At 32.2% G+C, this 108,699-nt stretch overlaps 5 protein-coding genes across 5 annotated transcripts; 3 read left to right on the top strand and 2 right to left on the bottom strand.

The window, feature by feature from the left end:
- Positions 1-1,798: 1,798 nt before the first annotated feature.
- Positions 1,799-5,275, bottom strand: LOC130451651 (GILT-like protein 1). The gene is made up of 3 exons (XM_056790806.1): positions 4,611-5,275; positions 3,574-3,747; positions 1,799-2,309 (listed from the first exon to the last, which is right to left on the bottom strand). Exons 1-3 carry the CDS (start codon positions 4,866-4,868, stop codon positions 2,070-2,072), a joined length of 672 nt encoding a protein of 223 aa, XP_056646784.1. The 5' UTR covers positions 4,869-5,275; the 3' UTR covers positions 1,799-2,069.
- A 35-nt stretch (positions 5,276-5,310) lies between these two features.
- LOC130451650 (tyrosine-protein kinase CSK) lies at positions 5,311-12,812 on the top strand. Its single transcript, XM_056790805.1, has 10 exons — positions 5,311-5,463; positions 5,856-5,907; positions 6,024-6,173; positions 6,721-6,917; positions 7,040-7,403; positions 7,492-7,610; positions 7,980-8,340; positions 8,469-8,555; positions 8,611-8,703; positions 9,379-12,812. The coding sequence occupies exons 2-10, from the start codon at positions 5,884-5,886 to the stop codon at positions 9,463-9,465; spliced, it is 1,482 nt and encodes a 493-aa protein (XP_056646783.1). The 5' UTR covers positions 5,311-5,463; positions 5,856-5,883; the 3' UTR covers positions 9,466-12,812.
- A 200-nt stretch (positions 12,813-13,012) lies between these two features.
- Positions 13,013-15,620, bottom strand: LOC130451654 (zinc finger protein 706-like). The gene is made up of 3 exons (XM_056790808.1): positions 15,452-15,620; positions 15,159-15,333; positions 13,013-13,314 (listed from the first exon to the last, which is right to left on the bottom strand). The coding sequence occupies exons 2-3, from the start codon at positions 15,300-15,302 to the stop codon at positions 13,225-13,227; spliced, it is 234 nt and encodes a 77-aa protein (XP_056646786.1). The 5' UTR covers positions 15,303-15,333; positions 15,452-15,620; the 3' UTR covers positions 13,013-13,224.
- Positions 15,621-17,007: 1,387 nt separating this feature from the next.
- On the top strand, positions 17,008-19,610 carry LOC130451005 (uncharacterized). The gene is made up of 2 exons (XM_056789787.1): positions 17,008-17,047; positions 18,197-19,610. Exon 2 carries the CDS (start codon positions 18,201-18,203, stop codon positions 19,512-19,514), a length of 1,314 nt encoding a protein of 437 aa, XP_056645765.1. The 5' UTR covers positions 17,008-17,047; positions 18,197-18,200; the 3' UTR covers positions 19,515-19,610.
- Positions 19,611-31,068: 11,458 nt separating this feature from the next.
- LOC130451075 (uncharacterized) lies at positions 31,069-108,467 on the top strand. The gene is made up of 6 exons (XM_056789873.1): positions 31,069-31,196; positions 36,261-36,597; positions 104,944-105,057; positions 105,182-105,322; positions 108,053-108,206; positions 108,289-108,467. The coding sequence occupies exons 1-6, from the start codon at positions 31,069-31,071 to the stop codon at positions 108,465-108,467; spliced, it is 1,053 nt and encodes a 350-aa protein (XP_056645851.1).
- Positions 108,468-108,699: the final 232 nt, after the last annotated feature.

Genomic DNA, 108,699 nt, shown 5'->3' on the forward strand with positions numbered 1-108,699 from the left:
GGTTTGTGACATGTGCTACAATTCTTTATTTTTATAACTTTTATAGGGAGATATTGAAATGGCCAAATCAAAGTTTAAGCTCGTTATTGATCCCACACCAAATGTATTCCATCCCGACAAAGTTTGTACCTCAAAAAAAAAAAAAAAAATAAAATAACAAAAAAATGACTTAATGGAGACTCTTTTATTATTATAAGTTAAAATTTCTGGAACCATTGGTGATATCCATACTACCACTACATAACACACAATTACACTGTTTGCGCTTTCGAGATTAATATACGGCTCGAAGCACCAAACAGTGTAATTGTGAAATTGTTAGATAAATACCACACAAGCTATAATAACGACCGAAACGGTATACTATAGACTTGTGCTGGAGTGCAACAAGAGATAGAGAATAATAGCTGCATGGTCCAGCTCGTTTAGGTGTCCGGTCCCTTGGGCAATTCACTCACCTACCAATGGACGTAGAACCCATTCTCAAGATGCATTCCACTAAGCGTTCACAGCGCCTGAAATACTCTTTTGTGCGTTCCACATAGCGACTACGATCGTTGTGGTTGACAAATTCCTGTCTACCTCTAATTCAGTCATACTGCCAGCTAAGTTGGAATTTCTGGAACGGTTGGTGATGTTTGTAATGAACACCTCACTACATCAAAACTAACAACTACACTGTCTGTTCCTTTGAGCCTTCCATTGGTTCAGATTCGGCTCGAAGGACCAAACAATGTAATTATGAGTGTTAATATAGCCTAATAGTTGATATTGTATTCATTTTTTCGTTATTTTCTACTTCTTTTTCTTTATTCCAATTCACTTCCTCATAAATCATTGTGTTAGATAGTACAAATATGTATTATAATCAACCCAAATCTAAGCTATATTTCTGCATCTTTTTAATAAATTCTTGTCAACCTCTAAAGGAGCAATTTTACAAGTGAAGTTTAAACCTCACATATCGACTTTTTCACGTTTTATAGATGGCGTTCACCGGCAAACTTTAAACCTTACCGACGATCCGGGAGTAGTTTACACTTTAATATGTAACTGAGGACTCTAAACTAGATTTTTTAAAACGTTTACGATTTTACGTTATTATCTGGATTTGCGGAGATTAGAGACAAGGAGAACGATTTGTGTGTATGAAAAGTGTCCATCGAAATACGTCAAATAAGTGTGGCGCTACATTAGCATACAGGGTAAATTTTAAAAAATCTGCTTCACGCCGCGAATTTTAAGTCATAAAATCGTTGTTTGTGACAAAATAATTAACTATTGTAAGGAAATCTATTTGGGGCAAGTTGTCTGAGGAACCAAGCAGAAACCACTGTTCCATTTTTATCAACAAATCAACTATTTGTCAAATTGGACGGCCGTTCTTCTACACAATCGGCGCTGATGACGTAGAACTTATTTAGAACGGATACCGACTTGAATAAACACCATTATTCTTGTAAAATAAAATATTTCTTTTTGTTATTAAAGAATACACTTTTTTTTTAAATTTTCCAAGCCCATTGAACGAATTTTAAATCCGTTAAACTGACTAGAATGAAATCCAAAATAAGAACACCTCAACAAAGACAAGTATCAGAAGTAGATTAATCATTATTATTAAATAAAATTAGACAGGAAAGAAATTTGGATATATATATATATATATATATATATATATATATATATATATATATATGTATATATATATGTATATATATATTTATATATATATATATATATATATATATATAAACTATTTGTAAATTTAGAGGGCTATTTATGGTAAAAAATCAAATTTCAACTTTTTAAATTGTTTATAAATCTAATTTGTCATCAATACTTCTTAATATTTATGCTGAGAGAGCATTGAACAAAAGATATACAAATAGGAGATTTTCAAAAATTAATTTAATTCTACAAAAAGTCTGTTGTCACGATTCTCTACTAGAATACAAGAATGTTGCTTAATATGATTTTATAAATCGAATAATTATACCAGTCCAAATATTTTTATTAAAAAAAAACTTTTTGTAGAATAAATTTTATAAAATACTTGGCACTTGAATTTACGAACATTTTGAAGGTTTGTAATTCAAAACTGTACAGAGAGCAGTTTTCAAATCTTTCAATATTTGTGGCTGGCTAACCAAATCTTGACTACCATTCAATTCTATAGTAGGGATAAATTTCACCGGAGGATTCAAAGAGTTAGTCCTTTCACCATGTTTTTTAAGCAATTTAGATCCTTCAGCATTACTAGCACATTCTGAAATTGGGCTGTAATCTAGGTTTAAACTCCTGCCACACTAGAAAAAAAATTGTATTAACAAATTGATCAATTATTAGAAGTTTTATAATATAACGTTTAATTTGAAAAATAAGATCAGAAAACTGAAGTTGTTAACTATATGTTCTGTGGATTGATTTACAAACAGTAGTCATTTATTAATTTATAGAGCAATGTATAAAATTCTTGAACATCATAAAAAAAAAATTCGTATTTTTTAATAAAAAATGAATGAACTAGAAATCTTCTAAAGGATTTCCTATTTATGTTTCCTTAGAATGATTTTTGCTTCAATTCTAATTGGCAGATATCGAAGCCTATATTCTTTTTTTTGCAGATAACAATCCATGGGTTCTGGTTTTGTGCTTGGGAGCAATATGTCCTGGCACTTTACAAAACCTTGGAGCCCCAAAGCTAACACATCACTCAATAAATCGTGTGACTAACTAAGAAAAATACTTTTTTTCGCCCAAAATTCGATTTTATTCATCAATGTAATGTCCTTCAAGAGCAATACAATCATTTCAACACTTCTCTAACTTCTTGATGCCGTGCTTGTAGAAGGATTTGTCTTTTGCCTCAAAATAGGCTTCAGTCTCAGCAATTGCTACTTCATTTGAGCTGAATTTCTTGCCAACGAGCATTTTTTTGAAATCATTGAATAGCCAGTAATCGCTGAAGGCCATATCTGGACTCTATGGTGGATGAGGAAGCAGTTTGAAGTGTAACTCATTTAATTTAACCATCATTGCCAGCGAATTGTGAATCGGTGCATTGTCTTTGTAAAACACACGATATTGTTTTGAAAATGACAGAAGTAGCTTTACTTAAATGACTGTCACTTTTTTCTATCTAATCGAATTATCATGAAATTTTACACACAATCTTTTGAAAGTTGGTACTTCATAAACGTCGTGTGGAATTGACAGAGGCAAGAGTGACGTAATATATGCTCTGCAACTGCTTCAGATCCTCTACAAGGCCCAGATTCGACCATCTTTGGAGTATTGTTCCCACATTTGGAGCTTAAGCAATCCAGAGCTGACCAGAAACTTCGACAGCTTAGAGCATAGAAGAAAGGTCGCTGACAAGCATCTCCACACGAAATATTCGAATGTAATAGGGTCTACTCTCTTTCTTTATATATATATATATATATATATATATATATATATATATATATATTCTAAGAGAAATAATGAGGACAAATTCATATGAACGTTATATTATTCATTGAGAATTAATTATGTTACACAGAAAAATATAGATTAAAGATCTTTTACCTTTTCTCCAGCTTCATCAGGTATATGGTTATCTTTGATCATACACGTTATATACTCTAATTGCACTAAAGGTTCGTTTATCTTCTCTATTACACAAGCGTGTATTTTATTGGCAAAGCATTCTATGGCATCATGCTGACAATGGAATTCTATTTCATTGTCATTTTCTATTGTCTATGAAAATATTCAATTCAAAAAACTCAGTTAACTATTAAGAATAACAAATCTCTTTTAAAAAAGGTAATATACTGGGTGACAAATAGATAAAAAGAATAGAAATATTTATCTGTACTTCAGGGCGAAACAAAGAAACTAAAAATATTTCTAACAACCTTAGAAAATTTACAATCCATTTCATTAGATGAGCAATAACTTATTACTTAATTTTAATCTGTTCTGTACATTTAGAGTTTTTCACAAGTCTGTTTGAACTGATTCTGATAACATTAATAATATGTTTATATCTGAAATATTACTCAAGTTTGAGGGCCTAGTACCGGTAGTCATTTAAAAAAAATCGATTTTTTACATTTTTCAAATACTTTTACGTTCAAAAAACATCTACTAAAATTTCATAGTGAAATTCGAAATAAAAAAGTTATAATAGTTTGAGGGCGCACGCTTTTTGAGTGCTAACAAGCAGTTTGGAGCGATCGACAGTTGCTCTTTAAACTGTAAACACATTTTGCTCAAAATGGCAAATTATAAAGAAATTGAAAAAAAAATTGCCATGGGAAAAAAGTGAAAAAACGTTAATTTTTCATATTTTTTGAAAAGCAAACATTTTGATTTTTTTTCATTTTTTTATTGAAAGGTGGTAAATAAACCACCTTCCTATTTAAAAAATCTTTTTGAATCTTTTGGTTCATATTTACAAAATTCGAGATTATTTCAGCGCAGTAGGAGGCTATTATTTTCGCAGTCTCAGCTTTGGCAGTTTATTATCAAAAAATAATAAACAAAAAGTTTTATATGGAATTATAATAAAGAAAATGAGAAACAAATTAATTATGTATCATTTTTTACCATGGCTTTACCTGTGCTTTTCCATATGGAATTAAGTCCAAACTAATAAATTTTGTAAGGTCTCTGTATGTTGGAAGCAACTGATGTGATACAAAGAACTTAGAATCTGGACACAAGGCTTCATAGTGTACAGAAACTGTAACTTTACCTATATCCTCAACTTCTTCCTCAATATTTCCATCCTCAGTTAATTGGAAATAATGAAATGTCTTATATAATATAATAATTGTTATTATTAACACTAGTAATTTTGTGTATCTTGCATTCATTTTTATCTAGAAATAAATTAGATAAGTATTGTGTATAGTTATTGTTTTTTCATTGGGCAGCATTCTCATTCTCTGCTAATGTTTTTTGATATATCACTTCACGATTTGCATCTTATTCCATTTCCTACTGTTTCCTAATTTTCAAATAAATAATGTCCTTCACCACTATTAATATTCAACGTTCTTGCGTAAAATTAAATTTAATACCTTCATAGGTATGCTCTAGCTATATTATTGTTTAAGTATGATTGATAAGAATAAATGAATATGGGGATTCGATATTTGTAAAATATTGTTCTCATGAGCGCTAGCTCAGAAATAACCTAAAAAATATGATTTTCAATAATATCAGAGCCACCGCAACTAACAAAGAAAATACTAATCTATTTGTAAATTTACTATTGGTCATCCTGATTTTGATATGACATTTACGTCAATTTCCATAAATGTCAATGTCAAACCAAGTAAAATATAAAATGGTGGTTGTTATGCAGAGAAAATTTCCAAAATATGTTTTTTAAACTTTGGATTAGCTTTAATTTATAGGAGTTTATTTTTAAGGGGAATATGTGCATTTATCAAACCTAGACAAGTGGTAAGTGGTTTGTGTGTTGCACAACATCCCAGTTCATATTTGTTTATTAGGACATCAATTGTGTATAGTTAATCATCATCATAATTGCAAACATTATTTAGATATTCATTGGTCGAGAACAACTATGAATATTTACCTCATTGAAAAATACCGGAAATAGACGTATTATCTAATTATATTTTTATTACTTGCTAAATGTGTAAATGAAATCTTTCCCCCCTCGATATTTATTGAGTAATACTATTAAATTGGTAAATTAAATAATTTCGATGTTTGCCAATATCTGTATAACGAAGTATATTTATTTAGTATAGCAAAGAATTTTACCACAAAGCTAAATTTTTGTGTAGTATAGTGTAGGCATATTCACAATGTTGAATTTTGCATTACAGGGAATATTATGGTGAACACTCTAAAGTGATGACAAGCCAAAACTCTACACAGGTAATTGTCAAATTTATACAAAATTTAATAATTTAGTTAGTTTAATTCATAATAAGTAGATTATCAAGCAATTTAAAAGAATATTTTTTAATATAATGAAAATTTTATGATTCTAGAGGTATCAACCCTATATTTTTGATCAATTCCGTCAATCTGATGGCCAATGGGAATCTTCATCAGCCACCAATCCTCCCACTGTTCCTGCTAGGGGTGTCAAACGAATCACCCCGAGTGAATTATCACACGTTTATGAAGAAACTTCATGGGTAAGTAGGTTTACAATTTCTAAACTATTTATGTATACTGAAAGCTAATTCAATTTGGTTTTAACAATATTTTTATTCAATTGCCAAAACTGTGCTCTACTTAAGTGGAGTTTCAGTATCATCTGTTGTTTAATTTGTGTATAGAGATTGATTTTATCAGTTGTCTTAAATATTAGTAAACATATTCATTTTGTGTTAGTATTTAATAAGTTGTTTCATTTCTTTATATAAATTAAAACGTCAAACGTCATTTTTTTCTCATTAACTTGAAAAAAAATTAAAATCTATAATGAATTATTTCACATCATTGTAAATAAAATGTGTAGGTTATTTTATAGCAGAGTGTCAGATTAAAACTTTTATCAGCCTTATCTTTATACTGACTGTAAAATATTTTAATTATTATGTGCAGTTGTCCATTATTTTACATTTTATATTTGTTTCCTCATAGATATAAAAGGTTTGTAAAGAAAGTTGTGTTAGATAAAAAGATACAAAATGCCAGGAAATATCTCCTCATTTGTGGTTTAATAGATTATATTTGTAGATGGCACCACAAACGTTATCACAGATGGATAATAATGTAGTACACCAATGCAACTTACTCATGCGTCAAAATAATATGAATGCAAGTCCGGCAGATGAGGTGAACTTCAGAAATCAAATTAGCATTAATGAACATGATGTTAATGTTAATAATGTACAAAGTCCGCTAAGATCCAGCTCAAAATATTCATTTTCTTCGTAAGTATAAATTGTTTGTAATTTTTATGTAAATATTTACATTTTCTTGATGTTTCTTTGAAGTTGAATGAAAAATGGGATGTGATATACAGCTAATTGGTATAAAATGACATTATTTTTAGTTGGTACCATGGCAAAATTTCACGAGATGAAGCAGAAAACTTATTGCGTCCTAGGTCAGATGGCCTGTTCCTAATTAGAGAATCAACTAACTTTCCAGGCGACTATACCCTTTGTGTTTGCTTTCAATCAAAAGTCGAGCATTACAGAGTTAAATCAAATAGTGGTAGGTTGACAATTGATGATGAGGAATTTTTTGACAATTTAGAAGAACTGATTGAACATTACAAGAAAGATGCTGATGGATTGTGTACGAAATTAGTCAAAACTTTGCCCAAAGAAAGTGAAGTCTTGTATTCCAACACTAAGATGTCAATTGTTAAGGAAGGAGATGATCTGTTTGTTATTCCAGAGCCAGAGCTAACAGTGAGTATATTTTTACATACATTATTATACATTTTTTTGATGAAAAGTTGAAATATTTTTCTTTTATATACATTAATCAACTTTTTAGATATGTGAGTCCATAGGCAAAGGAGAATTTTGTGAGGTTATGCTTGGAAAATGGAAAAACAATAAAGTGGCTGTTAAAGTATTGAAGGATTCAAGCGAAGCTGAAGCAATTTTAATGAAGTAAGTAAGTTGTAGTATAGTTTTCAGCTATGGAGATTTTATTCGTGCTTTGCATTTAAATATATCCTCACCAGTATAACTGTCAAAATTTATTGCAATTGAATAAAATATTGATTCAAATTCAGCATAATTTGAAAGTTCCATTTTTTTTTTGACAAATGGACAACACATGTTTTGGGAAAACAAAATATTAAAGCTGTGGTTAATGGAGTAGAGTCTCAGGGAAAACTACAACATATTCACATCTTCACAAAAATCATTTTAACTTCTTTAAAAAACACTATCATGACATTTGAACACTCCAGTAGCCAATTCCAAAACAGTAGCCCATTAAAACTTGACTATATTTTGTATTTTTATATTTTGCAGATCACTACACCATGAAAACTTAGTTAATTTGCTTGGAATTGTAAGGAAGAAGGATCAGATCTACTTGGTGACAGAATACATGAGTAAAGGGAGTTTAGTGGACTATCTGAGATCCAGAGGGAGACAGCATGTCACAAAAAAAGATCAAATTAATTTTGCTTTTGATACTAGCTCTGGAATGGAGTATTTGGAAATGATGCATGTTGTACATCGAGATTTAGCTGCCAGGAATGTACTGATTGCTGAAAATGGCAGAGCAAAAGTATCTGATTTTGGCTTGGCTAGAAATGAAAAGAATGCTACTTCTGAGTCAGCTAAATTGCCAATTAAATGGACTGCTCCTGAAGCTCTCAAACAAAACGTAAATATATTAATAATTTTAAAAATAATTTATTCACTCAGATTCTGATGTACATATTAAACGCAGATGATTAATTATTGTAGATGATATGTTTTTGCTTGAATATAAATTTATTATTTATTTTTTAGAAATTTTCAAATAAATCTGACATGTGGAGTTTCGGAATCCTATTATGGGAAATATATTCTTTTGGTAGAGTACCTTATCCTAGGATAGTAAGTACTATTAAAATTTTGTTAATGAAAAATATCTTGACAAAAAACCTTTCAGCCATTGGCAGATGTGGTGAAACATGTGGAAAAAGGTTATAAAATGGAAGCTCCTGAAGGATGTCCTCCAGAAGTATATGAAATTATGCGACAGGTAATGTATTTCTCACCTGATAGATCTTCAAGTTTCTACTCACTTTTTGTAACACCCTAATTTATTACCTGTAAGTTTGTTATTGGTACTTCAATTTTCAAGTGAGTTCTACCAGTTTTAATGATCTTTGTAGTTGAAGTTTAATTATCACGTCCAGTGTCTTAGCCTTGACTTAGTTTAGTTTTTTTTGTTCCACTAGTTTTACTAATCTATCAACCATTTAAATTTTAATATATGTTTGCATATAGATCTGAACTTCTATTTCCTTACTATTGATTTTACTCATTTACTATTCCTCAGCTCCCTATTGTCTCCACAAGCAATCAATGTGGGAGAACCAATAATATTGGTAGTTTTTTTGGACCAATTTCACATTTAGTTCAAAAACATTTCTCGAAAATTGTGCATAATAGTACAATAAAATTCAATTTTAATTTATTGCATTTTTGATCAATATCACTTCCAAGTACAACGCTTCTGATGGCAATAAAATCGTGGGTTTATATAAAATCATTACTGGCTTTTACAACTTATCAAGTTTGTTATTTTTTTTTGAAATAAACTTAATAGGATCATATTCAAAGGGCGTTAGCTCCTTTAGTACGAAATTTAGGTATATGTGATTGAAATTGACAAATAATGTTGTAGACACCATATATATTCAAAATGTTCTAGGCATGGGATTTGAATCCAGACAAGAGACCGTATTTCCACGAAGTTAAGGCGAAACTTGGACACTTGAAAATGCAAACAACATTGTGAAAAAATTATCTAATATAATATATACTGAGTAGTGTTTGTTAGAGTGGATGTGGTATGCATAGGTATAATATGCAAAAATATTTTAAAATAATTCTATTATTTCACCGTTTTCATTAACAAAGTCATTAATTTTCAATGTTTTGACATGCGGGGTTTTAGTTTAAGTTTGAGTCTAAAGTAGTATTCACCATGCATTCCAATTATCAACATCAAAATCGATTAATTTATTTATTTTTTCTGAAGCAACACAATTCTATTAGGAAATAAATATCGATATGGATTATTTTCAGTATTTCTAAACAGAAAATTGTTTACCTTCAAAAATAATCTATTTCCTTTTCACAAGTTGAAAATTTACTTTTTTGAATCATAAATAAATTCATCGGTTTAATATATATTGTTACTAAATATTTCATGTTTATTTGGGTGGGTGTTAGTATTTTTGTTTCTAATTATTATTTATGTTTTATTATTTAAGAGAATGTGAATAACGAACCTTACAAGAAGATAAGAATAACACAAAAGAATATTGCAAGCATACTATTAAGTTTTGAACTGAAGTGACCCCTCTATTTGAAGTATTCACCTATACCATGGATTAAAGACTTCCTAGATATATAATATTATTGGAAATTTTATCTATAATGAAAAAAATCCGTAAATGTCTCTAGCACCCAGTGATTGAAATATTTTATGCAAGTTTAAAACCAGTTTATGTGTATCGATTTGTGGTTTTACTATACAACATTGCATATTTATCTTTTCTGTAAAAACTCTTTGTATGTTTAAACTGAACATTGTGAGGTTAAAACTACATTTTCCAAATTTGATGTTAAAAATAATAAAATAAAAAGTTTCTATTTGATTTTAGAATTGTTGGAAAAAATAGTGCAAATGTTAATCTTTATAATTGAAATTTTGAGACAGAAATAAGCGAAGTTAACAAAAGTCACATTTAATAATAGGTAAACCAAAGGAAAAACAAAAACATTCATAAAACAGTAATGTACGTAACTAAAAAACATTTCTTTAATATAAAGAATTTATTTATAGAACAAAATTAGGAACATTTTAATCCTTATATTCTAATTATTGCTTATATTAATACTTATATTGAAATTTGAACAATTGGTTCCAATTTATTTGAATTGTTAGGTATATTTAATTGCTCTAGACGTTGATAAATATCAACTAATGAGAAAGTGTGATAATGCACACAATGATCGCCCTCTTGACGTCGAAGTTAACCTACTTTCTCCGCACTGAACTTCAAAACATAACCTCACTTTTCTACTGTAGTTAGTAGCTGAAATTGACTTCTCTTAGCTAAAGGCTGATAGAATTTGTACCTTCTCATGAGTGTTCATATAACAAACAGTCAGCTGGTTACAAGAAAACTAATATATGGTAGAATATAGGGAATCGTCAAGAAAGAAAGGTTACAGTTTTCGATATCTGTTAATTTTCTTTTGAAATATTCAAGAAATTTATCTTTGTGTGTCTGATGTTTTGTTTCAATATGTCTACGAAGAAGTAATGGTTTTAAACTGCTCTTGGAAGGACTTTGTTACATATAACACAAAGCTGTTTAGATTCCGACTCATCCCCAGGAAAATTTCCTTTGTTTTTTGTCAAGTGAAACGGTACTTCACTACAGCTTCGAGTACTATCATCTCGATTATCATATCTCGTTTTTAAACGACCCATTTTTAACCATAGATCCATAAAAAAAGCTATAATAATACTGTAGAACTTCACTAATCCGACCTCGGATGTTCTGAGCATACGGTCGCTGTTACAGTCCTGCTTAGACCATTTTTTACCGTGTGACTTCTCAAGTTTTAATTAAGTGCAAATCAGTTGTGTGTAAATGCAATACTGCAATAAGGTATGTACAGTTGTTTATTACACTTTCGTGGAAGATTTTTTAGTGTGCCGACGTTTTCTTTCCGTTTTATTATTGCTTTGACGTGGAAAAATATTTCAGACAGTACTTTCAGTTAAAATTTCAATTATAATCTACTGTATTGTGATGTTTACAGGTCAATAAATACTTTCCTCTGATAATCCGACTTCTTTTGCGATCCGACCATGCTTCCGGTCCTGAAGGGGACGGATTAACGAGGTTCTACTGTAATTAAATTAATAATTATTAAATCATTTACACGAAAACTCGACATTCACAGTATCGCTCAAGTTTTACAAGTGCTGAGCCTTTGTATGGCGTTTTATTAGATCCGCCATTACAATATTATTTTCGCGAACCTTCAGGGGTATGAAACCACCGGTTGGGAATCACTATTATTGTGGACATATATTTCTTGAAATGATATCCATTGAAGTAGATCTATATAGACCATAGGGCATATTATAATTTTCACTATTTTGAAGTTCTGTTACAAAATTTAATCGTGTATTGTTTTGGCATTTGTACTTACTTTTATCTTTACAAATATAAACTATTTTGAATAGCTAAGATCAATTTGCCAAAAAATTTTATCGGAATAGTTGAATGTTTCAAGTCACTCACTTTTAACTTTTTAATAATTCATGTATTACTAATTATAAGGTAAATGTGTAAAAGTATTTTGTGTGATATTTACTACTTACAGACTCATTTTTTCTCTCACAATTTTGAACATTGGTGGAATTGTGTTTTATGCAGGTCGGTTCATTATTACTAAAGCTGTTTTCCTATCAGTATGTATCAATTTTTCCGGGTTACTAGAAGAATTTCCTATATTTCCAAAAATTAGCACTAGAACTTGTGTCAGTCTGTATTTTTGGCATTAGAATTGTTCTCCTTCTATTGTACTGTTGTAATTATTGAAAAAAATTATCTGGATTAATTTGAAAATGTACTAGCTTCAATATAAACTGCTGATTATAGAAAAACAGTTTTGACATATTTTATTGAATAAGCCTAAATATTTCTTGTGATATATATAATTGACAATCATAGTAAATATTCATCGAATTTTTATTTTAACCTGGATTTATTATTGTACTTTATCTTTCATTGTTTACGAAATTAATGAACTATCCTGCATATATAGATTGTCTTATCTTTGTACCGCAAAAATTATAAATTCTGTATAATAGTATATTATTCAAGAGTGCATAATGGAGGTTGGTGATTTACTACTACTGCTGTATTTTGTTAATAACACCCTTATTGTTATTAAAATTTTTGTGAAATTGTGCAGAACATGACAAATCAGATTTTGGAAGTTCGGCTGAAAGCGCTTGTTTTGATTGTTTCGAATGGATTTGTGTTGATAATGTATATTTTTTATTTGTATTTTAAAATTCTGCTGGAATTTGAGAAATAAACTTTTTTATGTGTTTATTTATTTTTTCTTGATGGAAATTAGTTTTCCCTAACATTTATCCCACATTCCCAAATAATTACTTGCTTTTAATATTTAATTTCAAATCAATAATAGAAAATCTGTCAAATCTTAGGGTCTTAACTGGATTTATTACAAGCCAATATTGATACTTTATGCATCTTATAATAAATGGTTTAAAATAAATAAAACTACAATTGGCTATAAATACCTAGTTTTTTTAATAATTACAAATATTGAAAAATGGAAAATACATATACAATAAACCAAAAAAGCCATTGAAAAGATTTACATATAATAAACATAAAACCTATAATATAATTAACATGAGAAATAAAGTTGAAAACATTCTGATTACCTGTGTGTCCAAAAAAATTGAACACATATCGGTTTCAAGGTTTTCAATATGTTATACATCTTTAAGTTCCACAGGCACCTCATTCTTTGGATGTTTATTTTCAAAATGTTGTTTGTAGGTTTTCGGATCGGGCATCTGCGCCTGGAAATAGAAAAAACTGGATTTTCCAAAGTCAATTGATCAATCTTTGCCAAAAACCATACATCAAAATTAAAAGATCCACTACATCATTCCTTTGAAATCCCAACTGCACTATGCTCATTCACACACTGATAAAACAGACACATTTGAATGTAGCAATACATCTTTTTAATGTTAGTTGTTTTATGTGTAATATAATGCATCATTTACTGATCATCTGTGACACTTAAATGATTTTGTTTCAATGAATTAATTCTTCTCAATTAACTTTGAGACCTTTGTCATTTGAACAGTTTTTTTTAAATATGTAAAATATAAGCCATTGTATAACCAACTGAGAAATTTTGAAAGAAATACTAAAAGGAAAATGGAAATAATAAAATCATGGGAAGAAGAATGAATCCTTGGTGAGAAAGACAGATTCTGTAGAGTAGTTACAATAATTAGCTTTATTCGCGGTAGATATCCTGAACATGTCCTCTTACCAGGTTCATGTTGAAATTGTGCATTCATAGTGGTAATAAAACATGTTCTGGATTTAAAATCTTATGTTCGTGGAACAAATATTTCTAATTCCGAATGTGTTCTGAATAAGTCCAATGTATCCTCAGACATGGATAAGGATTTTTAATTTGGGGTATGTGCATTCATCCTTTTCACAAAATAACCTCTAACCTATGAGGTTTTCTACATACTTGTATTCAAAAAACGTCGTAGTTGAGTTTATACTCGCAAATAACAAGAATAAACGTACGGCCCATTTAATACATCTTATTATCCTGGCTAGTATTGAATTCAAATTATTATTTTAGAAGTTCATAAATTGTTCATGGTGGAATGTAGGCGCAGAACATATTCCGAACAAATCATGCGAACTTGACACTTCTAGAAGATATTCAGAATAAATTCAGAATGTGTCCAAATTATTTATGGAGCTATTATCAAGCTTTTTTTTTAAATGAATCGTTTTAGTACTGCAGTTTTTGGTTAAACTGAGATCTGTTTAACATTCTTACATGAACAGTAGTTTACAGTAGGCTATAACTAACACTACTGTGGTCATCTGCTAGAATAACAGAAAGAACATATAGTAGAAATTTTAGAAATGTATATAATAATACTGGACTTTAGAAGTGTCATTAAGTAATAAAAACCCGATCTTACATACTTATAACTTCATAAGCTCACTGTAGTAAACCATTAAGATAAGATAATGAAGTAATTATGAACAGAGGTGTGGGGCTAATGTATTTACAATTAAAATACTATTTTCTCATTTGGTTTTTGAGTTCAAGAAACTTATATGACATTTGCAGATATAAAAATTTCCGCATTTTGAGTAAACTACATCTACTTAGCACATGACGCACATTTCATTTTCATGCTAATGCTTCCATTCTATAGCTAATCATGAGTTTTCCTCCATGCTGCTGTTAGAAAGTTGTCCACTAATCCAGTGTGATAAGAAGAATTATTCACAACAACTACAGAGCCTTGCTCCATTTTTGATATTACTTTTGAAAACTATTCTTCATCAGCCAAAACTCCTTCCCCCATAGAGTTATTATCAATCAGGTAGTTCAAATTAATATCATCATTGAAACACTAATAAAAAAATTCATCCTTTTCTGCCATAATCAATATTTTAACTTATACAGATGTGAATAAATTTTGTAGTATTAAACAGAAATATTAATTACATGATATTAATTTTATATTCCTATTAATTTTTGAATTTCACATTCAATTCAATTGATTTAAATTTTCTTCTTTTCACCACACAGAGAATAACAGTTGTTAATTATTGAAGACAATATTTTAAAATAAAAAAAAATTACTCTTACTTTACAAACTGCACACACGTGAACTAGAGCTTTTTGGGCAGCTTTTTTCTGGTCCGTAGCACTATGCCCTTGTTGTTTCTTAGCTTTGGCAGCCCTTTCTGCAGCTTTCGCTTGTGATTGGAGTTTTTGTTGTCCTCTAGCCATATTTAGTTCCTGAAGTTACCCGGATATTCACCTGACGCAAAATAAGTAATTAATAAAATTGTACAGTTATATGAACTAATAAACTAACCTGGCCATGTGGTCATTGGTGAATGCTCTTTAAGAAAACAAATTAAAAAAATAGTACATACCTGTAAAAACTTGTTATGTAGAAATTAGTTACTGGAATATTTTTATACAAAAATTTTAATTTAAAATTTAAATTTTGTTATTAATTAAACTATGACAGCTGCAGCGCAGCGTCAGCTTGAACCATACACCATACCACTAAAAAATTGTCAATTTACCGTTCAGGAGGACCTCTTACGGTATTTTGCAAAACTTTGCGAAAAGCAATACAGCCAACATTGGACAGGTAAGGATATACAACACAAAATATGTGATCTGTGATATACAATAAAGGAGTTTTTGAAAACGAATTGATTGTTGCATTGAAATTTTTTAAATTAGCTCTTTCTAATAAAATCAATTTTTTAAATCTTATTTTCATTTCAAATGTAACCTCTCATTGATTTCGACAGAATTTACTTTTAATTCTATGATTCTGTTAATATTGATCTTCACTATACTAGAATTCTAAGTCAGTGGCCTTGAAGATTACTTAGACACAAAATATAATTTCAGATATCCATTTATTGCCAGATTAATATTAAATATGTATATATTAGAATTAAATTCTTGAACGTTTCTTTTATTTTGGCAAGAACTAAATATTTCCGTTATAAGCAACTTTGTATATTTCAGTATTTACTGTTTCCATTTCAAATTATCGTGATTAATTTGAATTTGCTTTGCATCAAAGTTCAAAGATGCATCTATCTCTTCGTACACTATATGCCGTTAAATTCAAGATTAAATTTCACAGCCATAGATCTAGCGGAAAATTTTGTAACCGTTGGCAGTACTGAACACCGATTACACTATTTGTTGAAAGCAAATATCCGAGAAGTAATAAAACGATTTACTATACATTTATTATAAATTTTTACCTAATTTTATAGGCGAATAATTTTTTTCGGAAATAAATATGTGTATAAGATATAATTTATGTTTGAAATGCATTTCTGTTAATATATAATTTGTTTTATATGTTTTATCATATGAATATAAATTTTATCATCAATGTTATCGGTGTTGTTAATATTTATTTAACAAAAGCAATATTACTTATACTACCATGGTGGGCTACCGTATTTACTTAAATTTTTAACTATTAGATGAACAGGGGTGTATCAATATATAGTTTTCCATTATGGTAATTTATAGGTGACCAAAAAAATTATACAACAAAATCTATTGAAACAAAATTAAATGGGTGGATTTTAAATAATTTTAAGCTGCTTTTGAGAAAGAAATTGAATAATTATAAAAAACGAAATATTGAAGTCGTTAAATAATTATAGATGTTTCTGTATTAGACCCTTATTTCCAGATTCTAATTTTGACTTAAAAATTATTGTGAATGAGAAATAATTTTCCCTGAGGTGTACCGACTATGTACTCAATATTTATCTAGATTATTATTAAATATTATTGTCCATAAAATAGGTACAATAAAGAATGTATGGGTAAAATATATGATTAATTATTTTTCCGCCATATGGTTCCCTAAATTAATTAATCAACCAAATAATGAAACGCCAACTGATAATTAAAATACCTATATAAACTAGGAATACCAAATGATAAACGATTTAAGTAGTGTCATATTAGCATCACCACAATAGGTATGTATGTTCTTTCTAGAATGCGGACAATAAGTGCCTTCATATACTTTGTATAATTTCCCATTCTACTCTTATGAAGTCATCAAATTTGGGTAAAAAACTAACCGTTTTAACTCTGCTGAAAGGTCTCAAAATTAAAGTATTTTGGCTCTAGCTGCTAATTATGTTTTTTGAGAACTATTTGCTTTACTTCGGCGCATGTTAAGGTTAGTTCCAGACATTAATGGTTGACGTACCTTCATCGTTTTTGTATTCACTATTATTATTATTTTTTTAAGTATATAATTCACAGAAGCGTCTTGGAAACTGAATCTCATAATTGACAGGTTAAAACTGGTTCAAAAATATATACAAGCACACAAGATGATCATTCTCTCACGCTGATAATGCTGTAAACCAAGAACTTGACTATCGTAGAGGTCAGGAATCTTACAGAAGTTCGAGATGTACATGTAAACAAGAAGGTTCTTGAAAACAACTAGAAAAATGGAAGAGAAGCAGCATAGATTCGAATGAATGGCATTCATTTTTACCCATGTTCATTATACGGAACAGTGAAGATTTTGTTTGTGTCTCCATAGTTTAATGAGTGATATTTTGACTGCCAATTCGTTCCTAATGGTGGTGCCATTAAGGTATAAGAAGGTATCTCTTAGAAGATGTTTTGACTGACTGATAATATGTGTTAACGTGATTAAATATATTGAAGGAGCTCTTCAAGATCATATAGTATCTTTGCACAATTCATTGGCAATAGTTCTGAACTAGAGCTAACCATGATATCTTGATGGTGTCCAGTCCTGACTTGAATTCTATCGAACAAGTTTGGAAATGTAATAGGGAGATCGTAGGCTTGTAACAGACACAAATAGAAGCAAAACGAACTACTACGAATAATATAATTTTGAGTTTAATTGTGTTTTTGGAAGTCCATTTTGTTGTTCTTGAGTAAATTATTCCAAATTTACAGTGAATCACGTTGCTTTGATAATTAACTGAACGCAATAGAGTTTTTGCTTTTTAATCTGATTAATTTTTCCGAAAGAAACTTTGAACTAAAAAGAAAAGACTGGTACAAATCCATAGGAATCATATATATTCAAGTAATGGTACAAATAAGTTTACCAATATTTTATTTGTTTGTTCCAGAGAAATGAATTGGAAGCTGGGAGTTCTGCTCTTTGTTGCTTTTTTGGTTCAAGAGGCCACTCTCCGACAAATACCCCAAAATAAATATGAAGTAGAAAAGAAAGGACTGAAGGAGTTTATCGATTTTTTGACTACGAAAACAACAAATTCTAAAAGAGAATCGAACTTTTTTGACGATAGGACTAATAAAGATATTAGCTTTTTAACATCTGATACTGAATGGCTAAAGAAGACAAAATACACACCAGGAAAAAAGAGTTTGAGATTGAATCTCATGGATGATCACAACATTCCTTTAGATCATGGTTTTATTAACGGGATGCTGACTCCTGGGAAGCGCTGTGTTAATCTTCTAGATGAAAGTTGTAGTAACACTCCTGGCAAACTAAGTTGGAATTCTATGGATGACAATAATCTTTCTAAAAACGGGGTAGACAGTTTCACATCTTTCAAACGTTGCGCCAATTTGTTGGACGAGAGCTGCAGCAATGGTTATGTTCCTGGAGCTGGTGACGATAGTGATTGGATAAACGGTGGAAATAGCCCAGGAAAACGAAGTTGGAATTCTGTTGATGACCATAGCGTTCCTATTATTGGCGGTGGAAGTAGAAACTCTCATAGTACACGATGCGCCAATTTGTTGGACGAGAGCTGCAGCAATGGTTATGTTCCTGGAGCTGGTGACGATAGTGATTGGATAAACGGTGGAAATAGCCCAGGAAAGCGGAGTTGGAATTCTGTGGATGACCATAACGGTCCTATTATTGGCGGTGGAAGTAGAATCTCTCATAGTAGACGATGCGCCAATTTGTTGGACGAGAGCTGCAGTAATGGTTATGTTCCTGGAACTGGTGACGATAGTGATTGGATAAACGGTGGAAATAGCCCAGGAAAGCGGAGTTGGAATTCTGTGGATGACCATAACGGTCCTATTATTGGCGGTGGAAGTAGAATCTCTCATAGTAGACGATGCGCCAATTTGTTGGACGAGAGCTGCAGTAATGGTTATGTTCCTGGAACTGGTGACGATAGTGATTGGATAAACGGTGGAAATAGCCCAGGAAAGCGAAGTTGGAATTCTGTGGATGACCATAATCGTTCGGATAATGATGATGAAGAAGTTACTTCGAACAAACGCTGTGCCAATTTATTAGATGAAAGCTGTAATAATGGTTATGTTCCAGGAGTTAGTGATGGCAGCGATTGGATAAATGATGGAAATAGTCCAGGAAAACGAGTATCTAGTGGAAAACATAGTAAAAATAATAAAGGTACACATGGTGAATCCTACCAAGAGGGAAATTATTCGTTCCAATAGAACAATATCGATGTTAAAAGACTCAGAATATGTTAAAATTTGAATAAATATGCTGATTGTAAACTGTTTGAATAAAACTAGTCTATTTTAGTTAAATATTTATCGTTCTTAATGTCTAACTAATTATGTATCTTCTGTATGGTATACTTGGAAGCCTTTTTGGATACTTGGAACTATTTTTGATATTCTTTATCTTTCATCATGTCTTAACAAAAGGGTGGATCGTATTAATCATAGATTATGGTGGTTGTAAAACGTTCAAATGTGGTTAAATAATGTTGTTTTGAATGGTATGAAATAATTAATTCAAGACAGAAATTTCTTTGTTTCTATCTCTCAACTGACTTTTTCTCTACTTTTGGCTATGTAAAGTTTAGTTGAAGGCAATGATGGTCCATTAGAACTAGAGAAATATTTCATGACATCTTTTCTCTGTGCACTGTAAACAATCTTAATGATAGATGACGTCAATCTTCACGTGAGTATGGTGATAATTTATAAGCAGCTTTTTCGAATCACTAGTTTCTCGCTGCATAACAATGATAATGTTGCACGTTAACGACGAGAAATACACTACCGGTGAAAAGTTTTTGCCAACTCCATAATCCATTCATTGAATTTCAAAATAATACACTTTAACAAATTTCTCTTTCATATTGTCAAGCGAAATTCGATCCTCCGGAGTCCGTTGTTTGTTTATACGTGCGAATGTTTATATTTTGTCGGTGAGTGCAACAAGTATCAACTGATTTGTTTATTATTTTTCAGCTCTAAATCATTTCTTCGGTATTTATGATTCTAGTTTAGTTCCAGTTAGCCCTGTGAGGCACAAGAACGTGTTGTGATTTATACTTTTTGGACATCTTTCAGTGTGATTCGTATACGAATTGTTTTCGTTCTCGCAAATTCAGACTTGTAAGTTTTAAAATGGTTACAACGAAGGAACTAGAAACTTTGGTGATAGAAAACGTTCAGGGCAGCCTCGAAAAACCACTATCACCGAAGATTAACGTAGTATATTGATCAGGAAAAGAAATCGACGACTCACGGGCCCAGATATAGCTGTTCAGATCAGTGAGTCTAGGGAACTGCCTTTGAGTACTTCTACAGTGAAATGAAGGAACTTCTTTTGAGACGTCAAAATAAAAGTAAGAGGTTGCTGTGGGCTAAAGAACCCAAAAATTGGAGGCATGAAGAGTGGGATGGGGTTTTATGGAGCGATGGGTCAAAGTTTGGGTCTAAGAGAAAGTAAAAATTGAAGGGATTTTGAAGAAAGAAGGATATAAAAAATATTAAATTAAAATGTACAATGTTCAGGCCAGAGACTGATCGGCAGAAAATTTCTTTCAAAGAATAAGAATTGGTAAAGAAGAATGTACTGAAAGTAATGATTTGGGCGTCACAGTTGCCCGACATCAACCCGTGGGATAAATTGACTAGGGAAGTCCGAAAGCAGTGTCCTACTTCCACTACATTTTTGGAATTTCCTGAAAAACTAATGGAACCAAAAAGACGATTATTTGTCGAAATTGTTATATACAAATCCAGAATTGTGTATCGAAATAAAAGCAGAAGATAGATAGAAGATTAGATCGATAAATTAAAATCATCTATATATGTTCTCACTATCTTTCTTTCGGTTCTTTTAAGTTCTTCTTCCTCCTTTTGTTGATTACTGTTGTTTCCATATATATTTTGTTTTTTCTGCCTTTATTTCCGGTCCGTAACTTCTTGCTTCGTCTTCTAATTTGTTGATCGCCTTTATTGATTCCCTCTGTCCATTTGCTATGATAGTTACATCATCTGCGTTTGCTACTATCTGTATTGCGTCTGTTATAATGTTCTTATTCTGTAATCCTGCGTTTTTCACAATTCCTTCCAATATTATATTGAATAGCGTTGGTGACATTGGGTCTCCACGTTTGACGCCTTTATTTTTATGTGTCTTTTCTGATGTTGTTATTTTCTCTCTTTTTATTGAAACGAAGGCACCTCTGAAGTCGATAAAAATTGTATTTCTCTTTTATATTCCACTGTTTTTTCTATTATTTGGTCTAGCAAACCATAGGGTGGGCAAAAACGTTTGACTGATAGTGTATATCTTAAAACGATCGATTAGTCTAATTTTTTTTTTTGAATAAATCAAAGTACTTAATAGTAGTTGTATACCACTTTTCCAAATACCACGTTCATTACTCCACAGCTTTAAAATTGAATTTTTTAACAGTTTTCAAATTAATAGGGGGTCATAGTTCATACCCAGAATGTATAGCTCCATTCGGGATCATTGAACTATATTATTATATTACAAAGATTTTAATAATTCAAATTTTTCTATATCCGTTTGTATTATTTAATTTCTTTCGCATTAACAACTGAACGAAATCGAATCAAAAAATATCTCTTGGGAAATAATTAATAAATATTTTACTGTGAAATTGGAATATTTCTGTTATAATAACCCGAATTAGATTTACCGTTACCATTATGAATTCTTTTCATTCATTGCCACTGTTTTTTCAGTTAACTAGATGTACTTTTATACTTGTTGTTGCGGATTTCTTCATGGTCGCTAATTATGAAACGGCGCGGTTCAGAATAATAAAAACATGATTATCCGGTATCGATTTGTCTATTTTATACCCCTTGTACGTAAGATACTAACAAAATATCTAACGTCAGTACCCTCGTTCAACATGGTTAATGGTTGTGTGAGAAACTTACGGGATAACAAAGATATGTCAATTAGCCTAAGGCAGGGGTAGGCAACCTTTTAAGTCGGGAGAGCGAAAGATTACAATTTACAAAATTTAAATGTTTTTTATTTCAATAACAAACAATTGGGCGAACAAATTCAATGGGAGCGATGGCTTTGCATGGTTTTAGAAAGTTTGGATAAATTTGGCACAAAGCATTTCTTGGTGTATTATGCAATGATATTTCAGATTTTCGTGGTTGGCTCTGAAGAATCGTTGTTGTCCCTTCATTTTTTCCTGTTAAGAACTTCTGGTTTCATAAGTTGCTATTGGAACGATTTTATATTGTCTTCAAGGCATTTTTGCACGACAAATATATGGGGAAAAAAATAATTATGTCGCATGATTCATCGGTAGCAAGCCATAAGGCATAAGAAAGTTGAATATCTTTCACCAGCAAATATGTTACATCAGAAGACATTTTAGTTATTCTTGTACTCTTTCAGCGGATAATGGTTGACTTTTCTAAACATATATGGTTTGTTTTTGGAATCACGTATGAAGCAATCCTTGACGTGTGTCACGGAGGAGGAGGGAAACAAACGCAAAAGTACAAGTCGCTAAGAGATACAATCGATGCCTAATCCTCGTTAATAGATTCAGAACGATTTTTTTTTGATAAAATCAATTAAAATTAAAGAGCCGTAGCTTCACACCTAAAGAACCACATGTGGTTCGCGAATCAAAGGTTGCTGGCCTGAGTGAAATGAGTAACAAACTTCACCTACACTAGAGAATTATTTCATCAGTATCAAATACAAACTGCAAAAAAATCTAACCTAACCTAACAATATCCTGCAGTACCAGTTCGAACGCGTTAAAATTATTGGGTTATCTGCAGCGATTTTTTGCAATAAGATTATTTCTAGTTGTCCTAACATGTTTCGCTGCAGATTCAGGAACTTTCGTAAAACTTCAGGAGACATACAGAAATAGTTGTTTTCAAAAAGAAGAAAATCGACACTTTCAACACAGAACTTTTTAATAAACGAGTATGTGTCTTTTTGTTTTGAAAAATCACCTTAAGATTCATTCATTTTGGAACACTTTGATAATATTCGAGTGTCTATAACCGATGGATACAGATTTTGTTAGTATTATATTCTCTATTTAAATAAACGTTTGGAAAATAATTCTCGTGACTTAACTTTCCCACTTAATGTATTTCATTTCAAAGTACTCAATTGAACACAATAGTGTAGAGTAGAAGACTCAGTTCTATGGTGTAATGACCACAATGTTAGTCTAGTACTTTGGTGGTCTCTAAGGGCTAGTTACCTTCAGTTTCGAGTATCGTCAACACTGTTGACTCTTGTTGGTCAATGATTCAACATTTCTCAGTCTCTCAATTGACGATAGTCCCCCAGCTTGTAATATGCTAGTAGGCTAAGTTGGAATTTCTGGAACCGTTGGTGATATTCATATTGAATACACTGTTTAGACTACCAATACCAAAAGCGCGTCAGAAGGTGTAATTTTGAGTGTTGGTGTAGTGGTAGTGTGAACAGTGTGTTCACTATCTTAATATGCTGTTAGAGTGCTGTTAAACATAAATCAAAACAATGAAAAATATCCTTTTTCAAACTATAGATAACAATCGATATTTAGGTTGCCTGGTTTTACAAACTTTAATCGTTAATAATTGATAAATATAGGTTAATATATTTTTTTATTATTCGGTGTATTTTCGTTCCACATTTAATAGTATGTATGTTAAAGTTTATTTAAATATTACTATGTTATGTGAAAATTATTGATAAACTAGGATATAATAAAAAGCTGCTATTCAATCCGTGAAGACTTGTAGATTTCCACGGAAAAGGTTGCAAACTAATTTACTAAACAATACTGATTAAAATGTTTCTTCGATAAAATAATGTTCACGGTTATATCGTGGGAATCTTACTACCATTGCGATTAGATGCAAACTATTCTTTATATTATCGTTTCGTTCTGCAAAGAAGTGGCGATAACATTTTCAATATTGTTCAAAAGTTGTTCATGGTTCAAGACGATTTTTTTATAGATATCTATCGCACAACGGGGCTGTGAAAACAATCGTATCGAATAAAATAAAACTGAAAATAATTCAATGAAAACCGAAACAGAAATAAAGCAGTCAGACAGACGTTAAAATATAAAGTGTGTTACACAAAAAGAAAGCTTTGATATTCGAATTATTTAATGGTTTTATTTCAAAGTTCAGCAAGCTCCTTGAGACCTTGCTAAAACAATTCTTTGGGTTTTTATAAAAAAATTGTCGTACTGCATTTTCAATATCTCTTTTTTATTATCTCTCCTTAGATTCGAATAAACAGTAATCTGTCGGTGCAAGGTCCGGACTAAATGCTGGATGTGGTAGGAGTTCAATACCACCAAGTTTCTCGAACTTATTCCGTGTAACTTTCAAAGTATGTAGTTCAGGATTGTGTTTATATAAAGGAACCTGCTAAACCTCATAAATCTCAAAATTGAAATGCGGTACACTAAACCTTTTCTTGCTTGAAAAGAGTGAAGAACTATTTATGAGTAAAAAAAGCTGTTTCTAGGTCTATATTTCGTAGTCGGACCCAATGAACAAGATTTTCATGCGACGAATGTATTTTATTTTTTTTATAATTTAACCTAATCCATTAAAGCCTAAAGGGGCCGTAAATGACCCCCAGAGTAAAAATCATTTCATTACGCAGTGTGATTTGTAGATGACACTTCATTGTCAGTATTTTTTTCTTAAACATATTACTATTCATATCTTAATTAGATGTTATTGTGAATATACGAGGATGGTCCCAGAAGTACCTGGCTAGACCTAGAGATGGCGGTAGTTGCTTGAAAAATACTACTAGATTGAAAAGTACACAATCTTTATAGCATATGTTTCAAGTTTGAAGACCCCACGTTGTTTAATATTTGTTTGGTAGCCATCAATAATGAACGTTTTCAGTGAATCTGTAAACAAGGAAAATATTCAAATATTTGAAAAGCATTAGCCCAACCAACCAACCAACATAAAAGTTGAATTAGATTCTACTCTTAGTGAGACTGCTCCTTAGTTGTCAAAAGTAAAATGTTGTGTACGAGTCCGTACGATACGCGAAGACCAGCATCGCAGTGGTCGACCAAATGAGGTGACGACCCCAGAAACGTTGAAGAAAATTCACAAAGCGAGTTACTAGACATAGTAGGCATTTCAAAAAGTGCGGTACATCGCATATTAACTGAAAATTTGGACATTGGAAAGCTGTGCGTAAGATGGGTGCTGCGTTTGTTAACAATGGAATAAAAACAGCGTCGTGAAGATGTTTCCATCGATTGCGCACTGTTTCATTATCGTGGATGAAACGTGGGTCCATCACTTTACATCTAAAACAAAAGAACAATCAAAACAATGGACTGAAAAGGGAGAACCGGCTCCAAAGAAGGTGAAGACCGTACCATCTGCAGGCAAGGTCATGGCGTCGGTTTTTTGAGTGGGCCGTGGGATAATTTTCTTTAACTATTTTGAAAAAGAAAAAACTATCAACTGCGAGTATTATGCGAAATTATTACAACGTTTGAGCTAAGAAATCAAGCTTAAACGGCTGCCTTTGACATTGTTTCATCTAAATAATGCACCAGCTCACACAACCGTTGGCCTTGGCCAAAATTAAGTTTGAATTGCTACCTCATACACCCTATTTGTCAAATTTGGCCCCCTCAGACTCTTATCTATTCTCAGACTTGAAAAAATGGCTCAGTGGTCAGATTTTTCAACAATGAAGAGGTGATTTCGGCAGTTAATGGCTATTTTAAGAGATTGACGATTCTTATTATAAAAAGGATATCGAACTTACTAAACATCCTGGGAGAAGTTTAAGGATATAAAAGGAGATTACGTTGAAAAATAAATATATTTTTGTGTTCTCTTTGTTGGGCCAGGTACTTCTATGAAACATATGCTGTATGGATTGTGCTATTTTTCAAGCAACTACCGCCACCTCTAGATCAGGCCAGGTACTTGTAGGGATTCCAAAATTTGTCTAATGTTGATTTAATTAGGTACTAGGTAAAAATGTGTGCAATAAATAGGTTCATACACTTTGAACATCAATTGGCAAACACTTTTTATAAAATGAGATGAATACACGCCTTCAGATCCGGGTAAAACACTTGAAATATCCGCCAATATCATAAAAAGTCTCTTAATAAGCGAAATAAATGATTCAAATCACACATTTTGAACTTGATCTGATAACCGAAGTAATCTTTTCCAATGCCAACAAATAATTAAAACCTGTGCATTGAATTGGAAATAATTAGAGAAGTTAGATGAAAAAAATAGATGCAAAAAACTCGAACAAATCATAGTATCCATGTTGCAATTGGTATACTCCTCCTGTATATACCTTCTTTTTTGATGATACCATAAATTACAATGTAAGAAATACCCGAGATCAACTGAAAACATAATTAACTTCTATTTTCTTTATTTTTAAAAGTGTACTGATCGGTACAAATCTTCTCAACAAATAAACAAATAAGAGTTAAACTGCTAAGAGTCATTTGGAGTTATTATTGTTAATAGCAGAGGATACAGAGGCGCCGAGTTTTTACTATTTCAAGTCTTTAAAATGAAAAAGAGATTGAAATAAGACAATAATGCGTATTCGTTGATTAACAAATTTGTCGAAGGGGAAAATTGTTTAACTCTATAACTGGGAAAGCAATGGTACAACGTTGGAAGGTATTTGGCGGAAAATTGAGGAAACTTCATGAAAATTGGATTTTCCGGAAAACAATACATTTTATTTAGAAACGATACATCATAAACACATATGAGACGTTATGGTTTTTTGCATACTTTCACTATAAAGATATATTTTCAACTATTATGTCAAAAAATTTACATGCTTGTCTAAAAAATTCTATATTTCGGTAACCACTTGAGAATCGATTTATTTTTGAAATAAATCGATTGAGAAAACTTGTGTCTAAGTGATTTTTCACATTAGATTATTGTGAGAAATATACAGGGCTGAAGTTGAAGTAATTTTTTTGTGAAAAATATAAATTTGTAGTATCTACAGTTGCGGAAAGGCAACGTTGTACCTAATACAAGAAAGAAGAGGAACGTTACTACTTCGACTACGATTATACAAAGAGAGTTTATTAAATCTTAATTATTTAACAAAAGAACTAATTTTAAACAGGACCCCTTTCATTTAAAAATAAATAAATATCAAGGATATTGTTCGAAAAAATTTATTAGAAATTGAAAATTGAGGGGAATTTATGAAAAATGGATTTTCCGTTATTATTCTTTTAAAAAATTATTGAAAAAAAACTAATTTCATAACAGAAAAGACCTAAAATCAAGACGATTTAAAACCATAAAAATACATTTAATATTATAATCTAAATAAAATCAACAAAAGTTCATAGCTAATCAGCAAACTAAAATAACAATCACTTCCGTTATAAATTAATGGATAAACAAAAACATAAATATATCCCCACTGTAGCCTATAGTGGAGCATAAAATAGCAGTGATAATAGGGCCGGAAATTTCGAAGAAAATTAAGTTCTTTGAAAATTTTTAACCCTACTTTGATGCCCTATAACTCGGGAATGCAACTTGGTATAGAGGTTAATTGCCCCGTTGATCATATTGTCCCCTATACGCCTCTTATATTTGTCGATTCTTATGCCTGGGGACATCCTGTATATCAGTATATTTCAAGAAAAGCCGCGATGTCGCGACCGCTTTTAACCAAAAAAATATATGAAATATTTAAGGTGTGTACGAAATTTCCAGTTTCTAGTCATCTAGGACTCGGAGGAGCTAATAGAACAAAAAAAATAATAAATAGAATAATGAAATTTATTAACACGTACTGTTTTTTAATCCAATTTTTTGATTGAAAAATGTTTTTACTAGTCTCACCACCACATTTTCGTTTGTTTCTAAATGTCTATTATTATGTTTAATTACCGGAAATACAATCTTTTTATTAGCATAGCGCAATTTGAATATAAATTATATCAATCCATTATTGGTACCTATACCAATTTTATTATAAATAATTGTAAAATTTTGTCTTAAATTATTTATCCTAATTCGTTAAAATTATTTTATCGGATGAGTTGTTTCACTAAGATAGTACGCTCAGTTGCTCTTCTTTACAATAATTACCTCATCTATTATCACGAATTTTAATGGGTTTAGTTCCACCTTTTTCACGAATGGATGCTTGTGGATAATGGAACTTCTGTTTTATATAGTTTTACAAATATTCATAAGACAGTACCGCCATAAAAATTGTAATTTTATCTAAATAAAGTAGGTACAATTCTTTAAGTAATTTATTACGACTTTAGAATGCTACTGTTAATTAAACGTCTACTTTTTTATCTATGAGAGAGTAATAAAACCCAATTTCTAATTTCATAATTCGGTCATTTTAAATATTATTACAGAATAATCTAAATATTTCGTAAAATTTTGACATGAGACAGTGGTAGTTAGTAGTAAACTTGGTGTTGCTAAATCTACAACTTACGTGAGTTATTAAACAACACCTAAAGCTCAAGAAAAACCATTATCTCAGATAGAAAATCACTTGAAAAAAAAACTTTGAAGAAAACTGCATGCGTTATTTAGAAAAAAGTTTCCGACAGAAGACGAAGCTCTTGTCACAGTTCGAGATGCCTGAGTCGAAGCTATGGTAACATCTTAATAAAATGGAATGTATGGGAAAGAAGTTACCCAAGGACTATAAAAGAAATGAGAAACCAAGGAAGAATATATTTTATGAAGATGAAACATGGATCAATGAGGGAAATATTGTTGAAGACAAATCATTTATCTACTGATTTAAATCCACCAACAGGCAGTCTGAAATAATGTTCTTCATACCTTTGGAAAAAATAAAACATTTTAGAAAAAACTGCACTGCTTTACCTTGAGCTGTTTAGAAGTAATAAGATAAGATATATTCATTATACGAGGTCTGGCTATTAAATAACGAGACTGGTTTTATCGCCTTTCCATACGTTTTTTCCATTGATCGAAGCAGTGCTGGAAGTCTTATTTGGTGAGGGCCTTTAGGAGCTTTGTCGTTTTTTGCTTTACCGCTTGCATTGACTCAAATCGGATCCCTTTCAAAGCAGATCTTTTTCTAACCTTTCAAGGAAATCTGAGCAGACCCATTGACGCGAGAACTTTTGGTCAGAAGTCAGATTTTTTGGCACCAACTTCGCACAGACTTTTGTCATGTGTAATTGCTTTATTTTATAACAGAATTATTGGTTTTTTGAGGGGGATTTCTAAAAACGAAATAAAATTTAATAGTTTTCATAATATTCACAAGGCTGTTACAAAAAGCTTTGGAATTAAGAAAAAACATGTTACATTTAATACATAAATTTTATAAAATTATTGAGTAATCATCTATTGTTATGTTAATATGATCGAATAAGAACAGTTAGAAGAAAAACGAGTTACAAAAACCGATTCAATTTCAATGAATGTATAATAAAGTGTTAAACGAAGGATGATGATTGAAATAACTTCCGTTGTATAATAAATGGACATACTGTTGCGAATCGATCACGTTTCTATTAAAAAAAACTACAAGAAAATGAAGAGCGGTACATTTCATGTCTAATGTATCGATATTATTAAAGTTTAAATAGCCCAGGATGCTGTAGGGTGCAAAGAAATGCGAAAATTTCACCCGAAATTATAGAAAGATCAAAATATAACAAATAGGTAGTTCATAGCTTGATTAATTATAAAACTAATGAAAGCTTTGAAGGAAGATACTAAACTAATATCAATTTTGACACTCCTCCAATAAAATCAATAAACTTTTGATGGGCTTAAACCATTGCCAAAGCATTTTCACATGTGATTGAAGCACATCATTATCTTCCATGGTTTGATCTGAATTGAAGTAGAAAAGCACGTGAAAAGAATTTACAACACAGTTACTTGATGGGGCAACCTTCGTGTCAACGCAACCAAGACGCAAGCATGGTCTTGGACTAACTGTTTTCCAATAATGTCTTTGAAATAAACGAACTTCATATTAATCGCACTCTATACTATTTATTATAAAACTGCGTTGTCAGTAAAAAAAGTGAGAATGGTTCAAATGATTCAAAATGAATTCAATGCATTTGTGGTAATGTTTCTCAACGGAGAGACAGGTCCGGTGGAGCAGTTCGGAAGTTGGGAAGGGTGCGCGGTCATCTTGCAAAAACGCGGTCCCTGAGAAGGCCCCACAGGAAGGAATCATAGTGTGTCAGGTCACATGGCCTTGCGGGCCACTAAACAAATCCTCGTCTGCAGATTAATTCTCCAAAATGAACATTAAGGTACTCCCGAACTCATAACGTGTAGTGCGGCGAAGCTCCATCCTGCATGAATGACGGATGCTCGCGAGTGTTGGATATTTCTCCATTTGTCCACGTAAATCTTCGAGCATTTCCAGATAACTTCGGTCCATCACGTGACACTAAAAAAGTAGGGACCGACGAGACCTCCCGCATGGATACCTGCCCACACACATCCCCTAAGTAGGTTTAATTATTTTTCAATGAAGATATGAGGATTGTGGTCGCTCCAGTATACGCAGTTATGCCGATTAATCGCACCGTTCGGCTTGAAGGCTGCTTCATCCGACCACAAAATGGAATTCTGGAACTGTGGTTAATCCTGATTTCATTCGAGGTACCACTCGCAAAATTCCAGTCTGCGAAATTATACTCGTGAAGTGCGTGGAGAGGACGCTGACGGTAAACTTGATAGTGCAAGCATGTCAGATTGGTTCGGCTGCTCAACTAACGCCAGCGCCGCTGTTTTCATATTTTCTTTAGTTGTTACAGATACCGGTCGCTTAGAACACGGTGCGTCGACAACAGAGCCTGTTTTTTTTAATTTCTGGTATGTCTTACAAATTGTTGAACGATTTGGTAGCGGTTAGTTCCGAAATTCGGTAAAAATAAATTCGTAATCCGCGTTCGTACGTAGGTACGACGTAATAAGCGTAAACTTGTATCGGTTATTCATACTGAAAATGCGTCTACTTGACGAGCACGTGTTACCATGACATGAACGTGATTCGTTTTTATCTTTTTCGACAGTGTTGTCAGACTTATGAGCGTTACCGAACTTATGCTGATTTTTCGAGAGCGTTGCCTGACTGATGCCGACCTATGTAGAATTAAAGACTAGTATTAACAAGTACAACATGTTTAAATTGAGGCGTAGGAATTTTCACGACTTATGAGACACCCACTGTAAAATGTTATAATGCGAAATTTAATTTTTCCAATAAAATTTATTGTACGCTTCTCGTATATTCTCACGACAAGTCATTATCAAGCAGACTAGAGAGATTCTCTCGTTTTACTGGGTAAGAATGAAAATAGTGATAAAGATTCAATCAACGCTTCTTCTTTTATCACATCGTTTTCCCATTGACATTGATGGGTATTCAGACACCTACATAAAACAACGCCGTTTTCTCATGTAAATGAAGCTGAGCACGTTGCTTTTGTAAACATTGTTAATGATAAAATAATATTCTCACTAGATTGTATCAATTAGATCAATGTCACGTTGTTCAGAAAATAATAGTGTTGAGGAATGTGATGCATACACGCAAAATTTTATCTATTTTTTCATGTTTCATTATATGGAATATAGTTTCACTTTTTGTAGGTCAGTCTGTTCTATATTTTATTTATATCAGAATTATACGGATATTATATTCTTATTGCCTTCAAGGCAACGTACTTTCAATCAGAAGCTAGAATTTTATTTTGTTTTTCAATAATAGCGGAGAAAAGAGTTTGTTAATAATTATCTAACTTGTCATTTGTTGGATGCTAGAGATTTTAAGCAAGAGACTTCTAACCAATTAAATAACTTTCTGTGACTAAAAATACTCAAGTATGTAATTATTTTTTGATAAAAACTTTCAAATCACAAAAGTTAACGATAGAAAATTTAGTATTTTGTATGAACTTTGTGTCTTTCTCTCGATCTGACTCAAGCTGGTTCATTATTATTAAATTTTAGTATCACATTTCCGCATTTTTTGATTTTCAATTTCCTTTGTTTTGAAAAAATATTCCTAGCCGCACAAATAGACAAGTGGTAGTTTTGAAAAAGCTCTTTTACTGTTGCACTGTAACCAAAACTTCTGAGATTGAACTGCTTAAACTCGTGTTCTGTGCTGATGGTGTTCAACTTCTGGTCACACTGGTCTCCTCTCTGTACAGATTCATCATTAAGGATTTTGTAAATAATTCAATTACAAACTTTTAGTAAAATTCTTGTGTAATACGTCAAATAAGTGACATATGATAAAATTCCTGGTAATGTCGACAAATACGGAAACTATGAACATTATTTTCTACTTAATTTTTCTATGATGAATTAATCTGTCAAACAAATCAAAATCAAATTATTTCTATCTGTCTATTTAAAATTTTTAAGTTTTCTTTCAAATTCTAAAGCAGATTCAAAAATAACTGAGCGAGAGCCTCTTGGTAGACAGCTCCATGTGCATAAGTTTTATTTTGGAACAACCCCTTTTTATCTACCTGTGAAAATTACAATGAGCAAATGGTTAATAGCAATTTATAAATTATTAAATTATAAATAGAGATTGCTCACTAACAATTTCCCCTCACTTTGATCTATTGATCTATTGTGTACTCCGGACTGTTTACCAATCAAGCAGCAACGACTTTGCAAAGAGTAAGTATCGTAGTCTTTGTCTATGGATTGCCGCGTACTCACAAAGGAGGTGTTCGGTGATTTCCGTTGGTTCTTTACTAAGTGACAGGAGCTGTCGGGAGTTTTCCGATATTCTTCAGATGGTAGTTCACCAGACAGTGTCCATTAAGCATACCAATAATTTTTCTTTGCTTGTCTTCGTTAAATTAAAGGGCCTGATGGTGGAATACGAAAGAAATATTTTCGGTTGTTTCAGACCTAGGGTCTTATTCCATATTTCTGATTGCTTCTAGTTTTTCCACTTCTTTATGACCACGACTTTATGGCTGTTTGGGAAATATATGAAAGTTTGTGGTCCTATTAAAGTACACACCGTATAATCCGGTGTGGCTAGGAACCCACATATGAGTAACTTTATGGTTTGCTCCCATTGAGTCAAGTGATTGCAGGGCTGTTCTGCTATCTGACAGAATGAATATCTTTGCATTGCGGTAGTTACGTTTCCGCCTGGAAAATGATGGGCTCTGATCCCGTTAGAATAGCGAGCTTGGTTCCTGGCCCATTTATTCCTGCTCCTACATATCCATTTTCCGTTTTAGAGCCATCAGTGTAAAATACTAATGAGCCTCGAGGAAACGCAATCTCTGCATTTGTCTATTGCTGCCGACTTGTTAATATAATTATTTTTTTTTCAAAGCATTGTTTGGAAGACCATTTGGGCATCTCACATTCCCTTGGAATGCTTAGTTACCCAGTCAGGTCGCCGCTCTGTTCCTTGCATGCTTTTATTGCCCGCTCTATTGCTTCACTTTTTTTGAAGGGGTGGGCATAAAATTACTTATACCGCTGCCGTGGGACTTGATCGTGTTGCGATTGTTGTCGCAAGGCAGGCCACACGGTGTCCGTGACCATTTCTATGGACACCTCACATTCCTTTAGAATTTACCCTGTCAGTTTACCGGTTTTCATGCTCTGTTCCTGTTCCTTGCCAGCTCTATTGCTTCACTTTCTTTGAAGGTCTTCTAAGGGGGCAGGGGGGGACTTGATCGTGTAGCGCCTGTTACCGCCCTTTACAACTTATCTAGGGTTGTTTTCGCAATTTTGTTCTTGGTCGCCATTTGAAAGCTGCATAGCTTATGATGCACAATGAATTTGTAAATCCAGTTTAACATTTTGGGTTGCAAACCTCATGTTCTTCCAACCATTCTGTAGCAGTTGTCACTGTTTGAAGATGTTGTCTACATGTTAGTCTCTGATCGAAGGTTACCCCGAGATTTTAATATCTGACTTAAGGGCTAATTCGACCCCGTTCATTATGAGGGTTTTTGGGACGCATTTGTTCCTTCTAGTTTGATCTGTGGAGAGTTTATACTCAGATGTTCATTGACACACCATCTCTGAACAATTGTTAGGGCAGAATGCATTTGTTTCTATACGATATCATTTTTTTTACCCCGCACAATTATCGCCAGATGATCGCCGTATCCGCAGACTCCATATCCCGGTTTTTCAGCAATTGCTTTATACCCTATTTTGATATTGATAATGCGACTATCCAAGGCTGCCGTAATGCAAACCACCATCCTTGGTTCGACTCTTATCACTGCCTGATGCATGGAGTATCTTGGCGTATTGGAGAAGGCACCATCAATATCTATAAAGGCACATCTCTTTATTCTCTTCAGCCTTGTCTAGTTTGTTGGTTAGTTCAAAGACAATCGACTTACCAGTTTGGGATGCAAATTGATTTCTATGTAGAGATTCATAAGCAGTTTCGTTCTGATGTATGAATCAATAAATTTTTCTGTATTTTTAAGAAGGAATACCATAACTCCAGATAAGTTTTAGTGTGACTTTGTATATTATCAGCTTATTGTTGATTGTTAGTTGGGATCATCGACCTTTTACCAGCACAGTTTACTGAGTTATAAGTCCAATCGTTTTCTTTTGGTTAGTATTTACGTTAGGGGTCAGTTCAAATGAATTCCAAGGTTGTTTTTGCACTTTTCACTGCAGAACATATCCAGTTAACATCGCAGTTGGACAGGTTTCTACCATTGAGTGCAGGTAACATTTACTTTTGTATAGGAGTCCGTTTTGCCAGACCTTGTCGAATGGCTGGATGATATCTAAAAATATAGCTGTACAGTATTGTTTTCTTCAAATGATTGGTACACTTTTTTTGGAATTGCATGGGGTGTATTGCGCTCTAAATCCAAATTGATTGTTAGGTGTTAGTCAGTTTGCTTTTAGAATCAGTTTTCTTCTATTTTCTTTCTCATTAATACACATAGCAAGTAATAGGCAAATTGGTGTGTAAGATAGAGTGTTTTCAGAAGGTTTCCTGGCTTAAGGTTCAGTATAATTTGAGCTACATTTTTTAGAGTTTAACTATATTTCACTTCTTCTGGTATACGGTAATTTTTTTGGGGGAAGTAAAGCTGACCTCGTTTTATTAAAAATTTTCCTGTTCTTGGAAACATAAAAATTAATTACTGAAACTATAATAATTTACATAAAAAGCGGGATTATTTTAATATTAAAAAAATTTATAAACCAATACTAAAAGCTACGTCATACATATTCTTTGATAAACACCAATTAAATTGCGTTGAAATTATTATTTTGTTTATTATATAACATCAATTTTGTCAATTTTCATGAATCTCAACCTTTTTCAATCACTTTTTTTATATAGAGTTACCCTTTTAATAAATTGAGCATGATTCAATCTTGAGAACGACTTTAGATAAATTCATTTTTAAATACAGTTATGAAACTTACATTATTAAAATTTTGGATTCACCCTGAAATTAAAAATTCATATTTTTAGGGGGAGATATTTGCATCTCACTAATCTAGTTAGTACCTCATGCAGCTTTATTTGGCAAGTAAAGAAAGATTACTATTGGTTAATCTGAATACGGTATCTCTAGCTAGGAAGTGGGTTAGTTTCAGCAACACTGCATCGGTACATATTGCATAGAACTTATTCTTCGCGACAGACCTTCCTAGGCCTTCGACTAAAGTACTATCGGCTTCAGTACTCTCGCTAGGCAAGGACGTACGCGAATCGACTAACGTAACTTCTGAAAGTTGACGGTACCGCGGAAATAAATTATCCTAATCCGTGGTTCTTTTGAATTCGCGGTACTATCACAACTCGAAAATGCGAGCGCTATTGATTGTCTACCTTTTGTGTATTGTAAGGGCAGAGCCGCAACTATGGGACTCTCCTAATTTATTACATTCATGGTTCAGGCAGGCTAGAAGCGATTTGAAACGAGATTTAACAACAAAACCGCCAAGTTCAATAACTACTACAAAAAAAATTCAAGAAACTACTATTCCACCATTAAAATCGGAAACAGTAACTAAATTACCGAGTACTTTACCCTTTTACACTGAAACAACCCCCAAGAAAATCAATTTGATCACCTCAACTATATCTTCCACTGATGGAAGTACTATATACGATACGACGGTTAACGATTTTACGGAAACCACTGAAGAACCAAGGGATAACAGCAGGAACCACGATTTTTATCTGAGTAAGAGGGAAAGGCCGCAAATAAAAATATCAACTAATATAAGTCAGGTAAGTCGTTTTAGTATAATATAGTTTTCAATTGAAAAGTTATAGGGTGAAAATATTAGAATTTGATAAAAAATTGCGAAAATACACAAAGTTTTATATACAATGGTATTCAATAATAATATAGCTTATGATGATTTAAAAATAGCCGGATAATCTTCGGTAGGAATGGTGTTAAATGTGATTAATAAATAATCAAGAAGCTTTATAAATATATTTCATGATACAATTAGAATTGTAGAGTTAAAATACGATGAGTATGAAAAAAACGTGCAAGTTGCTATTAAAACAAACAGAACATTTTGATTTTGAAGTATTTTCACATAAAAATAAAAATATGTTTTGATATTTTAGAAGACCAAGTATAGAATAGAAGTACAAAGCACTTGGTTTAGAAAATTAATTTTTTGAAAAAACAGCAAATTACAAATACGTATTTATCGCAATTTTTTTCTTTTAATATTTCTCATTTAAATGAGAAATATTAAATTGATAGTTTATGAAAATTTTTTCGAACTTTTTTGATAAAAGCAATGACAGATTTTAGAAAGATGAGACATACAATTTTTAATGACCAAAACCAAAATATTCTAATTAATTGTTTACTGAAAAAATTGATTACGATATAAAATTCGGCTTTTTCATATATAATAACTAAATTAAGTACAAATATTTTGTTATTTTATGGTAATTATTTTTCAACCTTTCTCAAAATTTAACTAATAAAATAATTTTTAACAGTATCAAAGATTTCATATCCTTCATTGTGAAAATTCAACTTTAATATTGGAAATAAAAACAATTATTAATTCAAAATAGAATTAGAAATTTAATTCAAATTGTTCAGGTCTCTTTTATCTTTGATAAGTTGCTCATTATTGATAAACGTTTCCTTTTTTTGTATGTGACTCTGTTTCAGAGATTTTTTGAATTTTTATTGTTAAATTTGTGTTTTTTCCTCACTTACAACTGAACTTTCCCCACAGTCCAGAGTGGTCCTATACCGCATATAAATGTGTTTTACAGTTTGGTTGGACCGTCTTGGGCCCTTGAAACATTACTCCACACTTGGTCCATTTGATTTTTTTTCATGATCTCTAACTCCATTGTAAAACTAAAAACCTTATTTTTCATATTTTTTTTGTTCTCTTCAACATAATTCAAATAATATTTATTAAAATTGTTAATTTGTGCTATCTTTACATTACCGTTACATATTTTTGGTATATTTTGTTTTTACGGGAAAAAAAATGACAAATTAAAAAAAAAACGGAACTTTTATTATAAAATAAATACAATAACAATAAATTGTTGTTACAATATAAATTATTCATGTTTTTCCGCAAAACACTGAATGCAATAATGTGGTTTTCCAAAACAATCACTTTTTTTTATTTTGGATTTTACAATAATTTTTCACACCACTCTACACACATTGTGACTTGGACTTCTTTCTTCACTGGGCAAAGGGCTTTTTTATGTTTTGGTTTCTCTTGGTCAGCAACATCCGTTGTTTTTTCTTCAGTAACTTCTTTGCTACACGAATTTGAAAGTCAGTAATCGATATATTATTTTTTTTGTTATTCCTTTATAAATTGCTGTACCAAATAGCAGCTCAATAGCAATTTTCCTATACCACTTCAATTTCCTTTTCAAAGAACAAAAATTTATTTGAAATAAAAAAATGCGGGCCTGCACAAGCCCGTTCTGGGGCCAAGGGGAAGTTAAAACTTTCCCCAGGGCTCAGAGTGCAAGCGGTCCTATAAAAAACATAAGTTTTTCGCACTTTTTTATTTCAAATGATTTTTTTTTATTTTTTCTTGGATCCACACCCCATATGGATGTAAATACAAAAAAAATTCTGGGCCTAGGGGAAAGTTTATCAATTTCGGTTGGACCTCAACTTCGATATTAAGGATAAGATAATTGATTATAATATTTGTTTATCCTTCATTTGTATATGTAGTTTATCAAATTTTTAGGTTAATTAGTCTCAATATTAACACATTATTTGCTTTTTCTATAGCTTTTTATTAGCCCAATTAATTATATTTATCTTTTGTGGATAAATAGGATGAAATTAATTGAAGCGTAAGAAATTAACGAAGACTTGATAAATATTGCCGTTGTCTGTTCTCTAACAAGTTAAAAATAAATATTGATAAATCTAAGTATATAGTTTTTAAACAAAAAATAATAATTAGCAGTTTTGATTAAAAAATTAATAAGATTCATTTGGATAAAGTGGCACCAAAAAATATTCTGATTATATTATATTCCATGCAATTTCATTAAACTCAATAAAAAATAAACTTCTTTGTGATATCCACCGAATATTTTGGATAAAAACTTTCTATAACAATTTTCGTTAACTGAGTGCACAATACCATGAAAAAACTTCACCTTCACTTTTGATGGGCTTGCTTGTTGACTGGTTTGCATGACAAACTCATGTTTTAATACCATTTACAATGCATTTTATGAATGTGGAATTGTAAGCGATTCGACTGAGTTTTTACAATAGACAAGCAATGCGTTTCAGAGCAAAACATTTGTTTCAAACGCGTTAAATAAATTCGAGACAAACAGAAGTTATACGGTTAATAGCAAATTTTTAAAAATAGCTGGATCGTTTTTGTGTATGTTTATAAAAAAGTTCATTCACTTTAATATTATCAGCACTATACACATAAATGGATTATCTAGTAAAAACAGAAAAAAAAGGATTCAAAATTTACTTCAATAGGCTTAGTCTTAGGAATATGTAGTCGAGTGTGTCGAAATTTTTTACACAAACAACTACTCTGAATCCCAAAATTCTCCCCATATTTATAAAATTACGTCATAATACTATAGATTGCCATCTAGAACCATACAATACTGAATCAAAAAAATTAACTAAATCATATTTAACTTTGAAATAACATAATTTTTATTATATCGAATTTTTTAAATTATTATTTGCAGCAATATCATTTGTTTTCAGTCGTGATTCTTACAACTTAACCTCTAAGGAAATTCTTGGATAGTGTCTTCTTCAAAAATTACGTGAAACTATACAGAAAAATTTATCATAAGACAATAAAAGCTGTCAAAGATATTTATTATAATAGGAGACTTTGGCGAGTCTCTCGTAATGTTTGTAAAGAAAAATAATCCATTGTGAATGATCTAAGAAATAAGGTTTCTTCATCGAGCATAACCTCAATAATTACTTTGTGAATGCAGCCAAAAATTTAACAAAATCTATAATTTCGTAATATGCGTTCATATCTCCCCGATGCTAATGCTAACTTAAACAGTTTTTTCTTTATACCCGTAGTTTTAGCAGAGGTTCGCAGTACAATTAATGACATCAAAAATTAAAAAATTAAATTCATTTCAAAATGTCACTTTTCCCAATTGTCTTGAGACGGCTATAATTATACCTTTGCAAAAATCAAGCATCGAATTATGGCTCATTTGCACGGCTTTCCCACGTTATCTAAGATCATAGAAAGATTTATCAAGAAGAGGCTTTTCTCATTTCTGTTTAAATATAAAATACTTACTACCCATCATTTTGGGTTTTTAAGTAACAAATGCACAAATGCAACAACTTTTTTTGATTTTTTTAAGGCTTTCGATTGTGTTAATCATAGAATTTAATTAACAAATTGCAGTACTACGGTTTCAGTTACCAATAGAAGTTAGTTTGTAAGGGTTGATACATCGATGTCATCTTGCAAGCCAATAGAATGTGAAGTGCTCCAAGGCTCAGTACTAGGCCCTATTTTGTTTCTTCTGTTTATAAACGACATCGCATTTCTCACGGCACTTCATAGGACCATATCTAGTGACCTGATCACCCTTAAATCATGGTGCGATTCTAATCTTCTCTGTCTCAACGTTTCTAAAACTAAAGTTTTATCATGTAAAAATACATTGTTGCCTTTTTTTATTGAACAACACCACCATTGACGTCGTTGAATCTGTAAAATTCTAGGGCTTGTTGGGAACAATTCCTTGAAATGGGAGTTAGATTTCTAACAAATTAAGTTCCTCCCGTTTTGCGCTGAAATCAGTTTCCACAGAACTGAACTTATCCAACTAACAGTTTATTATGCCCTTATTGAGTCGCATCTCGGATATGCCCTTCCCTTATGGGGTACGTGTAGTGCGACTCAATTTGAGCGAATCCTCAAACTACAAAAGAGAGCTGTTAGATATTTCCTCGGACTAAATAGCAGGGCTCACGACCTCTTTAGAAGATTAAAAGTCCTGACTCTTGAATTCATTTGCTTAATTCGTAAGAATGCTTCTCCAATTTCGTTGCACGGCTATCCACTTAGGAACGCGGATCACGACCTTTACCTACCTACTCCACCTTCAGAATTAGTTAAGGGCTCAGTATTTTACAATGCAAAAAGATGCACAATCACTTGCCAATTGAAATCAAATCGATATCATCTTTTCCCGCATTTCGCAATAATTTGAGTTCATATTTACTGGAAAATGCCTTCTACTCTGTAAACGACTTCTATTTTAATAATAATATTTGATTCCGGGCATGCTGCATACTGGTTTAATTTTGCTATGGACATATACTAATTATTACCTATTACTATTACCTATAATTTTGTTACACATTGTAGTTCCCTTCTGTATATTGAAATTTTTTTTTATTTGTATCTTTATTTAGTTATTTTAATGTTTTTACAAGCTTTTGTCTACAAGTTGTGACAACGGTCAATGTAAGTAAACACATTTTAGAATCTTCTGAAGTTATTGGAGATTATGTCAATGGATCAATTACCTCGTAATCTTACAGGAAAATAATAGTTTTTGATGAGTAGTACTCACCAAAGTTTTGTTCCGAGGTACTCTAGAACTTGGTAATAACGATGAATTATCTGGAGCAAATCAGATGTGTACACGAAGCCCCGAGTCTGTACCCCGTCTAACAAATAATTCTGATAATGATCGTTCACGTGTTAGTTGGGACACGGTTTATTTTTCGCGTTATTTCTATGGAAACTACGATGACCCCCTGCGGCTCTGTTACTCTTATTATATGTGTGCAGATCCGGAATCACGGGTTTCAATAGTAAAGAGTTTCTACCCTTGTAATTAGAGTGAGACCTAGAGCCTGACATACATAATCGTATGTATTAGTTTATATAAAGGTCATAAATAAAAAAAAACTTTCAGAAAACTACAGAACGTCTGCCGGAAGCTTTTAATGCATCTTAAATTCAAAATACTCGTACACCGCCTGTTTAATTTAATCGCTGCTGTTAAATCTTTTACCCCTCAACTTGGTCTTCAGCTTTGCGAACATAAAATAGTCGGACGGGGCCAGATCAGGGCTATACGGTTGGTGTCCCATCTCTATTAGCCACATTCGTGTATAATGGAACATTATGATGTAGTAAGCGCCTTTTTTCGATAATGTTTTGGCGCAACTACCTTAGTAAATCAGAGTGTTCAAGGTTGTATTCAATTCCTTAAAGTTGAAGGATACTCCTGCGGTTCTAAGATATTGTAGCCATCGGTTGTTTGGCGCTTTTCGTGACCTTCGTTTTATTCGCACGGACTGGAGTAGCTGAAGAAATTAAGCTACTCCAGCGTGGAGTTCAATTTGAGATATTTTTCAAAACATCTTGACTGAGTGGTCGTTCGAGCCCCACTATAATAAAATAGATGGAAGTAGCAAGTTGAAACTCGGTGTGGAGCTTGTTGTGACTTATCACTGATGTGTGTGTAAATATTTTTGCGAACTAACGAAGCGATGATTTCCGAAAATGTGCTAAAAGAGAAACGTTTCGACACCATTAACGATATCGAGAGAACACGACTATTATTTTACCTTCTACTTTGTTTTAGTTTTCATGAAATAATTTGGGGATTATGTTAACTGATAATTAAATTTATTCATTTCTTTACAAACAAACCGTGTCTCACTCTGTATAGGTAGCAGTGAGAGACGTGGTCGTGACGTTTGAGTGCAACGGCAACAAAGGGTATCATCGATCAAAATTCCTTTTTAGAATTGGTTTCCTCAATAATGAAGAAATCTATCTAACAACGTCATGAAGCGGATTTATTAACTTCCATATACAAAGCGAGTAATGAGATATGATGTTCTTCCGCCAACATTGGTTGCAGGATGCCAGAACTACTTAATACACTAACAATTACGAGGGATAACTTCATTGTATGATAGTTTAAATCAGAGATATTAAAATTTCTTTGATTATTTTAATTATAATAGAGCTGTACCAAGTGCTTATTTGTAGCAACTACTCGTCAGTAATTATATATTTAACTTCATATTTAAGTTGATTTTATTTTTATTCCGCCTTTGTTCTACTGACTGATTTTGCAACAATCTTATATAATATCTACATTCAAAGACAATCTGTATACTCCATCTCTATGTGTCTTCAACAACTTTGATCTCTGATCTCAGATTTTGACATTGATGCTTTTTCTCTTATCTTTGTTTTAATTGCAGCTTTTTTTCGATTCAAAATGGCCAAATAATATCATTAAATATGTTTTTTCTATGCCTTTGAAAAGAGGTATCACTTCCCAATTAATCATCACAATGATATTTGACGAATCCGTCATCTTTTGTCAATAGTGTGCAGAAACAAGAAAATTTTTCATGATGTTTTCTTCAACGGGATATTCGAACATCAGATTTAATTGAATTCCATTGTTTTAACCGCTAGTAGCTCGGCTTTACTTTTTGGAAGACTTAAGTGTCTTATTAAGTCATTGAGATCTTGAGAGTTGGTGAGGTGTGATATTTTCGGTTCAGATTCAAAAACGAATTCAGGATGCACGGATACAGATCAACTTCGTAATTGCGGGGCTGCCTTGAGAGAGTAGTTGCTTTTCCAACAATGGCGGAGCAGGTACAGGATTTTGTTCTGTATCTGGTATTGGAGCAAATTTGGATGGTAGGTCAGAATAAGTTGTATTCTTTGAAATTTTAATTCTGAGTGGAATAAAAAAGAACTTAGTCAAGATTGATACATGTGGAGCCCATTTTTAGTCTTGATTTTTGACTGGTAGATGAAAGTAAGCTTAATATGGTGGGCGAATCTTTGAATTTATACTTAATTCATACTTTTTCTCTCTCACTTTAAAAAATATAACAAAAGGAGTCATCATTTTGTTTACAACTTATTGTAGCCATTTTGCACAGATTGGTACAGTGAAAATGATATGAAAGACGTTATTTTTCGGTAATATTCAAACACCAACTGTCGTACGCAACGAGCGATGCAAGAAATACTGCTCATACCCCTCTTATTACTTTTTAAACAAAAAGCGCGCGAAAACTGACATTGATTGAGCGCAAAAATCAACTGAAATGTAACGATTGCGAAATACACTTTTCAACTAGTTGTATACACTATTTTTCCTACCACCACATAAAAATTTCTTCAAAAAACGTATTTTTCAAATAAGAAAGTCAATTAAAAAATATCACACATGTGTTGAAAAGTATATAAACACTTGTACTGAATAGTTAAAAAATCCTACAGAATATTTTTTATTTTGTAATACTAGAGATGACAAAAGCGAAAAGAATGACTATGAAAAATTTTATAACTAAGATTGTTTTCCTTTACTATGGAGAATAAATTTTCATTCAAATAATTTATACATTACCCAGTTATAGTAATAACACTTAATTTTAACGTTTAAATTATCTTGCAGACACTAGTATGTATTTGAACACAAATCACAACAACCTTTCAATTTCTATTGTAAACATCAATATAACCTCAAAAAATCATATTCTCTACTTCTTCAGTCTTCTTAAATTTGACCTTTTGCCTTTCGGCACCCAGCCAGATTTATATCGTATTCCCTCTATCGTTCGAGACTATATATAACATCAGAAAAAGAAGCATTTCAATACATGTATGTTTTGTTATTTTTTAGTACATGTGTGATAAAGCTATTTTCTTAGGTAAAAATGAGTGTTCAATCTATCATTTTCATAAGTGGTCGTACGAAAAGTGGTTTTTCAATTTAACACTTCGTGTGTAGGTGTCGGTTCATTAATAAATAATTAAATGGTTGATTGGTATCACCGGATTCTAAAATGTACTACAAACTGCCATTTTGTGTATTTTGTTTAATTGGTAATAATAAGCAATAATAGATAGTTAACCGATGGTAAATTTTATGGTTTTTAATATTAACAATTGAAATTGCACGTATTAAATATTGTTTTAATACTCTGGGAGTATTTATGCTTTCTTAAATATTATCTATCTATCAGTTAATAGCTAGAAATGTTTCTGTTTTTTTTTGTTTATATTTTGAAATAATTGAAGCATAACTAGTAAACTCTAGTTAAAAAGAAGAAAACTATCATGACTGGAATATTAGAATGATCATCACTAAGGAGAAGATGAAGAAACAACTAGCCACAAAGTATTAGCACGGCCGTACCTATCTAAGGAGAATCTTTTGAAAAACGATTTGCATGATAGGATATGAAAGTTGAGTGTGCTAAGGTGCAGTGCCCTTGGTTTTTTTCCTATCAGTAAGGTAACGTTAAGTTGATTAAGAATTTGGAATGAAAAAATACGTTATCCAGACATTACATAAAACAGGAAGTCACTTTAAGATTGTTTAAAGTTAGAAAATAATATTTAGCGCTTATGTTTTGACCTTAACGTATTAGAAAACAACTAATTGAATCGTCCTGTAGTTAGTCATGTTATTTATTCCTCAGCACGATAAATCGATGTTCTAAAGAGAGAATTTAAATTTTAACGAAAGTTTGGTTCACGAGATAAAGAAGAATTATTAGAGGTGGGGCAGTTTCTTTAGAAAATAACTGAAATGTTTTGGCATATTGAGAATTTAGTTTTAAAATTTTGAATGTACCGAATGTGCAACTAAGAACGACTGACATCTATATCGCAGGAACGGATTGTATTTGTTGGATTATGAATGATACTGAATTTTTGTGGGTTAGGTTGTTATGAGTGAAGTTGAATTTTATAGGTTATGTAAGTTTACTTGGTTATTGATTGCGTTAAATTTTTCATTCGTTTTACCAAAATCCATGCATAGATCACACTAAAGTTATCTAAATCAGTTTTTTTTTCCATTAATACACTGATCACTTTGATCCTTCAATGCTGTTTCTAAAAATAGGCGCTTTTAGTTTTTGAAAATTTTGACAGATTCATATTTCATAGAATGACCTCAATAGAAAACGTGTCATGCCAACGAACAATTATCGGTATATAATTTGCTGCCACATTTGTTAGAGGTTATCCGATTGGTGAGTGTCCTCTTAAATTGAACAATCTGTTTTTTATCTACTGCAGTAGTACATATTATGGCGATTTACTATACCGTTACTATGAAATGTAGCCTCATCTGTCCTCAAAATTCGTGAAAGTATTTTAGGATCCTCTTGTATCATATTTACTATTGTTGTTCGTAAAATATGTAGGTATTTATTTGTATTTTATGTTTCAATTCACTGACAAATAAATATAACATTTCTAAAAAAAGGAAACACATTTTCCATAACTTGCTTCATCAACCTACCAGACGTTTGAAGAAGAATTCTCGCCGTTTACATTTTTCTCAAAATATCTCGAGACAGAAATTTTCGCTATTTTATATTGATTTAGTTAACTTTTAAAAGATCTACTAAAAGTGTCATGTTTAAGAAATCATTGTTTCATAGAGTACAGTGGAAATAATTAAATTAAAACAAACAGTTTGAACGGTTTTTTGTCCCTACACCCTTATTATCAGTATTACCATATTCAAGCTAAATGTCTTTCCACAAGATATGATCGATACGAACTCGTGATTAAGACTAGTACGTTCTATTATAACTTACCATAGGTTAACCATACTCTAGGATTCTGTCTAGCATTTCAGTTCATGTTCCCTAGCCCAGACAGAGACACAATCTCTTGTGGGTAAATATGTTGTTGAAAAAGGATTAACAGCCTGCGCTACGCCGACGACACATTGATCATAGCGTCAACCATACCAGAAATAACAGAAATTATGACCAAACTGTCTGTTATAAGCGAAAAATATGGCTTAAAATAAATTAAGATTGAGAGTAATGGAACGGTTAATTACAGAAGGGAAAGTAGAAGACAAACGCCTAAGAGATCTTCAACTAGATGGATAGCCTAAACAAAACTCTTAATAAATTTGAGACTGCATCATGCTGAAAAGATTGAACAAGATAGGCAAGCATGGAAACAACTGCTAAATCAAATATAAATTTTGTCACTTCATCCTTTGAAGGATAATGGAAAGAGGAGGATTAATATGACTGTGAATAATCATAAATTTAGCTACTTAAGCTCAATGTTTATTGTATTTATTGAGACCTATGGTACACGATCTTAATAGGGACCCACATCATAGATGATTGATTCTGAGTGTCTCTTGGTTCCATTAAGGTATCAAATTACGTACTTCATTTTGTATAGATGTGATTTCAACGACCATAATTATAGATAATTATAACCTTTTATACAATAGGATTTTTTAGTATTTAAGAGCGGTCTGTAAACAGATAGATGTCTTAATATTATGGCGTTCGTTCGAGTATGGTCGTCAGATTATTGAAACCACGTCTAGGTACTTATTTTATTATTTAATAAATACTTTATTTCAAAGTAGTTTTGATACAACGAATATGACCAAACATCATTGGTTAGCCCGAAGATACATTACAGGAAATACACCGAATAAATTTCGACAAGATGAAACTGTTATAAGTCGAAGACAACATTTGGACAGTTGGTCCAAATCCACCAACAGGAAAGGAGCGCAGACCGATAATAGTACACATCGGCTGTTCAAACGGTCTTGTTAAAAGTGGTTTATTGACTTTTGAATCTACTCGTTTCGGTAATTAGTTTATTTCAAAGTAGTTTTAATGTTTTAATACAACGAATATGGCTGACCATCATTGGTTAGCTCGAAGGTAGATTACAATACTTTAATGTGAAAAAACAAATTATTTTTTTTAGATTGTACATCGGAGTCTGTACGATTTTGTATAAACCCACCTCTAATGTTAAATGCATAACCTATCCTAACACGAATCCTGTTGTGGTGCATTATATTCTTAACATTTCGTGGTTAATTTAGAAGCATCACACGGTTAATGTGTTTAAAATACACGAGCGTCCCATGTAACGTGGAAAGAACAAGGAAGAATTTCAATTAAAAATGAGTAAATAATTCTGAAGCACTCTGAATGAAATTAACGTCCAATTAGATCTATAAATATGTAGATATTGATCGTTATATTTATTAAGTACCATATAAATTCTATGAATACTAACCATACTGTGTTAATATGAATTTATATATATAACACTTGTGTTAGAAAATTACCATTAGCCCATTAAATGTATTTAAGTTATCATTTCACCGTTATTTTCTTTTAATGAAATGCTTTCCTGGTATATTAACTGAATGCCAGGATGTGGAAATAGATGTCTTAGAAATCGAATTAAAGATAAACACTCTCTTGTGATAATGACAAGAGTTGTCAGGCGTCAAGATGAAATAAATATTCAATTTATTAATTAAGTACATTGACGATTTTCTTTAAAAATTACAAGCAAAAAAAGAGATTAATTATGATTGATAGCATCTAGAAATAACTTTCAACAATTGCAGAGAGTGACTCATAGTTTCAACTTAGACGTTTGCTGGTCTGATGAGAAAGAAAATCGACGCGTCATAGGCGTGCGGTTATTATTCAAAATTATCCGAAGCATTTTAGTACAAATTTGTACACACAACATTATTTTCTTTCCTCATCAAATCCTTTTCAAACACTTACTTAAAATGGATGCTTAATCATAAGCATTTCACTTTCACACTCTAGATACACTACCGGTCAAAAAGGAACATATCCACGTTGGTATATTTTTGTCTCGAGATATCTTGAAAAATGTGTGAACGGCAATAATTTTTCTTCGAACGTCTGATAAAAAAAAAGTTATATTTATTTGCTGATGAATTAAATCATAAAATATTAATAAAAACCGTATTTTACAAACAATAGTAAATATCTTCATTCTTATCTATATGTTCTTTAAAATGTAAATATCAAAATCGATCGAATTGTTTTTATTTCTCTGTATCACACAAACTATAGGGCGAGCAAAAACTTTTTACCTGTAGTGTATATCATACCTTCATTTTAAAGATGTAATAAATAGTAAGAAGTTATTTAGAATATATAAACAGACAAAAATTGACGTTATTCTGATCGTGTAGCTTCGGATTTATCATTGTTAACCCATACACGTTCTATTGAATTAATCTCACAATGCTAGGAAGTGATTTGAACTATAATAATGCCTTGTTCTTGTACCATTTTAGTTCTCTTATAAGAATTTCATTGTCTAGTCTATTCTCTGTTCCCAGTTTTTCGTGAGCCGCTTTAACTAAAGTTTCTCGCTTCTTTTTTAGTTGCTTTTCTGCCCGATCCTGACTTTCTTTCAATCGAAATATCTGTCTCAACACGCCGACAGATATGTATGGATATTCCCATTCTTACAAAGTGATTAATCGTATTCGATTTCTTCAGATCTTGATTTTGTTCACAAAACTTTGGAATTACTTCACCTTGTTCGTTTTCTTTTAGATTTTCTATACTTAAAATTAAATTTCTAGTAAAGACGTAATGTCCTCCATCTGGTAGATATAGTTGATACGTATTTCCAGTACATGTTTAGCTAGCGACATCCTGAATTTTTCCCAGTTGGACCTTACCTTAATGAAGAGTCCTCTATGATTTCTACTTAATGCTACAATTACTTTGGTAGCTATGATGTTTTGAACATGCGTATGTTTTACATCGATATTTGTTTATAAGTATTTCCAGTACAGGTTGAGCTAGCGACATCCTAAATTTTTTCCAGTCACACCTTACCTTGATTAAGACTTTTCTATAATTTCAAATGGATGCTACAATTAGTTTGGTAGATATGATTTTTTGAACATCCGTATGTTTTACATCGATATTTGTTGATACGTACTTTCAGTACTGGTTGAGCTAGCGACATTCTGATACTGTTTGATTACTTACCTCTATGATCATATTAAGTGTACCAACTGGAATACTTAAACAACCACATTTTAAATAATTTCTTTTTCTGAAAACTTCAAACTCGAACAATTAATTAAAATAACTAAAAACAGACTTTCGTAGAATCTGTTCGAATAAAATAGTGTAATGTTTTAGTTTTACTTGTATTCTATTAAAATAAAATACATTTTTCTGTAGTCAGTTCTTGTATTGAAATGTGCAGAAAAAACATAAGTCGCCCCCCATATACTGGACAATTTAAATACAATGAGAAGTACTACCTTATTTGCAATGTGTGCGGTCTCATTAGGTTTGTGTGAAAAGTCGTAATTTATATTAAATTCATTTAAATATCAAAGTTTCATGAATAAATTCTTCAGATACCAGTTGCACTATACCATTGTGAGTATTATAATAATGATGTCATTAATTAAATAAATAATCTAAAGAACCAAATTCTAGTGAATTTCACACGTTAAATATTCAATCAGTTAGAGTAATTGTCCAAAGTATCCTCTATTTTCACTGAAAGGTACATTTTTTAAACGATCTGGTATATTTACAATATTTGCTTAAGGTCCAATTACACCTACCGAGTCCACAGCCCGGTAATGGCCGCGAATGAAGCGAAAAATGGGGTCTTACCTCCGAATTTTTTTACTGTGAAGCGATTTGCATGAAATTTTGGAATTAGGCTTATCCTACCCCTAACTTCAAAAGTGAAAATGATCTGAGCTCCGTCTATTATTTTTAAGGGGTGTAAACAGCCCCTCAATGGAAAAAATTGACATTGGGGCATTTTATCCCTAGAAAACGTGTTTAATATTAAGGGGTGAAATTGTAAAGAGTTTTCTAACACTATATACGTTTTTAAAATATATGTACCATAATATTTATATGTATATATAAGACAATAGTTTTGGGCTTCTATTACTGTGTACTTTCACTTTGCTCCAAATATTCACACTCCGAAAGTTTCAGTTGACCAAGTAGAAAAAAATACGATTAGTTTTTGGACCATAACTCCTTCAATTTTGATGCTATCACAACTTATAAACAACCATTTTAAAGGTAATTAAAAGAGCTGCAATATATAGTGAAAAACCTTTTATTTTAAAACGGCGAAGGGTCAAAGGGTTCGAGAGAGACTGTGATTGCGCTGCCGCGCGCTCTTTAAACAATCATATCTTTGTCAATTTTTGTGTGACAGAAAAAAACAAAAAACCAAATTTTTTGTCTGAAAAAGAACTACACTTTTTATCATCGTACTTTTATACGTATCTTTCATCATTTTCGAGATATTATGAAAAGAAGGTGGTTTTTTTAAGAAGTCGAAAATTTTTTTTCTTAAAATCGTGATTTTTTTGAAAAATATGTATCCTAAAGCAGCCAAAATGCTAGAATCCATCAAACTCTTTATATTAAAATTAATTCTAGACGGAATACGATTAATTTTAATTTTGGTGGAAATGGCAACCCAATGATTTAAAAGAAAAAACCATTAGATGTTCCTCTTAAGTGCATTACAGCTCACTCATTTTACGTGCAAAAGATTTTTATCAGTGCTCATTTCAAAGCTTATTTCAAGTACTACATCTTATTTCATTAGAATGCATCGATTAAATTTCTGACAAAATAAAAAACGGCTTTGATCTTTAATATCTCACTTAATATTGCACTTAGAACACTTAATAAAAAATTGATTTGTTCAGTTTTTTACTTGCTACAATTTTTTCATCATAAAATTTTCGTTAAAATGCATATTTCTGGAGATATTATCAAAAAACCGACGAAAAACGTGAAAAAATTCCGAATTTTCAATTGCCAATAACTTGAAAAGTATTGGGTTTTTTGAAAAACTTTGTAGAACATATTTTTCTCAAAATTAGATCTTCCATTGTAGAAAATGATAAAAGAAGAAAAACACATCATTCGTGATGGAAGACGATGAAGCACTTGTGCTAGCCTGGCTTGTTTGGTGCAAAAAGAAAATCACGTAGTGTGTGGTGTAAGGATTTGCTTCTTAAAAGAAAGTCATACTCTCACATAAATTCATTAAACGAGTTGAAATTTTCCCCGAAAAAACCTATTGGCATCAGGATCAATAAATTTGTACTTAATAATCTTCACTTTTCTTATTCCACAAGCAAATTTCATTTTTATAGCTCTGGATAAACTCTTCCAATAACTCACGGATTCCGTTACGATTTTCTAGCGACATGTTTTAACGTGCGCGGACTCGTCCGCTTACACCAAACCTTGCGAACGAACTCAATGATTGACCAGACTTCCGCACACTAAGACAAAACTGTGCAAACGCGATCGACAACGATTTATGGAATAGATTTTGAACCTTGCTCCGATGGCTGCACCAACCAAAAAATCTGCTCCGATTTTTGTACATTGTTCGTTAAAACTGCGCAAATGAACTGTGCAGTTCGTATGCGCAGTTTTATCGTTGTCGTGTATACCGGCCACAAGGCGACCAAGCTCTATTTTCTACCACCACCACCGTAAAATTATATTGTGATTGGTTATGAATCCTACCATAGTCGCCAAAAGAATAAGATACCAGGTTTCACTAATAGAAAGAGTGAAATACTCTATGGCTTTATTGTTATTCAAAATCTTCTACATTAAGATCAATACACTTTTACACGCTTTTGAACCAATTGTCGAAGCATTATTTCCATTTCGTTTGAGGTACCTCCAAAATATGTGATTTAAACGCTTCAACCGCTTCTTCAGGTGTAGAAAAACGTTGACCTCGCAATTTGTTTTTGATCCGCGGGAATAAGAATAAATCATTGTCGAGGTGGAGAATGATTCGTCTTCTGCAATTGGTTTCCTCGACTTTTCGAACACTTCTGGCAAACAAATGCTGGTGTATGATTCATAATTGACCATTCCACGTTGCTCTAATGCTGTTTCCGTGGTTCAAGATTCTGGTAAACGACTCTAAATAAAGTACGAATTTCTGGAACGGTTTTTGAAATTTATTTATACCATTTTTTATCACACCAACTTTCATAATTACACAAGTTCTCATCTTTAGTGATCAGAATCAAACTGATATAGAAGATGACATTTGACAGCTGTCTCGCCATGACCAGGTGAAATATAATCACTGCAAATACTCGGTCGTGTAATTAGGTCTTTAAGGTTAATAACATATCGATGTATTTATTAACAACTTGAATACATTTTGATTATTGATTAACGTATTTATCGATTGTCTCAGCTATAAATGTCAGTTTTTTGTAAGTAACTTGAGATTTGTAAATGAAACCAAGTATCTAAAATATAAAATATGGTAAACACGAAGAATTGATTTTCGCACCGGTCTAAAATGAAATTTAATTTATTATCTCTCAAGTATCCGCAGAACAAAATATACGGATACGTGGTTTAACCACAATATTATATGGACTATAAATATAATTTCACTATTTTCTCGGTAGATAATATATTTTTTACGGTTTGAAATCACTGATTTTATTTCTCAAAAACCTTCATGGTTAGATATGAAACTAAAAAAAATTATTAAATTACTGTTTTGGTAGTAGAGATAATCTTATTTCGATATTTTTTGTAATTTCACTAACCATCGATTGTCCTATTCTAGCCAATCGTTTGCTTTGCTGAAATTCTATAATTCTAATACTTTATATAGTTTCGAGAATCATTTGATTCTTCATGCATCGTATTCACTTTTTTTGGTTGATTATTTCAAACTCTTGTTCGGTGTTGTCAAGCTCTGTAAGTTTTCTCGTCATCATATCGTTTTTATAAACTGTGACATTAAAAAAATAATTTACCGACTCTGATTTTTCATTATTATGTTAACCTTTGATCCAGAATGAAATTTGGAACAAAATTTTGCATTCGAGAGGTTGCGACTTGCGTGCTTCCTCATTGTGAGGTCCGATTTCGTGGCTATTGCAGGATTAAGTTCATCCCATAAATGCTCGATAGAAATTTCGACATCCTCTCAATACTGCCGTACGAAACCTGCAATATGTGGTCGGGCATTGTCCTTCATTAGGATGAAGTTTTTATGTATCGGTTCGTCATTAAACCATCCATCAAGCCACCTATTCTTTCATGCAACACTGCGCTAATTTTCCTCCAGGTATTCGTACTTTCGTTTGAGAAGACAATGGAACCCCTTTGTTGGTCAGTCCAATGAACGTGTTCTCTGGCAAATTTCAGACAGGTTGCTCGGTGAGCTGGGGTTAATTTGGGGCTAGTAGCTGGCGTTAGGGCTCAAAGTTAGCTGCTTTAAGTCTTCTTCTAATTGTGTGAGAACAAGAATCATTGTACCCCATAACTTCATACACTACTATACACGTATAAATATCAACAAAAGGATGTGGTCTATGTCTGCTTCAACTTTAACTTCGTAGTAAACTACGCCACAAAATCTCCTCCAAATTATTACACACATATGTTTAATGTAATTAAAATACTATGGGATGACAATTGCGCGGTCATCTTGGAGAAATTCCATAGTTCAATGTGCAATATATAAACATGCCTTGAATGAGCAGGACTAGTAAATGTCTATTTGGATGAAGCAGTAAACACAACTAGGGATTTGTTACTCGTAGAAGCTTTCCAACCGAGTAGTCCAACAGATTTCAGCACATTTCTTTCAATAGAAAACTCAATATCTTTCTTCACGAGATATTGGGATTCGCCGCGGATACGTTATTACGCCGTTTTGGCTCCCGGTGCTTCCGCTTTCAGCACCATCTCAACTCTTGAGACCAAATGATCAAAAACACTATTGATCATTTCTGTTTCTGTCAAAATTGCTGGCATGGTGATAATTTTGAACTTGGTTTTTAATATGTACAGATGTGTTGATGGTTGCATCTCGATTTTGTAAGTGTGGGCCTGTGCGTTTACGGAATTCACCTACTAGCTCTATCTTTCTATCTATCTGCCACGCAAAAGATACAAGAAGAAATTTATGAATCCTGGCGAATCTAATCAAGATATTTTGATCGAATTATTATTGCATTATCAGTTTTCGACATGTGTGGAAAGTTTAAATTGAATCTGATTGCTCAAAGTGGGCAAAAAGTCCGTTATTAACGTACAGTTAAAACTAATGTTAAAATTAGAGTTAATTTATGTGTAACAAATCTAACTTCTTTGAATATAATAAAGGATCATTAAGTGATGAATTTAACGTGTTATGACGTTTATATACACATTGGAACTAATTTATGTAAAATAAAATTATTAATATCTAATAAAGTGAAGTCGTGATTGATTGGCTAACGATCTTTGTTATTCATCTATTTGTGCATTGCTTGCAAAATATAAAACTAAAAGATTATGGAAGATTACAAGTTCTGCTTGCAACTAAAACGTGTTTCACATGCGACACGCAACGTACTTCAATATTATAGCTATTTATATTAGATACACTATGATACAATAATATTTTAACGATAATTAACTTTTCAGTTTATTAGACCCGAATTAATAATAAAGTAACAAAGAAACAAAAACTTGGATTATAAAAAGAAAATTAATAAATTGGTGTTGATAACAATGAGGTTATATTTCTTACTTCTCCTTTAACAAACGTTTTGGACTGATACTAAAATAGTCTAATATTAACTTAAAGGATTCGCCAAAATCGTGACATACAATTTGAAGTAATCAGTGAAAGGAAGTTTTGTTCAGTTTTGTAGGTTAGATTTTTTGGAGAACTATATCATACTATGACGTATTATTATACATTTCAAAACCCATGGTGGCGACCACCCCCCATTTAAACATACATAATACAAGTATACTTCCATTCACGACATTTTTCATCCTTTGACCCTTTCGCTGTACAACTTCTTCAATAAAACAATAATTCTTCGACCCTGAGTGACCGACGCCTGACCCATGGAATCCCAAACACTAACTAACTCTAATATATTTCCGAGTACTTATGTATTCATAGTTTGGAGCTGAAATTTCGGTCAAGTAAATTATGAAAATATATATAAAAGTAAAACAATAATAAAAATATTTATTGGTTCAATTTTTAGGCTAGTTCGTTATGAGTGAATTTGGATTTCATACGTAAAGTGAGGTTAATTGGTTGACGATTGCGTTGGATTTCTTTTATTAGAATTTGTTTTTAAAAAATCTGAATGATATGCATAGATTATTAATTATGCATTGATCATTTTGGGCAGTATATGTTGTTCCTAAAAATAGACGTTTTTATAGGTTTTTTTCTGTTGTCCAAACTGACTGATTCATAATTCATATTTTGTACTGTATGATACACATCTGTCGCTAATGAACACCTGTCAGGATTTAATTTTCTATCACTTTTGTGAGAAATTATCCAATTGGTGAGTGACCTCTTCGACTGACCAATCTACTTCTTGTCACAATTTCGGTTGAGGTCTCCGTAGCTGGGATGACATACTCGTTCGATTTAAATGTGTGCTCGGCCAAAGACTTGTTTAAGATTGGAAGTGGATGAGACCAATTTGGCTGTGGTGAGGGTGTAAAGCGGTGCGTTGTCATAATGAAAGGGCAATTTTTCTTCGCCAAATGGGTGTCGAATCGTCATAGTACAGATTTGTGACCAATATGCACTACTTCAGGTAGTCGATGAAGATCAAACTTTGTGAATATTTAAAACAGTGGACATTACCTTCCCTGGCTGATAGGACAGTCTTCGTTTCTGTTGGAGCACGTCCATTTAATCACTAGATTGCACTTAACCGATTCAAACACTGCTCTGAAGTGGTCCGTATTAAGCAAAAGGGGCAACAATCGCATTGACAACTTTCTTATGCCCAAAAATCTATGCATGATTTTTTGTTACGTCAATCTACGTGGTAGACTTCTACGAGGCACCTAGATGTCGCCTATCAAAAACCGACATACGATTACGTTGAAAATCGTTAAACCAAATTTTTAACGCTAGTCAACGGAGGACAAGAGCCCAGCATCAAAACGTTCTTTGATTCCATTGTGCTATCTCCCTCTCAAAAACAAGCTGCTCACGCTCGCTTCTACACGCCTTTAAAACCAAACTTCTAGTCCAATCCGGTTGAAATTTCAATAGTAGTCGAGTAATTGGCTCTTGCGATACTAGTGCCATCGGGCGGTGAAACCTATCGTATAGAGTGTTCCAAAACTACGGGAAAGCTGTATTTTACCCCAATTTCTGGTGATAACCTAACCTAACCTTGAAATATTCAACTCCAGTTGTAATAAGTTCTTAACAATAGGACTAAGTAAGAATTCGAAGACCTTGAAGAGACACAGGCTTGTTTTAGCGATGCACTATTTATGAATCAGCATATATCTTGGGAATCTAGACGGGACAAGATTTGTACAAGGTACCCCCAACGGGGCTGTCATCTGTGATTTCAATATTCAGTGGATAAACCGTGCATACATGTGAATGATTTTGTCGAGTATAAAGTAATAAATAATGAAAATAAAATAAAATAATCTATTCATATAGCGTCTTATTATAATTTTACGTAGATTCAGTCACGCTTGCACGAGAACCGTAAAACGTGAAAATTCCTTGTCATTAAACAATATTTATGGAAAAAGAAGGCAAGCAGACATTACTTTAGACCAGGTAATATCATAAATCAATCGTTAATTATTTTATGTTATTAAAAATAATGCGATAACTAGTATTTTTCAAAAAGTTATGGCGTAAAATCCCATATACAGTTTTCATTTATGCAGAACGTGTTCTTCGATTAATCAGCGATATTTTTCAACTTTTATACTTTTAATTTTAAACCCCAGAAATATACAACTGAAATGGTCTGCTCTATGCTTGTGCTGTAGTAAAAAAAGTCCTACAAGACCTGGTGAATGTTGGCTGCAGGGTCTGATCACTCGGGTACCCAAACAAGGCTGACATTCTTGATGCATCGATTAAATTTTTCAGTAGTCCCCCGGCCACCCGAATATGGTCATTTAAAAGGTCATTTCTAAGCTATGAGTATCCAGAACAAATGGAACTACTGGTGGTGCTTGAAAAAGGAAAAAAATGTCATCGGGGCCATGAACATTTGAGCAAGCCTCACAGTTTATCCAGTCAGAAATATCAAACTAAAGTGCCTGATTAGCTACGTCGGTTGTTGGTAGTGTTACCTGATGCACGAGGAGCTAAAGGTAGTTAAAGCAAATCATTGAAATCAAGTAGATGGACCTGTTGAGAGGAGAAATAAAATTTATACTCCTTCTAGCTTCAAAGTTTGTTCAAGTGTGAAGCAATATACTAGGTACTTGATAATTCCTGTCTTCTACATTTGTCAAAGAGAAGTGTGATTTATGAATCTGTGAAAGAAAGAGATTCATTAAAAGTTGATTGTTACAATTGCCACAAGAAGGATTCTTTTGCAAAGAATATGCCTGTTTTCTTTCATTCACCCCACAAAATGTTGTTCAAAAGTTGCTTCATTGTTTCATGTAGTATCGGATGTATAAACTTTGCATTGAACATAATTTTTGTGGCAAATAACCAAGAATTCTTTGTGAAAGAGTCTTTGATAAGAGCTCCAAGTGGGATTTTACTGATCATGGTTATGAGTTGATATATTGGTCTGCTTGAACATTTTGTCAGTTTCCCATGTTTTGTTTGTTTGCATATTACTATAAAGTGACGTAATGGCATGTAATGAATGACGTCAAAAGACATTCTGGCAGAATTGGTTAAGCCGACCATCCTATTCTTTATGGAACAATCCTTGGGTTATGTTTTCTGATTGTTGAAGCTCGAAACATGAGGCAAATGTTGTCGGCTAAACTAAGTTCCTTAGGCTGCTTCCTCCTACAGGATAATAGTACAGGCAAAACTAGGGAATTTTGAGTTAAAAACTTAAATTTATTTGGGCGGTTTGGTTTTTCTAGATTCTGGCAAGTTTTGGAGTACTGAACAAGTCTAGTAGCTCATAACAAAATTACGGGCACGGATTTTCGAAATTTTGGTACTTGAAACTCAAATTATTTTAAAACGCGAATAGCTAAGAGGAAAAAACTGCGAAAAAAACTCCAAAAACAAAAAATGTAGAGTATAAAATTCTCTACAAAAAAGTATCACAGGTATTTGTTCCTAACCTCAAAATTTTCACTTTAAAATGGGTTTATGTACTCAAAAACAATTTGAATTGCGGATAACACGAAGACTATGGGGACGAAAACTATGAGGATTTCTACACAAGTTGCTGGGACAAAAAAATGTGGAGCTCATCATTTTGTACAAAAAAGGTTTCAATTTTTTCCTAACCTCAAAATTTCCATTATAAAATGGGTTTAAACGTTCAAAAATATTTTAAATCGCGAATAAGTCTAAAACTACGTAGAATTCGAAAAAAAAATGCCGGAGCTAAAACTGCAGAGCACCAAATGAGAACCCAAATTTCTGTGAAACAGAAACCATTAAGAAGTTTGTGAATATTGAAATCATAATCAATCTAGAACGTTCATGATCGCGTTTTTTGAAAGTTAGTTCATTTGAAACAAAGAAGTAGTTCATGTGTGTTATATATGTTTCTGTGAATGTCCAATATTAGTGAATGTTAAGATGCACCAGTGTATGTCGACAATCACCAATTTCGATGGTGTAACTCGAAAACAGTTCTTAATTTATACTTGAATCGGACATACACCGGTGAATTTTAACATACACGGAGGAGATAATGTGAACCTTAGATTCGGCTTTTTACAATTTGTGTGAATATTAACAAACGCCAGTGTTTGTTGTTTTCTTTTAATATACGCTGCTTCACTCACTGACCACAGTCGAAAATACGTCGCTGCGCTATTTCGTTTTAACACATGTATCAAAGAGGTTATGTTTGCTTAACCTAACTTAACCTAACCTAATGTAATACTAACCTAACCTAACCTAACCTAACCTAACCTACCTATATCTAGTATAGTCGTCATGAAAAGGATAAATAACGGTCATTCACCAACTACCTTGGTGGATGTTAACAGGCACCAGAGTATCTTAACATATACTGCATTTCGGACATTCACAGTAACATATATATGAAAATATTGATAATAAAGTAGAAAACTCCAATAGAAAATAGAGATCTTAACCATCATGATGCATTTTGATTTATTGAAAACGAAGTAGTTTTCCAAGAGTTAGAGCAGTTTCCATTTACACCTGGAACGTAAATTGGCTGGAATTCGCGAGCGGATGCTCCGGCTTTCGCCGTTGAGGAAGATTTACTCAGAAATAGTAGCTCCAACGAAAAAATGATTAGAGACCTTTTTTGTAGAAAATTTTGTGCTCTACACTTTTTGTCCAAACATTTTTTTAAATTCCTCTTAGTTTTCGAGTTATTCGCGTTTCAAAATTTTTTTAGTGTACAAGTTGCAAAATTTCGAATAATCCGTGCCCGTAATTTTGTTAAAAGCTGCTAGGCTTATCCAATAACCGAAAACTTTTGTGAACCTATCAAATCAAAAGCGCCCAATTTAATTTCGGCTTTAATTATATTTGACTTGTATTAATACACGAAGTTAGATAATTTTTTCATTAATAATGAATGACAGTATATTGTGGTAGTTCTTTCTACAAAAATGTACTTTATTAATTTACAAATTTAGGACGAAACTTCCTTAATGGATTACAAAGAACATAAAATTCTGTATTTTTGAGAAAGAAAAGGTCACGCAGAAATAGATAAAATATAGCAATAAATTATATTTATTAATTTCCTACTATCTAGCTGCATTGTGCCTGGTCTAATGTTGTTTAACAAATAATCTTTATCAATATGCCATGATTGCTCGTACACTATTTGTCACTTTTGAATATAGCAAAAAACATCTTGAACACGCCGTGTCTGAAGTCACTTTTGACCTGCTTACCACACACGATAAGACCTCATTGATCCGATGGTAAATTGCCGTATTAGCTGCACTAATATGGCCAGTAATTATTATTTTTTTTTTTTAGAAAACTTTGCTGTTTTGTTCGTTGACTGAGTATCAAAAGATTCCCTTCAAACAAATAAATACAAGTGAATTAAAAACTTATTTGCATGAAATTTCGATAATTTGAGCACAAATTTGTACCAGTTACGTTATTAATGATGTATGTTTCGTGATATAAAAGGGGGTCATAAAAATTTCGAAGCGTCTGAAACACAACAATTACATTTTTTTAACCCACATTATGGAAATGTTACGTTTAATATTATCATTAACTTTTCATGTAAGAATGTGATCCGTATCATTTTCGTCACCAATTTATTATTCTAGTCCACTTCAAACGTTTTTAAACGATTTTATCATTGTAATAAGAGCCAACCAAAAGAGGATAAAACACATTTCTCTAAGATTACGTATTAACCATGTTGCTAAAAATGGTAAGATAATCAACATGACAAACTTCGGCATTTGTAAATAAATTTGCGTTAGCTATTTACCGAATGCAGTGAATTCCTTTGTTGAAGATAACCAATGAACAGTTTCATTTTGATTGAATAAAGTAATTTTTATTTGATCACCTACAATCATATCTGTTTTCCGGAAGAATATTGAAGTTACTGCAAAAATTTGTCAAATGGAAATAGGTCTATAGACAATATAAGTATCCCATATATAATAGAACATAGACGCAGTTCCATTCAGTCATAGTCGAAATATCAGCTGTTGGTACCTTCTTACAATTAATCGATCTAAAAAACAGTTGATCTACTAAATCATTCAATAAGTCGTGTGACTGACCCACAGATGGCGCTGTCATTGTCAGATCCACATGACGTTTATGAAGTACCAACTTTCAAAAGACTGAGTGTAAAATTTCGTTTAAAAAATGTTATCTACTTTATCGAAAAAACCAATTTATTATTGGCTTTTACTGATTTAAACTTGGTTGTACAGACACCGATGATGGTGAACGTTCTGGTCGTCCAAAGTTGAGGTGGTTTTCAGAAAACATAAAAATTGGTTATATCTAATCCTGAATTAAAATTGCGTGAGATAGCTGAGGCCGTAAAGATATCAAAACGCAGTTTGATCATGAGAAAGGTTTTTTTAAAGCGGGTGCCGCGTTTACTCACAGTCGATCAAAAACAACAACGTGTGGATGATTCAGAGCGGTATTTGGCTATGTTTACACGTAATAAATCAAGTTTATGCGTCGATATGTGATAATGGATGAAGCACGGATCCTTCACTTCACCCGGGATCAAAAGGATCATCAACTGATTGGACTGCAGGAGGTGTATCACGTCCGAAGCATCCAAAGGCAGTAATTTGAGATGCGCATGGAATATTGATTCGACTGTCTCCAGAAGAGAGAAACAATCAATAGCGTTGTTGATTCGTTTGAATGCAAAAATCAAGGAAAAACGGCATTATATGTCGAAGAAAAAACCCTTGTTTCACCAATACAATCCAATGATTCACATGTCGATGGCAACAATGGGTTATAGTCCAGATCTGGCCCCCAGTAACTACTAGCTATTCGCGGTTCCCAAAAAATGCTCGTCGGTAAGAAATTCAGTTCAAATGATATAGCAATTGCTGGAGCTGAAGCCTATATTGAGGCAAAAGATAAAGCTTTCTACAAGCACGGCATCGAGAAGTTAGAGAAGCGTTTGGAATGATTGTATTGCTCTTGAAGGAGATTACGTTTTTCTTAGATAGTCACGCGACTTATTGAGTGATATATGACAGTTTCATAAAATTATATTAAAAAATAAACAACCTTCCGCTAATCAATATGAACATTGCACTGATGTACATGGATTATAATCCTATAAATAACTAATAAACGTAAAATTACGATTGTTAATATTTTATGAATGATAAGCTGTTAAGCACGGTTGTAATGAGACATCTGTTGCTGCACATTGATATAATTTAATTTTTACAAGGCACCGTTTTCGTCCTGATTATTAATAATTTATACAACCCAAGATAGACATATTCAAATGAAATTTATTTAGTTACCGTAACTTCCATTTAATATCATTTCAATTTTCTCATTTTATATTAGTATACGAGGGCAGTTCAAATGTGATCGTCATTATTGAAAATATTTGTACATATAAGTTAAAATTTATTATTTCTATACATTTATACATATTTCTTATATTGTATTTGACCATAATTTCAGTCCGAAACGATGAATACATAAGTATTGGAAAGCTCGTAAAATATATTAAAGTTAGTACACTTTGGTGTTTCATTGCCACGTTCCCAATAAGAAAACGCTCATACTATAGCTGGCGAAGACTACAATTCATAAAAAATGTGTAACTAATGAGTTATTAGTCATTAGTTACACATTTTTACCACTACTCTGGAAGCTATTTTGTTGCTGGAATCGAAGAATTCCTTGGGCAACTCGGACAGCCATGTGTGCAAAAAGTCCAAGTTTGTGGTAGTCACAGGGTGATAAGTCCGGAGGGAGATTTTCTAATAACTCCTCGTTTCGAGCGATAAGCGCGTTTCATATGTGTTTTCAGAAGGTTAGAGTCGTATGCAACATTTATGGAAGGTTGTGTGCGCAGGAAGTCAACGTACAGGGTCCTTCACGACGAGCTGAATCGATATGTATAGCTTTTTTTTTGTCCAGACAACCGACAATTGAAAACCATGAAAATTTCAGTTTTTTCAAGTTTTTACAAAAACCGTTAATTTGAGATATATCAATTTACCAACGAAGTCCCCTCAATTTAAAGCGTAGAATCCAATGGTAAAGAGAAAAATGGGGGTTGCTATTTGAAAAAATTAAGTTTTCGAAGTTTTTAGATAGCGAAATTCGGCACCATTTTCTGAACACCCTATATAAATTTTTGTCAAGGTTCTCATAGATTTTGAAAGCTGTAAGTGTTATTTATCCAAACCCCAAATATATTACACCTGACTCACTTAAACTTAGAAATATAATGTTTTTAGTGGACGGCTGCATATGTCCAAAAATTTCGAAAATGTTAAATAATTAAAAAATGGTGGACTTCAGGCATACCATGTCTTATATAAAGCCATATTGAAATTTCGAGGAAATTCCAGAAAATTAATAAAACCATAGCATTCCGTTTAAAATAACGAAGTTTTCAGAACACTAATCCCAGTACTTTCCCATATGCATATCGATTCAACTCGTCGTTAAGGACCCTGTAAAGCACTCTTCGTCGATCTTCGGTCTGGTTGTTTTCGCTTTGAAGAATCGTCCCCCTTCGCCTCGTGTTGCGTCAGCAAGTGGTGACAAACTTCCAACCGCATGAATTATTGCTCGAAGTTCAACAGTTTAGAAACCCATGGCGTCGTTATTTTATGATATTGAAGATGTTCCTGGATGATAAACATTACACTACCATACTTATGCCGAGTAGTCTAGTGTGATGCTGGTTCTCGATCGACGATCATGCGGACCACTGTAAACGGTCTCCTGGCCATATTTTAACTCTTTGGTTCATTCAATCATGGTCGTAGCTCGGGCATGAAACGTGCGTTCGCGACAAAAACTGTATCACACTGTTAGTAACCAGTTAACACATAATTAAGACGGTACCTTCAAAACATACAGGTCTAATCATATTTGAGCCGCCCTTGTATATATAGTACTATACCATCATTTGGATGTTTACTATCAGATTGTCATGGATGACTATTAGCAGTTCTATTCCTCTTGCAATGTCGGCGATATAAGCTGACCCGGAATGGCCAAGTCCGAAATCGAGGACACCCACAAAACTTTTTCTGTAGCTTTGGAGTAATATTTCAGCTCATGAAAAGTTGTACCAATGACAAAAAAAGTTAAATTCTTTAATTTTTCTGTTTTCAAAGAAATCTCTAATGGAAGTTTTGACGGCAAATCTCAATTCACAGCGGATAATTCAATGGTTTAAATTTGAAAGCTTGTTTGTGTCTTTTTGTTTATGTTGACTGTCTCTTTTTCTAAGTACTTGCAAAGTAAAACTATTGAGTATGCTTTTGCTTGGAACTTAGTACAAGCACTGCTCCAGCAAGTTGATAACAAAAGGAATGACAAAAACAAAAACCTATGCAAGTGTAGTTAATTTTCAGGTATACGAAAATAACTTTGATGTCGACTTTAAAAGGAAAATAACGCCATAGAAAAATTGATTAGAAAATTTTTGATATTTTCGATTATGCGAAAATAGATATTGAAGAAGTATTTTACGCAAACAAAATTTTACAGGATTAGTTGAAGCCCAATAAGTTTGACTCTATGTTGAAACTCGAAACATTTTTCACAGAAGCCGTTTTTAAGCTACATAAAATTGAAATAAAACTACTATTTATAGATGCAGATGCAGTAACGAAGAAGACGATTGGGACTCAACCCAACTTAATATGTATTCGTATAAAACCTTCTTCTTTATCATTAATGCCAAAATAGCTTATAAACGTATTTTCAAGTATCTAATTTTTAAAAAGTTGCCGAGAGAAGGACACCAACGTTAATTAGTAGGCATCTGTATGAACATAATATTTTTTATTCTACAATTCAAGTTTCCATTTCCATTACGGTACAGTCAGCATATTTAAATTAATAATTTTCCTTTTTCCGAAAATTATATGTCGTATAAAGCGAAACTCTTTTTCAAACCCAAAAGAACAGCACTGAACTGAACCCGTTGCAAAAAAATTTAACTTACCTCGTTCAGAACCTGTCGTTCGCTTCATTGATAATTTATTACTATTTTTTCAAGATAATTTAACTATTTTTAATGGTTTTAATGAATCTGATTATTCCGAAGATCAAAGCAGTCTTCTTGATTTAGTGTGACAAAGATTACGACTCCCCCTAGTTGTGAAAATCAACTTGATGTATGTGGCAGGAATTCTAATTGTCAGTTTCAGTTTATTACTCGGGATTAGTGCTTAGCCGATACTATCAATTACTCGCTTTACCGTGTTACTTATGTTTACATACGCAAACCGAGATGGCTGCCCCATTTAAGGTCCATGTCTCCCTTCTTGAAACTTGTATTAACATCGAGACGATGTCAACCTAAAGTTTTATAAGTCGCATGGGAACGTGACAAAGGTCTCACGATCAAATATAATACATAAAAAGACATCCTAATATGTGGTTTTTATTCCTAGTATGCAAAATTCTCCATTTTTATTGAATGAATCTCACACAAGAGGTGAGCCTTCAAATATTTGAATTTGTTTTTAAGATCAGTTTAAAGGAGCCCTAGAGGAGATTGAAATAAAAGGAGTCACGGATAGAATTAGATCACCTACACATCTTGGTCGTATTAATAAATTTAATGCAGTTCGACACAACTAATTGTTGTTCTGTATGTGTGAAGGTGTTATCTATTGCATTGCGTGGTAGTGTTTTCAAATAAATTACAGAAATGCCTTGATAAAAAGGTCATCATATATACAGTTCCTCTTTTAAAATTTATTCAACCAATCAACGTCTTGTTAAAAAACATTGTTTGTACTGCTGATTAAAACTGAACATTATCAAATTTGAATCCTATGCGGAGATTTATTAACTAGAATAGAGTTATGATGTTTATTTTATGTCCTGAGCACAAAGTAGTCGTTTTTAAAGTCGAACGTTGTGCAAAACAATGGGAAATGCAAAGGAAGACTCGTTGTATCTTGATCCAAAACATCCGCAGATGAAAATCTTGATAGATTGATGCAAGATCTCGTAAATGCTACTTCATCGTGACATTTTTTATTGTATAAAAGTTGCGGTTCTAGGAAGAAATTTAGTTATTTTTGGATTAAAAAATTTTTTGTTTACTCATAACTTTTGTTGCTGTCTTTCATTTAGAAATTTCTTATGTTATCGTAGCCAAGGGTAGATAAAGTACCCTGTACAACGTAAGTAGCCATGATGTAATGGAAATCATCATAATGTAGAACATCTCTTTCTCGTATTCTGTGGTACATTTGACTTTCTTGTTTATCCGTGATATTTTTGCTGGCTTTCATTCAATATTTTATGTTATCGTAGCCAAGGGTAGATAAAGTAAACTGTAAAACGCTAGTAGGAAGAGAAAAAGGTTTAATTTTGTTCAGTGGTAGCCATGGTTCACAGGCAATAATCGTAAAGTGAAATTTATTGATCGTATAGAATATTTTGATCTTGTCCCGTTCCATATCAAATTCCATTTACAATCAAAAGATAAACATATAAATCTTGGTGGTAATGAAACTGGTAATCAACATACTGAAGAAGCTGTTTCCCTTGTTACGACGTCGACTACTATTCAACTAAGCCTACAATTTTTAGCAAGTATGGTATTTTCATTAGCAATAAGAAGACAGTCCTTCATATTGGTCAGCCACAACGCAAGTTTCCATCGATAGATCTAATCTTCACTTTTTTCGAGATTGGGAAATTGGTACTGTAGCTGCACCGGATCGAGCAAAATTTTGAAAGTGGTCTATTAAACGAAAAAATTTGGAAACCAATATACAAGACTGCCTCATAACCCCATGAAAATAGTCCAATCTGCTTAGTCCACAACTGTTGAATATATAATGATTTACTGTCAACTATATAATGACGTCAGGCGAAGAATTAAGTATGAAGTTCCATCATTGAATTTACCATTTATTAAAGACATTAATACTGATTCCATAAAAAATAATTGGCGCATATAGTTAAAGTTTATAACAATAAATTTACTTTATGTTCTAAGAGTGAAACTTGTGTAGTAATTCTGGTGGATGCGCCGGGATAATAATGTAATCTATTTTTATGGCAAAAAGTCGTTCTTATGAAGAGTTTTGCATGGTCTAAAACACAAAGGTTTGTAAAAAAATATTGATGTGTTGATAATAACAGAGAAAACTTGTCAGATAACCCAAATTATTCATCTAAAAATGTTATAAAATAAAATTCCGAAGCATTTGGGTAACTAACTGACGATCTTCTTTTTTATATAGCGGTGTCAATTGATTTTCTTCTCAATCAAAATCTCAATTAATAAATTGGAAGATTTCCAAATTTATATTGAATATTTTTTCAATCATAACTTACCTTTTCACCCCTTAGGATCAAATCTGATATACGTGTTTTTTTTTTTTTCTAGCTTAAACACAATGGAAATTCACACCCCTTTGTAGATTGAATTTTCAAAAACGCAAAAATAAATTGTGATAACTTTTCAATCATTATCCTAAACTTAACCTCAAAATTGACGCACTTTCACAGAAACTTTCGTTTACTCTTTCGATGGTTGAATTTTCAGGAACGCTGTAGTATGAGGTACGAATCCAAAATTGGATGATACTAACTTAAAAATAGACCAAATTCATTCAGAATTAGTAGGAGCATCAAGCAATTTCTGAAAATGCATATCGCACGACCTAGCGAAACGTCAGGTAGTTATAGAAGGCCTAATATCCCAATAAAAATTCAAGAAAAGTGCTTATTTTTATAATTTTAAAAATTCTACTCTATTTTTGATATACATTCAAATCTTTTATTGAATGGAACGTTCTTCTAATGGATTTGAATTGATACAATTAATCTGCAATTACCAGAAAAATCCCGTAAACCATTTCACAATTCTATAAAATGATGATTTGTTGAATAAAAGAACTTTGCTTTTAACTAAATTACCTTAGATCTTCACAATTATTCTTTAATTGGCTATTTGAAAAAGCCAGCTGGTACACTCTTACTTGTTATAGTCATTTAATGCTAATCTGTACCTAATATAATATAATTTCTGACGACAAAGTACTTCGTTGGCTCACCACTATACATTTTGAATCACTAAAGTGCTATCAATTTTAAACTAAATAATTTACCGAGCACTTATAATAAATAATTTAGCTATTTATTATATTTCTATTAATTTCTTTTTATTTTGATTGCGTTCTAATTCTATGTTTTGATGCTGATAGATTTGAATACCGATAAGTAAGTTAAGGGACTTTGAGGGTGACTCTCAATACTCAAAAACCTCAAACTGTCGTCTTTAATCATCATAACACCCTGAGTGTAAAGCAGGAGAGTTTGTCCCCACTTTATACGTACATAAATACATCGCAACTAAAATAGAATATACAGCAAACGTCTACTGTATCTTACTCTACATTTTTTCAAAAAGCTGTTGTCTTGTGAGCAGTCCACACTACTATACTGCAAATTTAAGTGCGGATTCAGTCCCATCAACATCGTTTATGTCAATATAGACACAACACCAATTCCTAGCTGTCTAAATGACTCACAAGCCCTATATGTGATTCATCCTATCGAATCAAGCAATATTTGCTAGATGGCATTCTTCAAAACCCATGAGGAATATTCCTCCTTCAGCTTCTATCAACTACCTACGAAGAATTCCCGAAAAACTACCTAACCTTCCTCGATTCCCTACAGCAACTGAGTGAATCCAATTCCTAAGCCCCATCTCGTCACTCATCGGTGTTGTAGGTTTTCTGAGGTTTTCCTGTAACCTGGAGAACTTATTCATCAGTTAAATGGGCGACAACAGGAACAGCTGTACCTGCCAACACACTCCAGAAGTTAATTGCATCGTTAAACTATTTTTTGTTATTATTTTCACTCGAAATTTAACATACACACTGTACACAGTACACCTCATTCCCAGCCCTGTAGAGGAAAATTCTTCTTATACCAAAGCGGCTCCTAAAATAAATCATAAAACGAGGTGTGGCTATTTCACATGAAACTTGGAAAAACTGCAACTGTAACTAATTTATTGAAACAAGTGTATGGCTAAGAATGTAACTTCTACGTGTTTTTTTTTGAGTAATAAAGCGTTTTTAAGATGGCCGAGAAGATATTGAAGATGGTTCACGTTTGGGTCAAAAAGGAATGGAAATGTCTGACCGTGGGTTGAGTATTCGTGCGATTGCTGAATCTATAGGAATTGAAAAAAAATGTGTGCGACAAATTTCACCTAAAAAATTAAAATGCGAAAAGTTAACAAAACTGCATAATTCCGAACTGTTCATCAAGAGGTTTCTACCCAATTACAACATACAACCACCTTATTCACCGGATCTTGCACCGTGTGATTTCTTCCTCTTTCCTAAGGTAAAGTCTACATTAAGAGGAACAAAATTTGAGTCTGTTGAAGATGAGAAATAGAAAGCAGCGTGTGTCCTGAAGGAACTGACGTAAAGACTTCTTGCATTGTTTCGAACAATGGAAAATTCGCGTGGAGCAATGTAAGGATAGAGGAGGGGTATATATTGAAGGTGAATGGTTTCTATCACCAGTCTCGTTATTTAATAGCGTACTACATTGAAATGTCTCTATTCTCCCCAATGAAAACACAACTCATCGGGCTTCGCTCTCCCTATTTTTCTCTTAAACTATTATCTCTGAGCTATAAAATGTTTTGAAAATATGGGACATGTTTAGAATGTCGATAGAATAACGTAAAAATAAGAAAGTAAGTATGATATATTTTTGTTTATTTCCAAGCAATGAAAACGCAAGAATTCTTGTTATTAAGTGCACAAAAATCAAAATTATAAACTCATTTCCACTGCCTATAGCGGCACTAACAGCAGTTTATTACTTTCCATCTAGAGAATATTCAGTCCATGGACGACAGAGTATTATTAATTAAAAACGTCAAAATAAAACCATTTCATGTAACAAGTTTGTACAGGATGTCTTCGAATTATCTTTTTTCAAGTCTACAATTTATACTCAAGAGGTTTTATTTTAATGAATACTATATATAAAAGGCCCATTCGTGCTGCTGGTGTATTTAATAATCAACTATAGCAGTAACGCATAATCAGTAACAAAATAAGGGTTTATAAAATAACACACTATATATATAGTCATGATATTTTCTACCTGAAGAATGTACTAGATTATAGTGTATTAATCAGACCAACATTTGACATGCCACTTTTATCATTAGCCTAAAAATAGTTATCTTCATAAATGCCAATATCCGATCAACATTTTGATTCACCATTATGTTCAAGTTATAATATCAATTGAATTTGTACAGCAGCGACAAGAATTTATCGATAAAATTATGTCTTGTAAATATTTTCAATGACTTCGAGGAATAACTTCCCTCGATTATGGAGGTTAGAGGTAAGGAGGACCATCTCATATGGGGGCTTAGCTTAAAAACTGTCGGCTTAGAGACGGTAAATTATAATTCAAAATTTGACCAGAATGGCGCTCCTGACGGACGAGATATCATTTGAACTTAGTTATTTTATGTAGATTTAAGTATGCAATGCTAGAAAATTTAGTATTTTAAATGAGTAGAGTCGTTAATTAAACATTTGTATACAAAATCTAAACTCTTCACGTAGTACAAAATAATTTTGTAAATATAACCTAGAAAAGCAACTTTGAGATAACGCTGAATGTTAATTAATTCTCTCGCTGATAATTGTAACATGCCATTCAGCCTGTTACGTATTTCTCCATTTTGCATATTCCTTTGTTCACGTATTGTGGCACAGTAGTCACTTCGGATTTATTTATTCTAACATTGGAGTTTTTGAAGAAATACCACTTCCTGAGGAAGAGTCTCCAACTTGGGAAGTTAGGTTACACTATTTATACAAAAATAATTTCTCGATAATTCGGTTCTAGAATATAGACAAACAAAACGACTTTCCTAGAAACTGATTCTATAAAAACAATATGAAAAAATCGATGCCGTATATAAAAGCATATGAATAGGCTTTCTGAGAATTTCCGCATCTGCCAAAGTTTAGATTCTTCTAGGTTAATCGAACAGGACTGTTTTCACGGTCCATGTCGTGGACGAGTTCGTAACAGTATGTCAACACCGAAAACGGCCAGTGGTCGTTTTAAACAGCCACAACACGTTGTGGATCTTTCAGAACATCCACAACGCGACATGGACGACCACAACCCGTTCTGAGCGTCCAAGGAGAGGACGATGGGATTAGTTCTTCTTCACAATAATGCTCGACCCCTCGTCAATAGTGACATTAGGAGATTTTGAAACAACTTGGGTGGACGGTTATCACTTCTTCCATAAGCTAAAATACTTGGTGATAAATGCTTGATGATAAAGTCCGAGCAGAGGTCACATGCTTCCTAAACGGTTTGGAGGGAGGCTTTTTTGACTCAGAAGTACAAAAGTTTGAGCAGTATCCTCAAAAATTTGTCGACGAAAATTGGGACTTGGTTGACAACGATGTAACAAGTTAATAACCATAAACAATGCTTTCTAAAAAATATGGGAACCACACTTTACTATACTAAGAATGTAAAAGAGTAGAGTACCTACTTGCTAAAGGATAATGATAATGGCCAGGACATATATTATGCAGCTAATTTTATAACTTTGCTTTAGGAACATGAGATGCTTGCTTTTTACATTATGATTCCTTCAATTGTTTAGAGCAGTGTATGTATATACGAAGTTAATTTTAATCGGTTCATTGATAAGTTCCGGTTTTGAATCTAATACCCGTTACAATTTGCTTTTAAGCATGGAAATGTAGGTGGCACATCTATATCGAGAATAAAAGTCCTACATAGAGATATCAATAGTAATAAATCTTCTGAAGAGACAATTAAATATGTGAGAGCACTTTAGAGGAGGACGGTAAAGTAACGGTCACTATTGATAGTGATTCGATTAGGTGAAGGCATCTGGCTATTGGTAGTTTTGGGTGATTATTTAAATTAATAATAATTGTGCGTATTTACCATACTATCAAAATAGAAGAAGAAAGCCGTTGATGTAGATGAATAATAAGATTTCTAGCACACTCAATAAACTTTTAACAGTTGAATGTTTTCTTTATCAACCATTTGTTGCTACTTTAAAAGGCAGCGTCTACTTATGAAAATAATAATCCACTTACAATCATTTGCCCATTATTTCTCGAACGTTGTCAGTTACGCTGTTTCTGGAAGAATTTGAAAGCAATAAATTTCCTTCTCCGATGAAATACGATGATATTAAAATATATCTTCTCTTTTCATTTATATACCTTATTATCAACTCACAAAACACTTCGAAAATAATAAGGAAGTGATTTGTGAATACTATTAACTGGGTCAACAGATTAACTAATCTTGAGTCAGCAATTTTCTATTGATATCGCATGTTATTCATTCATCAAAAAGATATGAATACGGAAAAAATGAAGGCGAGAAAAACGATAAAAATATTTCGAAAATTAGCAATAATCATTTTAATTACTTGATCTTGTTTCCACTAAATTTGTTTGCGATTAAATCATATAGAGAACAGTTGTATATTGGGGTGGGATGAATTAATCAATACTGTCTCTCACGATCTTAATTTATTTAAATACTCTGTGTTTACTTGCACTTTCACCACGCCTCTTTATTTAAAAATTGACTAACTGCTTGTACACAAATCATTTATATACCTAAATACAATTCTACAAAGTTCTAGAACAAAAACCAAACGAAAGAAATAAATAAATAGACTTTTCTAGAAATTATTTAGATTGTAATAATGTAAATAAACCGCCTGGTACAAAAAAATTATATAAATAAACATCAAACGAGTTCCACCATTTATAAAAAGTGTGAAAGACCTCACGAGAATTCGTCGAATTTTTAAAATTCCATAGTAGCTGGACAGGGCCGGTGTAAGATCCCATTTCGCAAGCTTGTTCGTAACAATATAGATTATTTCTTCTTCATTTTGTATTTTATGTTTTTATTTGCTTAATTTTTCAATTGAAATCAATACGAATAAATTTGGATAGTACGTGAGTATGAGGATGTAGTAACAACATTAAAAATTATATATAGCAAACCAATTTATGAGCATGAACTAAAGGCATTTAGATTGGAGTAACCAAGAAACATTTTCAATTACTATCCCGATCAAATGAAGTTTCTTCGTTTTTGATTGTAATTATATTTGTGGTTATATTTATATTTTGTCTCATATTTTTATTTGTATATATCTTAAAGCAGTGGTCGCCAAACTTTTGAGTTAGTGAGCCATCCTAGCATTTATAAACATATAGTGAGCTACCTAGGAATATTGGGCCAAAGAAAGTACAAAAAATGGAATTTGAACCAGTTTATTACAAACGAACATTTATTTCTAGTATTAATCAATATACACTGGCGAGCAAAAAACTGAGGTCACCTTAAAATTTTCATATTCTTTGAAATTTTGCATTTTCAGATAGTATTCGCAAACTGTACATTATTGCATGTGCTTTTGTAAGGTGAATGTGATACTCTATACCAGAGGTGGGGAACCTTTTTACCATTAGACTTTTATGAAATTATTAGTTTTTCTATAGATTTAACAATTTATTGCATTATATAGAAAAAATAAAATATCATACTACAAAATTTTAAATGTAATATACATATGAAATAATATAAAAATATTATAAAAGAATACAATAAAAAATATTTTATTTATTCACTAAGTTAGTGACTTATTTGGCTTTGTTTTTTGTTTGACAGTAATTGTATATTTGGATCAAGCTTCGTAACACACAGCTTTAATTGATCCTCTAAATGTGCATCTGTAATTTGCGTTCTTAAATTTGTTTTTATTTTTGACATGAGAGAAAATGTCTCGCAACAGTAGGTACTTCCGAAGCAGGAAAGTAAACGGCGAGCATGTTCTCGAAGGCATGGATATTCAACAGCATTTTTCCAGATTTCTATGGGGATCCTTTTTAGCGTTAAAAAGAGATTTGATGATACTATCTTCCCCTAAATCAATTAACTCAATGTGTAGTTCTGCAGGAGCCTCGGATATATCTATTGAGTATGGTTCAAATGCCAGTTTCATAGCAGGAGTGTGCTCGTCAGATCGACAAAGCTATGTTTTCAAAAATGATAATTTTTTTCTAAACGCTTGGATATTTTGCCACATTTCATAAATATACCCCGTTTCATCTTGCAGGTAAATATTTAAATATTTTGTTTTGTCATCATATCAGACAAAAATGCAAGGTTTCTGAGAAATACTTCATCTGACAGATCACATTGTTTTCCTTGTTCTTGATAAAAGTTTAAAATTTGTCGTCGTAAAGACAAAACTTTTATCAAAACCTGACCTGTTGATAGCCAGCGAACCTTGCAGTAATATGATAGGTCAAAACTATACGTTTCCTCATCTAAAGAGGGCATCTGCCGAAATTCACGATGACGCATTGCATTTAAGCGAATATAGTTGACAATGGCAATGGTTCTATTCAGAATGTCTTGCAAAAAGGTAGATTTTGCGCAAAGATTTTGCTGATGCAAAATTTAGTGAAATGATATGAATTTTTCCAAGTTTAAGTTTTCCTTTTTTAACAGCAACGAATCCTTCTTTTTTGCCTCTCATGGAAGGTGCGCCATCGGTGCAGACACTGACTAAATTACTGACATTCAATTGTAATTTATTACATACTTCTTTGAAGTTTTCGAAAATATCGTCTCCGCGAGTGCTTCCAGTTAGTGTACCCAACGCAAGTAGTTCTTCGTAACATTGAAAATCTTTAGTTATAGCACGAATAAAATATAAAACTTGTGCCGAATCTGTTTTATCAGTGCTTTTATCTGAAGTAATTGAAAAATAAACATCTTCATTTTGTATAATTGTATGAAGTTGCTCTGTTACATTTCGCGCTAATTCGTGCTGTCGATCTGTTACAGTTCTTCTGGAAAGAGGTAATTGTTTGTATTTGTCGACATTTCGTGGATCTAGCATACTCACTGCTTCAACAATGTCACTAAATGGTTTACCCCTTTTTCCAAGTATATATGCTATTTTATACGTAACAGTAACTGTAGCTGAATTTACAAAGGCACTAAAAGATGCCTGCTGATGATGCTTCTCTTTTGAAGAGCAGCTTTTCGTGATTCACCTTCTAAAGCGAAATATTCATGTTCTTTACGATACAAGTAGTGTTTATTTGCATTAGCTTTTTTTAAAATACTTAAAACTGTATTGCACAACAAACCCATCATTTTATCTTTCTCAGCAGTAAAGAAAAAAATCTAACTCCTATTCTACATTAAATATTCTGTTTTCATCACCTAATTTTTTTCTCTTGCTATTTGACATGATGGATAAAAAAACGAATATCAAATAATATATTTAATAAAGTGTATACTTTCTAGAAAAAAGGAAAAAACCTTGACACTAATAACGTGTATTCCCTCCTTTTGCATTGATTACTGCTTGAAGTCGGCGCGGCATACTTTGAATTAAGTTGCGGATCACATTCTGGTCGACGTTATCCCATTCCTGCAACAGCAATCTGCTCAGCTCCTGGGCAGTTCTTGGTGCTGGTGTGTGTCTGCGGATCAGTCGTTCCAACTCGTCCCAGACATGTTCTGTGGGATTCATGTCTGGGTTGCGGGCTGGTCAATCAAACCGCCTAATATCTACCTCATTCAGATACTCCCTGACAATTCTGGCTATATGTGGTCGCGCATTATCTTGCATAAAAATGCCACGTTCCCCCATGCAATGCATAACATGGTCTTCTAGCACCTCCTTAATGTACCTGTGAGAGTTAGGGAGCCATTTTCTATGAAGACTAGCTCTGTACGAACTTGTGCAGTGATTCTCGCCCAAACCATAACTGGCCCACCGCCAAATGGAAGTCGTTCGCCAATGCAAACTTCCTCATATCTTTCCCAAGTCTCCACACTGGGGGACCTGTAGCCATTCTCCTGCATGACAATCCAGCAGCATAAAGTCTTCTTCTAACAGTCCATTCACTAATATTGACATTTCTCATTTCTTCCAACTGATTTCGCAGTAGCTGTCCTATTCCGCAAACTTGTGGACCCCAAAAAACAGCCATCTCGTTGAGTGGTAACTCTTTTCTGCCCAGGCCATGGTCTTCTAGTGATCAGGCCAGTCTCCAGAAAGCGCTGGTACACCTTTTGCACACCACAAAGACCAGCACCAACAATTCTTGCAGTTTCACGTTGCCCCCGACCATCTGATAACAGCGCAACAATTCTTGCCACAACAATCAGATCTAAAGGTATTATGGGCCCGTTAAATTACTGCACTTTGCAATCGTTAGGTTTTACACAAAGAATCAACAGTAAACTGAAAAACAGGCAAGGGAAATGTGAATGTGAATTAGTGCAAAGTCGTACTATAATACATCGAATGACAGCTGTCAAGTCTTGGAAAAAAATTGCTTCAACGCCTATTAATCCTTATCAATATTGACGCTAAAATTATGTGTAACAAAATATTTCAATAAGAGGAGTGGAACTCTTTTTGGCCATCAAATATTTTCTTTAAATTTTGATGGTATGATGTATCCGCCATTCTGATGCAGTTGTCTCAATGTCCATCAGTCAGTCTGTTTCTATATTTGTTTTTTATGAATTTCATACTTGAGAAATATGCTTCACACAAGTATGTAGAACTGAACATAGCTTTTAATTTCAATGCAACAAGATTTTTGCGAACACATTCCATTTACAGTACGAGACCAAGAGCTCATGGACCGCACTACGTATGTATATTTGTTTTTATCTATGCTGGTCGTTATTTTATTATAAATGATTATACACTATATTCGTTTTTACATTAAGGCAAATACGTCGTTGATTAGGCATTTCAAATTATTGAAAAATTTCGATGATATATCGCACACATTTTGTTTTATTTAAATTCAAATATGATTAATGAAAAACCCTATATATATAGTAAAAACAATATAATTTCAAAAGAGAAAGAGGAGAGAATATATTACGATATATCATGAGCCTTTAATAATGACCAAAAAAATTAGTTTCATAGTCTCCATGGCAATTATATTTATTTTCTCACATATTAGTTGAAGAAAATGAACTTTTATTGCAACTTATTACAGTTCCAACATATTCATATACAAATTATCATTAACTGTTATTTCAACGCCTATTTTATTAATGTAAAAGAAAAAAGACATTGCTGAATCATATCTTTATTATTTCTATTCAGAAATTACCTATTTAAAAGCATAGGCGCACAAAGCTTCCTATAAAATAAATTTATTATAAATACGCATTACCAAAAAGAATCTGTCAAGATTTCATGAGAACTTTCGAAGCACCAGAAGACGAAATACTATTTTAAGGATATACTGACTTGTAAATACACAATACTAACTATCTCTAGCCCTATTAAATTGTTTCTAGGTAACACAATTCACAACACTGTTTTATGAACCTCATCTTCGTGAATAAATAGCTACAATTATTGATATCCAAAAATTTATCTGTGAAATATGATTTCATTAAACCTGTTGAGTCCATATATGGTTAGGACGCTTTATTCTTACTGCATAGTTAACTAGTGATACAAATCTTCAGTTTCTAAAAGTGAACTTCGAGTTCTTTTGGAAGGTGTACCTCTTATTATTAGAAGGCGCATGTGGTTCAAGCATGAAGATGCTAATCCAAATTTTGCAGTTGTCGTACGGGAATTTTTGATAACGTTTTTCTACGCAGTTGGATCGCACTACCATCTCCATACTCTTGACATTTAATTGGCATCTTAAAAATCGCAACATATGAAGTTGTAGTTTTATTCGTAGAATGACTTTTCTAACGTATTTGACAATCTTTTAGCATTCGTACGGATGATTGTATCTGCACATTTTAAACATCTGCTGTGAAATAAATTTTTTTATTAATCACTGTATTATTGCGACCTTTTCAATCATTAACGATAAGATCTATTACATGTTTCTGAGTACTTTTCGTTTTAATATCAAGCAAGCAGCAATCTTGGAAACGACGTTTCAATTGTCAATTTGAATGAAATGAATTTTTATTATATACTTACTCAGATTTTATTGTGTTCGAAATTGAATTTTTATAGGAGCAACATACAAAAAATAAGTAATTTCATCACGAAATCATCAATTTTTTTGTTATATTTGCAACATCCGGTATAGGATCTGTACGTGACTTTATGTGACACATACAAGACAAAAACAAAATATTAAGATAAAAAATATCTGGTATGAAAATAATAACAAGCGCTAACAAAATTGAAGATCTAATTAAATTAAATTTATGATGACAAATTGGTGGGTTTGCAAGAAATGCTCTTAATGATCTGTATATTAATGAACCAACCAGTTATCTAATTACAGAGCTCTACCTCCAGTAAAAAAGTTAATCCGCTCAACATTCAGTTACTCGCGAATACTTTTTAGTGTACATTATATATTTTCTGACGATTAAAATTTATCAGAAATCTGTACTTAGACAAAAAAATTAATACTATAAACATTAAGATGGTTGAAAACGAAGTAACTTGTAATGTTTAGTGATTTTCAGACCCAGCCATTTTCATCAAGGTTTAAAACTAACAATATCTTTGATTAAACATAAAAATCATAATGGAAATCGCTATCGCAGTGCTAATATAAAATTATATACTTAAGAGACACAAAATTAGTTGTGTCATAGTAGTTCATAGTATAGTTCTTCCAATATCAATTGCAGATTATAAAAACTTATATAAAAACCCTTGCCGTCAATTTTGTTTGATCTACCATAGGCGTAGATACCTCATTTTATAAATTTATCATTTTTATAAATACTTTTAAAAATATGTATATCTTGTGCGAGAAAGTAATAGTTGAGAGGCAATCGAATCATTATAAATTGGAAGGCATTATACACCGTTATTTAGACAGATGGACGACTTAATTGTAGTTCTACTTGGAAATTGGAAAAAAATCATTATTTTACCTCATTAACTTGCTACAACTGAATATCAAATTATAAAACGTAAATAGACTAGTAAAATGTACCTGCTTGTAAGGGAGTTTGGTTTAAACAGGGTACCAGACGTGTACAGAGTCCTTTTTGTACCCCATTCGTCTATTACAACTTCGTTAGTCTTTTATCTGACGCAAATAATCTTGTCACTATCGAACTATCCTTGACGATTCGGTTATTGCCATCCGTTTATTCAGTTTTTGTGTTTACATGCTGACAACTTGACTCAATGTTTCTAAACTGCTATAATTGTATTCTGGATAATCTGTGTTTTTGTGTGTGTTTTTATATCTAAATATTTAATATTAAATTCATACCTGTCTTTATTTTCACTACAATGTTCAATTTCATTATCTCCACCCGCCCATGGTTTAAAGAAAGCCATATTTCTATCTATTTAAAGAAATTTATGAGTTAAATAAATCTCATCTAGCCACGCCACTGCTTATCGCAGACGATCTAGCAGATATATTGGTCGAGGTTTCGACCTATAGAATTGCATTTTTGTACGATTAGATGTTTTCATTGGTAAACAGTGGAGACGATGAGCAAAAATACGAATAATTATTTTTGTTGTGTAACTTGAAGAAGAGAAGTTTTTGATTATATTTCTTTTCTGATCTTCTTGATTTTGAGACAAAGTATCCTTAATAATGTAGGGTTTCCGTCTTTTCTACTCAAATGTTTGGTCCAACTGTCCGGTTATTAGGTTTGACGACCTGGCAACCCTAGGCGTATCGTGTGTCGCTCTGGAATTTGCAGTCCCAAATCCGAAAATCCCCAATTTATTGTTTTTTCTTTGAATTTGCGTTCGGAATATTCACAGTCCTTCAATACTCTGCATCATGAAAAATTTTGCTAACAAATTTATACTTTAAAAAAATTTTATACTATTGAAGTTACAAAATTTAGTTAAAGACGATTTTCAGGGAACAGAAAATTAAATATAGAATAGACTAAAAAAAATTTCCAGTGTTGTCAGTTTTATATTATCAAATTAGTAACCAAAGTCAAAGGATAAAATTTCCAGTGTTGTCTGTTTTATATTAGCAAATTAGGAACCAAAGTTAAAGGATTATCGATACGTTCCGAATTCGCTCAGAAATTTTCAAAATAAGAATTTGTTTCTCACATTTTCATGTTAAGAATTTAGTATTTGTGTGTACTGTATATTTTTTCAATAGTATATAGTATATATATATTGGCAACCCTACACATAACCAAAATGACGGAATCGTTGCATTCCTTAAACTTTATATGGAAGTGAGTTAGGTTATGTTAAGCACCAGAATAAGTAATTTAATTTATGGCCTACCATTTTTTTACACCCTGTATATTATTCCCGTCTAATAAAATACTTTGACCTTCGTTAAGCTTGCCAATGAACTCGAGATGTTCCTGCAGTTCAGTCATGGTATTGATATGCATCACGGTAGACTATGCAAATTCTAATTATATACCTCAATTAACAGGTCCTGGAATAACATACGAGGGTTACCTGAAAAAGTTTCTAATTTGGCAAACAAACAAATCATTTTTTCTCGAAATTTAGTTATAGTTGAAAGGCAACCCTGCCAAATAATAATTTCCGTCTCTTAAAAATAGAAGTTTACGTATGAGAAAATCTCTGATCTATAATCCAAAATTTGTATTTTGGGTATTTTTTTTGTTTATTAATAAGAAAGTTAACAAAAAGACGACAGGAATGTGAAAAACTTCTTACTTTACTGTAGCTATTGAAATTACCCCTTTTTAGATTTTATTGTTTGTTTTTTTAAACCTCTCTCCGATAAATTCTGAATATGATCCTCATTTTTGAGCTGATATTATTATTAAAAGCCAGAATAAGCTCATCAATAAATAAGTCGGCTATAAACCTCATATTTACCTTATTTATTGAAAATTTATTTTGATATACCAAAACAGGTCGAAACAATATTTTTACCTTTTCCAAAAACTAATATATACAATAGAATACAATAGAAGTTGTACAAGATTACTGATGAAATTATCGCTCATTGTGGATCCTAAGAAACTAAGACTGACTTGCTTATCAAGGCCATGGAATCATGCCCAACAGCTGCATTAGAAGTGATTGCAAATCTCCCACCTCTCCACATTGTATTGGAAAGCGTGGCGGAGAAAACATCACTTAGAATGTTCAGTGATGGAATCACCAAAGAAATACCGTCCCAAAATAATGATCAAACCTGGGACATGCCTCAGGATAATGTATCGATAAAGTTAAGATTTGAGAAAAAAATCACGTCAATAGTAAACTGTAGAAATAAGTAATAACACCATATAAAAAATGAACAAAAATGCCATTGAATGGTATACGGACGAATCTAAAGAGCGGACAGAACCGGAATAGGAGTGTATGGGTCCAGAACACACCAAGTATTTTTCAATTTTCATGGGACCCGAACCCTTCTGTGGTATCAGGTACAGAACAATAGAAAAAGCACAGGAAATGGAGGTAAATTGGAACAAAATCAATTATTGGGACAACATGCAGGGGCTGAGAAAGGCAAAGACTCTTCTGGGAAACTATAACTAGAGTAGAAATGCTGAATGTATCAACATGAGTAAGAATAATCTACGAATATTAACAGGAGACGAAACCTCTATCCACATTTCTCGAAGTGGAAACACTACAGAACTCCAGAGTACTACACCTTGAGGTGGGATTAACATATTAACTGTGAACATTGAGCTCCCCATTATCGCAGGAAGAAATGGGGACACAACAAATTCTTTGGGTTGCATACAAACATACATAAAAAATCTCAACTTCTAATTCCGATTCTGATTTGGATTTGTAAGAAGTAGATCTGCTTAAACCATTAAAATTATTCTCTATAAACATAAGATTGTTTAAAAATAAAAGTTTAAGCCCTTATTTCTATATAACCAGTGTGTCACAATGTACCTTTTTACCTTTTGGAAGCTATAAGCAGGTTAATTTGGTGAAAATATAAGTGTACACTCGATATATTCATACAAATGTTATTTAATCCGAAAATACTTGGAGTGTAAATATTTCAGTTGTCTATTAAAAGATTTGATATGACTATGGATTACGAAAGTTTCCAATTTTGATGTTTTGTGAATTTCTTGTTCATTTCATAGCTTCAGTTTTCATTTTAATACCATTGGTATTGATATTTTGATAAAGACTGAAATAAGTCGAAACGTTAGTATTTTTTTCCTTCTAAAAAATGATTTCCAATCAGAGGAGACCTGAAATCAAGACGATTAATAGAAAAACGTATTTGTCGATTATAATTTGTCATAAGTTCTTCGAGTTTAGTTCGAGTACTTTTTGAACAATCCTCGTAAGTGTTCCTTTCATGTTGGGTTCTGATGAGTTGCCATTTACTGGAAAATCACTACTTCATCAAACACTCTAACTATCATTATCTCGGAAAGAATCAATATAAATAGAACAGAACAATGTAAATTAAATTGCACATGAAGAGAGCTTCCTCAGTGGTGTACTGTTAATGCATTTTATAAACCTTTACTACTTATTGTAGAAGAATTTTCATAAAACGTTTAACATTGTGAATAGCGAACTATACATTGCTCATTATTCTCCTATGGGATTCGTCCTTATAACAATTTAACTTATTGCTATATTTTATGCTTAATTTACTGCATTTGAAATAGATTAAGATAGATTGCTGATGTAGCATATTAATATAGGGCGGTTAATGTGATAATAATTTTCTAATACGCTTTAAATTGCACGCTTAATATGTTTCTTTTGGCAAATAATAAATGATGGAACGATGTTGATAGATTAAGCAATTCAGAAGAGATTGAAATAGTAAATGAATAGAAGGCTACTTTTTCATTTGTTCAGTAACGTATTAAGTAAGTAAATGAACTACGAAAATAGAAACAGATAGACCACTCTGGTTAGGTTAAAATGATTCAGAAAATTAATTTAGTAACCTGTGAAGCCAATTCTGACTTGTAACTCACAAAGCAAGCGGCATTGTAGGTAATAATGTACGATGACTAATACAATCTAGAAAATTGCAAAATAAGAAGAAATCTTGTAGTTAGAGTAATATTCTTAGCTAGATGCACATTCATTTTATACGTTAGTAATTGAGAAACTCGAACAACATCGTTTTAAATAGATTGTTAAATTCATTACCGCTGCAGTTTCTTTCACTGAATAGTCAGATCCGTACTCAAAAAGCAACTGAACATTCATTTTAAGTTTGTATTGAACTCCAACTCATTATTATTATTTCGAATTGGATTTCGATCGAAAGATTGTAGATACCTCGGATAATTTATGGGTTAGAGTACAGATTATGGAAAACTTCTTAGTGTCCAAAGCGAAGAATCCTATCTGTATCCCTGATTTTGATATGTTGTCCCATACACCTACTTTTCAAACGCAGTTCAACTGTACGTTGATTGGAATTTTTGCATCTTGGACTTTGAGCAACGTCGTTAAGTTACTTTATTGTATACCAATGGCCAGTAATTAAACTGATCCGGGTATACTTTCCATTAAATTGTTGAAAATATATCAGGTGCGGAAAATAGGGATTTCGCTAGCCTACTTACGTCATCACTTTTTGCTAAGAATATTTCCCAAAAGCGTAATGACTCTACTGGACAAGGAAAAACTGTCGTTTGTTAAACCAGAAGGTTATTGTCGCCAATAATAGCTCAAATTCAACTTTAAAACGTCTTAGGGAATCACCATAATATGGACCAGTTTTCGCTTTCTCTTTTTCTAAATAATAAATGAATTTAGTTTTTGTCATTTTGTTCCAAACGTAAATAAATATTTTCAAATATAGCAAGTTAAGAGAATAATTTGATTTACTCGCCAATTTCAGATCTCTTTATCTTTATAGTGTTGTTACTCAATATTTCCCTTTGATCCTATTCTGTACCTGTACCAATTTCTCCTTTGGTCTACCTTGTTTCTTTTCCCCTCATTTTTGGTATTCTATTATTATTTATTCGGAAGACGAATTCCAGCCCTCCAACTCTTTGTGCCCTTATTCCTGAGTTATTGATGGTTGATAGTAAACGGCAACTATTTCTTATTTGTTCTTCTTTCCATCAGATTGAATTCCTCCAAACATTTTTTTCGATATTTTCCTCTCATGAACTTCCATTTTATTTGCAGTCTCTTCCAATAATATCCATAGTTTGGAGCAGTAGACCCTTGAAAGGCAGATAATTATGTTATAAGCTGATTTGGATATTTTGCTTTTTTTCCTTTTTTGCTCATACTGCATTGCTTCCCTTCCCAATTCTTTTTTCCACCTCTTTCTACCTCTTCAAAAAAGTATGCTTTTCTACCGTGCACTTTTATTAATAAATTGCCTGCTGGTCTCTGTGAATTCCCTCCCATTTTCTGCTCATTTATATGATTTCTTGCTATTATTTCTAATTTAGCTAGGAAGACGTTAAGCAGTTCTATTTTGGATCTAGTTTAAAGAACTACATCGTCTCCATAAGCAATAAATTGGTGCTTTACTTTATAAATACTCCTCGTAGTACTAAATGTTGAATTTGTATTTATCTGCGATGGTTCTTTCGAAAACCAAACAAAGGAAAATCTATGCTTTCACGTATACTTATGTTTTCAATTTAAGTGAATATTATAATTCAAATGAGAATGCAATTTAGGCATTACAATCCTGCTCACAAATCCTATCTCTATGAAGATAAACTTCATTTTGTTTTTGATACGCTCGAACCATTATATTTTTACACATCACTACGTAAGAGATAATTACAAAAAAGTTACATCACCAATACCAGCTTTTTTAGGCAGATTTTTCTTTCCCGACCACACTGGTCGTTCTCAAATGCAACGCAACACGTATCTTTAATCTTGTTTTTTACAAATAACACAAAATAAATATTTTAATCAAACTTTGTATTGATATACCGCTGAAATACTCATTGTTTGGAGCCGATAAAATTAGTCATTTGTGCAATATCATTCCTATCGCCATTTTAAAATAAGATGTTACAACCAAAAGTAAAAAGTTGTTGAATCATTTTATATAATATTTTGCAATCATTAAACTTGGATTTTATGAACCTAACAGCATGGTTTCCATGCCAATAGGGTAAATCTGTCTACTCAATAATAGTCGTACTCCTTTTTTTATTTTTTCATGACATTACTGATGATAACAAGAAAGACAAACTTATTAACTTATTAGTAATAGCATGACGGATTTCGATGCCACTGCCCTCGATGGTGCGTGGTAGAAACTAATATATGTTATATATATATATATATATGTTTAATATGTTTAACCAATAATAGTCGTACTCCTTTTTATTTTTTTCACGACATCTACTGATAACTGATCGTTTTATCTTACTAATTTCGTTAGTATTAGTCACATCTTCTTCAATGTATTTGTTATTCTTCAAACTGTTTTTCAATTTTGATATTTTGGCTGATTTATTCTCATGAACTTGATACATTACCATTTCCCTAGGCGTTAAATTGTTTTTACTAGTTACAACTACGGTCAAAAAACCCGATTTTAATTTGTCAAAACTACAAATTTCCTCTGTAACAATGGAATCTGAAAATTGAATGGCTCTTCTATAGATAAATTGCCAGATGTTAAGGCATGAACTTTGACATACCTGTGATCTTCATAAATGGAAGTAGAGAATGAAAGCAGTTCAGAGGTAGGAATAGATGGGATAGTTTTATACTACAAATGTTTTCTATTGAAATTTGTAAAATCAATTTCCAGAAAATAATTTATACACACCGATAATTTGATGTCGAGCATTGAATTTTACAAAATTCTTTCTATTTAGAACGCACATCAAGAAAGTGTTTGGAAAATTGAAACAAATGATTATTTATCTTGACAATTGACAATGACAGTAATGATATATTTTTAGTACGCTAGCGCCACGATTGGTAAGTGTCAAAACTGAATTAGTGTTGCTCAAATTCAGATGCAAGTTGATTTTATTGGGTTTGATTTGTGGTATTAGCTCTGTGCTAAAAAATGGAAAAATTGCGTAAGACATGTAAAAGATCAGGTAGAAGTGAAAATGATAAAATTAGATCATCTAATGGAAGAATTAGTTGATAGGTGATTATTAAATTTAATGATGAACCGGCTAATAGCAGTTCTTCAGATTTTAAGTAACCTGACTGATATGCGGTTTTGTTTTTTATTACTTACACGCAGTTATTTTCGAGCATTCCGTTTCTTGGATTAACAGAGTATAGAAAAAGAGCTTAATTACCTCATTTCAATTAAATTATTATTCTTTCTGTTTCATTTGAATAGATGTCACTATGCAATTGCCAATGTAAATTGAAATTCCTGCTAACACCTGGAAGGCATGAAAATTTATCTCAAAATAAAAACACAGAGCGGGAAGTTGATGAAGGCATAACAACCTGGTATGATGAATAAAGCGAATCGAAATATATCGCTTTGTCGGCTAAATAGAAAACATTGTCTTTAATAACTAACGTAATCAACTGTTTTTATATTAATCAAATCTTTAATGCCTTTTTTAATTTGGTATTCGGTTGTTATTTGGCATTTGATTTCATCCATTTCGTTAATTTATTAATGACTTCATTAAGCTTTCTAATATTAGACGCTACTATGGTAACCACAGAAAGAATTTTCGCGGTTTGATAATTATTAAAACGAATTTGTGAAAACCACCGATAGATTCACCGGTAACAGTTTTCGATGAGAATTTTGTAACATCTGCTGTTTGTCATGATTCATTAATGCGTTTCTGTATTATATGTATACACTACAACGTCGTCCCACGACCAATTTTTCAACGGATCAAATAATTACAAAACTTAAACGCATCACAAAATTTAGATTATAAAAACTGTAATTGTGTAACGGTTTGTTGGTAAAAAAGAAGAAATTTTATCAACATTTCAAGAAAACAGACGAAAAAGTATATTTTCATTTACTAGAATCGATCAAATCGATTATTAACTTGATATCACTGACATAAGTTCTTTTGGATGTGTTAATATGACATATAGTGACAGCCTCATCATACCCTGACAGATCCTCGTTTCCCGAACACGTTTTGTATGAAGGTCAAATGGATTATAATTTTGCTAAGGTTTTAAAAACTGAGAATAACTTTAAAAACGTCTATTTACTGTATTAATAGAAAAACTGATTTGAAAAACCTCGGTGTAATCTTCTGGATTTTGAAAAAACAAATTCTATAAAAATCCAACGTGACTCGTATCAACATAACCTCAAAATTCAACGTCATTTGTAATGACGTAAACTAACATAACATTCAACTGGACAGATTCCGATGTCAAAGATATAATCAAATAGCAACCAAAATCCACAAACTTTATATTTATGTCTCACTGTCATTATGAAGATGGTTTTTTGAATGAATTTATTTTATTTATTTTAGTTGAAACTGAGTTTTTTATCAAAAGAGATCTAAAGTCAAGACGATTTATCAAGAAAAACATATAAAAATGTCTAAGAAGAAAAAACTTGAATAAATTTATGAAAATATTAATATGTTACGCCTCTGATATTGTCCACTTAATCTGATTATGGATTTTTGAAATAGATTGAATTATGCTGATTCACTGTGAATTGATTATTTTGATTCTTATTCGTTGTTTGATTTTTGGTGTACAATAGTTGTTAACTGTGTTGCGATTCTATGTCATGGGACATAGCAAATTCATTGTTTCTAGATAAATCAAACGGTGGCTATGCTCCATTTCGAGATAAAATTTATTTCATCGGTTTGTTGGCCCATGAAGAAAGAATCCTTTGTCTAAATTTAATACTGAAAACGCTTTGCCAATACGAGGGTTTTTAATTCAACTTTGATTATTTTCATGTTTATTCATATTATAGGTAGTGTCTCATAAATAACGTTGGTTTTCAATGGTCATCGAAAAGAAGAAAACCTTGATATTCGATGTATAACCCATCGTATTCTATGGTCTTAATCCAATCATCAGCAAGCTCTTCGAGACTTTGGTAAAGCCGTTCTTTAGGCTTAGATGCAAAAAATTGTCCGACTGCTATTTCAACGCATCCTTTGGATTCAAATTTTTCCTACACAAGCATTTCATCTTGGATTTGAATAAATAGTAATCTGACGGTGCAAGTTCCGAACTAAATGCTCGATGTGGTAAGATTTTAATATCTTATTCTCGTAACTTTCAAACTTTCACAGTTGTCTAGTTGTAACAAAGCCCGCTTTCGGTTAACGAAATCTGGATATTTCTCCGATAAAACCTCATGCATTCACATCATCTGGAATGATCTCAATGTACATTAAATCTTCATAATTCCACCAGATACCCAGCAAGACTTTCTGTTCGAATCGACCTCTTTTTGCGACGGGTTCTGGTAATTGTCCTTTGTCCTAATCTTTTGACAGAGTTCTTTAAAGTATGGTTTTGGCACAAAATATTTAAAAATATATTTTTGTTATAAGTATCTTTAGTGATGATGAGTTATTAACTTAAACTAAATGGAAGAGCCTGTGCTCATCTTCTGCGAAGATCTCTCATTAGGTCTTAGGCATCTATTTCGCGTATTTTCCTAAAAATTTTACGTTGCTATTGTTTCGGCTTGCCATCCTCTATCATACACATTTCGAGATAAAAGTACCCAAAAATTTTTATTTGGATGCGACTGAGATAAATTAGGGAGATTATCAGTTTTTGGTACACAAAGTATGTTATTTTGATGTAGCCAATTCTGAAAACGTAATAGACGAATTTCACAATACAGATTTTGACAATATAAATAAAATTGTAGACATTGAAAGAAGTTCCGACAAAAGGAAATTCTTAGAGATGTATCACATAAACCAGATCGAGGAACCAAATAACAAATTATTTATTACCTTACAAAAACATTCAATGTACCAACTAATAGTTTGTATCCCGGTTATTGTTTTGAGTTGGTGAGCAGAAGATAGTGAAAGCTCTCCTGCCTTCCGACAAAATAAACAATTTTAATTTTATAATAACTTAAATCCCACAGCTTAGATTTTTGTTTTTTGATCATATACTTACAATAGAAACTAATTCCAGACCATTTGGACATTGTTAAAACTAGTTTTATTGGGTTTTGCACACTTGTTTTGTTACGTTATTACAATTTTTATATTATTGTCAAAATGACAATAGCTGTCAAACAATTTACAGATTTGATTACTTCTATCGTTAGTATGTCTATTTATCTATTAAAATATGATTGGAAAGTTATTAAAATTATAGTAAATGCGAGTACCCTATTAAATTTGAAATGCCGGTAAAAAAGGCGTGTAATTTCTTACCCCTCCAAAAATGTGTCCCCATTTCGTAAATCCTACCTTTTCAATTTTCACAAAAGTGATAGGTGACGGCTGTCGATAATAAAATATGAATATTAATAGAGTAATTTTTAAAAATTTTTGTGGGGGTTTGAATGGACTTATCCACTATTCCAAATTGTTGAATTATTAAAAAGGAAAAAAACAATTTTTCATCAAACACCCTCTCTGTACACTAATTTCTAGATACCCCCGTATACGAGTTTAAATCTTAACTCAAAATAAGTTGGCAACAATTCGATAGGTACAATGAAACTCCTCAGTTTTCATCTAAATGTAATGTAGCTCAAAACAAAAATGTTAATTATGTGTGAAATGTGAAATTTTGCAATATATGTTATAAAAATTAAAAAAATTATTGTTTTATTACTCAGTTTCTTTGGTATTTATTACAGCCTTGAAAATGGATGCACAAAATTTTTCGAAAATTTCGTATCGTATAAAAAATTTCACTAAATTGAAAATTTCCCCATTTTTTGTACTACAGAAAATTTTTTTGCGTGATTTTGTTAAAAAATTAATTGCATGAGAAAAGAAGATATTATAGAGTGTGTTAATGAGTTCAAAAAGGATTCCAATCCAATTTCAATCAACTTAATAATAATAAATAATAAATAGAGTTATGTAATATAATGTAAATAGAAAGGTGGTACTCCATTTAATCATCCCATGGTATTTACTAGTTACTTTCAAAACTCGCCGTGCAATTGAAAATCGATGGTCACGTTTTAAACAAAGTACAAGATTTATATCTTTTATTTATCGAACAAATTCAATTGTGGTTAAGTATGTTTCAAGTAAGTATTTTCAAAGGATAACACATCTCTACCTACTGCATGGTAATGTATATTTTCTTTGAAATAGACTTTGCAAGGAGGCAGTCGACATAAATAAATCCATTGAAGCAAAGAAAGATAACAAACGTGTTGCTGTAAGTATTCAAAGATATCAATTGATTCATTTTACCGATAGCCTGCAATATATGGAAGCTTCGGGCACTGAACCTATATCGATGTATAAGTTTGTTATTGACTTATAAAGGTATTCAGGAACATTATGTTGTTACTAAATTCAATTTTCTCTATTATTTCGAGCTGTCGATTTCCTCAAACTTCTACTGCAATTATTAATGAACCAATTGACCACATATATAAACCGACATTTGTTTTAATTGGAAAAATTGATAGAAGAACGATCTATTCAATTGCAAATTGTTCTGACTTAACCAAAAAACAAATAATGTTAACCTATTGTGGTTCAACATTTTATCTATCAACTTGACCCATATCTTTTTAACCAAATCAATCCTAACCTATTAAGCTATCATTGAGTATATTCCAATCATCATCCGTGCAACTAAAACATTATAAAGCAAACGAATAAATCAAAATGAAAGTCCGGTCCTGATGTTGTGAGGTGGTATGATATGGTGTGAAAATTTGCAACATCTGATGCGGCGACACCAACATACAGTACTTCAAAAAGGTAATAGCACTATTGGTAGGGGTTATCTCTGACATCCTGTAATTTCTGTCGTGAAGCAAAAAAAAAGAAGATTCAATAGTGAATTGGTATGAAAGGTATAGAGATCTTTATTTTGTTCTTTTTGAATAAGCAATAACGCTTTTAAACTTACACATTGGCGTATCAGATAAACGGATACTTTATTCAAACAGCTCAAAATGGAAATATATCAGCTTGAAAAACAACAATTCAGGGATTTGATGGACAGCAGCAATATCCACAACAAAAAGGACAGCGAGACTTTATTTAACCACATCGATTCAAATACTGTCATAAAGAAGCCTTGATTGTTCCCAGAAACATGGCAACTGATAAAGCAAAAAAAAATATAAAGAAAACTAGACTTAACGAGACTAGAATCAACATCTTAGTAGACTCGTACAAAAAACTTGTCTAAAGGAACAGTGTAAAGAAATACAAAGATATTTAGTGAAGAAAAAAGTAAGAGATCCTTTTGAAAAAAAAGAAATATCGAGAGATTTTAAGCAATAACATGGACTGTTGAAGAATGCAGATAACTGACAGTGCAAATAAAGAAAGGGAAATTGAGAAAATACTATATAGTGACGAGTAAAGAAATACAGCAAACCACTAACGCGGATATAGAGCCCAAGATACTTAAAGAACTAAAAAAAACTAAAACCTAAAAAATCATAAGGTGATAGGTATTGATGAGATCACAGGGGACATTCTTAAAAAATCTATTAGAACGAACGTCACCCAAAGAGGATTTCCGATGAAAAAATCGATTCTAATTCATGCACTACTTTTTGATTGTTTTCAAAAATCAATAATTGATTTCGATTTCTTCAGAAGAATGAGAATCATTTCAGTTTCTTCGATAACGATTAAAATTGTTTTCAATTCTTCTAAGAGAAGAAATTTAGTTATTTTTATGTTTGTTTCAGTTTTTACAAGTTTTTGTCTACAAACTGTAAAATTGTAACAATTTATCGACAATAAAGGCCGCTTGACATGATGCAATACAACGTGCAATGTAATGCAAGACGCAAGATTTTGACATTATCGGTTTTGTATCATTTTTATTACGTGCAGGTTGCAGTTTAGTTACTTTTGGCTTAACAGAACAGCTAACTTTCGTAAAACTTAGTTTTGTTGTTTTCATTGTTAAACTAGGACAAAATATTAGATAAAATTTGACGTTAGGTATTAATTTACTCCTACTGTATACAGAGACTTGCATGAAATTTCTTGCACGATGTATTGCATCTTATCAAGCAGTCTTAAAGCATTTATCTCCCTCTCTCCAACTCATCAGCGTAGCTGTGATGCTGATATGAATTTACTCCACTCTCAATTTTCAATGTGAAAGATTGCAGTAAAGAGAAATCTTTCTAACAAAAATATTCAAATGTACAAAACTCTACACTTCACTACATGTTTATGGTTAATGTAATTAATCATCAGCCTATACCTGCAATGATCTCAATCATATTTTTTTCGCAAGCAGCAATCACATTCAAAAAAAACAATTTATTACAGACGCTTGTTAAACAAAACTACTTTCTTTAAACGTTACACACCTTTTAAGCATAGATCTATTGATAAATATTATCAACAATAACAAAATTAATATTTAAGTAGACTCGTTGGAAAATTTTGTGGATGATGAACTTGCTTCCAAGCCGTAAAAAAATTCTAAACTTAATTTCATTCTAGAAACATTACTCGTAAGTTAGTGTCATAAGTTTTCTAGACTTGTTTTTATTCGCCAAAGATCTCTAGACTTTTTATTGACCAATTTCCAATAATGATTCTATTTAGTTATTAATTGCCTATTGAGCTGGAAACTTCTCTATTCATCGATTCACATTAAGTTTCAATCCAATGAAACAGTCCCAATTATATCTAGTAAATGAAGAAATATTTCTATCCCGACAAATGTACATAGTGTCCCAACTAAAAATTCCTTTTGTTTTGGTGGAATAAAGTACGGAATGAACGTTTGAAAATTGAAGCATCAATCAAATTGTGCATCAATTGCGGATATTATTAAAATGGTAAAAGTAGATTTAACCGAGAGGAGAGATAATTTAATCTATCTTTATGCCATATAAGAAACGTTTTATATTTATATCACTTAAAGAAGATGGATTAACAGCACTTTCAACTTTTATATAATTAAAGGTAAATGTTAAGAAGTGGGATGCCCCATTGTTGGTTTGATATTTTTTTTATTCTGTGCATTTATAAATAAAATGAGGCCTAATAGTCCATGAACCCACATATTTTAGTGATTAATAGCAGGCTAAAAGTTAATATACAGTTTCGTTTTGACGTTTTGAAGATAGGGAGTAAAATCGATTTGATAAGTGTCTCAAATTAATTATTAATAGCTAATACGATAAGAACCGAGAAAAACTTGTGGCATACAAAGTGCTAAAAAGATGTCTTGAAAAAATTTATTGATAATAAGCTGATTTTTGTTTTGGGAATTGCAAGAAATATATTTTTTATAAAAAATGCAGGGGTACAAATTTGTTGGTAATTTATTTGAAACCTACACTCAAAATTTGGCTCAATAATAAAACTTGGGTGTCTCGACACAACGAAGCTGTATATTGACTTTCAGCTTGTTATTACTCCCTTATATTATGTGGGCCCGTGGACTATAAGTTTGAAGATCAGAATTTTAAAACTCTTTTTCAAAAAAAAACTATTTTTTCAAAAAATACATATAAAAAGGAACATTTGGAAAGAAACAATTGAATGTTATATTTTGAACAATTTATACAAATTATCAAAAATTTTTATCATTTTCTCTGAATTCATTTTTTGACACAAGTTTAAAAGCCGAAATTTCATCACTTTTTTCATTGATAAAAAAATAAAAATCACTTTATTGATCACTTTGATTAACGAATTTTTCTATATTACATATTAACAAATCGTAGTTAACTATTTATAAATGAAAATGAACCTCAGATTACCATGGAAATAACGAATCACTGTATAGACGACAAACACAATCCAATCACAGTTATGGCGGCCGTCAAATTGTGCGGTCCGCAACTAATTTCATTACCAACATCAAAATTCAAACAGGGATTTGACGTTGAGTCGGTGATATTTGGCGCGAATTTCAAATTTAAACAACACACAACGAACTGGCGAATAAACAAAACACAAAACTTCTTATTTTTTTATAATAAATTGGAGAAAGTAGCATTATAAAAATTGTCGGATATATTACTAATAGCTGACCTGACAGATTTCTTACTGCCTCAATCGATAGATAAAAGACCTTAACTTTTGTGATAAATAAACAAACAAAAGGATTCCTTTTTTTATTAAAACAAATAAAAAAAACTATTAATTACACATGATGTTGCTTATTAACAAAACGCCTTGCGATTTATTTATGGTTATCTCAAAGGCCAGTATCTGAAATTGTAAACGTTTAAAATCGAATGGTAAATTTGTTGGAATCATCGCGATCAAGACATCATCTCCTTTGTATTTTCCCTTTATGATTGTTGCCTCAATGACGTTATTCAGTCTTGTTCCATTGCACAGTTGCGTCATCCTGTCTTATAACGGTGTCAGGTTATTTGAAGAAAACTGCTTCGTAAGCACAGTTTCAGTTACATCTTGTTGCTAAAATACTCGCATGTTAGCAGTTTAGTGTCATTATCACAAAATATCTACAAAAAAAGAACACATAACCTGAAATTTCACTATCACAAAGGATCATCGAAGTAAAAAAATTTCTCGCGCATGTAGCGGTAATCGTCACTCACAAAAATAGAGGGATGCACTCATTGTCTGAGGTATCGATCAACATAGAGGATGGATCGACATATTAGTTTGTTGTCAAATGTCAAATGTTCTGGTTGTGTTTAGGAATTTAATTTGAGACAAAACTTAAGATTCATCAATTTCCATATAGTTGGTGGTCAAATGTCAAATATTCTGGTTGTGTTCAGGAATTTAATTTGTGACAAAACATCAAGGAAAAAGAAAATTGTTGTTTATATTTAATTCCAATCATTTTCATATTTATTCACCTTTCAAACATTCTCTGAACCCAACCACAAATAGCCAAATCGGTCCAGCAGTTTTCGAGTTTTAGGTTACGTTAGGTTAGGTTAGGTTAGGTTGATTTAAAATAAATTGTAATCTCTAATGACATTGAGTCTGGTAAAATTGATTATTCAGAAATATATGATTTAAAATCATACACTTATTTATTTTAAAATTAAGTGATTTTTTGCTATAAAATATGACCTGGAGCTATAATTCCTCAATATATATAGTATAACAGCGAGCAAAATGAACAATTTTGCTCAAAGCATATATTTATTTTATCTTTTTTAAATATCAAACACCACTAAGTGTTCTTCTCACGGTGAATCAATACTTTCACGCAGAAACCAATAAACAAATAATTGGCTAGATATATAATTTGTTTACAGAATCGGGTATGAGTAACGTATCATTAGCATAGAAATAATGGAATACTCTTGTAATTGAAAACGAACAAACCGCATTATTTTAGCATGTTATTAAAAATCAAAATCAACGTGGAGAAATTCCATTAAAAACGTTCGATAATTAGCTGACAAATGGGTCAATGCATGTCAGTAAATTGCATAATTACGTGATCAAATGAAAACGAAAAGAAACTTAATTTTTTTTAATAATTGAAAGCGGACGTATATGTTCACTGATACAATGGAAAGTGAATGGTGTAGATTTCTTTTTATCCAAATTACTTTATCTCAAAAAATAGACCATATATTACGAGGGTTGTCTTAAGTTTTCGACCTCAACCTAAAGATGTCAGCAATTCATTGATGTAGAGGGAGTCATGCGGAACTTCACTCAATAAGTCTTGTGACTAACTAAGAAAAACATATTTCTCACCAAAAATGGATTTTATTTATCAATGTAATCTCGTTCAAGACCAATTCAATCATTGTTTCTTCATTTGAGCAGAATTTCTTACCGGCGAGCATTTTTTTAGATCAGCAAATAGTCAGTAGTCACTGGGGTCCAGTTCTGGACTATACGGTGGATTAGAAAGCAATTCGAATATAATTCATTTTTCGATTTAACCTTTGTTGTCATCGACTTGTGAATCAACGCATTGTCTGTCTTGATGGAACAATGGTTTCTTCTTCGATATATGAGACCGTTTTCCCTTAATTTTTGCATTCAAACGATCTAACAGCTCGATGTAGTATTTACTATTGATTGTCTCTCCCTTTAGAAGATAGTCGATGAACAATATTCCATGTGAATCCCAAAATACTAAAGCCATAACCTTCCCTGACTGTTTTGTCTTTGGACGCTTCGGACGTGGTTCACCGGCTGTAGTCTACTCAGATGATGATCGTTTTGATTCCGGTGTTAAGTGATGGATCCATGTTTCATCCACCGTCACATATCGACGAAAAAAATCTGATTTATTACGTGTAAACATAGCCAAATACTTCTCTTAAACATCAACAAGTTGTTGTTTTTGATCGACTGCTATTAAATGCGGCACCCACTTTGAAAAAAGTCAAATGTTCCTGCAGAATTGTAAACACACTACCTTTTGATATCTTTACGGCCTCAGCTATATCACGCAATTTCAATTTACGATAAGATATAACGAATTTATGGACTTTTTTGATGTTTACAGAAGTAACCATCTCATTGGACCACCAGAATGTTTACCATCATCACTATCTGTACGATCACGTTTAAATTAATCGAACCAATAATAAATGGTTCTTTTCCATAGAGCAGAGTCCAGATAACACTTTTGAAGCCATTTCTGAGCTTGTACAGTATGTTTTTTTCATCAAGAATCCATTGTTTTGAAAAAGTAGCTTCACTTAAATGGCTGTCATTTTTTTCTGACTTATTGAGTGATGTTATATTTATTAATTTGTGAAATTAACCATAAATTTTAATTGGCTATAATGTTTACATAGTTCATCTGATTTTTTAATTTTTTTCCATGATGCAGTGCAGTACTATCAAGCGTTTAACTGGTATAAACTAAACTTAGAAATTCCAAGATAGTCTTTGGAAAAATCAATTTAAGGCGACCGCATTTAAAGGAAAAGAAAGTTCCTGTCTAGAAAAAGACTATGTTGAAAAATGATAATGATGATGGAAAAAATTATATTGTTTCATTGTTAAGTAATAAATTTTTCAGATAACCCTCGTAGTATATATATACGTGTTCGAACAGTATTCTTCCTGAGATCAAACGAACACTCCTAATTAATTATACTTTTATTATTATTCAAATGAACACTCCTATTAGATCAAATGTCTATTAAATTTCATGTTGGCTATGCTGGACTCCACCATTTTCTTCCCACCATAATGAACGCTATTCTGCGACAACCATAGAAAATTTGGATAGTGGATCGTCTTAACGATACATTGATCTTGTTATGAAGAAACATGTTTCAGTGGAAATTTATGGTATATACCCAAATTTTGCACCACAGGATTTTAACCATACATTTGCCAACACTCGATTTCAATATAAACCGTTTTCAATAAGTAGAATAATATAGATTAAAGAAATGGTAGATCTAGGTTGTATGTATTTGTATATTTATTAGGAAGGAAACAAAAACGCAATTTGAAAAATATTTTTATTATTGAATCATGTCGTAATGTAAGTGAGTCACCATTTCTTGGGTTTTACTCTTGGCTGTTTTATTCATATAGCGTCTTAGAACTAAGTACTACTACATAAGCTTGTCCTGCAAGAAACAGTCCTAATAACAATTTTTGATAGAAAAATGTGTCTATTATTTTATTTTTTTCTTAAACCACCGTATCAAAGATAAATCTGGAATGCTTGAAGGCATTCAACGAATTGGTTGGCGAAAGGATTGTAGAGCTATTCTGGATCTCTGGATAGTAGCCCTGCGTTGCGATCTACCACTGAAAAAATTCAATAAAAGTAGATTAACACAGTGCATTCGCAATAACGGGTGCTAGTCACCTTGGAACTTGAATCTTTATATTTTCACTCTTTCATTGAATTCCAAAATTGATATACTTCATCCGTTATTTGGTTAGTCCTCGTATCATCATTATCGTAAATAACGAAAGAATGTGAATTTGACACGGAAACTACGTAATTAGCAGAAAAAGATACTTGAAAAACATAATAAAGATTGAATTATAGCTTGTTGGTATTTAAGAAACAAGTCGCTACCAATTAAAGTAGCTACATACGGTGTAACATAGTCACTAACCGAGAGTTTTATTTCACACACATATGTTTTATTTCCTTTTTTTTCTAGAAGTAACTAATCTCCTCTTCAAAATTAGTAATTATGTCTTCGTTTATTTATTTAATTTAGAGAAGATATAATAAAAAATTTGTTTTTAAGAGCCTTATCATACTAGCGGATTGCGAGCGTCTTCAAAGCGGAGCAGGCTCGCAACGATCACGCCGCGCACGCGCAGCTGAAAAGTCCGCTATCGGGGGTGTTAGATGTATATAATAACTTAGGAAGCAGTCGAATCAATTTTAAAAGGAGCAAAAGCACCTAATTGTTCCTATATGAATACACTTAGATTTCTGTACCTATATATTCAAAATATATAACACGAGATCCACCTGCAGAATTAGTATACTCATCGAGTGGTTGCTAAAAACCAAATGGTTGTTAAGAATGATTTGGCGCCTACACTTTATGGTATAACTTTGTCACATTGGATCCTTGACAATGACTTTACTCGATAGCAGATCTTCAGTTAATTATTAAAAAGTATTAGCTCCTATATGACTAACTATTTTTGACATTTCTATAGCTGACAGCCAAACTGTATTAACTTAACATTTTTTTTTCAAATCGCTTTGGCCAATAGAGCAAGAAAAATTTTGGAAATCGCTTCAAAAACTTCTCAAACACAATCCCCATTTCAATAATTACCCATACCAAATGTTACTATAGAGGAAAGTCGAAGAAAGTGGTGTTGCAGTTCCTAGCATCTAAGAAGTGGCTCAAGCTCATGTTAAGAAGTTACTTGTTGTGGATTATCACTACACAAGAGAACGCTCTGACAGAAAATACTTCAGAGATGAATTGAATATAATACGAATGTATGAAATCTATATGAACATAATGTACCCAAAGAAAATATTACCCAAAGTTTACTATACTTGACCATTTTTCATCGTCTTTCTTAACGCATCTAACAAAAAAGCTCGCATAATTTCAAAAAAATCCGTAACAATTTAAAATTCTAAATAGAAAACTTCGCAACTCCAGATCGCCATTTTGTTTAAAGCTAACCGAACTCCGTGTTAATTTACTTGAACTTACTTTACTTGAAAAAGCACTATAATTTTCGAACGAAAATTCTCCCGACAAAATATCAGCTTTTTTTTAAAAAGTCGAGTCTTCGATTCGTTAAAATTTCTATTTTCTGATGTGTCCAAGTCAGGACGTGGAGCAAATGAAATGACTCCTGGAAGTCCCAAATAGGCAGAGACTTTAACTGAAACTACTATCTGGTCAAGTAACTGCCCGTCCCAAAACCGTAACATGATTATGGTAATAGCATATTTTTAGATCTTGAAAAAGTACCCAAATATAAAATAGATTGATCTCAAATTTCTGCTACGTGGTCATACGCATATAAAGGTGGATGGTGATTAGTCTTTAATTGAGAGAGAACTCGAAAAGCTGTGTTGTTGATATTGAAATACCAGATTTTAAATTTTCATAACTTCTTACAGCTCGCCGTTTGTTGTACGCAGGAAAACTGAGGAAAATGAAGTGTTTCATATGTCAAACGTGTTGTTTTTTCTGAGATTTTACCTCAAATTCGTGAGAAGGTAAATTAAATATAACAATCTACAGCCTAGATTCCAAACAATTTTTGTATTGTATTCTTGATTTGGTGATTTTTTTGTTACTTTCTTTTCCTATCCTATCGTTTCACTTTTTATTAAAGTAATAAATTCAAATTAAAGATAAATAGAATAGTAAACACTTTGTATATTCAACTTTTATATATTTTTTTATAGTAAAAGTAATAGAATAAATTATTGAAAATCAATTTCATAGATTTATTGGGTTAGTAATAACGAGTAAATTTTTTTCACAAAATGTTCTTACCCACAGGTAAACGTTACTAAATAAAAGTTGTGGTCAAAAACCGTATGCAATAGATAGTTAAACCGAGATATTTAATATCTTTTGCTCGTGTGAACAGACAAGTTGATCGCCATTTGCTTCTATTTTCATTGGTATTACAACTTTAACCAGCTGTAAAGTAATTTTTTTTTCGCAGTCTTCTGCAGTTGACATAGTTTTGATTTAAGTAAACCAGGAAGTTTTGCAATTATCAGAGGACATATTAATATCAATTCTATTGACACGAAGAAAGTTTTATTTGTATTTCTACTTTTGTTTTCTTTAAAATCAGCTACTACGACAGATGTTTAATGATTTATCTAAAAGTATGCCTCTACAACTCAATAGAACATCATAATATTTAACCTACATTAAGAATACTAGTCATCCAATTAGTAAAATAAATGATAGCTTACAAAAAATTTTATATGCATTTCAATAAATTATGATAATAAATAAAAAGGATCTCAAAATTTGAATTCAACGAATTCAACATCTATATAACACTCTGTAGTTGAATAATAAGAACATACGTTAATTTCACTCGTGTACAAGAGATGTCGTAAAATCCCATTAACATTTACAGTGGCTATCAAGCCACTGTATTAACATTAAACAAAATTCATCAGCTATTTTTACTCCTTCAGTACTAACTGATACTATTGAAGATTTTTTTCAGTATTTTCAATCTTTTGCATATGAAAACAATTTGATAAATATTCAACAAATAACTATAAAGACAATAACAATGGAAAAAATGAAATAAGAAGAATAAAAGATAAAAGAAACAATATAAAACTAAAAACGGAAGACATACTAGAAATATGGAGAGTTTTTTAAAGAAAAAGTCAACCGCAGTGGTAGAAACTTAACAAAAGAAAAATAATTCGAGACTGAAGGGGACTTGTACGACGATATAAAGACAAGAGAGGAAATCAGGGAGAAGTAAGTGAAAAAACCGATAGGGAAAATCAAAATAGGAAAATCGTGCGGGGTGACAACATAGAAGCGGAAATGATGAAATATTTAGAACAAATATGAAGTGGATGGATATTCGTATTCAAATAATGTAGACTCATTTCTCATATTATTATTTACTGGGATGCAGAATGAGATTTAAAACTAACTAGCACATTTTATATACCTGATATAATACAACGTACATGTGATGCAAGTATCGTTATAATATATACTGAAGAGTCACATTGTAATAGCAAATTGGGTATAAGAAGATAACTTTTTAAAGTGAATTAAAAATTAGAAAGGACTAGGAAGTCGTTGACCCATTTTTTAAAACATCCATGCTTGGTAACAAAAATCAATTTATTTTGCAGTTAGCCTCATTTTTATTTTGCGGAATTTTCCAAATATAAATTTTTCAATAAAAATTCAAATAACCTCAAATATTCCCTAAACCGTGCGGATATCAAATAGGTCGGCCTTTTGAAAGTTATCTTTATTTTTGCCACTAAATCAAAAAATGTAAGAAAATATAGGGTGTTCCATGTAAAATTCCAAAGTTGATGTCGATACTGAAGAATTGGGTCACTCCGTATAATCCAGAAGTCAATAATCTAAAAACTCCTTTAAATACAAAGAACTTTTGTTTTAAAGTTGTTTGATAACTCTTACAGGTTCTGAGAACAGTATAAGGGTCACCTTATGTTCGACACCCTGTACACAGACCTTTTAAAAAATTTTCAAGTTAGGACTGTGGGCCAATAAAACGAGATATGATGTTTTTATTTTAGTTTAATGTAAAAAAATGACTGTCAAACCCAAAAATGTTTGAACTAAAATTCGTCCACAAAAGTTTTGTTAAATTTTCCCTTTAATGTAAGAAAGAACATAAAAAAATAATTTTGAGCAACATGGAAGAAGGATTTTAAATTGAAATTAACTTCTTAAATCTAACATAGCCTGATAACTAGGTAGGTACGAGTTGGGAATGACACTGTTTCAAATAAAGGTAATATGTCTTTCTTTTTATTTGCCTCAATCCTTGGCTTTGTCTTAGAGTCAAAGTCCTCTTTTTCTTATAACCATCTCTTGAAAATCTTCACTCTCATAAGAGATTTTCACTTGAATGGAGAAGGGTTTTTTCTTCTCGTATCTCGCGACTTTTATATTTGAAGATAAAACTTGTATTCCATTTATGTATCTTTTAAAGTTGTTACCGACTGCGTCTGAAGATTTTTAAGTTATAAAAATCAATGTGGGAGTGCAAAATTATATATACCACTTGTGTTATTCGGCTAGTCCGATCCTGTTATCTTTTGATCATCCAATATTCTGATATTAAAGCAAGTCGTTATTATCTACCTGTATCTAAAAATAATTCAAAAAAAAAATCTTGATGCAAGTAGGCATTACAAACAAAGAAATAACAAGCATATATAATCATTTATTCATGCTAGTGGGTCAGGCTATACTTCTCATTTTTATTGTTCACTGAAATCTATGAATGCCATGACTCACTTTCATGGTTCGCAGTGTCGATTTTCTATAATTACAAGCTTTTATGGTGCTTTTATAGAGGAATTTTGATGTGCTTTTGCATATCAATCTATAGGGTTAAATATTTACCCACAAATAGTGGTTTTTCTAAAAAAAGCAAAAAGTCTTAAATTTATAGCTGTTTGTTGTGAGGGCATTGTACAGGGTCACACTATCATATTATAATATCTGGCATATTCCTTATAGTTTTAAAAGAAATTTGAATTTTATAAAATTTATTCTCAAATGAAATATGAAACAAGTTGTAGGCCAAGCAAAAAAGGATTAACTTTAAAATCTTCTCAAATTTTGTAAACATGTTCATGGTATTTTATTTTTTCAAAGGAAGGAACTTTATTTCTCGTAAGTCTCATTTATATCAGATACCATGGACAACAGCAGCAACACTGCGTTTAAGGTAGTTTTTAAATCAATGAACAATCGCCAGTGACTGGAATCATATTCAAAATTCAATAAAATCATTACTACAGGAATGTTATTACAATAAACTAAATTATCTGCTTTCGAAAATTCATCGTCACGATGTAGGGAATATGAAATTTTCGTACCAGGAGAAAGTGAATGCCATTAGTTTAATCTAGACCCCAAAAGCTGGTTTAAATCACTTTGTATAGATAAATGCGGTTCTTTTGAAGTTGGTGGTTCATAACTTGTAATGTTAATCAATATACTTTAGATTTATTTTCCAAAACGAAAATTTATAATATACACCCCACAAAAATTATCGCATCACTCATTATTTTTGAAATATTTTAAATGTGTTGCCTGTTTTTCGAATTTTATTATTATTACGAATTAAAACACAGATAGATAAGCCTTTTGCAACATTTATTTTATATCAGTTTAATTTACAGAGGACAAAAAGTTTGATTTACCAAAACATAGAAAATATCAAAAAAATTGTACAAAACATCTATACAAAAAAATGAACGGTGCTTAAACTAAAACCAACCAATGGATTTCTAATAGCGTGTGTTGTCTCCCCTCGCTCTAATTACAGCTTCCATTCGTCTTGGAAGGCTTCTAAACAGGTTGATGGTAGATGGTCCCAGACATGCTCTATTGGGTTAAGGTCCGGGCTACGTGCAAGCCAATTCAACCTCTTCTAAGTACTGCCGAACCACTCTAGCAGCGTGTGGACGAGCATTATCGTGCATTAGCACAGAGTTGTCTCCGATATGAGGCATATAGGGCACTACATGGGGCTCAAGGATATTGGTTTTGTACTTGTCAGCATTTAGTCTTCCATCATTCACTGGTACTAACTCCTTGCGACCCTCCAAATAAATTACTCCTCAAACCATGATAGAGCCACCGCCAAAGCTTTCAGTTTGACAAAAATTAACCTGATCGTGCCCCGTTCACCACGTCGCCTATGTACTGGTACACGGCTATCTGATGAATACAGACAAAATCTTCATTCATCCGTGATTAAAATATTGGACCAATCTTCCAATTTTCTTGTTCTCGAGCAAAATCCAATCTTGCTACTCGATGTTCTCTGGTAAGACGTGGACCTCTAGCTGGCACTCTGTTTGTAAGCTTATTCGCACATTACGAGCAGCCAACACATCTGTTTGCAGCCTTCGAGCGGTGGTATGCCCCGACGACGTATCTTTGACTGCGGCCATCTTGTATGAATGCGATGATTTTAGCGGCTTCTTCATTCGTCACATGTCTTGTTAAACGTCCATTATTAACAAAATAAATTTAAATTTTCACTATACAATAACACAATATGCTTAGAAAGTTCTCGATCTAAATGCATTCTACAAGACAGAAATAATTTACTCGAGCATTTTTGTTTCCAAAAAAATTTGTAAGAATTTTTTTTGCCCATGATAAGAAACCAGAAATATCTATTTAGTTGATATATATACAGATTGTCCCAAAAAACTAATATTAAGTATTAAAAATATCCTAAAATACCGTGATGCTCTACTTTTTGTGGGTGGTGTATTTAAATCTTTTTATTTTTTTAGAATCTACTGCCTTTACCAGCAGGTGCGAGTGCGGCTTTGGTGAAACCAACAAAATACCACTATTATCCACACAATCAACATATCTACTTATTACCAGAATGTGCTATTCAACAGGTCAGTATTTTAAATTATAACAACTAGAATAAACCCACAAAGATAGCGAATCGGACACCATTATTATATTATATTGTGATCTAGTGCAGTAAAATTTAATTCGATGTTTTTATATTATTTCCAGGTGTGTAACGCGGTGTACATTAGACTTAACTGGACCCAGCCTTTATGTGCGTGCCCATCCAGATACAGAGATCCTTGCTCAGCCTCTTTGAACTCTGATGATCAACATACTACAGAACTTATGACAGACAGAAACTCACGAGTGAGTTATCACAATAATTAATAACATCATTAAAATAGTCTTAAAATGGAATTATAAGGTTGGCAACTAAGTACTTTCGCTCTTTACTTATAGAGAGCGTCGCTTTATTTTTTTAATAACTTATGTTAGTGCTGTACTTTGCCGTTTGTCACGTGAAAGCTGAAAAACAACGGAAAAAGCTCATGATGTCAGTTTGAAGCAATTTTAAAGGTGTTGTGTTTTTTGAGCTGCTTCCAAGTAACCAAACGATCAATTCTGATGTTTACTGACAACAATTAATAAAACTGGATGAAGTAATCAAAAAAAAACGGCCAGAATTGTTTAGTGTTCCACCATGATAATGGAAGGCCTTACACTAGACCTCAAACTATTGAATCTTGGCTGGGAATAGATGCCACATCCCTCACACAGCCCTGATCTGGCACCATCTGATTACCATTTATTTCGAAGTTTGCAGAATTATTTGAATGGTGAAACTTTCACAAATGACGTTGAACCACAATCGTTCAGTTTTTTGATGATAAGGACCAGAAATTTTATTAGCGCGGAATCATGAAGCTGAAAGAGAGATGGCAAAAAGTCATTGAGCAAATTGGAAAATATATAATTGATTAAAAACTATTCTTTATTGAAAAAATAATGTTTTATTTTATATTACTAAACCGAAATTACTTTGCTGCCAACCTAGAGATATAACAACAAAATGCAAATATAACATATTGATATTTGATATATAATAATATAATAATCATTATTTTACGACAAGCGCTGTTGCCAAGTTTAATTTTACCTCAGTAAATATTTCAGACGAAATTTATTTATCCAAATTTTTAAAATTTTTTTATTCTAATAAAAGATATAAATTTCTTAAATTAACTTTTGAAAGTATTAATTGGTTAGAAAAATAACAATCATATGACAGAAAATCCTAGGATATTTTTATTTCAGTTAGATTAGAATGAATATTAGGTTTACATGAAAGTAATATCTAATTTTTCTTTTATTAAAATATTTAAGTCGATGGTTGCTACTTACGTTTAGAGATATGGCAATACTGATGTGCACATGTCAAATCTGACATTCCCATCATGAAGTTTGACATTTTTAATGGTGAATGTACTCAGAATGTGTTATCACACGAGCGCCATTCAAGTTGTTTACAGATACAGAAAAAAAGCTGAAAAACTTCCAACGCGGTGTTTCTAAAGACGTCTATAAGATCATAACAGGTGACTTATAATAGATCTATGCATATAATCCCGGAACTAGACAACAATCAATGGTATAGGACAAGCCAAAGCTAACAAAATTTGTTCGTGCTTAAAGCACTTCGAAGCAAATGGCCGCCTGTTTTTTGGAATAAATGGACATGTCGCCACTGTTCCATTAAAGCAACGTAGAATGGTAATTCTGTACTTGTTTGATAGGAGTGTTCGTAAAAAGTAGTGAAACCAATCACAGAACACAAATCATTCTCCACCAAGACCACTAGGGGATTTACCAGCAGGCTGAGTAGGCTGTAGCCTAGAGCGGTAATTTTGACCCGCAATGTTTTATTTCAGTTTACAAGATTGGAAATAATTATTGGTCACACTGAAAAGATGAGTTTTCATGATCATAATAAAAGAATTTTAAGTATTTTTTTAAAAAGAAGATTTAATCTAACAGTTAAGTGAGATATTCGAGTGATTACATAAGATGTTTCTCATTGTCTCATAACCGAGTTACCAAGAGACCTATAGAGAAATTTCTATTTCTCGTTAAATTGAGTGAGTTTTTACCATGGGCTCTAACCGAAATGGTAGTTTCCTGGAAAAATTGTACGCCAATGATTTAGAATCGGAGTTAGTTCAGGAACACGTAAACTTTAAAAGCTACTAACTTTTATTATATTGTTCTGTGTATATAAACTTAAAATTATTCATGTGAGAGAAGCATTTCTTGTTTGAAAAGAGTGAAGAGCTATTCATATATTAAGTCAAAAAATGCTTAACGCTTTAGCCATTTTGTGCGTAGAGACAAACATAATCAACAATTTTTCGTACGAAAATATAATTATGATTGTTTTAAGCTGTGAATCGTATGCATCAACGTTACTCGTTGAGTAAATAGAGGCAGCAAAAGATTGATAGCCTTCAGGCGGCCAATCTGTGAATCCGCCACTGACCAAGACAATGCGAGCTCTCATACATCAGCTCAAACAAAAACGTTTTTGTACAGTTAAAACGAATTGTTAGGTCATTCGCCGAACAGTTTTTGTTCAGCGCCCAATGATTTCTTCCTATTCAAATAAATTCGAGGTTCTAAAAAATCAAGGAACCCAATCTCTGAAGGGGAATCATTATCCTCCACGACAATGCTAACTCTCATACATCAGTTCAAACAAAAACGGGTTATCCGCCGTACAGTCCTTGTTTGGTACCCAATGACTTCTTATTCCCGCAGATCAAAAATTAATTGTGAGGTCTAAATTTTTCTACAGCTGAAGAATTGGTTGATGCGTTCAAAACACATGTTTTGGAAGTACCGCAAATGGTATGGACAATGGTCAAACTCATCAAAAGTGTATTGATTTTAATGGAGAATATTTTGGAAAACAATAAAGAAAGCAATAAAGCCATATCGAATTATAAACATTTGTTTTATTTGTATCTTTCAAAACTTAAGTAGAAGCTTTCGTATAATAATAATTTGTTCCAAAAAAGTAAATACAAGATATTTTTGTTACAGAAAGCATTAACGTTAGTAAAAACGTGTGAACCAATTGCCGAGATGAGACTGTGCAGATCTCCCCGAGACTGGTCCCTTCTAGCTCTTCAAAATATTCGTAGTGGAAAATCTCATTATCTCGTCATTTGTAGATGTCCTGATACTAGTATTTTAGGTAAGACGTTAATTCGAAAGTATCTTTATCACATTAGTTTGCTCGTTTTTGTAAGTTTTTCAATTTTGTTTTTTTATTTTAGAGGGGCCTATGTCACATGATCAACCGACTTACGCTAGCGTACCAGGAATTAGGGTATTCGGTATGATGTGTGTGGATGGACGAAAAGATCGACAAGCTAGGAAACAGAAGAGCCTCGAAACACCTCAATTTCCTTGGGAAAAAGCTATAGAATTAGCAAGAACTGCCTTATGGGACTGAATTTTAGAATTATGAACAAAACCTATGTATTTCGACATTTTACATTTTAAAAAATCTTAAAGGCACGTATTATTAGTACTAAATAGCAATAATATGAAGCATATCTTCCAGATTTAATTCTCTAGTTGCCATTATTGCCACTTATTTCAAAAATACTAGATGAGATAGTTCAATTTGCTTCATGCCCAGCTTCTACAATCAAACCTATTTTAAAATTCCCTATATTAAACTA

The sequence above is a fragment of the Diorhabda sublineata genome, chromosome X (assembly GCF_026230105.1).
Source record: "Diorhabda sublineata isolate icDioSubl1.1 chromosome X, icDioSubl1.1, whole genome shotgun sequence".
Classification (NCBI taxonomy): domain Eukaryota; kingdom Metazoa; phylum Arthropoda; class Insecta; order Coleoptera; family Chrysomelidae; genus Diorhabda; species Diorhabda sublineata.

Bases quoted from the DNA above. Each gene is read 5' to 3' on its own strand.
- LOC130451650 (XM_056790805.1), top strand. From the start codon at position 5,884: ATGACAAGCCAAAACTCTACACAG. The intron at 5,908-6,023 runs GTAATTGTCAAA...TTATGATTCTAG, and splicing joins CAAGCCAAAACTCTACACAG to AGGTATCAACCCTATATTTT. The intron at 6,174-6,720 runs GTAAGTAGGTTT...TTATATTTGTAG, and splicing joins TTTATGAAGAAACTTCATGG to ATGGCACCACAAACGTTATC.
- LOC130451005 (XM_056789787.1), top strand. From the start codon at position 18,201: ATGAATTGGAAGCTGGGAGTTCTGCTCTTTGTTGCTTTTTTGGTTCAA.
- LOC130451075 (XM_056789873.1), top strand. From the start codon at position 31,069: ATGTCAGATTGGTTCGGCTGCTCAACTAACGCCAGCGCCGCTGTTTTC. The intron at 31,197-36,260 runs GTATGTCTTACA...TTCATGGTTCAG, and splicing joins CCTGTTTTTTTTAATTTCTG to GCAGGCTAGAAGCGATTTGA. The intron at 108,207-108,288 runs GTAAGACGTTAA...TTTTTATTTTAG, and splicing joins TCCTGATACTAGTATTTTAG to AGGGGCCTATGTCACATGAT.
- LOC130451651 (XM_056790806.1), bottom strand. From the start codon at position 4,868: ATGAATGCAAGATACACAAAATTACTAGTGTTAATAATAACAATTATT. The intron at 3,748-4,610 runs GTAAAGCCATGG...ATATTTTCATAG, and splicing joins TTCCATATGGAAAAGCACAG to ACAATAGAAAATGACAATGA. The intron at 2,310-3,573 runs GTAAAAGATCTT...TTTTTTTTCTAG, and splicing joins CTGATGAAGCTGGAGAAAAG to TGTGGCAGGAGTTTAAACCT.
- LOC130451654 (XM_056790808.1), bottom strand. From the start codon at position 15,302: ATGGCTAGAGGACAACAAAAACTCCAATCACAAGCGAAAGCTGCAGAA. The intron at 13,315-15,158 runs GTAAGAGTAATT...TTCTATTTCCAG, and splicing joins ACGTGTGTGCAGTTTGTAAA to GCGCAGATGCCCGATCCGAA.